General features: G+C 37.0%; 2 protein-coding genes and 1 long non-coding RNA gene across 12 annotated transcripts; 1 reads left to right on the top strand and 2 right to left on the bottom strand.

Annotated features, from left to right (window-relative positions):
• Positions 1-2,897: 2,897 nt before the first annotated feature.
• LOC134657345 (proton-coupled folate transporter-like) lies at positions 2,898-9,340 on the bottom strand. Of its 2 annotated transcripts, XM_063512912.1 has the most exons (9): positions 8,974-9,340; positions 8,357-8,588; positions 7,100-7,393; positions 6,331-6,483; positions 5,716-5,908; positions 5,479-5,580; positions 4,703-4,840; positions 3,757-3,840; positions 2,898-3,262 (listed from the first exon to the last, which is right to left on the bottom strand). In XM_063512912.1, exons 1-9 carry the CDS (start codon positions 9,015-9,017, stop codon positions 2,985-2,987), a joined length of 1,518 nt encoding a protein of 505 aa, XP_063368982.1. In that variant the 5' UTR covers positions 9,018-9,340; the 3' UTR covers positions 2,898-2,984. The 2 variants fall into 2 exon arrangements, with proteins under 2 accessions (XP_063368982.1, XP_063368984.1); XM_063512914.1 differs by lacking the exon at positions 3,757-3,840.
• A 1,671-nt stretch (positions 9,341-11,011) lies between these two features.
• LOC134657813 (uncharacterized) lies at positions 11,012-106,469 on the top strand. 9 transcript variants are annotated; one of them, XM_063513417.1, is made up of 19 exons: positions 11,012-11,030; positions 15,654-15,716; positions 70,374-70,524; positions 72,993-73,239; positions 74,085-74,180; positions 90,678-90,924; positions 91,423-91,603; positions 92,342-92,498; positions 92,848-95,121; positions 95,394-95,517; positions 95,616-95,970; positions 96,447-96,696; positions 98,190-98,609; positions 99,635-99,782; positions 100,310-100,418; positions 101,053-101,160; positions 101,544-101,633; positions 104,308-104,457; positions 105,508-106,469. In XM_063513417.1, exons 2-19 carry the CDS (start codon positions 15,683-15,685, stop codon positions 105,677-105,679), a joined length of 5,313 nt encoding a protein of 1,770 aa, XP_063369487.1. In that variant the 5' UTR covers positions 11,012-11,030; positions 15,654-15,682; the 3' UTR covers positions 105,680-106,469. The 9 variants fall into 9 exon arrangements, with proteins under 9 accessions (XP_063369487.1, XP_063369495.1, XP_063369479.1 ...); XM_063513425.1 differs by lacking the exon at positions 11,012-11,030 and adding an exon at positions 12,057-12,074; XM_063513409.1 differs by lacking the exon at positions 11,012-11,030 and adding an exon at positions 15,308-15,509.
• On the bottom strand, positions 15,170-22,688 carry LOC134658840 (uncharacterized). The gene is made up of 2 exons (XR_010097745.1): positions 22,581-22,688; positions 15,170-15,311 (listed from the first exon to the last, which is right to left on the bottom strand). It is a non-coding gene; the product is annotated as an uncharacterized LOC134658840 (long non-coding RNA).
• Positions 106,470-106,784: the final 315 nt, after the last annotated feature.

The following is a 106,784-nucleotide window of genomic DNA, read 5'->3' as shown; positions in this document are numbered from 1 at the left end:
GTCTACAAGTATTAATTTTTATTTTTCTATGGAAATGTCAATAATTTCCAGTTTTCAGATTTTTGCCTCTATATGCACCTAATAGTCTACCTTGATGCCAAATTTCAAGTTTCTAGGTCATCTGGAAGTGGGTTAGGTTTTTGATCTATATGTCAGTCACAAAAATGCCGGTTTTTAAACGGTAATTTATCAATAACTGTTTGAGCTATGTTTATGAAATTTTGTATTTTGTACAAGCTAAGGGACTTGAATACATGTGCCAAATTTCATGTGTGTAGGTTAAGTAGGTTTCAAGTTGTGAAGGGGTCAAAAGTAGCTCGAAATGGGTCGTGTAATATTACACACGGTTGCTGCGTCGCCAGTCCCTTTTTCTTTGAACTTGGCTGGACACGCTACCGCTATCAAACCGCGATGAAACTTTATTTTTACATGTGGCAAACTGATTTATATACATAATAAATGTTCCGGTCGTTTGTATTTTGGTTTTTTATGATTTTGTGTAGTTCCATTTCATAATTTTAAAGATAAACACGAAACGTAGGAAATCTTAGCTCACCTCGTAGTCGGGGTGAGGAGTACAGAGATTTCCTACTAAGATGAGTTTTTAAAATTGTTGGATCGACACATAGGGATTATGAACATTATAATAGCTTGATTTGTTATTAGAATATATAATTTACGTAGCAGTAGCCTGTGAAAACCAACTCACCCCTCTGTCATCCCTTCTCTCCCCATTCATAACCCAACTGCCCTCGTAATCCCTACTCACCCCATTTTACGGTAAGACAGTATTTAAACATCGGGTCGACGGACGTACCGATGTAGGTTTAATAAAATACTTTCGTAGGCACCCTTACCTACATAACCCTAAAAACCATTCAATTTAATTATGACTTCATGATCGTATTTAGTAATTTATCATTAGATACGTATTATACCGTATTATTTATGACTAATTGCTATATATCTTTAGTGATAGTAACAATGTGTCAGACGCGTCAATACTCACATAAGTAGTAACCGAGGAAAAAAAATAGTATCTGTATTGGCTATTGCACATCATGTGAAAAAATATTTTCATAATATTATTTTTAGACAATGGGACCTTGGTCGGCGGACATGAAAGCCTTTATGAGAGCCCTGTCGACACAGCTGGTCGGCGCTTCAGGAGACCATAATTATATGGCTGGCGCTTACCTCTCCCATCAGCACGGTCGTGCACGGGCCCAATATCTCTGACAGTACAGAGAGGTAACGCAGCCAGCATTATGGAATCAATGCCGCAGGCGTAGGTTTTGGAGGGGGTGTTCTTTTTATAACTTCAGTAGAAATTTTGGTAGGTATCCCTATAGTTTTCCTTTTCATATTTTTCCTTGGCAGCACGGACCCGCCCGGTATGAGGATACAATGCAACCGCTAGCAATAGCAACCGTTCATGCTAATATTGATACCCGAGCAAGCGAAAGATTCCATAATTGAAATTCGAAAAATGGAATCTTGAGCGTTGCGAGGGTTTCAAAGCACGAGGGTTAAACAAAATTTGTCCCCGAGTGAAACACTACATTTTTCACCACATCAACCCGAAGAAAATAATAACTGTAAGATATGAGCCTAAATTACAAATATATAGGAAAAGCCCTCTTTATGCAGCAGCTAAATGCTACAATCATATTCCAGACTTTATAAAGGCAGAGGAAAGGGATACAACATACGCAAAAAGATTGAAATGGTTCCTTGCGAGAAAAGTGTATTATTCTATTAATGATTTCTTCGCAGATAGCTTTAATATGTAATTTATTAGTTCTATTTATATAATTTAATACGATGCTACTTTTTGTGCTTTATTGCATGACATATGTAAATATTATAAATCTTAGTTTAAGGAAATGTTTGTCATACCCTTTTAGGGTCCATGAGGTACTCACTTGTATAAATGTTGTAACATCTCTTGTTGTAACCATGGTGCAATAAATAAATGATTGATTGATTGATTGATGAAACAAAACCAACCAAATCAAATGCAAATGAATGTTATTAAAATCATTCAAAATCATCACTTAAAGTCAATTCTACCAGCAAACATAAGAAAACAACTCAACATTTGCATTTGATTACTTTGCCTCACATGTGAATAAAATGCAACTTTGCTATATTATTGCATTTATTGCAACTGCAGCTGCAGACCGCACGTCTAATCTGTCACTAGCACCCATTTAATTTGAGCGAAATCCGTCTTTTTATTTGAAAATCGCAGCGTGAAAATCCAGTGCCGCTAGAGATCTGGTGAAAATAACAGAATTTTTTATAGGAATTCTAAAGGAAGAGAGTAGGACTTCTTTTATGTTAATAATCCCAATGTACTATGTGAGGGCTTCGGTCATCTGTGGTCGAAAACATAGATTTGTCATTACGGTTAAATAATTATCAGCACTAAAAACCAAAACACAGTGTATTAAGTAAGTATTAGTTAACTAATGAATTTAGATACAACTATCTTTCTTATCACACCTAAGCCAGTCCCCAAATAAACAGCTGATGTTACATTTTCCTGTTATGTAGGTAATATACATAACAGGAAAATGTATTACTTGATTACTTTGTCCCACATTTGGATAAAATGCAACTTTCTCACCAGTTTTTGAACAATCGAGATCCAGGCCGCGCCTTTACCAGCTGGTGTGGTGAAAAATAAATAACTAATGTCACACTGTTTAATAGAAAAGGAGTAGAAGGTACTATAGCTCCTTTATGCGAATAACGCTTCAATCAGAAAAATTAGATTTTTTACCTACTCTTAGGCTTTGAATATGTCCACAGAAGAGACAGGAACCTAATCGCTGTGATCGTGAATAACTCATTATACTATTTGGGTTTGTCGTAAGTAAAAATATTGCACATGTTAAGCTAACATTTATTCGATTTTACAATATCAGGTTACCTTTTCGGCAAAGCCGATTTGATTCTTTGGTTTTAATGTAACATTTTCATTTTTTTTTTACAAGTTCACAATTATCTTCTAAGAGAACTTGTGGAGCGACTACAAGCTTCTCAGGCAGTGCATGCGGTTCATGATAATTACTCTTTTGTATTAGTTTCCTAGTAACAACGAATGACAATAGTTGTATAGTAGCTAAAGCAAGGCATGGCAACAGCCACGCATCGGCCATGGTCTTGACAGTTCTGCTATACAGGTAGTTGTAGAGGGGAGAAGATACGATAAGGGTTGCCGATTCGAGAGCTCCGAGAACACTGTAGATTTTACCTGGAAATTAATAGTCATTGTTAATTTAATTGAAACACAGAGAATATACCTAACTGTCTATAAGTTAGCATAGAGTTATAGGAGATGGATGTGGCTGTCTGTCAAAACTTGCCCTGTTTTAGATTGACTTATACTTGTTTCAGTTGACAATCCATAGTAACCCAATAGACAACCAGTTGAAATAAAATTCTATCCAAAAATTCCGCAAATAATATTCCACCGTCCCGCGACTAATCTCATGGCTTAGCCTAATCTGTTTACCAATTGTCTTGCTTCTTAATCATCCATTCATTCATATCATATATTCATCGGTGACTATGCTACGAGAGCTCTACGCCTTACGTAAGTAAACATTTGCAGCAAAAATCGTGTGCCAATGCAATCGTGTTCCTTGTTCCTTCCAAAGCGGAATAAAGACAAAATTTATTCATAACCGAATGTAAGAATTTAAACTTAACGGTAGGTATAGGTACTTATTTAATTTATATACACACCTTGTTCGGTTGGTAAAATTTGCTTATTCAAAATCGGCCTTTGTACAACTTGTGAGCCCTGACTTATGATGCCCACCAAAGCAACTGAAACCAAAATATAAGTATATAATTAGTACCTGAGTACGTAATAGTTGTGACATATTAATTATCCAAACGTCATGACTATAAGTATGTGAGACGTGAACTTATTATTAATTTTGTGTACCAAGTACTTAATTTACGTACATATGTTGAAAAAGGTATAATGAATTTTATATCCCCCATTTGTGTAAGATGTCCTCCCTAATATATGTTTTGACTTTCTACTTCGCTGTTCCCATAAAGATGACTCATGCTAGACCGGACCGGAGCTTTCGGTGCTTCGTGCCGTGCCGACATCACCGATCAGCCGTCACAGACAATGACGCCTCGGCCCGGACCCGGCCCGGTCTAGTCATCCTTAACAGGAAGGAAATTTGTCACTTGGTGGCTGAACCAATTAACGAATGTTTTATAGGGGCCATCACGAACAATGAGGCAAAGTCAGACCAAAACTCTGTTTAAAATCAAGTTGCGCAGACATCTTTTAGAAAAGTCTCTTAGCTAAGTCTCATAAAAATCTTAAAGCAGGTATATATTTATTTATATAATATTTGTATATATATATGTATGTATATATGTATATATATATATGTATGTATATTAGTATATTATGTATGTATAAGTAAGTATATTATAGCAATAATAATATGTATATTTGAAATAGTATGTTGTACAACATAAAAATTATGTTTAATATTAAACTGTTCGTACTTTAAATTTTTCTTGCACCTATTACTGCTTGCTCTCTGTTTGGCCCGAGGGTTAACTGGTAGAGAATGCCTTCAGGCATTAAGTTCGCCTTTTGTACATTTTTTACTGTGCAATAAAGTTTAAATAAATAAATAAATAATGATCGTATACTTACGTAAGAAAACTACATATGTGTGTCTAGCTGCGATGAGGCCGGAGGTGGCCAGCAGGTAGGACAGGCAGCTCAGCACGCCCACCGCCTCGTCTGACAGCCGCAGCCGCCGCTTCAGCAGGGTCAGGATCAACATCGTTCCTGCAGTACATAATAATATCTACAATAAAACCATCAATTAAGAAGATTCTGAACTTTCTAAAGGGACAAGGTCAGAAACGCATCTTAAGCGGATAACTTGCGTAAAGTTGTAGGGACCAGTTTAAATTGGGGTATTACGCGGGAAATCGTATACGTGTCGTGATCATAAATAATATGGTTCTACTGTAGTTATTTAATTTATTAGATATATGGTTTTAATTCAGTCTGTCGTAGCGCTTTTTTAGATCATACCCAATACGGTTGCCAAAAAATATCTTGAGGCCTTTCTCTAGGACCTTCATCGATTTGAAACCTGATTTCTTGACTTTCGCTCGATAGGAAAAAAATGACGACTAGGTCTAAAAACCACCTTTTAAATATGTAACAATTTTTGCACAAAAGCAAAAATATGAAAGGCTTCTAAAAACGCGCAATTTTATTTGTGCTGGAACCCATCGATTACCTACTTTTTTGTTAATACTTACATACCTTATTAAATAACAATTCAAAAATTGATTACCAACGATGGGTAGGTACATGCACACCGAAATGTCTATAATTTTCTAATACAAAACAAGTGAATATGGAGAATTTTTTTATAAAAGACCTCTAAGTATGTTAAAAATAACGATTTTTACCCAGGAAACTGACAATATTCCGGTAGGCGAGGAATAATCCAAATGTTATATCATCCCAGTTGAACTTTTTCCTGTAGTACATGAAGGCCAGCATTACTTCGGCTGAAATATAAAATGAAAATTTTATAGAAAATAAGTTAAGGTTCAAAATTTATAACATAAAGTATAGATGCAGCGCTGTTGTTTTATAAATCTGATCTGGATATGAAATTGCCGTGTTCACTCTCACAAACTTACTAGACAACAGCAGCTTGTCCGACAGGCCCACCAGCAGCATGAGGAATATGATGGTCCTCCTGTGGTCCTGCCGCGCCCGCACTAGGCACTTAATGGCCAGGAATGGAAGCCGCCAGTTCACCACGGAGACCTTATTGGCCGGGTTCACGTTCACGTCCTTCACGTACACTATCACGAATATCAGAGACGAAAACTGAAATTAAAATGTTGCAATTAAGTAAGTATATCCGCGTAATTTGCAATCTTAAACTTAGCGGTGTCTTGGTAAATCAAAAGAGCGCAGATACCTATAAATAATTCTGTTTAGATAGTTATACCAACTATTCAAACAATTAGTGTATTTTTGAATGTGGGCCAACTATTTATTTCACTTCAGTGTTTGCTGAAGATAGGCAATAAGAAAAAAAGACACTTTGTATGTTCAGTTAAATCAATTGCAACTATGGGACAAATGCAACAATTTAACTACTTTAGAAATACAGGATGCATTTTTGCGACGTAATTAAGTGTGCTACTTGCCTACCGTTTCAAAAGTACGTAGTTACATTTGACCAATATTTGCAATTGCCCTGACTGACCTTGATTACTACTACTCTAAATAATCATAGTAAGTACCTGCAGGAATAATGCAATAGGAAACACACCGTGGAATCCTAGTTGACGGTAGAGCAGCGGCCCGCTCACGGCGCCCATGACGTGTGCTATTTGGATGGCCGCGCGGTGTGTGCCCATGGTGCGGGTGACGTCCCGGCCTGTTGCGTGGCACACCTGAAATATGAAGAGAAATTAAATGAGAGGGAGTCGAAAACAATTGGTAATATTTAGGTAGATAGGCTATCTACTTGGCGATTAATAAGAAAGCCCCTAATCAAATGATAAATAACGGCATAAACGCAGGCTTGAGCTATTTACAGTATTTACTGCTCTTCTTATGAAATAGACGTAAATTCTTTTTTTGTACCGTCCTTTCTTTTTTTGTACCGTTTGTAGGAATGAACCCCTCCACTATGCATGGTACGACACGCACTTGACCGGTTTTTATTACCGGCTGGCCTAATGTACCTACTCGTAGTTGTACCTTTATGAGAGAATTTAAATCTGTGCTTTGGCTAAACACTCATATATTTTATTATGGAATATGATTACTTATGGTTAAAATAAAATATACGTGTTTTTTTCTAATTAAAGTTTTTCGCTCTGGCAATTATTTCTATTTAACTCTAATCTACCCATAATCTACCCAATAATGACCCGATGCTTCAGCGAAGGTGTCAGTAAGACATAAGTCAAATCAGCAATATTTTCAGAAGATATGTTTAAACAACTATCTCGAAAATTGTTTGATCACAAACGGAAAAACTGTTCAAGTAAAAATGTTCCTTACATCTCCGATGTGGCTGAAAGCGCCCGCCAGCATGAGACCAAAATTTCCTCCGAGAGACATCGGTATCTGCACTGCGTACAGAGTTTGCGTCGCGTTGAAGCCCGGGAAGCTACTCAGAAGAATGATGCACGTTGTCATCACGCACATGCCCACTAAAGGTAGAATAATAATTGGTTTTCTTCTGCCACTGCAGTCACTCCACGGCCCGACGAATAGTAATATGATGGTGGAAATTAGTGCTCCTACAAAACTTCGACTGACGTTGACTTGTGAAACGACCGTCTGACTTGCTGCCTGAAATACAGAAACAGGTAGGTAAACAGTTAACAACTTAACACTAAAATACTTAAATTTATTTGAGTTATATAAATATATTATTAGGTATTCATTAACTTAACACTTATTAAGCAAAACGCATTTTCTATAATGTTAAAATAAAGAAAATTTCTTTTTTTTTATAAAAAAACATTCCATTCAAATGTCATTCAATAGAACTTGCTAACTATGTAAACAAACCGCCATACTAAAATTTACACTAAATGTCAATTTACTAGTAACTTTTGTTTACATCGTTTACATAGTTAGCAAGTTCTATTGAATGACACTTTAGAGGGACTCATCTTATTACTTTCGTGGTTTTTATTTTTAGGGTTCCGTAGTCAATTAGGAATAGTTTCGCCATGTCCGTCTGTCCGAGGCTTTCCTCCGTGATCGTTAGTGTTAGACGGCTGTGCAATTTGGCATGGGTATATAAATCAATAAAGCCGAGAAAGTCGTACAATAAATTTTTTTTCGTTACCTCCGTACACGTAAAGTGGGGATGTAATTTTTTTTTCGCTTTAACCCTACAGTGTGGGATATCTTTGGATAGGTCTTTCAAAACGAAAAGCAGTTTTCAACAAACATTATGAAGTGAATATTTTCGGAAATAATCGCTCTGAAGAAAAGAAAACCTGCCCCGTTTCCCTCTAACTTTTGAACCATGGGTACAAAAAATATGAAATTCACGAAAATCATTCTTCAATAAATATGCTGCCATTATAAAAGCCATATTGTATTGCGACATCCTTTAAAAAGTTATCTTTTTGGTATCACTTCCTTGTGATACCGGTCCAATAATCCAAAGTCCATAGACAAACAGCACTTTATTCAATTTCTACATATAAACATATTCGATAATCTATACGCCACGATATGCAACACTATCTACACATTATCACACGATACGAGATGACAATACCGGTATTATTTGATTACCTCAGCGCTTCTGAACTCCTCTCCAACGCCTTTGTCGCATATTTCTGGAGCGATCTTCAGGTCAACCATGCAGGCCGTGCGCAGGTACAGGATCTGCAGTGAGGTCTGCGAAAGGTTTATGGCTACCATAGCGCCTATAAGGGCCGGTTCCATAATTATTTTCCATTTTTGTTGCTCTGGTTCTTTGCATTCTTCCTTTTTTTGAGCTTCTGAGAGACAGCCGCCACTTGAACTGAAATCGAGTAAAAATAAATACTAAGAAAATAAATGTCAAAAGGCTACGTGTATCGTGTATATTATATATTATAGGTATTGCTGCACAATTTTGACGAGTAAATAAAAACGCTCAGTGCCTGACGGACCATAATGGACGGAAAACAGGGTGACGGTTACAAAGTAACCACACTCGGTGTTCCATTTTTCCAATTTCGATACCGGAAAACAATAATTTTATTAGGAAGCAAAATAGATACCTTCGTATACGGGAGCCGCTTAAGGCAATGCTTTTTAAGCAGATTTAGGCCCATATTTCACATTATTACTAACTAAGTACATTAATTTATAATACGAGTATTTTAACTAAAAAGCACCAAAAAGTAATAATCTTACTTACTTACTTTAACTTTTCCAACTCATGGATATCGACACCGTTGGTCGTCATGTCCCGCAGTCAATTTATTTACACATGTAAATTAGATTACACTTAACGTTTTAATAACATTATTTATAGTATTAACAGGCACACATAAACATCATAACCACACGCGCGGGTTTCCAGTATCGCGCCGCTTTTACATGTGAACTGATAACATCCAGTCTGTTTTCAAATTGTATGAGAGACAAGGCGTTGCGTAGGGGCCTCTTCTCACCTCACCGATAATTGCAGGCGATTCGTGATACATGGCGGCATTTGATCGATCGATTGAATTCGCTGCACCTACTTAGCCGGCAATTATCTAAAATCACTTGCAACTATCGGTGAGATGAGTATAGAGGCCCTTGTTCTGCAGCGGACGCGGCGGTCGCGGATATAGTGTGAGGTGTAGAGGTCGGGATTACAATGGCCTGTTTCACAGGCGTCGGGATGCGAAACAGCTGATATCCATGCAAGTGGCCGCGTAACAGTCGGTCAATTGGTTTCACTTACGTTCGATTATACCTCTAGTTCTTGATCATTCAGCTAAATTCTATATAAGATGCATTAGTCAGAGAAAGGACATGACATGTAGTCGTAAAATGTAAGAGTCAAAGCTAGGTTTTTATGCCAAGTGCTATAAAGGATGGCTGTTCTAATATGCTGTGTCACTACCTGTAGTACATATATGACTGTATGCTTTGTCACTGCCAAGTTGATGTAACCTTAGCGTAGATAGACTCTACCTACGAATGTTATATCTACCTACGACGTGATTCTAATAAATTTGCGACCTTTTAAATTCATGGCATATGAAATCCTTTATTTTCAATAATCTTGACGGGACCATTTTTGTCTCTACATTTTTCTAAGCTCTTTCAAACAAACCTACAATTGGAATCTTAGCAAAAGTTTGTACTAACCTCTAGCCGCCCAAAGACCTATAAAAAGGTTTCCTGTTCCATTCTAATTTGAACTTTGTGTTAACAAAATAAAATTTCATTTTGCTTGGCAAGGTTTGACGTATGGGCGGCTAGAGGTTAATATGAAACTCGAATGTCCTACGTGATTAACACCACGGGTACCATATCATAATGATAACCAAATGATAATTGCTATAAATATTAGCATTTGACGTGGAGGCCGTCGTGTGCCGTCGTACAGTGCACTTCCTTAATAAGAATGTAGGTCAACAATATGTGTCTAGGTAGGTTTATAATTTATGTTATATCACATCGACAAGAATAGATTGACGACATATAATCAATTCAATTATTTTATGGATGATCTACCTACGATGGAAATTATAAATTTTCAGTGCCGTTTTTTGTAAACTCAAATAATCTTCATCTCTTTCAAGAGACGTAATTCTCACTGCTTTTTGACAGCTTTTGATATTGTAAGTAATTCGCAACATGGTTACCATTATCGTGGTCATAATGTAAACTTAATACATTCTAATATTTTGGGCCCGATTCCGATTTTGTAAATACATCTATTAGATATCTTTTAGACATCGCCAAGATACGATAACGATATGTTTAAGATCTAACCTGTCTATTTTGACATTCCGCGATTCTGGAGATACTCTTGAACGATTTCCACAAGATATTACTTAGAGATCTAATTCACATCTAACACGATCTATCGTAAAAGTGACATTGGTTGCCCGAATTGCGCTGCAAGAGAGAACTAGTTGAAATCGAAACTATAACGTATCTAGAATAGATCTAGTACGTCTCTTGTGACTATCTTGAAGTTCGAATACGGCAATGTCTTTATAACTCAAGTTTCTCTTGAAAGTGTAACATATGACGCGAAAAATTAATTAGTTACGCTTTTGTTTAAAAACTAATGGCTAGCTCGAATTAGGCAACGCAGTCAATGAACGGCATTGTCCGGCGCTAGTGGTTACATGAATACCTAAGTGCTACACCTCTGCGATGATGTTCATGGTCGCAGCTAGAGCCAGCTCTAAAATAACACAGTAGAGAATCGTTCGGGCCGCGCGCTGCACTACGCGGTAGCAACAAGCTACAAGTTTGTTACGCGTGTAATTATTATCATTAGTTTTAACACTTCTATTCTAACTGCGTAATGTTTGCTTGTGCATTAAACGAGCTAACCTTCAAAGATAATAGTTAAATTCGTTTCTAGCTCTAGACATAGAGAAAAAAATACATAGAGTGCTCACTCCATACATCAGTTTTAGTACCAAAAAGACTATTAGCATCTAGCATCGAGTAGCGGAACTATCAGTACTGCTACTTGACAATAGATGTAGCACCGACCGGAAAGTCTTATGCTGTTGAGATAAGACTTTCCGGTCGGTGCTACATCTATTGTCAAGTAGCAGTACTGATAGTTCCGCTACTCGATGCTAGATGTAGACACTGAAATTAATAGTCTGAACTGATGTATGGAGTGAGCACTCTTGTCTTACTATATTTCTCTATGCTCTAGATAACTTTATTAGGAATTGATAATGTGCGTGTTGTTTCTATAGTAATGATAGTTAATTACAATGCAATGTAAACTGATTAATATTTTTGGGTTTTGTTGACTAATATAATAATTTGTTGTCAAGTACACTATTCTATGCACGCACGACTGTTAGGTCTTCTTCTTCTGTCCAAAATGCAAACCGTGTATTTCTGACAAGTGTAGGTATAAAGTACAAAATTATGTTCATCGGCACGTGAATTAACACACAACCTGACTTACTTCCCTATATATATTGTGTAATTGAAACTATGTATTTCAAATTAACAAGTATTCGGCAACGTTAATTAATGCTATCTGTTTGCGTTTCAGTGGAACAAGTTTGAATGACTTCGTTTCAGGCGTGGACATGCAATTTAATCTAGAATCTAACTAAAATGCATTAAGGTTTAGTTTAGCTCTGACATAAGTAGTTTCAAACTCTTGCTAAATACATATCCTTAACGAGTTAGTTCGTTTGAGTCATTCGTTGCTACGGATCGGTTTTTCGTGCGTTCCCAGAGGTTTTCAGTACGTTATAAAAGTGAAGTGAGATCTGCAGTTTACAGTTTTGATATTATCAACTGTCTTCTATCTTATCAGGTAGGGTTAGTCATGATAAAAGAAAGATGATAACATGTACCGACTGATTGTTCACTAATATACCCACTTAACTGGGTATTGCTATTTACTAAACGATGTTTAAACATTTTATCTAGAACCAACCATCACTACGTAGATATTCCACATTGTACCTCCCAATTAAATAAGCATAGCAACATTGTATCGTATCAGTTTTAGACTTAAGGTTATATATTATCCTAACTGCGACTGTATCAACATGTAGCTGATGTAGCATTTTTACTGCAGCGCAGCGTTGCATTAGTGGGAAACGGGCGGTGTCAATCCTTGATAACATAATATCCTAGGTTGTAAGTGCTGTAACAGGTTGTCAAAATGAGAGAGAGAGAAAAGTGTATATATACATTTACCTACTGTTAGTGTTGTCACTCTTTGTTTTATACAATAGCCAAATTAGTTAAGCAAATACTGACATCTTATCGATATTATATAGATTTGCGGTATACATGACCTAAGAGAGGTAATTAATGTATTATGTACATACACACTAAATTAAGATTACTCTTGATCTAAAATACTACTAAATTATTTTACTAATTTTAAATACAACAGCTTTAAATGAACAATCTTGTAAATATTATCTTGTTCATAACATAACCTTGTTCGGACAAACAAATGCATTAAAAAACTTTAGTCAAAAATAGTGTGACTTTACGGCTTCGATATAATAGCTTTAGTACCTACCTGGAACAGATCTGCATCAAAATATGGAGGATCCTTATGAGGCAGGTGGATAGCCTTGAATCCATCTAGGTACATGAACCATACTCGCCTTTAAATACGTAATAATTAACTATATGTAAGTACTGCGATATATCCTTCTATATACAAATGTAACAATAACAACGTCCATTAGAATTTGATTCTTGATGAACTGACATGAGGTATATATTTTATTGTAGTTTGCTGCTTGCTATATGTTCTATGGGATACTAATGTCTGCGCATTTGTTAACGTCAATTAAGAACCGATTGAATGACTAAGGCCTGCCTACGTTTTAAGTTATTTGAACTCGTATATGTAAGACTATTTTAAAGTTTATTGTAAGAAATAATAATGAAAGTTACGCAGCAACATCAGCAATACAATCGCGACATGTTATCGATTGCTTTAGCGCTGTTTTAAATATCGTTGATACTGGGATAATGTGTTTTTATTTAAATCTATTGTAATTATTTCACAACACATCGAAGTACTTATGACCGTGGAACTGTTTGATAACATGCTCTAAAAAGGTAAAACCGTGTTTATTGGGGCAAATAAAAATAATTGCTAAATGCAGGCTATCAATGCCTTGTAGGTATAACTGGTATAAGATAACTAAAGAGGGGTCCAACGCAAAACTGGCTTTTGTTTTGAATTCTTACATTTTTATAAAATTAAGGGTAAATGCCCTGAAGAAATGTACACGAAAAGTAGACTATAGGTACTTATTTGCAAGGACTCCAAAGGTTAAAGTTGTCTCGATAAAAAAATCACCAAAACATGTTTACCTAATTTTAATTTATATGTACTGAGCAGTTCCATCTGCATATCATAGTTAATTGGATTAAAAAAAAATTAAGCATAATTGCATTAAATCTTTTGACACACGTATATTTTTAGAGTATGTAATTGAGATAAAAGTTAAAAACCTGCGCATGGGATCTTCCGTCTCAATTTTCGCGCTTCGTGCCATATCTTTTGTTTCCCTAATTTCCTGGCTTTATACCCCATTCTAAACCAAAATGTTTGTTGATACATATCAATTACACTTTTTAGATTCCTTGTCAAAGTTTAGGTACCTACTCAAGATCAATTTTATTCATTTATTAGTCACATAACATTCTGTGTAAATTACTTTTCTTCTTTATTGGAACTGTTAAACAAGAATAATTAAGTAATTAAAATTTATTCCAGTTTTATATTTTTATGCATTACTGGCGACTATACTTATTTAATTAGATTACATGGCACAGCTAACTCACCACGTCGCATTTAACAGTACCGATAGGGAAATATAGTGCCTACACAAGCGAAAGAGCAAAGTTGAAAATCTAGGGCAACCGAGGATTAGGTGTTCAAACCAAAGTGGATACCTAGTAGCTATTAGGCACTCTTAGAATATTATACAGATAGACAATATTAGTTGGATTTAAAGTGATGGTTCTGAGAATATTTTAAACTGGATATGGTACCTTATGGTTACAGCACTGATCTGATATACGAGTATATTACGCATGACCGCTCTCAATGGCGTGACGTCACGATATCGACCCTTGCCTCGCTGTCAATGCACCTCTACTAGGCCGGCGTCATACTACACACAATATATTTATATTTCTGTTATTTATTCTTTAAATAATAGCAATTAATACATGTATAAAAATAATAGTTAAACGAGACACGGTACCTGTTTTCTTTTTTTATTTGACACTAGCAACACTCGAGCGACATTATACCATGCCATGCCTAGTGATTACCCCGTGCATGAAAATTAAGGCGCATGCGTGGAAAACATGGCGAGCGACCCCACTGCAGGGTGGCAGTGCTTTCCTTAACAGGGCCGAATTTAGTAACAAAAAATATTACAACCGGATTTTAATTCAACTGCATCTTTTAAATGCGTTTAGGTAGGTACCTACGGAACTCCGTTATAGTACCCCCATTTTAGTCAGGGTTAAGAATGTAAAATTGATAATGATATACATATATACATATATGTATTAATATATTTATAGTCAATAGTCAAAATATACTTTATTCATGTAGGCCTAGCAACAAGCACTTATGAATCGTAACATACTTAATAAATTATCTTAAGCTAATTATCTTTATCAATTTTACCCGAGTTTTTAAGCTTTTAAAATCGGATTTTCTGAAATATTTTAAAGCGTTCTTATACTTAGCCACAATATATTTGGATCCAATGTTTGTTTATTACACTTGTGTTTATTATACTCATGCATTAAAAAATCAAAATACAGTCAAAAAGAGTACAATCATAACAACTGCTGTGGAACGTAATCAAATTAAAAATAGTATTAGCGAAAACTGTAAAGTTAAATTAAATAAGAACTTTATTTAACGTCATTGTTCCTGGATTTAGTAACCCTTAAATATTCCAAGTGCGTCCCTGCGTGATATTTGCATTCGGCTCGAGTCGGGGGGCTTCGTGTATTTCCGCGCGGCAGCCTTCCAACCCTCGCAGAGATGGCTCTATCGCAATATGAAAAATCTTTACAATATTTCCCGTTTTAAACAAAATAATGTATAGTTTTTGAGTGAAGTGTGTTATGCTTGTAACGTTGATTATGCAGAATTCGTTTTAAATGACTGTTTAAGTTCCGTGTAGATACAGTGCCAATCTGTGATTGTGTTGTGCTTGTACATCGAAGTCCGGAACGATAGATGTAGGTAAAGATTGTATATTTAACCCTATATATGACTAATCGGAATTACGGAAATTATCAGACTATGTACCTATTATATATGTACATATTCTGTTAGTAGGTATTACATTAGTTACGTTACGTTATTATTAAGCGGTTTGTTTTACAGGTATCGAACCATGAAAGGCATCGACGACGATGACTGAAAAAGGAGAAGTCAATAGGATGCTGGGTAAGTTGTTTTACTTTTTTCCATATTTTATAGGTATTCAGCACTCACTGTATTTATATTTATACAATGTTGTACTTCATTATAAATTCTATGGCTGGGTTGGGTAGGTACCCATAATTCATTTGGTCATGCAGGTAAGTACCTATACAAAATTACAAATAAGTACAAAACCATAAATTATATCAATGGCTTCATTCATTCATGTTTCGTAGGGCCAGGGCGGTTTATACTTTATACACGTACTTAGTTAGTAACACGCAGAAACATTTTTTATTTCGGTAGTAAACCCTTTTACCGACATGAAAAATGTTTGTAGAGCTCTATATTTGCATTGCAATCACTCGTAATATCGATAGGTAGAAGATACTTCGGTATATATAGAATAACTTTAAAACCAAGAAAAAATTGAGATCGAATGCTAAAAGTGCCACTTTATTCGTCTTAGGGCCAGTTGCACCAACCACATTTGACACACTGATCAACGTCAGCCGGCGCGCCCCGGCGCTTTACTATGAAACTTTCCATACCTACATAAAAATTTAGCGAACTCTTTAACGATACGAGCGTCGAACAGTTTGGTGCAACCGACCCTTATTAAATTAAATTAAGACCTCAAATAAACGTTGCGTTGAAGTTATACAATTCTTATATTCATTAGCCCTACAGAATTAAAAAAAACTACCTCGTCAGACCATTTTTAGGGTACCGTACCCAAAGGGTAAAAACGGGACCCTATTACTAAGACTCCGCTGTCCGTCCGTCCGTCCGTCCGTCTGTCACCAGGCTGTATCTCACGAACCATGATAGCTAGACAGTTGAAATTTTCACAGATGATGTATTTCTGTTGCCGCTATAACAACAAATACTAAAACAGAATAAAATAAAGATTTAAGTGGGGCTCCCATACAATAAACGTGATTTTTGACCGAAGTTAAGCAACGTCGGGCGGGGTCAGTACTTGGATGGGTGACCGTTTTTTTGCTTGTTTTGCTCTATTTTTTGTTGATGGTGCGGAACCCTCCGTGCGCGAGTCCGACTCGCACTTGGCCGGTTTTTTATTAGTCCTCAGAAATAATGCCCTAGAGGCCGTCGTCTATGCCAACTCTGAACCGACTTTGATACAGCGAAGTGTGGAAGTATCATTATAAAAGTCATATTTCCATAGGAATTTGAAATGCCATGCACTATTAGCTTATTGGTCTAAAGGGGCCCACTGATTAACAGTCCGCCGGACGGTATCGGCCTGTTAGTTAGAACAAAAAGTTGACAGTTCCGAACAACTGACAGGCCGATACCGTCCGGCGGACTGTTAATCAGTGGGCGGAGTGGGCCCCTTAACTCTTATGACTCTTATGAGATGAGATGAGATAAGATAAGATGTTTTATTTTGCAACCCTTCTTAAGCCCTTTTATAAAAGCGCGTTCATCGGGAACAAACTATTGTAGATAATACATTAAATTCAAAAATTGGTATCTTCTTGGTAATAATAATAATTGGCATCTGATTTCAAATAAAATATTAAAATTTTTAATTTCTCTGAAAGCTAAACAGCATTTGATAATTGCGTGATTAATTTAAAAAACATGCATGAATGCAGGTACCGGTGCGGATGTCACGACTGCCACTGCATCTTAAATTAACATAATTGTGACATCCCTAGCATATGAAGTTAATGCCAAATTGGATTTTTGCATGACGGCTTAAATTATGGAGCGAATTAATTGGTAGTTCTATCCGCGTGGTTCTTTGCTCTAATTTTTCGCAGTTAGTTGTTCGTTGGTGCCCGTAACCTTTAATAGGTAGGTACTTACCTGCACAAAAAATTCATAAGATCTGGCGCCTCAACTTAAGGTATTACTTACTAAACTATGTATTAATACCGATTTAGCACTTCGATTGTACGTGCGATTTTTATCCTAACCGATCCATTTATGTCTCTATTTAATAACGCAAGATAAATGTTAGATTTCTTGATCGTGACCAGCGGGCTCAGCACGGATCCATTTTTATCCACTATCACTAAGCCCGTCACTTTCGCACTTACATACTTGTTAGAACGTGACAGGCATGGTGATAAATGATAAAAATGCGACCGTGCTACTAGGGCTGTTTGATAAATGAGTACCTTTATTTTCTATTTCATAACAAAAGGATAAGACTTAAAACTCCAGACACGTGCGACTATAGAAAGCACGCACAATACGTTGCTCCCTGATTACCGGTAGAGTACCCAGCTATATAAACTTCGTAAAATCGATAAATATGCAATTGATTCTGTACCTTATTTTCAATAGCTTAAAGCTCATGCAATAATACATGATAGATTTCTCAACATGGACTTAACCCTTCGCCGGAGTTACTCAGGACTTGCCCTTCATTATAGCGGCTGCAATAGCGACAGTGCTACAGAGACAGGCGGTAGAGCTGAATAGCGAAGTGTAACTGTAAAATAATGTTGTGTTCAAAAATTTTTATTACTTCGTAAAAATTAAAATTGTGACTAAGCACTAGAGGCATTGGAAACTATTGGCCAGGGGTAATTTTGAGTGTTGCAAATAATGAATTTCCATTACGAGAAAACGTTTTAAAATCAAACACTATGCTGATCTAAAAATATGTATCTCAAGTCTAATACCTATCTATGTGAGGCATTGGCGTTTTACTAGCTCGGCTCGAACAACTTTTTACTCAGCCACGTATGACACTGATGTGTGTATTTTTATCCTTATAAAGAAATCACGTCAAGGCTCATAGTGTTTACTTCTTTAGACATGTGCCTATTACGAGATGCATCGACTCAGTAATGCGCTCGCCTCTTGGACGTCTTGTGTTGTGAGTAATACAGATAACCTATAGATAAGAGGTCTTTTAAAACTCACAACTGGTGTAGGTACTTGGATAATCTTAGTGTTTAACAGTACAGTTTATTGTGTTTGTCATTAACGAAGGTTATGTGCATCTCGGAAGTAAATGGCAAAAAATATACAAAAGCGGCGCTAGTAAATATACTGAAACAACAGTAAAGAAACCTGTGTATAAAATAAAAATAAAGAAAAGAAAAAGAATACTGAAGTGTGTGTACTGTTGAACAGTGAACATGATTGGTTTAGTGTTGTGCATTTTTGGTAAATTATGTGAACTCGCGAGGACTACAAATTCAGGAGTCGGCAAGGACACTGTAAACATAAATTATGATAACAAACTTAAAATTAAAGGAAAAAGGCAACGTAAAAGAAGACGTAGGCGACGCAAAGGTAGGTAAAATTTTAACAGAAGGATGGTTTAAAACAGAAAAGTTTTAGCCAACATGGTGCTGCGTACTTTATTTTCGTAATTAAAAGCGAAGCCTTATCAGTCGCTGGTTAGTTTGATACGCGGATTAAGTACAGTTTGGAGAGGCCATTAAATTTCCATTATGCAGCCTAGCCTAGCGTCTCTTCCGACTATCAATATTTACTAACTATCAACTTACCAAGGTTAATAATGATGTAAGAAAATCGAGAGAGTTATGTTTCAAGTTCGTAGTAAATTAATTTGAACTGTAGCAGTAGAGACCGCCGCGACATCTAGTCGCGGGACATTTAAATAAGTAGTTAGGTACGTGTACGTATCGTATCGAAGCGTCTACAGGTCTATTGTGGGAAATACAATCTGCTTGGCCAACAATACCAACAATGCGCCGAAGTTTTCGTTCATGGATCACGTTAGATGGCGCTGACGTATCAATAACACAAAAATACAGGATAATTTGTGTCACCGCATTCGCAGCTATTCTTCCTAGACACGAGTTGCGTTAACGCAGAAAGAAGTACAAATAAGTTTTTGGCAAAAATTTCATTTTTCGTACAAGCTTTTATCGCCGATTGTACTTTTACAGGGTTAATAGTAACTTACAACAGTTTTAGTTCAGTCAGTTATATAGCATGTCAATTAAATTACTTATTAGCATCCTCACAGAACTTACGTATATAGGTACCTACCTAAAAATGTTCGAGTGCGCGACTGTCATACAGTTAACAGGTATGATTGATTTGTCAAATAAAATGCCTATAATCTTCTGAATATTAGACGAATTGAAGCCGATTGAGCTCTCGTTTCTAAGATATACATTAATAAATAGGTTTGTGGAATCGTTGCCGAGAATGTAGTTAAGCGAGTCTGTCGCAATTGTCGTAACTCGTAAATACCGTTAGTCAGCACAATCAAAAATAACGATACTAAATTTGGGACATCAGCCGCTCTATTACATTGAAGAATTATGGAATCATTCCCACGCACGAATAAATTCGGAGCATCCGGGTAACGTTACTGTGGTTACGTTATCTTAGTTTTCTGGTGTTATACATATAACTAAGTTAATACATTGGTAACGTTTTGGAATATTTAAGTGATGGTCATTTAGAACAAGGTTGCAACCACTTACAGCCATTAGTCCGGATCTACACACGCTTCGAACATATACTGTAGGTACCTATTATAGTCATGTGATGCGACTCCGGCGATGCAAATGTTTAGTTTTTTACTACATGACCTAGTTAGCAGAATATGGCTGAACTGTGGCTGAACGCAGAAGATAGGTCACGTAACGGCCTCTAGCGCTTTCAGCATTTCAGATGAGATTTAATTTCGTGGGACATTGAACCCGAGATTATTTGCCCCGTTCATTTGAACTCCATTTTGATATCGGGTGATCTGCGTTTCAATGAATTCGGTACTTATTTGATTAATTGAATTCTAGTCAAACCCATTGATTAAACAGGAGGAACTCCGTTTTACATTTTTGGACGGGTCTGAAATATAGATTTAAAAGTTTAACAATTTTGAAGTACATCCGAGTACCTAATATTAAATTGGTGACAATACAGAATTTGTACAAGGGGTTGCATTGAATGAGATCAAAGCCATGTGTAAAGTTGTAATTTTATTAATAAATATTTGAATTGAATTGAATATGAATTTAAAACCAATCACATAACATTGTACAAACGTAACAGAATGTGTAATTTAAATTAGCTTGATTTAATTGAAATAAAATAAGTACTTACAGTTTCTACAATTTATAGAGACACCTTATTATATTTACTTTATTTTATTTATAGGGAACTAGTTTGTTCCCGCAGATATGTACAAATGAAAATGAAAAGTCTCTGTTGCACCATTTGACTACCTCAGGCGAATATTTTCGAGGTTAATAAACGGCATTATGTGTCCTGATTAAAAACTGTGTGTGTAGGAAATTACATTAAATAAGTATAGCTCGAGAAATGAAAATAACGACTAAACGTATCGCCATTTATTTTAGAGTGACATTGTAAAATCATAAAAAAATGGCGATACGTTCAGTCGTTGTTTTAATGTAATTTCCTACAGTGTGGAACCTAGCATTAAAATATTTTTAATGCGTAATTTGCGTAAAAGAGTAAAAATCATTAGTACATCCGTCCATCTTCACAAACCCTCGCGATTAGCAGAATATTAACTCCCCGAGGATCCCGAGGATACAAAAAGAGATGAACTAGGTAGGTAATTAATTAGTTGTAAGCGGGCTTAGTCTAAATATGGTTAGTAAGTACACACAATGCTTTCTTGTAGCGACTCAGGGGTCATTCACTCGCTGATCCCACATTACTGCCCAATGTGGTTGGACTTTGCAAAAGTACCGTTCGGTTTTTTAGACTGATAGTATAGATGACATGCTAAATGTAGATGTAGAAGTACGTACCGACTACGAGTATCAAATTCCGTTTACAGGCTGATCTAAAACTACGTTGACTACTACTTACACGACTTTTACAGTTTGTCGTTAACAATCATTTAACTAAAACAAAATACTTATAATATGTATCATCTTCAAAGTGATCGCCTTTCGCTAACACAAACGCAAACAAAATCAAAGCAAATCAAATTGAATACAAATCAACGTTATTAAATATGTATCATTCAAAATCATCATTTAAAAGTCAATTCTACCAGCCAACATGGAAATAACTCAAAATTTGCATCAGATTACTAATTGCGCCACATGTGGATAAAATGAAACTTTCCCATCAGTTTTTAATTAATCAATAGAGCCTTTGCTGCAATCAGCTGGTGTGGTGAAAAAATGTCAAAGTATTTTTGAGCAACTGTAATAATTGTAATTTTTCTATAAATTACAATTTTGGGTAATTTGTTACCTAAGTGAAGTTTTTAACTGCTCGGAACACCTGCCTTATAATGCCAGCTCCTGATATTGCAATGAATAGCATCACAGGTACTTACTTTCTAGCACTAATCACGGAGCAAAGCCGCGAACGCGGCGGACGGACAGACAGACGGACGGACATGGCGAAACTATAAGAGTTCCTAAATGACTACGCTCTACGGAACCCTAAACAATGGAATTAGCGGTCTATTAATTTTAGACTTTAGAATTTTTATATTATTTCCACTCAAAATCGCAAGCTCTTTCCATTCTTTTACGAAAAAAGAAGTGTCCTCAAAATTTCGTAGTTTTTGAAAATGGACAAAGTGGAAAGTGGTGGTGGAAAGAGCTTGTTTTATCACACAAGTTGGTGAACTTGGAAGTCCAATTTTAATAGAAATGCCCATGAATTCTATGAATTATGGTTTTCAGAAAATAAAACGGTAGGTACAATTTATTTATATAATAGATGTTTCTGACATTTTAATTTGTTAGGTACTTCTACACATTAGATTAGATCCAATTAGCAAAGCGCGCATGAGTCAGAGGTTTGGCATCGGCTGATTGTTGAGGGACCACAACAACACATGCCACGAAGGGCTCGCGATGTGTAGCATGCGGGTCAATATCAAATCCTCGCTTAGCATCTGCCACATTACACGAATTATCTCTTTTTTACCTGTTAATTTGTATTTGTTATTCACCCCCTGCCACAGAGAAACCGGGTTTGTTGTCACGACACGACAAAAGTGACGTCGACTGTGCTGAAGTCGGCCGCAGGTGTACGTCAGTTGCGCGCGCAGCGCTTGCGCGATAGACGGTTATACGGCGGTGGTGCAGTCGTGATCCGATTAACAACGTCAGTTTTATACTTACAACATTAAACAATATGATTATCTCTTTTGATTGTTTCAGTACATGTTTATCGCTTGATTTGATCTATAGAAAAAAATTGGGCCTGACGAAATAAAATAATTGCACGTTTTAAACGCTGGAATTCCGGCATCATAATGCAATACTTTGTCTTTCACTATCGTGCATTATCGTTCGGCCTGAATTCTAGTGTTTTATTCGCTAATGTTTAGTTAGTTTGAGTGGCAGACGAAGTATCAAGACGTGCTAGAGCGCGAGTCGTAGTATTGTGGGACTAATCCCGGTCTATTTGCGTCCCGTTCCCGCGTCCCGTGCTCCCGCGGGTACCCGCGACTGACTTCAGGGTGTTCCCGCCCCGCGCTCCCCGTCTGCCCCGCCGCTCATTCACGCGATCAGCCAATATTTGGATCGGGATAGCGTGCTCGCAGCTGTCAAATCAAGCGATACGCAGTTACTATACTATTACTAACAAATAATTGTATTTATTTTGTTACACGTTGCAGTGTCTTTACTTGTGTTTTGTCACGTGCAAAAACAATGTGAAAAGTGGTTGTTAAAATATTTTCTTGATTACTTTTATCCTTTTTGACTTAAATTAAATCGATCGAACACGCAAAATGTGAGGCGAGTTACCCTCAAAGTGTTAAAAGTGCTAAGTGATGAAGGTGCCTTATACGCGAATTTGGCTCCAAAGCGACCGATCATAAAGGATATATTGGAAAGAGAAAATGCGGATCAAACTTACAGACCTTCGCCCGAATGGTATAGTTGTTTTTCTAATTACCCCCTTTTTTAAATAATTAAGTAAACTGTGCTAAAATAACCTTAATTTATTTAATTGACCATTAATGTACGACCTATATTATAAATATTTATTGCCATATTAACATTGATTACGGATTACAGCCATTAAATAAAATTAGCTTAAATTAGCGGTACCTCAAAAACAAAAATAGTTGAAAATGGAATTATAACATAAAGAATTTAAAGGAGGTATATGTTTGCATTAAATTTTGATTTGAGATACCGCTAATTGGCTTAAGGGGGCAGCATACAGCCCATACAGATGTGTTACTCGCTCCCTTATCTTATTAGAGAGGCGGGCGTTTCTAATGTTTTAAATTGCGATGACTATGCGCGACGGCGGCGGCGATTGGCGCAGCCGCCGGCGAGGTCGCGGTTTCATCACCATCATAAAAACAATACCTCGCTCCCGCATCCACAGCCCCACACTTGCCCAACACCAATTGTTTATAGTGTCAAGCACTAGATTAGATAGAAGGAGGCTATGATTGTCTTCACACTACTGTAGTGTTAACGATCGAACCCATATGGTTACGTAGGTACATAAGAATTAAATTTAACATTCAGTCACTTAACTACACTCAAGAGAAATTAAAACGAATCACTTTAATATGAACGTTTTGTACAGTGATCCGTTTTCGTACATATTTAAGTTATTTACTTACATTACTTTCGAACTTCATCTAGTAGATCTACTACTTGGTTTTAAGGCCTCTACTCGCCTTGTAGCAAATCGCGATTTTAGATACATTGCCGGCTAAGTAGCTTCAACGAATTCAATCGATCTATGAAAAGCCACAATGGATCAAAAGTAGCATGCGAGTGATGCGACTTGTTGCAAGGTAAGTAGAGGCCTTTACACGATTACTAGTGATCGTTAATCTTGTTCTATCGTAATCGGTAATCTGTAATCGGAAATCTTCAACGCTGAAATTGTTTGCTGCCTTGAAAATTGAGCGACATGCTACCCAATTATTAACTACCTACATAAAATGTACTCGATGCGATACACCTGAAATCAAATCAAATATTTGATAAAGATATCGACCTCATTGGCTTACTCCTCCGTTCGATGTTTGTGTTACATAGTTACCTAGTAATTATACATAGGTATAATATACTCGTATTTGGTCTTGAGTGTCAAAAAAAAAATAATCACGCGAAAGAAGGCTTATTTACTAACTATCATATCTACGATGGATAGATGACACCAGAGTCCACAAACGTAAAAAATTGGGCACATTGTATATTATCATTTAAGTAAACAATCGTGGTTTTGTAATAATGATCTATATTTTCTAACCTAACCGGTACTTACATATAGGTATGCAAACCTCGTTGCATTGTGCATTGCTGATTAATCGTAACTTAACCTGGTTGACCACTGTTTACTGATCACTTAGGACGACTTTGTTATTAACAATGTTTACTTACTGGCCGTATTACCAGGCAAACCAGCACAAACCTATGATCTTCGTTTACCCATAATTGCTAGGGATCTGGAAGGCAAAGTTATACCTGCTAGAAACGAGTCCACTCGAGACAAAAATGTTTTATGAATTACAATGAAACGCATCGGAAGTGTAATCCAAACAAACCTACCTTTAACGGGGTGCCATGTTTGGTAAAACAGTTAAACCGTACAATAATTGTACACCATTATCATAGGAAACGCCCGTTTCACTTGCCGCTAAGTTCCTTATGATACGTTTATAATCGAGTGTAATCTAGTCTTTATTAACAATCAAGGAAGTTGTAAATGGTTAACCGTTTAAAGGCAACTTTAACACATACTTAGGTCTGGGCTGGAGGTAGATACGTTTTAAAACTAATTAACTTTTGCCAACTAAAAACCATCGATTTAAAGAGTGAGTAGGTATGTATGGTTGAGAGAAGATGCGTTTTAATTGTACACTACCTAAAGACTGCTTTTTCTCAGTTTAGGTTAGGTTAGGTTAGCAAAAATTGAATAGATATTTAATATGAACTTTGTATCGCCGAACGTTTCATATTTCTTTAGTCTTAACCTCACGCGACACCACAGAACCAACCCTGACCACAATTCCTCAAAATATGAGGCACACTGATCCAAACAGGTATAATAAAAAGGTACGATAGGTAGTCAAGTAATTATTCGTAAAAGAAATCATTAAAAGTATGTGTTGTTTTCGATGTCCTCAGTTCAACAATATCGAGTGGCCGATGTCGAAGTCCGTCTCCCTTGATTGACTCCACTATGCAGTATGCACCCTGGTGTCTGGGGGAGTTTCCTAACTCGATCGATGCCTCCCTCACTTTCTTTCATCCTATGAGTACTCTTAATACTTATACGGATTTAATGTCGTGATCACTACTGGCGGTTTAATTCGAGGAAGAAATGGCTGTGTTCTATTTAAAGTGTACATATGCAGACGCGGACTAGACATCCGGCTGATTCTGCCTTCTATTAGTTCTAATACTTAGTTTTGTTTGAGTCAACTTCAAACGTACTTATATCATTTGTACCTTCGAGCTTCGTATATTGTTAACTTCATGTATTCACTTATACACTCGTATAATACATACCTATATTAGTATATCATTGGATTCGTTGCTGAAGCTCTTGCATGAAAATTAAAGTTAATTATAATGTACTCAACAAAATTGACGACTTCACAAACATTACAGACGCCAGCCAACGTTCCAAAAATATATACCTACCTACCTACACAGCTCTAAGACACTGACACTTAGGTCGTGTACATATGTTTTGGAACTTTTGGAACGTTAGCTTGTAAAGATGTTTGTGAACTCTATACGTACTAGGGCTCGCGGTCGAGTCCGTGTTTCGTTTACACGTTTCGAATACCCGTTTCCGAATAACACGTACACGGTTTTCTGGCCCGTTCCGCACGTGTAATTAAGAAACGTGTAATTAAGATCCGTTCCCACGGATAAACGGGTATTCGAAGAAACGGATCTTATTTACCCGTGGCTCCAGAGACGTCCTTGACGAGTAGCGAAGGAACGAACCGGCGTAGGTACTTAAGAGCTACAAATGAATAGACAAAAGATTCATGAGGAATTTCTGTCATATTTAACCTTATTTCGTGGTTCATAAAGTCGAAATTCAATAAACGGTTTACAAAACCCTTTTCTGAGCAGGTAGTTTTTGCTTGCAATGTTGCAATACGAGTAGAAAATTAGAAATACAATAGGTATACCTACATGCTACTATCAAAATAGTATTTTATATAAGACTTCAAATACTAATACTTTATGGTTTATTATATAACTTGATAGCAATAAATAAAATAAAAAATAAAAGCAATAAAGAGTATAAAGAGAAGACTGTACGATAAAAACTGGCCATGCATGATCAGGTAATACATACAATATTCTTACCAATTGCACATTATTAAACAGTTCTTATATTTTTAATAATCTGTAGATACAGTCCTATAAGTATAATTATTGTTCATTTTGTAATTATTTATTTAATTAAAACACTGAATTAAATGTAACACAGTCTTTAATCGACGCCATCTCTTATTTTTCAAAACTTGCCACAGATTATGTCATACAGCAGAAGGATACGTTCATGTAGCTTCCATAAACATCTCCCTTCTTTTATTAACATAAAAAACAATTTTAACGTTTAATCCTATAAGTAACTTACAGATCTAATTTCTCAGGCACCTTGACTATCCTGCCACTTCTGGTGGTTTTTAATGCTTGAGGAGCATTTATAACAGGAACATTACCACCAGCCGAAGAGCCAACCAAATTAGCGTTATTTAACAAATCTTCACCATTATTAGGAGTGTCTCTCAAAGTTTCAACATTAGGGGAAGTGCCTGTTACATTGTTATTTTGTATATTCCTATCACTACTACAACTAACAGCTGGTGCTAGGGTGCCTGTTGTACTATCTAAATCATCAAACATATTACCATAATTTCTAATTTCAGGCTTATCACTAACATATTTTCTATTTCTACGGAAGAGTCTGCCACTATCATCCGCCAACAAATATGAGCGGGGCTCATCACATCGCTTAAGGACCTTGCCTGAAACCCATGGAGAATCAATACTTTTTTTAAACATAACATTTTGGTTAGGGTTAAGGTTTGGTAGAGACTTAGTATTCTTATTATAATATTGTTTTACAGAGTCATGATATTGCTCATATTTTTGTTTATCAATAGTTACTACTTTAGGTTTAAGACAATTCAGAGATACAGGTATAAGTGAGTTTAAATTTCTTGAGTACATTAACTGAGCAGGTGAGGGCTGATATGGCTTTTCTGTATTTCTATAATTTAATAGACCAAGGTAAGGGTCTGACCCATCTTCGTTACATTTTTTTATAATAGACTTAAATATTTTAACTCCACTTTCACTCATTCCGTTTGATTGCGAGTGCTTGGGACTTGTCTCAATGTGAGTAAATTTATAATCTAAAGCAAATTGCTTAAATCTATCAGATGTAAACTGAGTTCCACAATCTGTTACAATGTATGATGGGATACCATGCCTTGCAAAGATTGACTTACAATGAGTAATTACACAATCACTAGTCAAGTTATCTAATTTACACACCTCAATGAATTTAGAGTAATAATCTATCATTACTAAGTAATTATTTTCATTAAACTGGCAAATATCCATACCTATTTTATACCATGGTAAAAACTCAATGTTATGGTTCATCAAGGGTTCTTTCTGATTGTTAGGCATAAACTTTGCACATGGTATACAGCCGGTTACATAACAGTCTAAGTCTTTGTTAATTTCTGGCCAAAAAACACAAGAACGTGCCCTAGTTTTACATGTACTTAAACCTACATGTCCTTCATGTATTTTTTGCATCATGTATTGCTGTAATGTGCTTGGGATAACTACAAGATTGCTTTTTAAGATTATACCATCTAAAATTGCTAGTTCATCCCGAAAGGTCCAGTATTTTTTTATATTTGCATTTAGATCATGATAATTTTTTGGCCATCCATTCTCAATAAACGATTTTACAATACATAACACACCATCATTCTTTGTTTCCTCTTGTATTTTCTTTAGCCAGACATTTGAGATTGGCAAACTTTCTCGAAGTAATTTTACATGCATTACAATATTGTTATTAAGTTCCTGGAATTTACTCTCAGTTTCTTTTTTATTACAACTTCGAGAAAGTGTGTCAGCAATATACATTTCACGACCTGGTTTGTATTTTACATCTAAATTATAACCTTGAACTGCTAGCATCATACGCTGTAACCTGGCAGGAACTTTGTATAAAGGTTTCTTAAAGAGTGATTCAAGAGGTTTGTGGTCAGTTTCAACAAACACTTTACGGCCATATACATACTGATGCATTTTAACACACCCATAGACCACAGCTAACATTTCTTTTTCCAGTTGACAGTAATTTTGTTCTGTTGAAGTTAGGCTTCGAGACCCGAATGCAACAGGTTTTTCATTTTGCAAAATGACAGCTCCAAGGGCTGTAGACGAGCTGTCAACTGACAAAGTTATGCTTTGGTTGGTATTAAAGTAGGTTAAACATGGACTATTACATATAGCATGTTTCAATTTATTAAAAGAATCTTCTTGGTTGCTCTCCCAACGGAACAAATTGTCTGCTTTCATTAGTTCCCTTAGAGGTTGATTAATGTCAGAGTACCTGGGTATGAATCTTGATAGGTAATTACACATACCAAGAAACCTTTCAAGGTCTTTCTTGCATTTTGGAGTTTCCATTTTCATAACTGCCTCCACCTTAGATGGGTCTGGGGTCACACCTTGTGGTGTAAATTTATGCCCTATATACAATAGTTCTTCAACAAAAAACTTGCATTTACTTTCATTGAATTTGATACCATTATCTGATGATATTTTAAGAATTTTATTTAATCTCTCATTTAATTCTTCAATACTAGAAGCCCATACACAAATATCATCTATGTATGTACTAACTCCCTCTATATTTTCAAACATTTGTGCAATTGTTCTACCAAACTCCTCAGGCGCAGCAGAAATTCCAAATGGCATTCTTAAATATTTGTACCGGCCAAATGGAGTTTGGAATGTACATAAATCTGAACTCGCCTCATCCAATCTTTGCATCCAAAACCCATTTGATGCATCTAACACCGCAAATACTTTAGCACCTTGCATTTTGCTTTTAATTTCATCTAATGTATGCAATTGAAATTTGGGCTGAATAATAAATTTATTTAACGCTCTTGGATCGAGGCAAATGCGCAATTTATTATTTGGTTTTCTGACTACTACTAAACTATTGACCCATTTAGTTGGCTTGGTTACCTTCTGTATTACTCCCATCTGCTCCATTCTTCCCAATTCTTCTTTTAGCTCGGACAGTAATGAGAATGGAACTCTCCGTGCAGCCTGCACCACAGGCACTGCATCCTCACAAAGTTTCAGTTCTACTGTGTTGGGAAGGCATCCAAGACCACCATCAAACAGCTCACTGAAATTATTTTTTAAGTTTTTTATTAGCTTAGGAATTTTATTATCGAGTTCAACACTATGAACATTGACCAGTTCCTTATTTGCAATAATGAAACCATATTTTAAACATGTTTTACACCCTAACAAAGTAGGGACGTCACCCTCAAGAATTACAAATTCCACCATGTAAGTGTTTTTGTTAGGATGTCTAATCATTAGTTTACACTCACCATGAACACTCATACTTTTCTTGTCCAACTGTACTATTCTCTTTTTACTCCTTTTAATTAATTCTTTGGGAATTAATAGCTTTTTACATACCTCTGTACCCATAACGTTGCATCCCGCACCTGTGTCCAGCTTCATAAGAGTTGGTTGTCCGTTAACAAAAAATGTTTGGGTGATTTCATCTCCCGAATCATCTACGGTAGCCACTCCGATGAAGAAGTGGTCGCTCATGTCAGCACCCTCTTCTACTTGATCTGACTCCTCTTGTACAATATGCACTTTCTTTTTCATGCACATAGTTGTGAAGTGATTGATTCTGTTACAATTATAGCATGTCTTTCCATAAGCAGGACACTTGTTGATACCGTGAGATTTACCGCAGTTTCTACAATTTTTTATAGTTTTACTTAAAGCATGTTGATTGTTGGTAGGCTTACGAACAAACAGAACCTCCGCCTCCGGTTCCTTATTTAACTTTTGTTGTTGTACATGTAACCTTGAAGCTTCAGCATTTTTCAGGTACGTAGTCACGTATTCCAATGTCAGTTTGGTGTCCTCTTCCGAAATTAATTTTGTTTTTAGCATGTCGTATTGCCTGTCAAGCCCGGAAATGATTTTACTTGGAATAAGTTTATCTTCCAACTCCCCCAGCTCACATTGTTTTCCAAGATTAATCACTTTAGTAAAATATTCTTCCAGCCTCTCCCCGCCATTTTGTTTTGTCACAAAGAATTCATGACGTAAAATTGTCAAATTTTTCCTTGGCGTGAAATGGTTTTTAAATTTCTCGAGTACTTTGTCAAACGTATCACTCTCTTCTAATGTGAACGTGTTGTAGATATCTATTCCTTTTGTTCCAATTAAATTTAGTAGAATTGCAATTTTTCTTTTCTCCGTGGCCTTGTCCAATTCATTAGCCTCCATGTGAATTTTTAGCCTCTGGCTCCATATCTTGAAATTTTCTGCCAGATTTCCATCATAGTTCATGGGCGGCACTACGCCTGACCCCACGCCTGACACCATGTTCATTTTGTAATTATTTATTTAATTAAAACACTGAATTAAATGTAACACAGTCTTTAATCGACGCCATCTCTTATTTTTCAAAACTTGCCACAGATTATGTCATACAGCAGAAGGATACGTTCATGTAGCTTCCATAAACAATTATAATTAAAATTCAATCAATTGTCAATCATATTACTGATATTACCTACAATGTATGTGTGAGTTTTCTCGAATAGGTATATTTTATCGAATAAATATTCTGTCTATAAAAAATGTATATTTTTTAATCGTATTATTTTTTAACTTACGTAAGCCAGGCAATTAGGTATTAAGTATTATAGTATCTGCCGCTGCATTTGTTACAATTTCTTGTGTAGACGCGTTCACCTTATTACACCGGCATAAAGCTTATAATTGGTTGTGGCAGTTCTGATAATGGTTTGGGAACCTACTTGTTTTCGGCGATATCAGACAAAAGGGTATTGAAAAACAACACGTTCTAATGAATTGAAGGAACACCAGCGGCCGGCATTTATTACCTGAACACTCGTGTGAAAGTGACCCAAGTGAACATGAATGATTACCAATTTTGAGATCTATCTTAATGTTCTTAACAATATAATCGCTAGGTATTACAAGGTAGCAGGGGTTTTTATTGTTTTTAAGGTTCTCGCGTGAAATCCTGCGTTTCGAATGCCGCTTGTGTGTACTTTTTTTTGCGTCGTTGACAGATTTGCTGTTTTCGCTCAGCAGTAAATTGATAATAATAAGAAATAACCACGAAGTAGTTCATACTTATTTTCTTAACTTAATATATTGTATAGTTGGCTAAATATGTTATATCAACACAGTTATAAATAATTAAAAAAAATCGTACGCCAAACGAGTTCATCTGAAGTCAACATTCAATATTAGACCTTACATACCCAGACCTAGAGCATTGATTGGGTCAACCTGTTTCGGATCCGTTCGGGCCGGTGTTAAGTACCCGTGTAAACGGAGATACGTATCTGAGAAACGTGTCTTGGGAACGTTTATTGGATACGTATCCGGATCCCTGCGGTTCCGTGTAAACCGTGTTCTTAGCACCGCCGGGCTTAAGAACACGGGTATTCGTTTCGGCGTGTAACACGGATACCGGGAGCCCTAATACGTACCGTATCACAGAACAATATCGGACAGAAAGAAAATTTGTTTTATAATTTGGGCAAAGTGTACAATGAAATTGGTGAAAAATTAGCGCATACATTTATTAATACTGTACAATTCATCGGTCTCACTTGGATGGGCAGCTTCAAAAGTGAAATTGATACGCAGTCAGAGTCTTAAGAATTCCACGCAGTATTCGTCCGCTAAGCGTGCCCATTTCGACATTGCCGGTGAGACGAGATTCGGTTACTGTACAGCAAAAAATACCATGACTTTATTATTAAGTTTCACCATGTTTTTGTTTCCTCGTTAAATATGTATCAAGGTTCCTTTAGACCTTGACTGGAAAGGTTGGGATTAAGATAAGGTAAACAAGAAAATTAAAACGCCAAAAACTGTTGTGTCTTAATTCTTCTTATGTTGACGAGAAATAAGGACAGGTGTAATATTAAGTCAAAAGTGTTGTTAGGTATTTTATGTATTCAATACATACGAATAAGCTAGCTGATATTTTCGTTGCTGATTGCTTGACGTACATATTTAGCCAATAAAAAAAAATTGTTTATTTCAGACTTTTACATCCATAGTGTTAGTCTACTTACATCGAAAACTTAGAAACTAGATGTTAGTACCTACATATAAATACATAATTAAAAACAAAAATAGAATTAAAAACAAAAACAGAAAAAAAGCGGCCAAGTGCGAGTCGGACTCGCCCATGAAGGGTTCCGTATTTAGGCGATTTATGACGTATAAAAAAAAAAACTACTTACTAGATCTCGTTCAAACCAATTTTCGGTGGAAGTTTACATGGTAATGTACATCATATATTTTTTTTAGTTTTATCATTCTCTTATTTTAGAAGTTACAGGGGGGGGGGACACACATTTTACCACTTTGGGAGTGTCTCTCGCGCAAACTATTCAGTTTAGAAAAAAATGATATTAGAAACCTCAATATCATTTTTGAAGACCTATCCATAGATACCCCACACGTATGGGATTGATGAAAAAAAAAATTTTGAGTTTCAGTTCGAAGTATGGGGAACCCCAAAAATTTATTGTTTTTTTTTCTATTTTTGTGTGAAAATCTTAATGCGGTTCACAGAATACATCTACTTACCAAGTTTCAACAGTATAGTTCTTATAGTTTCGGAGAAAAGTGGCTGTGACATACGGACGGACAGACAGACGGACAGACGGACAGACAGACAGACAGACAGACAGACAGACATGACGAATCTATAAGGGTTCCGTTTTTTGCCATTTGGCTACGGAACCCTAAAAAGGAGTCACCCAATATACATTTTATACCCTTCCCGTCACAATACTGACCCAATATTTTAACATTGGACAGTCAAGGCGTCCAGCTACCATCCTCAGGATCAATATCTAGATACTTAATGTAAATTTAGATATGTACTTAACATAATATTATCTAGTAACTAGTCTAGTACATACATCTTTAATTTTCTTTTGAGGCAACAGGAGTGGTCATTTCTCCATACAAACGTACTCGACTGTTTCCTCCGTGGGTTTTGAAGCTAGAGCAATGATTGTTTCAACACAGATTAATATTGTCAATATCTGTGTCGGACCGTTTTGCTTTTTTTGATACTTTTGTTTTTTAAGGCGCAGGAGCCCTTCAAAAATGGCCAAAATGGCCTAATTGACTATGCCGCAATGAGAGGCGTGATGTTCAAAACTGATATCAATTCGCCAAAAAAGCAAAACGGTCCGACACAAATAATTTCATAATCATTTAGATTTCCAAATTTGGTTAAGATTGGTTAAGTTTTGGAGGAGGAAACAGTCGAGTACGAAACCTCGATTTTTGAGATTTTTACGCAGGATTTTTCGCCTTGTCCTTATCGCACTAGTTTTAGGAGCCGCTTCCGTTAGCGAGACGGGTATATTTACCTAAAATATTTAAATCTCAGCTCCTGTTTCGTCTTAAACGATCAATCTTTGATGACCATTATACATTTCAAATGTGTACTATTTTACAAACACTTGTACGCCTATTAGTTGTTGTATGACCATGTGCGGTGTTGACCTAGATCACCTTAATTTAAAATATGTATGTTAGTTTGATAAAATATTGAATTCATGCCCTTTAATGTATATTACATAATTAATTGTAATGCTTTTAGGTCAAAATAGGTTATAAATGTTATAATACTTATAATATTCGTTAAATTTGCACACAATTCATCGTGTTAAAATCTTAAAATTGATTTGAAAGTTTACAACATTGTAGGAGTAGAGAGTTTGACCTCAAGGCCTACTTATGTCAGTCAAACAGCATGTTTTAAAAATACATTTTGAAGTTTTTGACTATGCTCCCTAATGTTAATTTTTTTTGACATGTACCTACTTCAACAAAGAATAAATATGGCCTTTTGCTTTTAATTAAAACGTGTTATTTACCTAAGGACCTAATTATTTTGCCTAATACCTATTTACAGAGAAACAATTCTCACGTTTAAGTATGTCATTTGTTCGTCCTTTAAAACTATTTAAGTATATAGATGTTACGAGTGTAATTTAATGACCTATTGCCTATAGTATTTTTTATTGTTCAATAATTAGCTCTTTTTACGGAATCCATGTATCTATTTCCTTATTTAATATCTGCAATGGATATTACTTACTGTTGTAACTTACATAAATTTTGAAAAAAACAAGACTCGCGCGGTGTAAATGACTAGTAATTTCCAACGTCGTAAAGTTGTTTGTAAAGGACACTTTACTGTCAACGGTCTCGGCCCTATTAACTGATAACACTAAAGTATCACACTGGCCCAAATCTTCTCCGATACCTCGCTGTAGAATAGCTGGTAAACGTTCATGCTCGTTTGTAGTTGACTCATAAAAGGTGACATTTATGGATCAGGTTTGTTGCCTTTCAGCTGTTTTATTTTTAATGTATTTGTTTACATTTTATCGTTTGCTAACGAGACAGCCTGTACTTAGTAGGTACTTATAGGTATGCCAATTTTTTTGGAACGCCGTACATAACCTATATATTATATATATTGGATTTTGGCATTATGAAGTGTGCTCATTTTCTTCTTTATCGTAGGAGTGACATAGTGATACATTAATAAGTATCTAGTCGAATTTTATTTTTTTATTTTATTGACTAAGGTTTTAACATGGACTTTAGTCCATGGTTTTTAATTACAATTCCTTTATGTACCTATGTTATGCTATAAAAAAAGAACTAAATCAATATGTTATCGCTTTATAGGAATCGCCGGTACTCTAAAATATAACTCGATCATAAGTAACGCAACCTAATATTAAAGTAGTTTAAGTGTAGATTTTTGTATAAATTATGTAATAGTTATAAACGTTGCTGGTTTTTGCTCGGAAATCAATGCAAATAAGCTATACCTACTTGCTTCCGTTTTGATACAACACACGTACACGTACACGTACGTTTTGGCACAGTACAATTACAACACAATGTGATTTGTACAGTCACCAGCATAAATAAATGACTATGGGCAGCCGTGCAAAAATATCTGATGCTCCATTGGAGGCATAAGTATATGACGACACTACCTCGGTAAAAATATGTGATTCTTTGTGACCAGCAAAAAATATCGTTAGTCCGTATCCGCATAAATATCGGATCGGGTCGCTTAAAAATATTTGATTACTCATAAAATTCAAAATTATGTGATTACTCTCATCTGGAATAAATATCTCTCCACTGTAAAAGCAAATACATCGGATGGACGACAGACCGCCTATTTATCTGACACGTTGGAAAATCACAAATATGTTATCGACCTTTAAAAACGAACCATACATGTTTGATATAGAGCCGTAAATTGTATAAAGTGATTTGACAATTCACGAAAAGAGTGCCGACTTGTCATTGTATATGTCTGTCTCACATTATATTCTATCATCGATTTGACGGAATAAACTGGATATAATTTTGAATTGTAACGTATTGCAATCATGAATCTAGTATATAACTGGATCTGGCATGAGGGGTGGGGGAAATGACAAAACGGGATAGTCTTATGTATCTTTCAGTAGGAGTAGCAGCGAAAGCGCTATTATTGTTTGTCCTTATCAGTCTCACAGGTTGACCTCTTCATCATTCTTTTTTATGTAAGAAGGAGGTTTATTACACATTGTCTATTAAAAGTCTACCTGAATTATGTCACAATTTAAAATTGCAAATGAAATATGTGAGACAGACATATGCAATGACAAGTCTGCACTCTTTTCGTGAATTGTCAAATCACTTCAAACAATGTAAGGCTCTATGCTATCCAGGTATGGTTCGTTTTTGCCGATAGATGACATATTTCATAATTTCGTGTCAGATATATAGGCGGTCCGTCTGCCACAGTGAAAGCATATAACTGGAAACCGCCTTTGGGAACATTACCGTTCAAATTCTCGGGCCAAATTAGCACACATACACAATTACGCCTACATTTAAATAAGACGATACGTTTACAGAGCCTGTCTCTATTACACTAACGTACACAGCTAAGTGTAGATGAAATGCATATAATGTCAATAACTACCAATCAGCGACATTAATCCGCTAAAAACCTTCTTGCTGTACGTACTGGCCGCTGAGAGTTTGCGGTTCATATTTGATTAGAATATGACTTGGACAGGGATAGGTTTATGCCATACATTGAAGAACCAGTCAAATAATTCACGTATAATAATTTAATGCAGATTAAAACATAACTAGTTAAAATGTTGTTATGAAATTAAATGACAGACTAACTCAACTAGATATTCATTGTTGTATAAATGTATTTCGCTATAACGCGGCAAGTGTCATGGGCACCTTTGCACCCGGTACAACTCGCGGAGGTCTTTTTGATTAAAATATTTTAATATTTAGATTTATTTAAGTTATTTTTGTATGATCTTTTATATACCATTAACCTTTTGTATAATACAATAAAGACTTTTATTTCGCTATAATAAGTATTTTGTATATTTTATTATCAATCTGTATGGCAGTGTGAAGTCACGTTCAGAGCCCGTACCATGAGTCACTGACAGTGTCAAAACTGACATTTACGCTATCGAGAACGTAATTTACTTTCTATACATCTCGTTTGCACTAATATGCGAGTACGAGCGAGATGTATAGAAAGTAAATTACGTTCTCGACGGCGTTTATGTCAGTGCCAAACTGATGGTAGCCGTACTGGTATAGTCTGTCCGTTTTTCTAAGATCAAGTACGCCATTGTAAATGTATGGCGAACTTGATCTTAGAAATCGGACAGGCTATACAGCCTGCAAAATTCACATGGGTACACGAATCGGGTCAAAAACATTTGAACAGGCGGAGTCACAATAAATCCCCACTTTCAGTTCCAATGGAAATATTTTATTATGTATATAGCCGGTCAAGCAAGTTTGTCAGTAGAAAAAGGCGCAAAATTTTGTATGGGACCATAACCGTTCGCGCGCTTACATTTTCTAAATTTGCCGCTCTTTTCTGCTGACGGAAATGGCTTGAGAGAGAACCTACATATATGTGACAGTAGATAGTGGATTCAAATGATCAACATTTTAAGGTAATGTGTGTATTTGTTAAATTAATTCAGTAAAAGCGTGATAGAAAAAAATGTATCTACATATAGGAGACCGGGTATGATTATCTCACGGGTTATCTCATGAATAGAACATAATATTCTAGATATCTTGCCAGGCATCCACTCAATTTCATGTCTCTCTAATTGGACAGCTTTTTTCCATAGTTCTCTGCGAATAGCATCTTGTGGGAATCTGAATGGAAAGTAATGTAAAATGACAATACTAAATTTGATTATTAATTTGAAATAACTAGGTAGTTTTTTATAGTTCCATCTCATGAAATAAAAAAGGAAAATACAAATCTGTAAGAAGGAATTTATTACTACATTTATAATTATATAGAAAACACCTAAACCAAACATAAGTTAATAAAATAGTCTACTTCATTTGGCATAAAACCATCCCTATTATCCTCGCAATTTAAAAAGTCGTATGTTGTTATGAAAGTCGTATGCAGTTATTACGTTTTAGCTTAGCACGATAGTATTGAAAAAATGTCGTCATGTTTATTCCAAATTTTACTGAAGTTATCTGTTTACTACAAGTGAAAAGTGATTCCACTGTCCTTGATATGAACTAAAATAACTTCTGCACCACTTCACGACACATGAAGACATTTTTAATTACAAAAAAACGTAGTTTTTATAAACTAATTTAGCCATTCGTCACTGACTGTCATCTCGGCCGAACTGAAGTTGCCAATCGAACACTCTGTAAGCACCGCCTACAATCGAATACTTTACGTTGGGTCATAATTGAGCGGACAGAATACTTCCATGGTTTATATGCGTTCACTGGTCTGCCATCCGATGTATCATCATAGAGAAACAAGAGTGCTCACTCCATACATCAGTTCAGACTATTAATTTCAGTGTCTACATCTAGCATCGAGTATCGGAACTATCAGTACTGCTACTTGACAATAGATGTAGCACCGACCGGAAAGTCTTATCTCAACAGCATAAGACTTTCCGGTCGGTGCTACATCTATTGTCAAGTAGCAGTACTGATGTTCCGCTACTCGATGCTAGATGCTAATAGTCTTTTTGGTACTAAAACTGATGCATGGAGTGAGCACTCTATGTATTTTTTTCTCTATGGATGTATTTGCATTCACATTGGAGAGATATTTATGCCAGATGAGAGTAATCACATAATTTTGATTTTTATGAGTAATCAAATATTTTTAAGCGATCCGATCCGATATTTATGCGGATACAGAGTAACGATGTTTTTGCCGGCCACAAAGTATCACATATTTTTACCGAGGTAGTGTCGTCATATACTTATGCCTCCAATGGAGCATCAGATATTTTTGCACGGCTGCCCACAGTCATATATTTTTGCTGGTGACTGTACGTGACATTATAAGTTATCGGTTAAAAGTGTAACAATATATGTATACAGTGTGGAAAGATAAGTCGGGCCCTGGAGGGAAACTACCTTAAATCCTTAAGCTGGCTCATTTTACTTAAAGGAGACATTCCTTTATTTTTAAAAAGAAACAAAACTGCATTCAAAGATTTTCTAAAACTCGCTTGCCTCGCCCGGGACTCGAACCGACTAAAAATTCCAAAAAATAAACACTCGCAATTTTATTCTACTAGTCGATACAGTTAATGTTAATGATAACATTTCTCCAAGAAACATTAGGTCTTACACTCGTCTGTCGTATAAAATATCCATAAAATCTAATATTTAGTACTCAAGATTTTTTTAGACAAATCAAATTGAAGAAAAAAAGAAAAATCTTAAAATGCAGTTTTGTTTCTTTTTAAAAATAAAGGAATGTCTCCTTTAAGTAAAATGAGCCGGCTTAAGGATTTAAGGTAGTTTCCCTCCAGGGCCCGACTTATCTTTCCACACTGTATAGCTCTAAAAGTTTTTGCTGGCCGTGTAATGTAACCTTTACGCGTATCAGGGTTGACTATACTGGCTGTACACATAATTTTCACGGGCATCCCTTTGGGGGCGGCGCGGCGATGATTCATCCGGTACTTTCCGGGAAAACTCTACGGGAGATTAACGCCTCGAGGCAGCGATGGGGCTAGTCTATCCCCATGCAATATAAATCTTTGATATATACCCGTAAAGGCCATTGCGGCAATTTTCTAACCAATTGGAAGATGAGATTTTCCTGTTCATCTATTACTGGATTCATCGTTTGGTTGAATTTCAAGAGGTGTATTTCGTAAAAAGTTTTGTCCCAACAACTGTTGGTTATACTTAGTTGGGTCATACGCAGCAATTAGATTCACGTCTCTCCTTTGGACATACCCAAATATTGAACTCTTATCCAAATACTGGGTTACTCTTTTTATATTGACTTTTAAAACAGATATCATCAATAAGTACGTACCTCTACTTACTTAATATTTTTGAAGTGAAAACTTCTTTAGCGGCGCTGGGCACTTTTTGAGGTGGGGAAAAATGATAAACTCGAGACAGCGTAAGGCGATCACGTGACCGTAAGGGGCGTAAGGCGATCACGTGACCGTAAGGCGCGTAAGGTTTAGATGGCCACTCATAATTTAGATGTCATTTAAATCAATAAAGAAAAACTCAATGTTATTTGACATTTATGTTGCGGACTCCTTTTCAAGACTCTTTACCTATGTTCAAATAATTTGACGTTGTCATGGCAGTATGTAAGTAAACATGTCAATGAAAAAGTGTGATCTTATTTTAGAATAATAATAATATATAATAAATAAATAGAATACCTCCGCTAAACGTATGTATCGTGTTAACATAGTGAGGTGAGTTTTCACTTCTATCGGCACTCCCGGAAGTGCAACCGTTGTTGCTTGTTTAATTGTGTTGTACATGTATGACCCAGTTTTCCAATTGATCATCAGCTTTCATCTAAAAAGTTTTAATTAGGTAGTTTATTAGTATGAACATAACTTAAGCGGAACAGTCGTCAATTATATCACAGTGGTTTAAAATGAAAACATGTTGTAGGTACATATACCTACATATTTTATCACAAAAAACACTCATCACACACACACATAGCACACCCACACTTTTTTTATATAAATAAGTGAGAATTGGCTCTGTAAATCTATTGTAGCTCTTAGACATGTTTATAGCTGTTGGTTTTCCATGTATATGTAATAAAAATAAATAAATTAAACCTTCATAGACTCTCACTGTAAAATGATAGTGGGTTAATACCTACATTAACAGCAGAAACTTGGCTTCGGTTTGGACTCGAAGGAGACATTCCTGGAAACCGGCAGGCATGGGGTGGATTAGGACTAGGGTTGCCAACCGTACTATATTATATAGTATTGTACTATATTTTGGCTCTCTGTACTATATACTTTTGGAAAAATATATAGTACGCTATAATACTATATTTCTGATTAAACGTATGTTACACTTATGTTTAGTATTTTATCTAAAAGTACCATATTTTTTTGAAATGTACTATATTTTTGATGCCCTATTCTGGAAAATACTATATTCTACCAAAAAATAGTTGGCAACCCTAATTAGGACACCGACCCCGCTTACCCTCTGTCTGCATCGATATATTTTCGTTACACCCTTGTTTTTATGGTGAAGCGAAGGCGGCCACTTACATAAGAACGTGCGTGTTTGTTAATACCGTTTAGTTACTTAATTTCGCGTAAAATCTAATTTCTTTAGTTATTTTTGGTTCTATATGTTGAACAATTAACTTGTGAGAGATACTTTTGAACGCCAACTGGCCGCGTAGCCAAGACGCCAATCGCTTACGCTTCGTAGCGATCGAAACGCAACTGTCACTGTCACACTAATATGAAAGAGTGATAGAGAGACACAAAGCGTTTCGTTGTCGAAGCGATAGCGATTGTAACCTTGGCTAGGCCGGCTGTATAGAGTCTATAAGTAGTTTAAGTAACTTTACTTTCAAGTTTTGCTTATGGTATGACCACGATTGATTTAGGTATAACGACAGGTAAGAATATTGATACCTAATTAGTACAGCGCTAGCTATAAAGTTAGAAAATAACTAAAATGTGAAGCTAGCATAATACCGCGAAGGGTGCTTATTAAAATCGTAATCCATATAACTTAGATTACGCCTGATAAAAATGCATCTCAACGCGGCTTTGAGTGTAGGGAAACATCCGGATTTGCGTGCTTAGTTTAGGAATATTAATTTTATTCCCCATACGCACTTGAGTGACAAATACGAGTATAATGACACGACTTATAGCCTACCTATTACACTTTTTAATAACAGCGCGTGATATTGCAATATTGTGTGACATTGCCAACACATTACTAAATTCTACCATTTTTGAATACTAGAACTGTGGCAAACAAGCATATGACTTGAAGAAATCTTACTCATTAATTTTGTTCTCGTGTAATTAAAATTTAATAAAAAGTGAAGCATTATTAGTTGTCGTTGCGCTTTTATAAACTGTACGTATAAGTACAAAGACGGGCTTTATTGAAGTTTTTTCTTATAAATCTCGTTCATACTCGTAACGAATAAAACTCTCGTTCAAATATTTCAAAACTGATCCGTATAAGTTTTGAAGTAAACAATAAATTTTGAAATCGTTGGCGGATAGTCTGTTGGCTCGGTGCCCGCTTTTCTTCGCCATTTTAGCGTTCGTCCCGGTCGGACGTTTTACAGTCTGCATCCTAGATAGCAATAACCTATTAGGTTTATGAGTTTTACTTTTTACAAAGATATATGTGTACAGTGGTAAATAAATATAGATAATTACTTGAAAAAAGTAACAGTCGACCTTGTCTTGCAGGCGTATTGGATTGTAGTCGGAATAAATACTAAAATGCCTAAGTATATTCAAATCGCATACAGGGACATACTCAAAACTAAGAGTTAAAAGTATTTACCTATATATTCTTACAAAGCATAATGTAGGTAGTTATTCTTGAGCCGTAGTTGCGTGGTCGATTTTATCTCTAGTAGCTTAACCGAAAGCTATGGGTATGTCTCTAAGTATATGTTGAACAATTAACTTGTGAGAGATACTTTTGAACGCTAAGTGTATAAAGTCTATAAGTAGTTAGTAGAGATATATCTCTATTTGGAAAAGTTTTCCAGGGTAGCGTTTTCCACGTTTGGTCCGTTGTTTCATCCGCTACTATTGATACTAACTATATACTTATGTAATAATTTTAACCATTATCTTCAAGATTTAACAACCAAGCTTGCCGTCTATTATTTCGCAAGCTTTCTTTTATCAATGTCAAATAAAACCAAATGTCACATCGTACGAGAAAACTGCTTTAAATTTTCCCATCGACTTAAGATGACTGATAAGAATATTAGTTCGCTGAGAGTATCCTATTGTGAAGATAGGTATTGTCTTTCTAGTTAAATCCATAAAGTGCTTCCAAGCTTGCCATGGCATAGAAACAATAGCGATTAACTGCTGCTGATTAACTATCGCGGTAGTTATTTAGGAACGTGAAAATAAGGTCTTATGGAATATTTTTCACAGTATTCAGTTAGTTTCAAAATTACTACAATGGGTTATGTCATCGCTTAGCCATCGATATTATGGAAGGTGAATATGTAATGTCATAGTAAACCATTTTTACTAAGGGACCAATCCGGAAATCGCAAAACACTACACCAATTACATTATATTTTGATTTAATTTAATTTCTTTTTAATTTCAATTAATTTATTTATATTTTGCTACAAAATGACATTGTATAGTTTATAGAGCAAATACTAACAATATTTTATAACTTTTATAAGGCATAGTCGTAAGTACTAACAAAAATGATCCCTGATGGTCCTTAAATAAATGAATTTATTTATTATTATTTATATAGTTGTCTTATAAAAAACGTCGACGTCGTCGTTGTCAGCCAAAATATATGAACGAAACATAGTTTTTTCGATTTAGAATATGATCCTCGCCCGGGTAGTGGTAGTAAAAGTGGGTTAGTAAGTTATTTGAAATTTGTTGAGACTTCGTGCATTAGATTAGACCCCTCATTGAAAAAATGTTAACTGCTGAGAAAAGGACCACCCTGCACCCCTGCATACAAATTTCTATGCAGGGGTAGTAACTTTTCTCTGCAGCTGACTGTACGACTGAAGTGCTAGAGTACCTAGGTACTGCAATATTGTCATAGAAATGTAAGCACTAGTGTACGCGAAGCACTTGTAACATGCGGGATCTAAAAATACTGCGAAAGAATTCGATACGTGTAAGCTGGTGATGGAGAACAGACAGCGATAAGTGTCTGACATGTTAAATATTAGGTGCGAACCTTTTCAGTTGGCCTCTCAGATACCATGCTCGACACTTAAATAATACAAGATTTATAAGATGATTCAACTCGTACATCGTATTAAACACATAAGGTGGCCCCCGCTCCGGGTTTTTCCTAATGCAAAGGCTGTCCATCGCAATACAACGCAGCAACGCAGCGAGCGTGATGGGCACTTTTGCGTCGGGGACAGCCCGGGACGGGTTTTAGTTAGTAGTTATTTTTTATATTTTTAGTTTGTATTTATATTTAAGTTTCTATAATAAATGTTATTTAGAAATCAACTTTGATGTAACGTTAAACACATATGGGTTATTATTGGGAGCAGATTATAGTTAGAGAATGGCCTGTGACATCAGACGTTAGATCGGGCATCCTTTCATACTACCTACCTCCTTTTCTGTTCAAAATTAGGTGGGTCGTTATTTACTGCGGACTTAATTTTCTTATAATAATAGGTACCTCAGTAGTTTTTCTTTGGCGATCTGTTTTATTTTAATTACTAACTTGCACTGCCTGACAGATGTAGGATGTAGGTCAAAACATCAGGTCGCACCGCATTTGCAAATAAGTAAATCGGCGAATGTAAATTTTTCGTAAACCACGTTAATCATCAGCAAACATGACGCGGAAAAGGCTTTCTTTGTTTCGAGACGGTCGAGCACCGGTCATGGTCGGATAAACAACAGAAACAAGTGGTTAATACGTTAATACCTACGACAGTTTTCCTGGTTGGTGCTTCAGCTTGCGTAATTAGCAGTGAGTCCACGGGTCGGGCTGCGCATGTGTAATACATATTTAGCTATGTAATTTTGTGTCATGGCCGTACTCGTTTCATTCCATAGGGGTACTCGTATCCTCATGCATCCTCGGTATAAAGTAGGTATGCTTATATATATTTACATACTGGTTCATACATTTCGATTTTACTTATGTAGCTTATATTGTATCTGTACAGCAGACTTCCACTTATTTCCCGTAGTTTTTTAATGGTGTATAAAAATACGTTTTCTTGTCTTATACTTACTATGGTAAATACAACCACCGTAGTTATAGAGATGTTTAGAATTCCAATGCAAAATTATGAGACTCGTCATCATACTGTTTCCAAAATTAGAACAAGCAGCAAGCACTCATATATTTGACGCCCATCCAATGCCAGTGCCAATAGTGAACCGACACCACTAGTGTGGGGGCAACCTTTCAACAGCATAAACCATTGTTTTAAAGATGATTAAGTTATATTTCTGCTCTATTATTGCTTTAATATAAATATTGAGTAGCGTTATTTCGGTCAAGGTTTCATTCGTGAGTTTGATTGACGCCAAATTTCATGAACGTACCTAAATCGTTTCGTTAGAATCGTTTTAAGTCGTGGCATTATGACATTTGGTCCGATCTTTTTATTAGATGCTCAACGTATCGCTCCCGTTTTGGTCTGCAGACGAGTACCCAACATGGCGAGGTGATTCATTAAATGAGATCAGTGTCGTCTCTATGCTACATGTGCCATGGAAAAATATTCAGGTCGAAGAATTTGAAGTTTATACTACCTATTTATACAGGATGTTATAGTAAAAATGTCGTATTTTGATTAAAAATGTTTTGTAGAGTATTCCGAATTGATTATGTAGGTACTACTTCCGTACATATAAAAAGGTTCTATGGTAAGTACGATTACCTATAAGAAAATCTTATAACAGGCGTGTAATTAGATACCCATTTGTTTTATTGTTCGTTTCCTTATAGGCAATAGATCGTATAAAAGTGAAAGTTATGATGGAAGTCAAACGGAAGTGCGCTTTGATTGCGCAATACGTGTCCTCCAAGTGAGACGTTCTCCTGCGAGTCCACTTAGCTATAACTTTAACTACATAAGAGTTCCATTAAATTATAGAATTCATCATTAACTTTGTGAACATACTAACACGTTTATAGAAAGCAATATGCTAATAAAGAAATTTAAATTTAGCAACACTAAAAAAATGTTGTGTCAATAAGAGATATAACGAGTGTTTCGGCAAATAAGGCGAAGTTATTTGTCTTATGTCTTTTCCATTCCGTAATATTTACTTATAGTAAAAAAAAATAACGCCGCCATATTTTTGCAAATGCTACCTACCTCTAAAGTCTAAATACAACAAAGTGCGTTTCGGGCGTTAGTTGTGCGTTATTCACGAAGCTATCACTATCAACGATCATGTTTCGATGGAGATATAGAAAGAGCATATGATACAAACGAGTATGTAGCTATCATTGACTGTTACAAGACCGTTACTCACATATTTAGCTTCCGGACCTTGGCGTTTCTGGAAGTTAACCTGCGGCTATGACAGTTTAGTTGCTCATTTTTTCCTTGAGCCAATGCAGAGAATGAGGGAGTAATTGAATTGGCTGGGTGCCGCCTTGCAAACTTTGAGCACAGAGCTATTTTAACCTGTGTCGCTTAGACTTTTTTTGTCAGACGGTCCCTTGAGAAAAATTTGTTCACAAAGTAAAATGGGAAACCTATATACTTAACGATGTAATCTAGTATCATGGTTGTGGAATTTAATATTGTATCAAAATAAGTATATTAAACTGCATACACCAAGCTACACGGCGCCTAGCATTTCATATTTCACGTCTCACGTTCAGAGTATCTCGAGTGCCAATGCCAAGTGACATTGGGACGAAGTATAATAATAAACTTTCAGACTCTTTAAATTATAAACTACAGTATTTTTAAGATAAGGTCATAACAAAAGTATTTTTGATCATAATTCATAACATGATAATTTAATGAGCATAATAAGATATATTGTCAGGTCAGGTGAACACCTAAGTTAATTAGCCATATTAATACTTAGGTATTAATATGGCAAAAATGAACCTTATTTAGATAAGGTTCATTTTTGTTTAATTCTTTTTTAGTAATTAGTGAGTTTTGGTTGTCACCTGACGATAAGTATGTTGCAAGTGGCTCGAACGATGTAACTACCTACAACTTGTAGTTACATCGTTCGAGCCACTTCCAGCTGTATTTTCCAAAATTCTTTCGATCATGTTATAATTTGCCATCTTACTATATTTGTGTTCATTTAAGTAAAATTAGATTTTGCAAATAAGTATGTAAATATACCTCATAGTTACCTGTTCGCAGAAAAGTCAGAACTTATTGCATTAATTATTTTATCATTCTGTGACCTATAATGTGTATGTGACACACGCTTATTAGTATTTCTTAGAAAGCCATTAAATAGAGAGAGCTTGGTTCCATGATCGTAAGAAGAGACAGGTGATAACTCAGGCGAGTTTAGCTCAGTATGTACCTGCCATCGACATGTGCAGAAAAACCACCTGCGCAGCTTTCTACTGATACTGATGCGATCACTTTACTAATTAACGTGTTACTTTTTACCATAATAAACCATAATGGGGACCACCTAGTGATCTTCACTCTTCAGATAACACGTTTTTGCGACTAATCATACTACATTTGAATAATGTGACGCGAACGCGACGCGACGGTGCATTACGCATGTAAAAAGTATACAGATTCGACCGATTAGATTGTGAGAGCAATTTCTTACTGTCGCGCACAATGCTGCCTTTGTCATCTCTGCAATTACTTTGATAATCGACAGCAATAGCAATGTTCATTTCTTTGTGACTTATGTAACAACAATCTGCTTAAAATATACTGGTCCTGCATGTGATAATTACTTCATGCATGTGTTAAAGATTTCCGTACAGCCATAATAATTACGACCAGCATGGTAAGATAACCATAACTAACTCTCCGCCTTTGTTATTAGCATGATTGTGTAACACAAAATGCTCATGCGATGGCTACACTACACGTATCCAATTCGTCAGTTGAACAATTTACCTATGTAATATCTTTTGTTTTTATTCGGCTTTCGCTGAACACAATGGGCGGGCTGACACCCACAGTGGAAAGTGTTTGCCTAGATCACGGTTACATTACTGCTGGTGACACCGGGGAAAGTAGCAATTTTTTGTTTGTTGTCAATTTTTCGCAAACAGCTCTGCTCCTCGGTCAACATTTGCATAAGATGTTGGCTAATCTCTTTTATGCGTAGATACGTATAAGGCTATAAAGAATGTTGGAATTGTAAACATGTCATTAAATAGGTTACCCTTACGCTTACGATGCTAACGATGACTATGTGTACTTAATATGTATAATGCGGCATATGTGACATACTTTTTATTACCTGCCTATGTTTTTTTTTTCTAAAAATGCATATACAATTATGTGGATAGTTTTTAAGAAATGAATGAAAACAAACTGGAAATTGTTTCATGGACTAACTAGGTACATATTATAAATTATAATGAGGAACCTTAAAATAAGAATTCAATAATATTATAATGAAAATTATGGTAACTATAGCTAAGTACCTTGATATTTTGATTTGGACTAAAAAATAAACGAACGTTTACAGAGTGCAACGCGTGTTATAAGAAATACATATAATTACGTATTTCTTTAGGTTCAATAGTAACGGAACTTGTACATTCTGAATGGTTTAGGCGGAGTATGTCACTTTCTGAGGACGTCACATTCTAAGTTTGTCACTTTCTGAGATCGTCACATTCTGAGTTCGTCACTTTCGGAGAACGCCACTTTCTGAGGACGTCACTTTCGGAGTACGTCACTTTCTGAGTACGTCACTTTTTTAGCATGCACATGCAACGTGTGTCTGCACGAACAATGGATACCAACAATCATAATTATTAACTGTAGGTACGGCATACGGCCGCTTTTATGTACGACGTATGACATACAGGCTGTTTTTTAGGGTTCCGTAGCCAAATGGCAAAAAACGGAACCCTTATAGATTCGTCATGTCTTTTATATTTGCAGTATTGCTTTTGCAGTCTGAATCCGAACGTCAATGACAGTTTCCCGATATCGTCTATAAATTCGTATTTCCCTTCTATGGCCACTGAAAAAAACCGGCCAAGTGCGAGTCGGACTCGCACACGGAGGGTTCTGCACCATCAACAAAAAATAGAACAAAACAAGCAAAAAAACGGTCACCCATCCAAGTACTGACCCCGCCCGACGTTGATTAACTTTGGTCAAAAATCACGTTTGTTGTATGGGAGCCCCACTTAAATCTTTATTATATTCTGTATTTGTTGTTATAGCGGCAACAGAAATACATCATCTGTGAAAATTTCAACTGTCTAGCTATCACGGTTCGTGAGATACAGCCTGGTGACAGACGGACGGACGGACGGACGGACGGACAGCGGAGTTTTAGTAATAGGGTCCCGTTTTTACCCTTTGGGTACGGAACCCTAAAAACACCCTGTATGTCATGCATAAAAGCGGCCGTATGCAGTACAGCTAATATGACAGCTGGTATCTATTGTTCGTTCAGATGCACGTTGCACGTGCATGTTAAAAAAGTGACGAACTCAGAAAGTGACGTACTCCGAATGTGACGTCCTCAGAAAGTGGCGTTCTCCGAAAGTGACGTACTCAGAATATGACGATCTCAGAAAGTGACAAACTCAGAATGTGACATACTCCGCCTAAACCTTCTGAATTACTGTGCCTATTAAAGCAACTGTACAATCTAAATGCGCAAAGTTACAAAAAAACAATTGTGTAGCCCATTATCAAGTCTTGTGTTAGCCCATTCTATCAATATGTAATTAAAATTATCTGGGGTGAACTGAACAGTGTCATTGCGTACTCGTAGATCAGTAGTAACTGTCTACCAAACGCATGTATGCTGAGGCAGCATTTATTTTAAGATAAAAATTGCGTAACCAATATAACTATTACGTACATGCAAATGATGGCTTCATTCAGGTTGACGTTTTATCTCGGCGTAATAATTAGTGTTGATTTAAGCTGACCCGACTGCCACAATATTTTCAAAGCGGTTTATGTTTACCACAATCACGTGGAGGAAACGTCTCTGGCACGAGTCAATGGGCCTATTCATGTGTGGACCGCACCCGCATGCAGTGAAAGCAGTACCCCTTTTAATTGCTGATGGGTTTTAAATTACCCGTGTAATGTACGATTCGTTGAGTGGTTCAGTTGACGGCGTTGACGCCAGTGTATTTATAAACGTTTACAAGTATTAGCACATAGAGTCTGTGCGGTAAGAGAAGAGTCGTGAAATGTATGGCATCCAATACATTCTACGACTCTTCTCTTTTCGCACAGACTCTATTAACAACGCAGAATCCACTTTTTGTATTGTATACTTAGCGTTGACATTAAATGGATAGCTAATTTAAAAATAATTAAAACCTGTTTTGCTCATTCCTACTTGTTTTATTATGATACAGTTTCTTAATAAGTGTGGAGTGTAGTGTATTGCAAACGTAGGTAGATATAAAAACTGGTTAAAGGCAGAGAGAGAGAGAGAGAGAAAAACATCTCTCAGGGCTTTCTAATACTGTTAGTTTAGTACCTTCTAATAGATACTGAACAAGTATTCATCCGTTACTATTTTTTTAGCACATTCTGGTTAATAGGACACAAATATTACGACATAAAGTTATATTACGACTATACCTCAGTACACTCAGAGGGCACACGGTTATACAGTACTAGGCTTGGTACTTGCGTAAGATCTTGATTTTTTGCAGTCTGGCTTACAGCTCATCCTTTCATGGTTCACGCTCTGCTGCAGCACATTCAGCCATTTTCCGTTTCAATCCACCTTTTAATTATATCAATAAGATTAACGCACTAAGTTTCAAATTAGTTTAACGTAGACTTGCTGAAGCCGTAGCGAGGTGAGCAACTAGTAGACAAAGGAGAGTGTCCTTCAGTGCAAGTACCAGCCATCCAGAAGGACTGCCGGTTTTCATTTCAGTTAACACCCCGCTGCACGTTAAAGTCTCGTGTTTATGGCTGCTAACCTTTTCCATAATTGTATGGATGTTACAAATAAATGTTATAATTAAATACGAGGAAATTACTTAAAATTTTTGCGGTAAGTGTACGCGACCGTAATTTAATTAGCTACATACATTTTTGTTGCTATAACTGTCACATATAGGAGGTAAGGTAATTATGGTATAATTCTGGAATTAGTTGTGGAGGTATTATTATTATTATTATTATTGGGGTGGTATCGGGCCTTTGAGTGTCACGTCGACCAAGTATTGATCTATTGTGACGGCCCTTTAAAGTTCATTACTAATGTCCGTTGCATCCAGAAAATTACAGATGCTTTGGGCCGTAACGTTCTGTACCTCATATTAGGGTTGCAATACATGCCGCCCTAAGTAGGTACTTCTTTTTGACATTAGTGGTCCACAGGAACAGAGAATGTGCATTGCAGTCTCCTCTGACTCCTGGCAGAACCTGCATGTCGCATCTTGTTTCTTGCCAATTTGAAACATGTGCTTGTTCAACTTACAGTGTCCAGTCAGTATTCTAGTCACCGCGCAAGTTTTGTGCCTTTTGAGCCCCAGAAGCTCCTTAGCGATTTTGCTGTTGAACCCTTTGATTAGAGCTTTCGAGTGTACTTGTCCTTTAGCGAACTTCCACCAATCGATTGCTGTCTTTTTTTCTAAGTCGCTGAGCAGAGAATATGCATCCCGTTTTGTGATTCCACAGAACGGTTCTGGGCCGACCAGGGGTGTGTCTGCGCCCTTTCTTGCAAGTTCGTCTGCTTCTTCGTTTCCGTTAATGTCGGAGTGCCCTGGTACCCATCTAAGTGTGACTTTGTTGGAGTTAGCCAGTGCATTTAGGTTTGTTTTACAGTTCTGGACTAGTTTTGAGTTTGACTCAAGGGATTCTAGTGCCAGCAGAGCAGCCTGGCTGTCTGAGTTGATGTAGATATGTTGGTGTCTTAGGTTTCTGTCCAGGTTAATCTCCGCACATTTGTTGATGGCGAAGACTTCTGCCTGGAAGATTGAGGCCTTTGTGCCCATGCTGACGCTAGCTCTGAGCTTAGGTCTCTCACCATAGATCCCACATCCTACATCATTTCCTTTCTTTGAACCATCCGTGTACCAGATGTGGCTTCCCTCTTCAACGTACATTTGGTTGTTAGTCCATTTGTCTCTAGGAGGTATTTCTACTGTGTACAGTTTGGTGAAATGACATTCGGTGTGCGTGTCATCAGTGGGCATGTTAAGGGTTTTATTTGCAAAAACCCAGGCCTTTAGTTTGGCTAATGCTTGGGAGCGCCATTTTGGCCTATTTAGCGTGCATATTCTGTAGACGCACTGCTTGGCCTCCTTTTGCACCTGCAGATGGAGTGGTATAATGTCCAGCAGTGCATCTAGGGCCGCCCCCGGAGTCGAGGAGAAGGCGCCTGTCGCTGTTAAACAAGCCGTGCGTTGCAGGCTGTTTAGCGTTTCTATTGCCGTCTTTTGGTTGGTTTTGTTACACCAGACTGCGGAGGCGTAGGTGATAATTGGCCTCACTACCGCTGTGTATAACCACATAGCAATATTGGGTCTTATGCCCCATCTTGCTCCTGCCATTCGACAGCAAGACCACATGGCCATTTTCGCTTTTTGTATAATATTTCTCAGGTGAGGGTTCCAAGTTAACTTTTGGTCGAAAATAACCCCTAGATACTTGACCTCTTCTGAGAATGGTATTATTTGTCCATTAAGTCTTGGTTCTTTAAGCTTTTCGAGCTTTCGTTTCCTTGTGAATGGTACTAATACAGTCTTGCTCGGATTAATTATAATTAGTTGTAGAGGTACCTACTCGTATGTACATAACACAATATTCCTTGTTGTAATTGATAAATACCAATATCTGCGTATAATATTTAATAGTTCAATCGGCTTAACCGATTGAACTAAATTTACTTATAGAGTAGTCAAGCCGTTAAGCATCTTTCTAGTTCTCTACATACCTTCATTTTAGTTAGTGGTATCTTGTTCCACTTTATTTCGAGCACACTTCCTATATTAACGTACGTATCAAATATTACGTGTAAAAGGCAAGATCGACAAAACTTGCATTACTTACGCAATCGACTGGTTAGATCGGAAGTTGATGATTATCAAGCGCGAATGTCGTCTGGCTCGTGATGTATTAACGACTAATGAATTACTGATTCATAATACATAGATTAACGTACTCACATAACACTACTAATATGACAACTTTAAGCTTTCTACACACACACGTTTCTTATATAACGATTACTTAATTGCATCTACGACTACGATAATTTGTTTGCAAAAATATTGACGGCAACGTCTCCAAAAGGAGGACTATAGAAATGATCGTCTTAATTTGGCTGCTCAATATTGGAAAAGGAGAGGCAATCTCATGTTTCCACCTGTGGCTGCTCGGTTGCGGTTTAATGGCAACGACACGTGGCAACTTTCCGTTTTTACCAGTATTTATTTCGGGGTCAACATAATTTAATATATTTTTCACGACATTCTTTAATTTGTTTTCTTTTTTTTCAGGTAAGTGCCACCTACATGCTAAAAATAAAACAAAAGAATGATGTGTAAGTACTGACTAGTAGCGCTATCATTAAGATGTGGATACCTATGTGATAATTTTATACATCAGTATAGTTATTATTTTCTAAGTTTTGCCCGCAAAGAACCAACACACAAATGTCCATTCTTTCTCTCTTACCCTTTTTCTTTTGTCTAATCTTATTAATCTAAGTAGGTATAATACTAATATCTATGTATATATATCATATCTGGGATAATAATGGCCATTCTCTAATTGTGACGCAAATTTTATCTTATTTTTTAAGCATTTTTAATAAAAATGATAAATTCTTTATTTCAGACTTTGTAGTATTTTTCCGTTTACGCGTATAATTACCAAACATCGATACGATTTGTTGCATACATTAAAAAGAAATGCTAGAAACTTTATCATTGATGATTTATTTAATTTACACGAACTAATCATAGTGTTTAATGATTTCGTAAAGAACAAATGCTGTAATTACGGTGTCGAGATACAATCGTGACGATTTATGCATAATGAAATCGCGTGGTCGCCACTTTGATCACGCGCTCGCGCTTCAGAAGTAGGTATCACTATAACATTGTGTGAAATTTAAAATTGAGCATCAAAAATTAAGCAAATCGTCAATTCGTGCGTCCGACCTCTTTTTGAAAACTGAGTTTCTACTTCCTACTTATTTCGTGTCTGTGTTGATACAGAAATAATAACAGTTTGAGGCATTTTCATAACGTCACGTCGTATTAATTCGCTATGATAATCACATTTTCACTGGAAAAATGGTCCGTATTATTCACTTTATGGGGAAGATAATAATTAAAGTGCAACCAACGATAAGTGAAAATGTGGAAACTGGAACATCGGATTGCAATACCTTTCTGAAGTTTAATTTGGTCGTGCGACAGGCTGCAGTAAGTAGTTGTATGGCGAAGCATGCTACGTGATGCTACTAAAATAACACGATATTTAGTCACGATGTACAAAAACAAAATCGTTTCAGTAATACAAATATGTAACTATTATTAATATACTTAAATAGCCTAACTAATGGATCAAAAAGGTTCACGAAAACACCCGTGTCTTATGGATGAAATAATAGTTAACGATTTGGGTATATTTTACTAAGGCTTTCAATAGTCAGCTTTTAAGCAATATATGTAGGTACATTATGTACCTATATAATTGTAAAAGCCCGGGAAGGAAATTAGGCTTTAAATTTAAGTACTTATTTTTATTTCCACTGGAAAGACGCGTAAACTAAAAAAGTTTAACTTTAATGTTAAAATATGATCATGCATCATATTATATCCATAAGTCTCTCTCTCATTTCACATTTGTTTTTGATGGGATATTTTCTACGGGAGTTTGTAGGTTTTAGTAGAAGTATGGGGTACTCCAGAAATAAGCTACTTCAAGTACACGTCTGTTTAAGACATACTCGAAGGAAATACTCGTAGCCGTAGCCGTAGTAAGTAATTGCAGAACTTAAGCACTTTAGTTATGAAGCTAGAACATATTATTGCGTCTCAGTTCAAGGCTACTCTCTGAAATTCCTGTGAGCTCAAATTAGTGTTTGCAGAATTTACGAGTTTTACGAGCACAGTGTACCTAAATCAGCCGGTGGTAAACTCATGGTAAAGACGTCACTGCGATAACGTTTCTCCCAGCACCCCAAGGCAAATTGTGTTCGTTCCGACAGCCTTAACTATGTATTAGTAAGTACATAGTTAAGGCTGACCTATTTAACGATATCCTGAGTTAGTGTAACTTCGATATCATCGCCATTAAATTTCTAAATTATTAAATACTTTCCATTGCCTACTATCTAAGGGTTAAGTATTGAGGATCATTTACAATAAATATAGTACTTTGCTAGCGTGTACTTTTTCTGCTTTAAGCTCTGTCAGCTTGTTATGAATGCTCCTTGATTTTTGTGTTTAAGAAATAAGTATATTATACATATTAGACTCTGCAAAGACCGCAACAAATTATGAATGAATACAATTCCAATTTAATCTCAATAAATTATTTCAAGTTGTGCCAAAATATTTAAAATAACATTTTTTTTTATACGCATACGCATGTTCCGCTTGTACGTTAAAGAAGCTTAATAGATAAATGGATATGTACAATAGTACCTAACATATAAAGAAAAACATCTCCACCTTCATTAGAAAAAGTATTTGAACCACATTGTAATCCCTACGTATAAATAAAATAGAGTTTGATGCAGTTAGATTCCGAATGCCCTTTAGCTGCTCATCCATATGGATAACGTACATAAGTCTCGTCTACGGAATGGAATCCATTGTCCACGCCGGCCGGCTTGGATGCCGGTCGTTCTATTTATACATCCCAATCAACTCCCACATCTGGATATTTACCTCTTTAACTACTTATGGGATATCATTTCACTCGCAGTGCGGTTTATGTAATCCTAAATGTCATGCAATCGCACAATAAACGTAAATTTACCTTTATCGTTTCATTACTTCTCGTTCTTTCCAATGTTTAATTAAATAAAGCCAACGTGTTGACGATCACTTGACGATAGCAAATACTTATTTTTTTTTGAGACAACCGTTCAAAAAACTATACCAATGAATAAACATAGCAATAGTACCTAGTAAGTAAATACATACATAATAGTAACTTTTATACGCGAATTTAATCTGCATAAAATCCAAACATCATATCATCATATACATATATGGGATGACAAATTGCTCCTACCAAAAAAAATGTAAATGAAGGTTGCCTACTCCCATCAAATTAGGTACGTTTGACTAAATACCGCGTTTGAATACCGCGTCACACCGACCTGCCACCAGCATTTACTCCAGTAGCAATCTTTGCTTCCTTATGACGTTTGGTATTTGAAATTGATTTCGTGTGAGTGGTACAGCGAGCGAGCGGTGCATTTTGATTTAGAAAGTCAATGCGGTATTTGCGGGTAACGCCGAGCTGTTGTGGTCGATGGCTTTACCGTTTACCCATCACTTCACTTGTCGTAACTATCATATTTGGTTTTGTCTGCAGTCCAGGAAGTTATTGATTTTGTTCAATATTGCAAACCGTTTTATAGCGGGACCACTATACCATCAGTCACTTGACATGGATTCAACTAACGAAAATCGAATGAGCTTTGGCCGTGTTAGTAAATTATGTTTAACGACAGTTAAACATGCTATCCTCATGCTATCAATCAGTCGGCTAAGGAACGTTTTTTCCACGGATTTGGTAACTATAAATTACTGGCTGGCGTTGTAGCAACGCTAAATTTGTTTCACTGACTTGTTAGGGTTGGTCCATTCATTTACTTATTTTTGATTTTAGTTTGACGTAACTGACACAAACACATATATTTACTCGTACTTATGCAGGCAATTCTTGTAAATTGACGTCGGTAGCATAAGTCACTGTCTACGCCTATGGCGAGTCCGATGCTTGGAATTATATCGTGACTCACGCAATAAAACGAATACCCACAAGTCCCTAAATGCGACCGACCGCTTTATATTGTAAGACATTAGACGTCATGATAGTTATTGTCAACGAGTAGACTGCCTACTGTTTAAGACAAGATTGTGCAGGTACATCAGTCATGCATATTGATAGCTGTTATTTCGTTTTGGAGAAAACCAACAAATGAGGTTTAAATTACTTAAAATGTATTTACTAGACTATTTGTATGCAATCCCTTCATGCATTTAATATAAATAACGCAACACTAGTTAGGCATACAGTACACGACAGGATACACAAAACTAGTTTCGTAATTCAAGTGTCGACGAGGTTGCTCCCATAATTGTGTTACATACTGGTTTGGAAAAGAGAAGTCATCTGATGACAGTGGACCGTGTCGAATGCATAAAAAGGGACAACCCTGATGCAGTGTAGGGTAGGAGAGGGGACTGGCAATGGCGCCAACCGCGCGCTGCGTCAAGTCAAGGACGACGGCGACAGCGGCGCTAGCATCGTATCGGTGCATTGTTTGTTTGAGCGGTACTTTACTACTATTATTGCAGCAAATGGAGGAAGTTCGCCAAGAATCGTGACAACAGAAGAAAGATGGAGCCTAAAAAATTAAGTGATATGGTTTGGACATATACCAAAATCTTACTCTAGGACAGCCCTGATGCAACAGAGGGAACAGACTGTGGCGCCTAGTGATGGGTGGGACATCAATTTAAAATGAGTTTGTATGAGTACCTCATTTTCTAAAATGAAGTACTACAATGTCTTACTTCAAATGAGGTGAGGTACTACAATTTTTTTTGCATCGACCGTTCCTCCGGCTTCAAAAAACTCCAACGGCAACAAAAAATATTGAATGTATAGACATATTTATGAAAGACATATTTAAGATGTATGAAAGCCTGCAGCGCTTACGCTTGTTGTCTTTCGTGTCTCATTTTCGGCGAGGCGACATTGAAGTTGGGCGTGTGTCTGTCTCACTCCCTCTTTGGATAAATATAATTCATTGTTTCATTTTGAAAGGATTTTTGAGGGAATGTCCCAGTCAGTGACGCGTGAGGCGGTGAGCGAAACTTCAACGAATTTCTCGGTGGACCTTTTGTCTTTGCAATAAGGTTTGTAGTTCGGCAGTTAACATACTCATTTGAGACTCAAATGAGGATTTGAATGTCGGCGAGTACCGAGCGGCTCGCGCGCTCGCGAGTATCGCGACTCTTGCGAGTTGTGAGTACTTGTGCGCATCGCGCGCTCGCGCGCCTCAGCCGCGAGTGGTTTTTTCAAATGAAGTGTTTGAATGATTTGTGTGGTAAGACCTGTTGTGATGCGCGCGAGTAAATGAGTAAAATGAATAGAGGAGTGAAGTAAGACATTTTTGCGGTGTGAAGTACTGCGACGATTTAACAAAATGAGTGGTACAAAAGAGGTGCCTCACGAGTGAGCAACTCAACACTAGTGGCGCCAGCCGCACGCTGCTCTAATACAAAGACGGCGGCGATGGCGGCGCAGACACACTGTCGTTGGTATAGTTCAGGTGTACCTATGTATGCCGTACCTAACGTACTTTACTACTATTGTGCGATTGTAACTATATCACAGGAGCATTAGATGTTAGTTGGCTATGAGGAAGTCAATCGACTTGGGTACATGTTAAATGCGCAAGCAGAGACAGCGGGCTTACGAAAGAGGATGGAGGGGATCGGCGGTGGCGCCAGCCGTGCTGGGCCATGCCAAGGACAAATGCGCCAGCGACAAATCGTTGCATTGTTTAATTAAGCGGTGCTTTACTGCTATTGTGACATATCATAGTAGCATTAGGTGAAATCGACACCTAACTAATTAATTTAGCTAATATATTTGTGTTTATGTATTTCTGTTTCGCAAAGCCGCAAAGTACATAATTGCAAAACGATGTCACTATCTTACGTTATTTACCTTTAGTGAGCAATTAAACAGAGGAACGTCAACGGTTGTACTCCAACTAACCTGTTAATTTCTGTTAGCATCTTGGTATATTTGGATCAACGCAAAAACAAACCCTCCCAAAGAAGCGTGTTGTAGCCTTTTTGGAATATCAGGTATCGATTTAGTATTTATAAGTAACACACCACGAGTACCTATAGACGGGTGTCTCTGTATCATGAGTCACAGTTAGTATTTCCATGCCGCCATTTGTTTCATTGCAGCTGTGGATATGGAGTGAGCAAACACACTGCACTAAAACGTCGAGACGCGGTCTATTGAGGCTCGGGCGAGCTATGTGCAACAATACAGACCTAACTTTAATGAAAAGCGCCTCTTCGCAGACTAGCTCGTGCCGAGAGCTGTTGTTTTCAGAATTTTTTCACTTCTTTTTTTAATATTATAAAATCTATGTTGTGTCGTTTACTTTATAAATAAATATCGACTCTTACATTTTACAGCATTAACTGCTGAAAATCGCGCTCACTAAATATTTTTTAATTTTTCCATTGCTGGGCTTGGCCCCTGTAGATTAATAATTAATTGAAAATTTGAAATTATACATTTTCTGTTGAATGTACGAAAGCTTTGGAATTTATCTTTAGTGTTAAAATAGGTATACGAAACGCAAATATTCGCTAAAACGAAACGCTGCTAAAATATATAAATACAATATAAAATATACTTACTATACTATACCTACATGTATGTTTGTTCCGCATAATAACGCTATACAATATAATAAAAGGTACATAAATAAAATTAGCAGCAATTAAAGTCAGATACCTAATGACATTCCTATTACTTATTCTTTGGAAAAAAATTGTATCTGTGACAATGTAAAGCGGCCCTTAAATTTAATTGGAAATTAAATCACACGAAAAATAATAGCTATAAAGATTGGTCGTGTAAACAATAGAATGCGAGTGTCATTATGCACGAGGGACATGCATATTGGTCTTACAATGGGTTCAATCTGATAGGGGTATTGTATTCTAACGAAGGTAGGGCACGGCGTGATGTCCCCTGAGTGTTGAAGCTTCCACTGCCAGCCATTAATTAGGCGAGGCACACATTGTTCTTGATTATACTGGCTGGGAACACTAATCCATTTGCTTTAAGGTTAAATACGTGTTTATCTGAATGGTCGGTGTGGTGCAACTTTTTTTTACTTATTTTGATTCTGAAAAAGCTACGCCGTAGCCTAAGTTTCCCAAAAGTAAGTTGCAATAGTTATTTACGATACAAGTGCGGAAAAGAGGAAATTCGAAACCAGTGGCGATAAATTAAAACGCGTCCGAAGGGAGTGTTTTAAATCGACACGAGTTGCGCGAATAACCTATTCGCACGTGTATCGTACAACGTTTTACAGTACATATGGCACTTTAAACTTTGGACATACGCACGGAAAGTGCTATTTCCCGCACTAGTTCGGGAAAGTAGCACCATATGTACTGTAAAAATTGTTTAAAGAGTCGCAAGTATAACTTTTGTTGTGATTAGCGCTATTCGCCATACAAATAAGTAAACAATTTTTAGTGCGAGCCACGCGCGTGCGTTGGATAGCAATAAATAACATCAAGCTTCAATACCAATTATAACGAAGTCGTTTAGACAAACGGTTGTTTGTACGTCTAGTACCGGTTAGTACTAGAGGTACCTAGTGAGAAAGTAGGTTTGTAAGATAATATATACTTGGTCAACCAGATCTTGACAGTAGAAAAAGGCGGCAAATTTGAAAAATGTAGGCGCAAAGGGATATCGTCCCATAAAAAATTTGAATTTCGCGCCTTTTTTTACTGACTAGATTTGGTTGACCAGCTATATATTCTTAGTGGTGTCTGTAAATAAATAACTGTGCCATTTATTAAATAACATAAGGACGTGACCTTAAACTTTATCATTTCCATTTTTATTGTTTACTTATTTAATAAATTCCATTACCTAATTAACTAACTACCTAAAATTATATCTATGCACAAACGTGTTATAAAAATTAGGCAGTCAAAATGTTTTGCACACTCATTAATTTACTGGTAACATACTTTATGCTCATTTCGTTTAATTATGTAAACAGAAACAGTTAAATAAAAACAATGTTTACAGTGTTGCTGTATCCACTTTGAGTGACCGTGGGTGGATCTGTTCAACAGATTCTGATGCTGCAATTACCACTCAGTGAAGCCCACATTGACGAAAGTTACGCAACGCATTTTGTGATTACCTACATAAAAACAATTCGATACTATCTACCTATATCTTCAATTGTGAGCATTCATAATTATTCTTCAACACCCATACACTCCCATACAATTACTCAAAAGGTACTATTACTCAATAGATTGTTAACCCTTAAATGCATGTTTTTTTTTTCTTTTTGTCCGAAATTAATATATGTCACTTGTTTACTGATTCTGGGAAAAATAAAATTAAAATATCTATTTTCACTGCTAAATCAGTGTTAGAAGTTACATAGGGCAAATTATATTTTTTTTATAATTAGGTACTTATTGTTGGTAAAGATATATGAAAAATCTTACCACCATCCGAAATTTACACTGATATACCTATAAACATTTTAAATATAAAATAATTGCGAACCCCGAAAAACCGCCTAAATCTTATAAGTACCTACTAAAAATTATATGTTTTTGTTGTGTAGGCTGCATCCATCACTATGGGCAGCATATTTATTAAGGCAGAGACGTAATTCAATTCGTTATTCCAAAAGGGAAGTTGGCATTTGTCGAGTGACTAAATTGCCACTGGGATGCAACCATCACGTCAACGTTCATTGATGACAACTTGACGAGTGAACCTCTTAAAATTTGCTGCTCCAGAGCCCGTACCATGAGTCACTGACAGTGTCAAAACTGACAAATACGCAATCGAGAACGTAATTTACTTTCTATACATCTCGTTCGCACAAATACGTGCCAAACTGATGGTAGCCGTACAGGACGTCTGCGGAAATTTAAAGACGAGTATAGATAAACGTGTAGCCAAGCTAAGTTTATGATATCACTACAATTTAATAGATATTTCAAAGCTATGTGGCAAAGTTAACGTACCTAACATCAAATTTAAATTGACACGTATATGTAATACTTACACCATTACACTGGTCTCTGCAACTATTTTTTCATTCACCACACTTAGGTAAGTATGCGTTTTCCCGCTTAATAGTTGCATTCTTAGCGAAGTCCCTTCAGAATCTTCTTAAACGGATTTTACAATAGTTAATATACATATAATATAATAATGTATTCTACTTATACCCACCGGCCACGTGAAGACAACGACCCTGACATAAGACTACTTTGACTAAGTATCGCGTAAGCGGCTGGTTACTCATAGCATATACTCATATAATAGGACATTGTCTACTGCCATATCGTTTCAATGATAAATTTGTCAATGACCACCCACAGGTGGGAAAATAGAATAAGACAAACATCCTTTACGATTACATGTAATGTGATTTATCCAGAGTTTACAATTATTATGTATTTTGCATTATTTTGGGGTAATTTGCATCCTAGGATGCAAGGGTGCGAAGATCATCATAACTTTGCACACCGTACAGTTTCTGTCATTCTTTCGCTTATAATTAATGAATGCAGATACAATGTGTTTGGCGAAACGTAACCATTAACTAATTTCTTATGAAGAAATAATCGCTTTATGCAAAGTTTCATCGACATCCGTTGCCCATTGCGTGCGAATCGGGCGATAAAAAGTGAGACAATATTGCATCGAACTTCGCTATAATAATATTTTTTGGGATTCATTAAGTAGGTAGCCATTTAAATAAATAAAAAACAACGGGTTGCACTCAGGGAGTGCGGGTTATTCCCACTAGTTACCACCAAATTGTTACCAGTGGTAACTAATGGGAATTTTTTTCCCACCTTTTACCACTGGTAACTACTGGGAAAAATTATTCCCAGTAGTTACCACCAAAATTTTGTTAGAGTTAAATACTAATAAAAACAGTATAAAAATAGTATAGTATAAATATATAGTGATTTTGAATTACCTAATAAAATCACTTGAAAAATAATCTAAATGGATTATTAAATTTATCTTACATATTTTATAGTTTATAGTTTTTGTACTAGTACCGGTTAAACTGTTTCAATATTCTTGGTCATGTACACTAAAACACTAATCGACTCATAATTGTTTATTAAATCACTCTATATTTATACTATACTATTTTATACTGTTTTTATTAGTATTTAACTCTTTACAAAATTTTGGTGGTAACTACTGGGAATAATTTTTCCCAGTAGTTACCAGTGGTGTAAGGTGGGAAAAAAATTCCCAGTAGTTACCACTGGTAAAAGGTGGGAAAAAAATTCCCAGTAGTTACCACTGGTAACAATTTGGTGGTAACTAGTGGGAATAACCCGGGAGTGCCGGCAGAAGTGAAAACTCAATTATTAGTGCAAATTGCACTATGTATAATTGAGGTTAACGCCATCTAGCGTTAGCGATAATTACTTGAAACCCCTAAGCACAGCACTGTTAGTACTCTAGTTATATTAATACCAGTTAGAGCGAAACTCACTAGATGGCATTTAAATCAATAAAGAAAAACTCAATGACATTACATGTAACAGTTTTTCGATCAGGTCACGTGTCCGTCTTACGGTCACGTGATCGTCTTACGCTGTATCGAGTTTAACATTTTTTCCCCACCTCAAAAAGTGCACAGCGCCGCTAAAGAAGTTTTCACTTCAAAAATAGGTTTCATGCAGAGCGTTACTCTGGTAATTAATTTGTGTATAAATAAACACTTATTATAACAGTACCTATTATGTATAAGGATAATTAGCCTTACCTTGCAAAGTAAGTTATCCGTATGTAAATAAATATTGTTCACTGGGCTAAACCACTTCGATGAAACTCACCTTGTACTCGTACCTAGTTCAGACAAAAGTCAAGCCCAAGGCTGATTACTTGGGATTTAGCGCTACAGTATAGTATAGGTATGTAACAATGATATTGCAATATTCTGATTCTGATTATGATTACCTAAAATAAAGTAACATAACCCAATTTTAATTTTGAGTTAGCTCCCTAACTCTACTATATTCTTGTTTTCATGAGCTGGTTACGGTTATAAAATTAGAGAATTGGTCATACAGCAAGTACTGAGACTATTTATGTTGCAAGTTTTCTTCCATTTTGCGAACGCACGCCGCCACTTGCGACGAAATTACCCGGCGCCTGCTCGTATGTTTTCTTTTACGTCGCCAGCATCTTGCATTTAGAGCTTTGTTTTTTTCTAATGACTCACTAACTCAATTTAAATTTATCCTCGATGTATTTTTACTTGAGACACTGATCGTTATTTACAAGTCGTAAACAACCGCCTACGAGTTAACTAGGTATGAACATGCGACCGCAAATACAAATCCAATAAAAAGTTTTATCTAACTAATAATATTATTATTGATTCTTATTTTTTGTTAGTTAAAGTATTCATAAGTTTATTTCACTTGGTGTTCCTTAACATATTTATTTTTAAGCGTTTTTAATCGTAGGTACAAAAAATATTTAGGACCGCAAAGTAATATATAAATTAAAACCTCGTCGGATTAATATTCTGTCAAATTCTTTTGAAATTGACATGGATTAAAAATACCTTTAACGCCACCTGCGTCTCTAAAAGGTTACTCTTAATATTCTATTCTGATTTAATAATCCGATGATATGGTTGAGCACATTCTATCCGAATCTGATCCTGCGGGTCTTAGATAAAATTCCCAAAGCCGAAGCGTAACAACAAAAACATGTCAACAACACAACCGAGAATCATATTTCATTTTGTTTATTTAGGCTCCTGTTGCCTACAGTAAAGTATAATCTTTTCCGGAGGTCTTATCGAATACGTCACATTCCTCACGATAGTTTCTCGGAACGTGGTCCCAGATTTGTACCGACAGCATTTCTCGAGTGATACGGAGGTGGTCCGGCGACGGTGCCGTATATGGCGAGTCAGCGTCTGCAGGGGAGGTGAAAGGTTGCCCACTGCAGCGTTACCATTCTCACGATTAATATGCTAACGTTGCTTGCATGTTCATATTTCGCATTAAGATATACAACAAATGTATCTAAATGAACGTAGCCTTGAAGGTGATTTTGCTTGCGCTCACCACACGATAGACTCGATGCATCCGGCTAAATTGTCTATCAAGTTGTAGAAGAGACGAATCGTTTGAAATTTAAACGCGATAAACTCGCAGGAAATTGTTTTCAATCAACTTTTTTCAAATAATCACAGATGAGCAATTTTTTCTGTTATTTATGTATTATATAGATAGTATATTGTACCTACTTTGCTGTATGTGTGCCTTTGTAACCCATCTATTATTTCCCGTGTTATTTTGCTAAAGACACATAGCTTTTTTAATTATTTTTATTTAAAAACGAGAGGCGAGTGAACAATGTGAGGTTTCTAAATTAATTCTAAATAGGTACATTAATCACATAATAGTGAATGAATATGAAAAATTCTTACTCATAAAACATTGCGTAGATATATTTTGTGTAGTCTTCGAAAGCGATTGTGATTGTAGGTAACAAGAAGTACCTACTTATTGCACATCCTCAACCGCAACACACTCGCTTGTACATTCTTAACATGCAGTTAGGCGACCCTGTCTTCTTCAGAGCTTATAACGGTTTCTGTGAATTTAAAAGTTCCGTGAGTTTATTCAGTAGCCATGAACCAGTTGTTAACCCCTCGTTCGTATTTCATGGTCAATACATATGTTCGGTCAATACAACATTTCACCTTTAACAATTTGAATGTCATTCAACCGGAAGGGCACTATGGGTTCAGAGTGCAATTTGTTTCATACTTATTTACGCGTATTTAAGTAGGTACCTAAGTGAATACGAAACGAAAGTCTATTATCATTCAACATCATAGAAAATTGTTAGATATTTAGGATTCGGAAAAAAACTATACCAGAAGAGTAATAGGTACATTATTACAACAGTTTTAATTATTGCCGTTTTGTACGACATACAAATTAAAGTCACAACTGCAGTGCCGTGGTGAAGCCAACTGACCTCCATTTGCATCACGGCCAATTTAGTCGAGCGGCGCAATCTCACGGGCACTTTTGATCGTTTGCTGGACGTTGCAAAAAGGAAACGACACAGTACATCAACATCTAGGAAACCAAACATATTTTAAACCGCAAACTTTTTCAATTTACTTCACTCATCACGTACTCAGGTTATTTATATTATAAACTTAGTTATGAACGTGACATCCGCTATATTATTTAAGGACTTAACTCGGGCCTCACGACTTAATTCCTTTTGAAAAATGAGTTGCTTCCAACCAACCAAGACAAAATAGGGCGACTGACACGACACGAATAACTGCGACACGAATAGCAATGTCAGTATTAAACAAGTGAACACGGTTTTACTTTACATTAGCGTTAATTTTTCTGATCCATTGCCTAGATAACTAAACGGGCACAGTTTCAGATAATAAAGCATCTGGGAATTTTTGATACGGAAAGTCGCTGGCACTATGCCATTAATTGGAGGTGTTATCATAATACGGAATACAATTTAGAAAGCTTTCTCTATGCGATGCATGCATCAGAGCCCGGGGTTTGTTTACTTTGTGTTAAAATAATAATGCCCTAATTAATGGTGCTGGCATATTGTAATTAATTATAAAAACAAACCCATGGATGCGCCTCGTCATAGAATAGAGTAGTTTGGCCTGATGATTCATGCTTGTGCAGTCTGTGCCAATGACTAGGTAAGTAGCCTAGCTAGCCTATCAAAGTGTTTTATAGGAACCTCTATATTTAGTACTTTTTTCTTATTATTTAAGCCTTAAAGGTAACTTGCGTAAATCATTAGGTGAGCGGTGAGCGTTAAGGATTTACACAGATTAAATAATACATACCTACCTTGAAACGGTTGTTAAAGTTCATTTAAATATGATGACAATATAAAAATATTATTATTATTAAAAGTAATGAAATAAATGCATTTGTATTTGTATTATGCTGGCAAAATGTAACCTGCGAGTGTAGCAGAGTTACATTTTACCTAAGCAAACATTATATGGTACTAACATGCACATATCTGCACTAAGATCATCACACGTGCTAACAAATTGATGAAAATGGAGTAAGTAATGCAGCTCCCGCCCACAAGAGGCAGTCTCGCCTAAGACGTGTCACAGCTGCATTTAACCGCATTTTTTCTATTTAAATTGTAAATTTAGTAGAAGAGCCATTTATTTATTGGTGTTTACAGAACTTGTGTTAGATTTTCTCCGTTGCGCATTTGTATGGTAAACTGGGTTTACCGTTGTATTTGTATCAGTAGCGGCTGGTAGCTATGTATTATGGGTGTTCACTCACAATAGAAAACAAAAACTAAACCTACACATTCAATTAACCGTCGCAAAGTACCTAAAGTCTATTTTTTTATTCCGTAGACTGAAATGACAGTTAATTGTATGAACATGAAATGTCATTTCATACTATTAACTGTCATTTCAGTCTACCGAATAAAAAAATAGACTTTAGATGTCGGTTTCCGTCCACCCGGTCATTGAACTCTCTCATAGGTTTTCGGTATTACGAATATCTTGACGACCGATAGACGCCAACTGCAGTTCATTTTACAAATGGATATAATGTTTTTATTTAAATTTTATGGAAAGATGTGCTAAATTGTTAACACACCTGTTTCGGTCCAAACAAACTCACCGCACTGCCGTTGACCGCGCCCGCGCCAAACACAAAACATATAGTTAACACGAAAAACAAAATAAGCTAGTTACTTTTATCACATTCACACAACACAACCACGGTGTTTTTGCATATTGATCTGATTTAAGAAATATATAAGTTTTTGTTTTTGACTAACATTGCTACGAAAGTTCAAGGTCGTCCATAATTTAACTCAAGTCTATTTTGTAAACTTTTTCACATTCTCACGTTAAATTCATTAATTTTTAAACACCTGACAACAAACAAATTATGTTCTTTAACTGTTTAAACTCTTGTTTCATTATTTAGAATGAAAAAAAGCCAAAATTGCATTCCCGCACATACTTTAAAATTGGCAGAATTGGCTAAGGTCTGTTTAGAAACAACATCAACATGGCGCGCGGGATGCGCGCGCAGATCAACCGGGCTCGGAGCGCCGCACCGATTTTGCCTCTTCCCTCATAGAAAATCTTTTGTTTCACGTACGTAGCTATGGCGATTCTTCTCTTTCGCTCTTATTGAATTTCCTATTGATCGAATGTACTAAATCTTTTTTCATAGGAGCGCCAAAAGCCATATCCAAAGCGCTCCGCTCGCGCGTTACCTTTGATTTCTATGAAATTATAGGAGTACGCCGTGTAGGTAGTGGTGAGCTGTCTATAAACTTATAATGAATAAAGTTTATTATTTAATTGGTACTGAGTTTTTTACGATAGATCTTAAATAGAAATATATTAAATAGGTACTATAATTTCATTTTGATTATTTATGGGAGTGCACCGCACAAGCGCTCCTTAAGGCGAGCCGCGCCTGATTTGTATTGTATTTTAATAAACCTGCCTACGCATCGATATCTGCCGGTGTAACATAATATTGAGATCATGCATCATATTTTTATGGAAGCCCTGGTGGCCTAGCGGTAAGAGCGTGCGACTTTCAATCCGGAGGTCGCGGGTTCGAACCCCGACTCGTACCAATGAGTTTTTCGGAACTTATGTACGAAACATCATTTGATATTCACCAGTCGCTTTTCGGTGAAGGAAAACATCGTGAGGAAACCGGACTAATCCCAACAAGGCCTAGTTTACCCTCCGGGTTGGAAGTCAAATGGCAGTCGCTTTCGTAAAAACTAGTGCCTACGCCAATTACTGGGATTAGTTGCCAAGCGGACCCCAGGCTCCCATGAGCCGTGGCAAAATGCCGGGACAACGCGAGGAAGATGAGATGATGATGCATCATATTTTGATGCAAAGATGAAACCTACATTCATATGATAGTGATATAGTGAATATAGTGATATTGCAAATAAAATCAAAGGAGTCTTTCTCGAAGTCTTTGCTAGAGATGAGTCAGTAACACTTGCGTCATGCCCCGCTTAAACCGGCCTCTGTACTTAAACTCACTGATCAGACGTATATCATCAGGATAAGCCGTGATGTGACGGTTATTGACCGGCCCGACTCATCGAAGTGTGATTAATCGTTAACTTAATATTACGATCATAATTCCTACTCATGTTTAAAATACAAATATTTAACCTAACTAATAGGCTAGATGCAAGAATTTATTTACATTATGGATCTTGTAAACTTATGAGTGACTAATATTTAGTACGAGTCGGTCTATTTTGTATGAACGGGTACGAGTATGTACCTAAGATCGTGAGTATGAAGACCGGTTGAGAAACGTAGGGTTTTTATAGGGAGCAACAATTCTTCTTCCCAAGAAAAACCATGATCCCCAAGTCACGTACTAGGACCTAGAAAAGACACTCTGGGCTAGGCGCCTATCTCTAAGCTAAAAATATCCCTTTTCCTTATTGCATCTCAGCGATATCAACATTCCCTAGAAGGCATGTTGTCCGGCGAGCCACCCACGCCACGCGGCCTGCCCGTGCCCACCGGGCCCCGTATTACAATACAATGCTCGTGACAGAATAATGTGGCGCCGGGAGACGGCCAAACTGAGAAATACCTATAGCCGATGCCTCTATTGAATTTGCTAACCTGTCGCATGTTCCATGTTATACATGGAGCTTTTACGAATAAACATAGTGCAATTACCTACTTTTTGAGGCATGGGAGTCGTGTAAACACTTAATTACCTACAAGCATTTTATATACATACATAAATACAATTCGGTATATTTTTTTTTATAATTCCACCTGGCTCACCATTGTCGGTTCTCAAGCAATATTTATACTTAGCCATCCGGTTAGTCATAGGCGACTGACTTCCTTCTATTTTTTATCAGCATGATAATTATCATATTTTAATCACAATAAACTTGTCTTATAGCCATTGTCTTGCTAAATGAAGATCCATAACAAAACTATTGTTTTAAGTATTGAAAGTATGGTGGAAAAGAAAATTATAAAGTTGCGTTTATTATTAGAGTGTTTGAATTTGCGAAGAGTTTTTGCATTGAATTAAGACTGTTTTGTTTGGTACGTTCCAGGGCCACCGCCGCGGCTGGGCCTGAAGGCGGCGAGCCCCGGCGTCGACGAGGACTGCAACAGCAACACCAGCCTCGCCGGCAGCCAGCACTCGGCCGACGACCTCGACGCGCACTGCGACAACTCCGGATACCTCTGGTTCCTCGACTATAAGTAAGTGTTGCTTGACTCTAAGGTACCTGCCGCGGCTAGCGATGAGCTCTGTCAGAGAAACCTCTGATTTCTCGACTTGTATGATTTTCATATTTAAAAAAAAAATTATAAAATATTATTGATATTATTAGTCACTTCGACAGTTTTTTGGGTGATGTCATAGTTTTACAATTTAAGTAATTTATTGCACCTCTGCGATGCTGATCTCACTTAGCATTAAAAGTGTCATGTCTTCTATAAATGGAGTAGATGGGCATAATAGAATACTTAACGTTATTAACTAATTTGCTGCCACTTCGAAAAATTCATCTTTAATATCTGCCGAAAGCGTTTGACAGTCAAAACCATCTCCACTAATTAGACCCGTATGTTGACAATGTAAAGATACGAACGCCAACTATGAAGTCGTAATGTAGACGGAGGGTGTAGGTGTAGGCGCTGCTAACGTAGGAATGTTTACATTAAAATAACAGAACCCGGCCCCGGCCTGGCTCAGCGTGGTTGATATTACTTGATATTTTCATAATACTAAAGTATAAACGCAGTTGGGAATTCAATTAATGCGTCAATGCGATAAAACCGTCGACATGGTTTACTAATGAATGGGCCAAAAACGTTTCCCAAAGTATCACATCCCAAACTATGTTTCCCAAATTATCATTTCCCAAAAAAATGTTTGGCAAAACAACTTATCGCAATTTTTCACTTAGCAATAGTCTTTTTTGGCAAGTTATTGTTTAGCAAATAATAACTTGGTCAAGTTTCATTTTACCAAGTATTATTTAGTCAAATGTATCATTAAGCATAACTTACATGTCCAAAAATATTACATGGCATACAATTTACATACCAGGGCCATAGAGGGCCTGCAGTATTTTTATTTTTGCTTTCATTTGAAATACTTTATCATTTTGGTTATGTTTTACGCAAACGGATGTAAGTAATTTGTTGAACCATGAACAATATCTGCAATAATATTTTAGAATTATATAAGGACCTAAAATAAAAATTAAGGAATTAAGATTCGGTAATCAATGGGATTGGCCGGTCAAAGTATTTAGCAGATGGCGCCAGCATAGATTGCTCTGTCAATCCTTAGAATTGTGTCAAATTCTTGTTTTTTTATATAGAATTTTATGCCCTAGATGCCAGGCCTTTAAGCCAAATCTCATAGAACTCAACTAGAGAAGGGGCAAGCCCCGGCAAGCTATGATGGTGCCATCTACGCAAACCATTGACAGTTGCCAATCCCATTCAGTGTAGTGTAACTGGTAAAGCGGTATCCAGACGGGATGATCAAATCGATCGATTTGATCAGAAATGAAATTGACTTGATTTTGACATTTTGATATTAAAAATTTAATAAACATAGTAATTTTTTTGGTACTGCATTGTACCTACTATAACTTAATTTATGAAGATTACCCCCAATCTGCATTACACAGAACTGTGATTTTTTGTATTATTTCCAGTCAGAATCACGAGCTCTTTCGACCCTAATACGAGTAAAAAGTGGCCCCAAAATTTCAAACAAATGCACCAAAAACTTGTGGACATTTTTTCTCAGTAAGAATGGAGAAAGCTACTGATCTAAGAAATATTATATAAATTCAAAATTCTAACAGAACGAATTTAGGTTTAAATTTAAATAGAGATGCCTATTTGCCAAATTTGCGAAGTGACAATTTGAGCAAACATCTTTTTGGAATATAATATTAGCCAATAAAAAACGTTTGCTAAATAAGTTTTTGTCCTAATAACATTTGACAAAGTAAAATCATGCCAAATGATAATTTGACCAAATAAGTTATATGCGAAGTGTAACTTTGCTAAAGGTTCCTTTGGGAAATGAAACTATTGCGATAACTTTGTTGGGAAGTGAAATTTGGCGAAATGTATTTGGGCCAAACGGAAGTACACCCCTGTAAATGCTATTATCATGTATGAAAAATTAAACTATGTACGATATTGAAAAGGGGAAAGGTTACTTACCTGTTAATTGCGTTTTATTATTTTATTCGACCAAATGTCCGCGTTGATTTTATAAAAATACCAACTGATACTGTAGCCGCAAGATTTTAAAATCATCTTAGCCTACTGTAGCTTTTTTAATTTCACCCAGTGACACACCGGAATACGTGTCAAAGAAAAGGAAGAAAATTAACAAATGACGATTAAAAACTAAGTAGGTAATGATAAATTTTATTGTATGTAGATCTTAACCCCTTTATTCATAAAAGTGTTGCAAGCCTCGATTAGGTAGGTAGTTAATTTATATTTTATCCCTTTATTACAAATGCATATGTCAAAATGACAGATTAAGACAAATAATGAATAGCTATTTGACGCTTGTTGTATGTTTATAAATAACGCCATAATTATGACAACTATCACTCAACACTTAACATAAGTCTACTTACTACATCTCGAATCCCATATCACTAAACAGTATAAATATTTGTTTCCAGCCCGATATTCCGCGACGGCTCCTGTCACCACACGTCGGTGTTGTCCTCCGTGTCGGCCTCCTACAAAGGCATCAGCGATCTCGCTTCGCGCTTCGAGTTCACGTCGCGCTACAACGACATCGCGCGCGACCTCGATGCCAACCTCGCCGAGGCCGACATGGAGAGCTTCAAGACCGAAGACATCCACGCCCTGCTCATGACAGCCAATCTCCCGCACGACACCATAACTGATGACCGAACGCATGACGTAAGTTTATAATGGACATCCTGTCTAGTAGTTCTGATACGCGTGAAAGAGGAAAACGTTGTCAAACTATATGTTCGAACTACATACCTTATCATATGATACTACATATATAGTTCGTATGAAAAATAAATAGGCTTTCAACTTTCGTCCTCATCCCTACAGGTGACTATCGGATGTCAACTGCAGCTGCCATTACTGTTGCGACATTACTGCCGCTGTATCTGTCAATTTCCTTGATGAAATTAGTGAATTAGTGCCGCGATTATAATGTTCAATCCGTCACTCATTTTATCAAGGAAATTGACGGATACAGCGCCCGCGTCAAGGCCGCAGCAGTTAAAGTTGCAACAATAATACAGCTGCAGTTGTTCGAATGTCACCTCAAGCCGTATAAACGTGCAAAATGTCATTGCGGTATAGAGTTATGAGAAATGTCGTAACTGTAAAGGCCTGGGGATTTCATTAAAGAGGTTTAATGAATCTCCTGAGTGTGTCAAAGTGTGACTAAAAAGGAAGTCATCATAAAAGGACATGACACGCCGTTACAGCGTCGTCTTATAAACATTGCTTGCGAAAACGTATCAGCAATTACGAAGTAAACGTATTTTAATATCTTGCATTTGTCAATAATTTTAAATCGAGAACCTTGAGCATTCAAGAAATGGTTAAAAAAACGAAGTCAAAGTCGATTACTTTTACATTAAGAACAATAAGTTATTAACCACTACCGGTGCCGGTTTATAGTTTATTATTTATGAACCCATCTTATTTATTACTTTATATTTATGTTTATTTTCAGTTGTATACTAATTTCTTGTGGTTGATCATATCATGGTGCATTGCAGAGTAACCCCCGCGGCGAGATGTTCGCCAGCATCTCAAGTTCTCTCATGGAAAAGTTTCGGTTCGACAGCTCTCTCAGTGGCGACAGTAGTTTTCAGGTTCGCCACTCACTGCTCTTCGATGATGGTTCATTTTAATAGTTTCTCGTTCTATGTTAGTTTATATTCCATCAGTGCTTAAATCATCTCATTTCATTCTATTACATGTTGTGCACTATTTAACGTTTTGGTTATAAAACTGTTTAGAACTAGCAGATTTAATTGTTTAGTTAACAAGTCATAATATATGTATAGTTCATTAATTGAGTAAAAATACGTATCTCTTGAACTATTTTCAATACTACATTTAATATTGCCACGAGAAAAATCTCATTATACCTACTTTTGAGCATAGCAGCGCCACCTAGTCTGGCGTCATAGCAATGTAGCTGTAGGCAATTAAAATGTTTCAGTAGTAGTTCAGTAGATGTCGCTGTGTTTACATACTCGTAGGATTCAGGAACTGAAAGAATATTGTTGGTCTGTGAACTTAAATCCAATATAAACATACGAGTACACCGTAGGGGGCATAGGGTATGCACCCATACATATAAAAGTGTCAGCTTTTCCCTTAAATGGTCACAATGATTTCCTTTGATAGAGGTATTCAGAATGATGCTCTTTATTGCACGAGGCACAATTCACAAAACACAATTCAGAAATGGTATGGTCTTATAAATTTGACTATACAACAAGGTTCAAATTAAAAATAGGAAGATTTTGTACGGTGGAGCTTAGGAGGTAGGGTCTGGAAACAAAACATCCTGAAAGTGGAAGTATAATTCCTATAAAATTATACGAATACATGAGGCATGTGGCATGTGATGTGTACTGTTAGTTATTAATAGAACAAAAATTAAATATAGGATAAACAGAATTTAACATTTTTATTTATTTAAATGTCGCGAAATTAGTCCACTTTTAAAGATTTTAAAGATATTTACAATTTTACAATTCTAGGAATCAGGATACCGAGCGGGCCCAGGGTGCGTAGCCAATGTGCAATCGTTAACGCTCATTGACGTATAATATCTAAGGACGGGCTAATGGGGCACTAAACATCGTACTAGTTCAGCGGTGCTACCCACGAATTCCAGCCAATCGTGCAGTCTAACGCGACTAGTTGCGACCAATAGCGCGCGTAATGCGAACTCGTCAACCAATCGCGCGCGTGATGCGAACTCATCAACCAATCGCGTTGTAGCGATTTCACACCGCTGTACTAGTGTGGAAGAGTGATAGAACGAGTTGACTACGATACCCTAAGGAGCGTTAACGATTTGCACGTTGGCTATAGACCGCGAGCCACGAACAGGTTTCCATGACCAATCGCCTCCCAGGCGATAACTCCTATAGTGGTTAACGGCTACGTATGATGAATCCTCGTGGACGTCAGCTGCCGCTCCGTTGGTGGGTTGAGGAATGGCAGCCACCGAAACACGTAAAAAAAAAAAATATTTTCAGTCATCGCCTCCCGTTTCATACTTTGCCAGATGATAGTTTAGGTGCTATTGTTAATAAAAACAATCGTCAGCCGGTTGTATCGCGGTGGAAACACCGTCAGCTGGTCACATGAACATGTAAAAAAAAATTTTTTTTTCAGTCATCGCCTCCCGCTTGATACTTTGTCAGATGATAGTTTAGGTGCTATTGTTAATAAAAAACATCGTCAGCCGGTCGTATCGCGGTGGAATCACCGTCAGCTGGTCACATGAACATGTAAAAAAAATTTTTTTTTTCAGTCATCGCCTCCCGCTTGATACTTTGTCAGATGATAGTTTAGGTGCTATTGTTAATAAAACAAATCGTCAGCCGGTTGTATCGCGGTGGAATCACCGTCAGCTGGTCACATGAACATGTAAAAAAATTTTTTTTTTTCAGTCATCGCCTCCCGCTTGATACTTTGTCAGATGATAGTTTAGGTGCTATTGTTAATAAAAATAATCGTCAGCCGGTTGTATCGCGGTGGAATCACCGTCAGCTGGTCACATGAACATGTAAAAAAAAATTTTTTTTCAGTCATCGCCTCCCGCTTGATACTTTGTCAGATGATAGTTTAGGTGCTATTGTTAATAAAAAAACTCGTCAGCCGGTTGTATCGCGGTGGAATCACCGTCAGCTGGTCACATGAGCATATCAAGCAAATAAATAAATAAATAAAATCTAATATATGTTCATGTGATCCAGATGTGTTTTTTAATTAACAATAGCACCAAAACTATCATCTGACAAAGTATCAAACGGGACGCGATGACTGAAACCAATTATTTAGGTCTCCGTGCCTTCGCTTGAACCACTTACGAGATAACACCCTTGTAACTCAGACTAGGGCTTGCGATATCCGCCCATTTTTCGTATCCGGATATTTGGAATATTTATTATTTTAGTATACGGATATCCGGATAAAACGGATAATTCGAATACTTACTTTTTATTTCATAAAACCCAGATGAATTTAATAAAAACTGTAATATAATACAATTTTATCTACACACATGTCATTAGTGCTCTATAATGCGTTCAGAAACCGTAGGAAATGACCAGCTTTATTACAACTAATTTTTCTATGAGAACTTTCTTATCTGTGGTAGTAGGAAAATTTGTACTTTAATGTACATAATGTTATAGATTGTTGTAAGGTTATGAGTTTAAATTTGGAACAGCAGTCAATACTCAAGTGGGTCTCTATTCTAGTATCCATATAGGTATTAAAATAGTTATCGATACGAAACGTCAATTTAGTATGTTTTTTTATTATAAACCGCATGATATTTGATCTCGAGTGACATGAGATTAGGGACTTCATTCTTTTGTCTAGTAATTTAAAAAAACTACGGATGCGTGACATGCTTGAAAAAATGTTCATTCACCGCCATTTGATCTTTTAATTCGTTTTAAGTATGTGTTTAGATAAAGTAGTGTATGTAACTGTACATAATTAGGTATTAAAACACTCGTGTGATCCTATTAAGAAACTCACTACCGTTCGTTTCTTAAACCCACGCTCGTATTTTAATGCCTCTCATTATGTAGCAGTCACATAAACTACTATTATGTACACAAGGCTGCGTACCAGCAAGTATTAAGCTATTTATGGCGTTCTACCTTTTCGCCGATGATTTGAAGTTGATGTGCAAGTGCAAACATACAGCTGGTGTAACCGCGCGTGAAGTTAGGTTAGTTAAGTTAGTACCTACGAATTATTGTGTTGATTTGCCACGTAATGGCAAAATTAAATTATACTCTCCAAAAACTAAAAATGAATTTCGGCAAAGATTTCATAAACAACCTTTAATTGCCTGACTAGATTAGATATGGTTTTTCGAACAGGTGATACAAACTATACCACTACATAGTATAAAACAAAGGCGCTTCCCGCTGTCTGTCTGTCTGTCTGTCTGTATGTATGCTTAGATCTTTAAAATTACGCAACGGATTTTGATGCGTTTTTTTTTAAATAGATAGAGTGATTCAATAGGAGGGTTTATGTATAATTTGTTACCCGTGCGAAGCCGGGGCGGGTCGCTAGTTAGTAATAATTTACTAGGATATGGCGATACTTCAACTCTCAATTTAATATTGGCAGTCTGCGCTGCGAAATTCATTTCTTGATAGGGGTTTTGATAATATTTAGAGAATCGAATATCTTCTAAGTGTTAGTCCAGTCTCTTCTTGTTGAGATTTTACATTGCATTTAAAGTCAATCAAGGTTTTCATTACAGATTTATTCAAATAGAAAATGCTAAAACCTTCTTTATCGTCTGCTAAACCCTACTGCATTTCGTTCGGCAGTTCAATATCAACCGAAGTCCTCCTCCGTTGGACTCGTTTTAGTTCTGTTCGCCCTTTGTTAATAACGTAAGTATTCGGACGCTAACAATAATAACAGCAAATCATGTTTGACAAGAACACGGTACAAAGTACGCTCAAAGTTACTTTTACGGAGCTAGGTCGATCTGCATAAGAATATCGACGAAGAGTCGGCAATCAAGAAGGAATATTTCAATAAACAGTTTATATAACGTAAAAATGTATCCAAATAAATAAAATCAACCGAAAACGTGAATACTATTATAAATTTCAAAGTTTTTAAGATAGTTTTCTTAAAATTTGTAGTATCACTTCTTAATCTAAATACGGATATTAAATTGGACGGATATCCGGATTGCAAGCCCTAACTCAGACATAATCAAGCGAATTCATCAACTAGTAGCGACATTTATCGCGCCACTCAAGTAATAATACCGCCCGGTTGCCAGCACTCGGCTGCTTTCACCTCGGTACCATATAAGCCGGCAAGGCCCTTAGCGGTGGTTCAAGCTTCGGCAGGAACCTAAATATCCGTTTTTTACCCTTCGGGGGAAAACGGTTCTATTTAGGTCTCCGTGCCTTCGCTTGAACCACTTATACGTGTTTAAACCTCTGCCGGCGCGGGCCCGGGCGTACTGTGACTGTTAATATTTATGCAAAAATCACATAATGAGAATATGGGCCTGAAATTTATTCCGTATTGAAATAATAAAGGATTGTTTGCGTCAACCTTTAAGTAGATTTTCATCATATGGATTTACCGATAGATGAGACAATTCTTAGCACTGACTTGCCACATAAGTTAAACATTGCCACTATAAAACTACTTGAATTTTTATATAAAACAAAACGGTTTGACTATTACTGGAATGACTTTTCCTTAAATTATTATTAAAGACATAATCTTATATGAACCCGAATGTACTGTCTTACGCAAATAAATAAATTATGAATTTAGTACGTGTAGGTTGTACACATTTTTGTGTAACCACTATCTGAGTAGTAGTTCTGATGCTTGTAAAATAAACCTCATAAGTGAATTTTACATCAAACCCGTTCAGACTACCTCTGATGCTTTCTTTACAACAACCCACTTGGTGATAAAAAGGTTTTGTTGTATTATGTAATGATATTATTTTAAGAAAATAATTATAATAAAATACTACTTGTCTGTTGCTTAACCACAAATAATAGCACTGCCGGCCCATCGAAAAACCTGTTTTAAATTTGTAACTAATAGGAAAAGCTTGGGTCCTCTTTTAACATATTTTCTATAAGTTTTATGTAAATTGGTAACTTGTATCATACTCATACTCATACTAATACTTTATTGGTAATAGGTGATTACATGTCAACTTACATAGCTAGTACAAATAATAGGGATGTAACGATACATGATTTTGCCGATACGATACCGATACCGATATTTAAAGTAAATAATCGGCGATACCGATACCGATACCGATATCGATAGCCTGGTAGTTAGTTAATAAATCAAATAAAATTCAATGTTAATAATTTATTGTTAAATGAGAAAAATACTAAATTTATTAAGTTTGTCACTAGTAGTAACGTTAGGCATGTGCAAACAAGTGTCATTGTGAAGGATGAGGAATTCGAATTAGTTGATAGTACAGTTTTTCTTGGTATAACTTTAGATTCTAAACTCCAATGGGGTCCCCATATTGCTACTCTTTCGAATAGACTGAGTTCTGCAGCTTTTGCAGTGAGCAAAATCCGTCAGTTAACTGATGTGAAAACAGCTCGATTAGTATATTTTAGTTACTTCCATAGCATTATGGCATATGGTATTTTACTGTGGGGTGGTGCTTCAGAGATAAATACCATTTTTGTTCTGCAGAAGAGGGCTATTCGAGCAATATACAAAATGAACCATAGAGACTCACTTAGAGATAAATTTAAGGAAATTGACATAATGACAGTGCACTGTCAATACTTTATGAGAATATTCTGTATGTACATAAAAAGATTGTAAATTTTAGAAAAAATTGTGAAATTCATAATATTAATACTAGAAATAAACATAAGCTCGCAGTGCCCTTCACTCGGCTCCATAAAATTAAAAAACCATTCATGGGTAATTGTGTGAGATTTTATAATAAACTTCCAAACCATATTACTGAATTATCTATTATTAAATTTAAGAATGATGTAAAGCGTAAACTTATTTCTAAAGCGTATTATACTATACCACACAAGACTACATGAATTATAAAACAACGTGGGATTAATTTTTATTCGAAATGATTATTTATTTATTAGGTATATTTGATTAACGATGAGGAAATTGATATTCCGAATATTCCGATGTTTGTACTTCTTTTGTGTTTTTTATTTATTTGACATTTAGATTTTATTCTAGAAACATTCTAGACTAGTATTTTTTATACAATTTTTTTTTCATGTTTGACGATCCTTTTGTGAAATTCTTAAATTTGTGTTAAATTAGATTTGAATAATAATCCAATATTATTATGGAATAATAACATCAATAAATTGCTCCGATAGTTAGCTTAAGATAATTTATAAGTATGTTACGATTCATAAGTGCTTGTTGCTAGGCCTACATGAATAAAGTATATTTTGACTATTGACTATTGAAATAAATTAATAATTATATCCTTTATATGCATAAAACATACTTATGTTCAATAGACATTTGATTTTAAGAAGTGTGAAAAACTGAAAAATAAAAACAAAGAAAAATATATTCCTATTAGCAAAATAGCACGATTATAGCAGCTTCACTGTTACGTTGAGTAAGTAATCTATCGTAGTAAAACTTACGTAAGTTTTGACACATCAAGTTAAAATTGAGGTGAAGAATATTCTTGCTCAATAAAATACCTTACTGTGGGTTGTTTACATTTTGTTATGATATCGGGTGTATTTAAATCGGCGATGCCGATATATCGGCCTGCCGATTATATCGGCCGATATATTGTATCGGTATCGGTATCGTTACATCCCTTTGTCAAATAACATAATATAAAAACAAAAATTACAAAGTATTCTAAATATTAAAGTTGATTCGCTACTTGCGTAGTTTTATATTTTCATTCATTTACGTTAATATTTCGCAGTCAGAAATTCTTCTATATTATAGAACGACCGCTCAACAAGCCAAGTTTTAAGTTTGTTATTAAAGAGTAACAAACTAGGTGCGTCTGTTATTATTGCTGGACGGTTATTATACACGGAGGGGCCCATGACGTGTATAGTTTTTGCTCTCTTTGCTAAGCTACGGGGCACCGCTGCTAGTTTTTGTCCGTATCGTGTAATCCGGTCGCTATTGTCGGCCCGTCTGGGGTATTTATCTAAATTCTCTCGCGTGTATAAGGCTGTTTGCAGTATCAATAGACCCGGCAACGTGATAATAGGTCAGATGTAATGTAATATGTTTTTTTAATACCCAAATATTGACATTATTTAGATTTGGACATTAATAGTTATTGACTAGGTATACCAGCTTTATTTGTACATAGCCCATTACATAAGGACAACATATTCCGTAAATGTGTAAGAAATTATGTACATGATGTGTTTATTTGCGAAAATAATTTAATATTATTTCGAATCGAGCACTCCTCTGCCTAAAAGTAGCGTCAGAAGTGAAGAAGACAATACGCTTCACGATTTAATGTATACGTTATTAACTAGTAACAATTCTCAGCAACCTAGTAATAGTTTCAACTGAGCCGATACTACATCCTATAGAGGTACCTTAAGTCAACGCACAGTATCATAGATATAAAGATACACCAAGTCAATAACTATTATTGTATAAATATTGACAATATTTGGGTATTTGTCCACATTAAAAAACATATTACATTACATCTGACCAATGATACATCTTACCATTTACATTAAATTGATAGAATGCGTTAAACCAGAGAGGACCCAAGCTTTTCCTATTAGTAACAAATTTAAAATAGTTTTTTGGATGAGCCGAAAGTGCTATTATTTGTGTTTAAGCAATAGACAAGTAGTACTTTATTAATATTTTTTTTGTGAAATAATATCATTACATAATACAACAAAACCTTTTTATCACCTAGTGGGTTGTTGTATCATCAGAGGTAGTCTGAATGGGTATGATGTAAAATTCACTTGATGAGGTTTACTTTACAAGCATCAGAACTTCTACTTCAGATAGTGGTTACACAAAAATGTGTACAACCTACACGTACCTACTTATAATTCATAATGAATTTATTTGCGTAAGATAGTACATGCAGGTTCATATAAGATTATGACTTTAATAATCATTTAAGGAAAGGTAAATCAACTAAAAGTCAAGCCGTTGTTTTATATAAAAATTCAAGTACTTTTATAGTCGCAATATTTATCTTCTGTAGCAAGTCAGTGCTAAGAATAACCTCATATATCGATAATTCTAAATGATGAAAATCTACTTAAAGGTTGACGCAATAATCCTTTATTTATTATGTCAATACGGAATACATTACAGGCCCATATTCTCATTATGTGATTTTTGCATAAATATTAACAGTCACAGTACGCCCGGGCCAGCGCCGGCAGAGGTTTAAACACGTCTCATAAGTGGTTCAAGCGAAGACACGAAGACCTAAATAGAACCGTTTTTCCCCCGAAGGGTAAAAAACGGATATTGAGGTGAGGCCGACGCTTGAACCACCGCTAAGGGCCTTGCCGGCTTATATGGTACTGAAGAGAAAGCAGCCAAGCGCTGGCAATCTCGTAAGTGGTTCAAGCGAAGGCACGGAAACCTAAATAATTGGTTTTAGTCATCGCGTCCCGTTTGATACTTTGTCAGATGATAGTTTAGGTGCTATTGTTAATAAAAAACATCGTCAGCCGGTTGTATCGCGGTGGAATCACCGTCAGCTGGTCATATGAACATATATTAGATTTTATTTATTTGCTTGATATGTTCATGTGACCAGCTGACGGTGATTCCACCGCGATACAACCGGCTGACGATGTTTTTTATTAACAATAGCACCTAAACTATCATCTGACAAAGTATCAAGCGGGAGGCGATGACTGAAAAAATATTTTTTTTTTACATGTTCATGTGACCAGCTGACGGTGATTCCACCGCGATACAACCGGCTGACGATCTCTTTTATTAACAATAGCACCTAAACTATCATCCGACAAAGTATCAAGCGGGAGGCGATGACTGAAAAAAAAAATTTTTTTTACATGTTCATGTGACCAGCTGACGGTGATTCCACCGCGATACAACCGGCTGACGATTCTTTTTATTAATAATAGCACCTAAACTATCATCTGACAAAGTATCAAGCGGGAGGCGATGACTGAAAAAATATTTTTTTTTTACATGTTCATGTGACCAGCTGACGGTGATTCCACCGCGATACAACCGGCTGACGATTTGTTTTATTAACAATAGCACCTAAACTATCATCTGACAAAGTATCAAGCGGGAGGCGATGACTGAAAAAAAAATTTTTTTTTACATGTTCATGTGACCAGCTGACGGTGATTCCACCGCGATACAACCGGCTGACGATTCTTTTTATTAATAATAGCACCTAAACTATCATCTGGCAAAGTATCAAACGGGAGGCGATGACTGAAACCAATTATTTTAAATTTTAGATTGTATTTATTTATTTGCTTTATAAATTCATGTGACCAGCTGACGGTGATTCCACCGCGATACAACCGGCTGACGATTTTTTTTATTAACAATATCACCTAAACTATCATCTGACAAAGTATCAAGCGGGAGGCGATGACTGAAAAAATATTTTTTTTTTACATGTTCATGTGACCAGCTGACGGTGATTCCACCGCGATACAACCGGCTGACGATTTGTTTTATTAACAATAGCACCTAAACTATCATCTGACAAAATATCAAGCGGGAGGCGATGACTGAAAAAAAAATTTTTTTTTACATGTTCATGTGACCAGCTGACGGTGATTCCACCGCGATACAACCGGCTGACGAGTTTTTTTATTAACAATAGCACCTAAACTATCATCTGACAAAGTATCAAGCGGGAGGCGATGACTGAAAAAAAAAATTTTTTTTACATGTTCATGTGTACAGCTGACGGTGATTCCACCGCGATACAACCGGCTGACGATTGTTTTTATTAACAATAGCACCTAAACTTTCATCTGACTAAGTATCAAACGGGAGGCGATGACTGAAAAAAAAATTTTTTTTTACGTGTTTTGGTGGCTGCCATTCCTCAACCCACCAACGTCGCGGCAGCTGACGTCCACGAGGGTTCATCATATATGCCCGTTAACCAGTATACGAGTTTTCACCCGGGAGGCGATGACTGACGAAATTTGCGCCTGGCTCGTGGACCACTACGCGCCTAGAGTTCTAAATGACCCGAAAAAAGCCGGGACAATTGTAGGAAGAGGATGACTGCATAATTTTATAATAGAGTAGTTTACATAGGTACATATTGCCTATCTATAGTATTTTTTCGAACTGGGATACGATGATAGATGTCTATTCAATGCAATTTTGCGACATTTGGCATTTTATCGCATCGTGGGATCGTAGGTACCCTTCCAGTTATCCAGAAGCGGATTCAGTTCTTTTAATGCGTTATTGATTCGATTTCGTTACGAGTATTATGTTGCTCTTGTATTGTCTTTGCTCGCGCTTATTCATTGGTACGCCAAACGGGTGTTCTATTTTATTGACAATTAAGTAGGTAAGTACCTAGGGCTACATAACTTTCCGAGCTTTTGCTAAAGAGATGATCAACTGTTTAACGCTAATAGCGTTTATGAATCATGTTTTTTGACATCCGGTTATTAGCGACTGTTGATCAATGCTCTAACTTTTTATGAATACGGCTGCTATAGTCTTTAAATCTGTTTCATTGTAAGAACTTTTTAAACAGTAGTACAACCAATGGCTAAATGCCAATAATAGACCACCGATTACTTTTAGTGTTTATTGCTTTAAAATAGGCCTTATGTACGATCACTGCATTAATATGCGGCGAATGCGGCGATGATTCGATGCTGGCCCATGCCAACAAAGCACCTGGCACATTTCAGTTACTTGTCCTACAGGCCCAATCAATGATGGAACGATATATATGCAGTTATCATTCAATTTGATAGGTACCTTGAATGATATTAACTCGTACCTACCAATGACTTTTTAGAAACTTATTAACTTATTACATATAAATATCATTTGATATTTATCAATCGCTTTTCGGTGAAAGAAAACATTGTGTGAAAACCAGGCTAATGCCAATAAGGCCTTGTTTTACCCTCTGGGTTCGAAGGTCAGATGACAGTAGTTCGGTAATAAAACCAGAGCCTTTGCCAAATCTTGGGATTAGTTACAGAGAGCAGAGTGGCTAAAAGCCGAGACCACACTAGGAAGATGATGATAGTAGCAGTTTTAACGATTAGAAGAGATCTTTTTGAGACATCTTTCGGTAGATGCGGACAGAAAATGTTATTCATATTAAGTAGATAATCAGAAACCATTAGCAAGCATACTACCTATACATAAACGTACCTATGTTAGACTAGCTTCATGCTAAGTTTTAATGCCAAGTGCTTAGGTCCGTCAAGTATGGAGCTTATAGGGATATGTTTGTATTCTTACTGCCAGGTTTGTGCATAGTTAGCGTGGCCAGAGTCTAACTGATTATAAATTTAATGAATACAGGTGGGCCAATTTAATTGGCGTGGGCGTAATATAATATCTACGCAAAATTGTCCGATTTAAAATATTGGCTGAATAGCTAAAGTGCCTGAAGTTGGGACATACCTAAGCCGATTATCAAAGGGTCTGGCCGCAATCCTATAGTGAAACTGCCCCTGGCTGAAGCGTATACCTTTCTTATAGTTCGTTTTTTTTAGCATTAGAAAGAACTTGAAAGAAGGTAAGCGATTTTGACAAGTCTTTTAATTGAAAAACACTTTTTAAAAATCAATAACTTATGAAAGCAGAAGACTATAAAAGATCGTATTAGATTCATAATTGTTACATATTTACTAGAGATGCAACGGATAGTTGTTTGGCCGGATACCGGATACCGGATATCCGGCCTGGACACTGGCCGAATATCCGGTATCCGGCCGCCGGATATTCGGCCGGCGGAACTATACCTATATTTTGAGTTTTGCAGGTGCGCGTCGTGCGCGTTTCGACCTGTTTCGTAGTGATCGTTCGCGCGAACACATTTCTAGGATCGTAACGAGTTTTATCATGTCATTACGTAGTAAGTTCGTTTATAGTTACAAGTGCGCGCGCGTATTTTTGTGTAAACAAATAAGTGTATTGTGTGACATTGGTTACGTATTCATTTCTATCTACTGTGTCGTTAGCATTATGACCGTGACTGTTTTTTAGATTCCATTTTTAACCCCAAAATGTGTTAATGTTACTATCCGGTATCCGGCCGGATAGTAGGTCACTATCCGGTATCCGGCCGGATACTAAAATAACGGCCGGATACCGGATAGTAACCGGATATCCGGTGCATCTCTAATATTTACCGTAACTTATTTTTAAAATGTGTTTTTCAATTAAAAGACACATCAAGATTGTTTACCTTATTTCTAATGCTAAAAAAACGAAGTATAGGTGGTTTTATTTGTGCTATTATAAGATATCGTTTTACCAAATTCCAAGCCTAGAATCCCCTTGGTTTAGCCAAAAAAAAATGTTTTTATAAATCGTTTTTTTTTTGTAGCTAAACTAGTGCTTCGATATTTATTTTTATATAATAATAATATTTTCTTAGATTTTTATATAAGTAGTTGTTTTCACATTATGTGTAAATGTGATTTATAAGTTATAAAGTAAAAAAATATATTTATTTATATTTTTCATAATTTTTCAGGTGAAATTAAAAAAAAAACTTGAATATATTTTTCAAGATAAAAATATTATTTTTTTTACTTCATAACTTATAAATCACATTTACAAGTAATGTGAAAACAACTACTTATATAAAAAATCTAAAGAAATTATTTATTTATTTTTGGATTTCATACAACGTTGAAGTGGTTGAGCACCCCCTTGTAGTTGAGATAAAATTACCAAACTTGGTGTACATTATCAGCATAATAAGTGTAACCAAATAAGGGGGTGCCGCTTCTTCTAGCTAGAGTTTGAATTTTTCCCATACAAACGTGAACCACCCTAAAGTACGTAAGAAGGACGGCCTGTATGCATTAGTAAGACATTTTTACCGTGTTACAACAAATGGATTGTCTTACAAAAAATATATTTTTCACCTCAGCAGCTCGAGCAAGGGTACTTTGCTACTTAAAAACAGTGAGCAAAATCGCATTTTGCTCACTGAGTGAGACAAAATGAGCAAAATGCGATTTTGCTCACTGTTTTTAAGTAGCAAAGTACCCTTGTTCGAGCTGCTGAGGTGAAAATTTAATTGTTGGTATATCTTAAGAAAACATGAGTGAATAGAGGTAAGTGATGAAGAAGGAATACATTTTTCGGGTTCTCTAATATGTTCTCACTGCTGAGGTGAAAAATGTTGTGTACTACACGAGATCAAAGTTATTTACATCTCGTGCGCTTTTGAGTCCCTTACTACGCTCAAGATTCTAAATTAGATTCACTCGCTACGCTCGTGAATCTATTATAGAATCTTTCGCTTGCACGGGACTCAAAATAAGCACTCGAAGAAATATCAAACTTTGATCTCTTGTTGTACAAATAACTATTCTGCATTAAATAACAAAAAATTGAGGTTGTCGCTATCTCACAAGTACTTATTTTAAAAAAAAGTTAAAAAAATTAAAAAAAAATGTAAGCCTTTATAAACAAGTTACAACTTCGATTTTTTTTTTAATGAACTAATATTAGGTGCAATTAACATCCAAATTTCAAAACAATCGAACTACTAGTTTAGCTACAAAAAAATAAAAACGATAAAAAAAAATTTTTTTTAGCCAAATCAAAGGGATTCTAGCCTTGAAATTTGGTAAAACGATATCTTATAATAAGACAAATAAACGCACCTAAGAAAGGTATACACTTCAGCCAGGAGCAGTTTCACTATAGGATTGCGGCTAGACCCTTCAACAAATATAAATCGATCTAGCTAGGTCTTATCTCTGGGAAAACATGCATTTTTGAGTTTTTATATGTCTCCCTGCAGATATTAATGTGTTAAATAAAAACAATAATATTAGGCACTATGGACGAATTATTAAACCCCAAAACTCCGAAACGCAGTAGGTAGTATCGAAATGTCCCTATCTGCTGATTTGACAAATGTTTTCGGATGATTTATATAAGTACCTACAGTCTTATACATATTTCGTAGGCCTGCATTGCCCTAGTTGCTTTAACGGAAAGTAAAGTAATGATAAAATTTGTCACGCAACGACGGTCTCAATTAACCGTAAGTGGTGTCACAAGAGACACTCACACATACCTATTCGAAAGTCTGGACAGGACTAGCATCCACAATATCTTCCTGACTCTTACGGCACAGTACGTTGGTCCCACGGGATGTACAAGTAGTAACGACAAAATAAGACCAGTGTTCATGTGTGTGTACCGTCCACGCTGAATTGCGTCAATCTCAACTCAACTACTCGTTACTCCCCAGTACTCCTACATACGACCGATATCGATGTGTGTGTGCGCGCGCTATATTTAATTGTCCTTCTGTGTGGTCGTGCACATACTGCCGCCAAGTGTGAGTTTACCAATGAAGTCTATCCTATCGGTCAGTTCTACTCAAACTGTTGAGGGTCTCAATCTTTATCGAAACCTAAATAATATTACCTGCATATCGTAATAAGGGCTAGAGTTTAAATTCGTATGTACAATAACGCCTATTCATATGGTAGACTTAAAAACCGAGGCACACCGAAATACGCTAATTAGACTAACAAATATTATGATGCTAATGATGCACACAGCCCTCCGCAATCTATCCGTATTTTAACAGTTGTGTTCGTAGCCCGACGTTGATAACACGTTGATTGAGAGTCGTTTTATTTCCATAAAGTTTGAGTAGCGCACGCGGCGGCTAATATTAAAATGTGTATTCCCGCTGCCCCAGTCGCGCCCAGGGCTCTCGGACAGATTGTACTCTGTACTTCCTTACGATGAAGCCAACTCGTTGGAACTCTTCTAATCCTAAGTTTGACCCCGGTACAAGTGACCCAGTGGACAACTATGTTTGCGTGACATAAACATTGGACTTTGTGACTTTAAGTAATTAAACTTTTAGTTTTAGTCTGAAAGTAGTGTTTTTTATTTGAGAGTGAACTGTGATCACGTGGACAGCCCCGATAGGCGTTTATTTCAAAATGGGTGTGACGGACGGTTATGATTGGGAATCCTACAATGGATTTTACTCAGTGAGTCATCTTAAAACATACACTTTTTTTCAACAGCCGCAGTTCTAGGCCTATATTTGTTCACAGTTTAAGTTACCAATTAGCTACTCACTGGTCATTATAGATTTGCTATCATCATCATCTCCTATTATGCAAATATCATACTTTTCGTCAAAACTCTGCAATAACACTTTTATGCACCTACCACAATGTTATCTGTTCTTATACTCGACCTCTATGCCACTAATAACATACAATTAATGTTTTTGTTTACTTTTGTTTATTTACACATCTATTACTAATTATTATGTTATGTCATTAAAAATATTTTATTACCCCCAAATTCTCAACAAAGTAAATTCGACAGTGTATAAGTAATTAGTAATTAAATGAATTAGATAGTGCCTCGATATGTTTGTTACCTACTGGTCCATATATAATATAAATGAGTGGTTGTTTGGTTTGTGACCTCATTGTAGCAGGAAAAGGAATTAAATTGATGATAACGCGCGCCCGCCGGTCGCCATGTTGTTTGTCATAAACTTAGAGTGCAACTGAACTCTTGAACATTTATTTATCGTTTCATATGAATTATGACTAAACTAAAAAGGTTTATTGGATTATTTATACGTAAAGACAAGCATTCCAGTTGAAATAAAAAAAATATATATGCATCGTCACGGCACTATCTGATTTCCCTAGAAATAAAGTGTTTTAGTCATTGCTTCATTGTGATTTTCTATAGATGTAGGTATTATACCTACCTACTATTATTTAATTTTACGATATTCGTTTAATTTGAAGTAGATATAGGTGTTATCAAGATGTTCTTTAATCTTTAGATGTAACATATGTCTCAATTACCTCATTCTTTATGTTAGATAGCCCAAATAGATGGATTGATCTCAGCAGATGTAAAGTAAAAGTTACAGCTTGTTTCCTATTTTAGTCTTGAGTTGCATCCGCATCCAAAATACCCGTGCAGCGTAAATGTTTATGTTCTAGCGAGAGCCGTTCGTGTGTTGAAATCTTCCGAGAACACTCCTCTTTGTATGTTTTATGGCTATTATATGGTCTAATTAGGAACAAGATATTAATTAATGCCCAAATGGCTTGATATATCTAAACATAACATTCCTATCTTTTAAAATATTTTTTTCGTTATAATATTGCTCACTTTCACTTTTTACCTAATATTCTTACAATATATCCGCCCATTACTAGGTACAAACGACGCCTACAATACGTACACAGTTACAGTGCACCACTGATATCGCTCGTTCACTGAATGTACCAAGCATTATTGTAGTTAAACACGAGACATTTTATCGTCTGCCAATGTTGTGCGTTGTGTACGTTGTACTATCCTAATAGGAGTGATGTATGTACCTATAGGGCGAAGAGTCCGTCGGTTCCATCAACACGATGTCGATCTGCAAGTCAGAGCTGCTGTTCTCGCCGGTGAAGGAGCACGGCGTGCACTTCAGCGTGGACAGCCTGGACTGCTCGCTGCCCGCGGAGCAGGACCTCATTCTCACGTGCCAGGCCAACAAGGACAACTACACCATCGCCTTCGAGGGCAGTCTCACCGTCTACTCCGAGGACAGCGAGTGTAACGAGTTTGCCGTCAATCAAACACATGGTTAGTTATTTTTCATTTTAATTGTATTGTTTTTCCACCTAGATATGTACGTATATTGTTTACTCACGTAGGTGTCGAAGGTATTTTATCCCTATAAGTAACTAAAGAACCCATATTTATTGCGCATGAGGATAAAATACACCTGGAAGTTTTGTTCTATAAATTATGTGTGCTCATTGTAGGAAAAACACGATGATTGGTTTAATTGCAGTGTGTATTTTGTTGAATATTCCTAATTACCGGAATTTAAACGTATCAATTGAAGTCCCAAACTCTAAAAATAAACAAAGTAAAGTTTCAATACAAGTTTCTAATTTTTTTTATCATATGTTTCTATTAGGTTTTTGGAAAAATGAATCGTTCGATCCAATCATACATAGAGTGAGGAATTTCAGATAATGACATAATTGTTTACCTTAGCCGTGATTACGTCCAATGTGATTCATTGTGTCGAAGTATACAGCGCTTTGTAGATAATTATCTTCGTTCTATTTTCAGACAAATTGGAAAAGCAAGAAGATAATGCAACGCTAGATGAAAGAACACGCAGGAATTTAGAATTATTAGAAAGATGTAAGAAACTAACCAATAAGCTAACTACTTCTATGGCTAGGAGTGACTTAGGATTAACTACTTGGAGTAAGCTTAAGAAACAGACCAACCATTCGCCTTTAAGGAGGTAAGTTTGACATGTTTATAAATATGTTTTCATTTTAATTGTTGTCAATCAATCACTGATATCATATATTGGCATGTATAGAATAAGAATAAGAATAAGAATAAGAAACCATTTATTGCAACACAAAAAGCATACAGGTTACAAAACATAAGGATTGAAAAAATTAGAATAATTGTGCGGCAAAAGGAACGGGCTCAGCATACGCTGCGTCAGTCATTTCATTACAAATTGCCTGCGCAGCGCTGATTTTCAGTCCGTCCCCTTCATTGAACCACATTGACATTTATGCGGGTTAAAAAAAAAATTCTAAACAAAAAAACCACTACAAAGATCTCTAGTTAAAGTAGGTAATAATAGTTTAAGTCTTAACACTGATTTAAACTTCCACGATTTTTACACATTATTAAATTATACAACGGGACTTAATCGCGTATCTAAGTTTTAAGATTTACCTCCGACGTTTCGAGGACGGCGTTGTCCCCGTGGTCTCGGAGAAGACTGGCTTAAGTTGACATCAGCATCGTCTAACCGCGCGAGTTTTTCGAACTACCCGCACTTGGTCTTGTTTGTCAACTTAAGCCAGTCTTCTCCGAGACCACGGGGACAACGCCGTCCTCGAAACGTCGGAGGTAAATCTTAAAACTTAGATACGCGATTAAGTCCCGTTGTATAATTTAATAGTTTAAGTCTTGTTATTGGATAAGTCTTATCTTAATTTTACTTAATGTACCTACACAGGCACCCTTCAGGGAACAACAATGAGGATTCCCATGAAGCGACCGATGCAACAAGTGATATGAGCAACTCGGTTATCAAGAGCCAAAGTCTGCCAAACCTGTACAGAAGAAAGATTATGAGCAGTTCCATCAACTCGGCTGCTCTCAGCAATTCAACGGTACCAAAATACACTAATAACATAGACTAAATTAATATCACTTTATTTATGATCTCGATTCTGCCTGTTTATATAAAGATGCGAAAACTATTGCAGAGCTGTACTGAACGGAGGGTATTGTGGAAAATGTACCTACGCTACCTCAAAAAATAAAATCAACTAATAATAAGCAGCTGTGGAGTTAATCTATAGTAGAATAGTAGAAAATAACTACCTACATCCACTTGACCCGTAATTATAGTTCCCTACCTATTAAATTCAAGTCTAGCTGCCCTATTATTGTTATAACCGCTCCGTAAGCTTGACCTTGTTGCCTTTCATTAACACTTCGTTATGCCCTTGTTTGCAGGTCGATTCTTTCACCACCAATCAAAGGTTAATGGGTACACCGACCTGCATGAAAGTATACGATGTATCGCAGCACCGTTCGACGCACGGAAGTCAGCATTCAGAACCAATGAGTACCTCCTCTACCGAAAACCAATCATCTTCAGACAAAAGTCAACCGAAGCAGGCCTTTAGCCTGGTAAAACTGTTTATGAAACAAAAAAGCAACGATGGTGTAGTTGGATTGGATCAAACAGACAGGTCAGAATGCTGGCCATCCAGCTCTGGTGGTGAAAGTGGAGACTCCATGGGAGAGCCAAAAGATGACTCCAAAATGTCTGTGCGTTCTCAAATGGAACTGCCATGTGATGTACCGGAAGAGGGTTCAGCAATTTACGATGAGATTCCACCTAGCAACCCGTACAATAATAGAGTTTATGACGAAGTAATAGAAGAGGAAGATAATGATGGCGTTAAATTAAGCGATAGCGAATCCAATCTTTATGCGACAGTAAATAAACGCCACTCAAAAAGGACTAACGTCAATATGATGAATAGCCCTTCAAGACTGAGAAGTAATAAAAAATCATATTATTCCCAATCGTCCAACACTAGTGTTAGTATATCGAGTTGCTCAGAGTCGGATGGAACCCAGATTACAAAAATAAATCGTTTATTGCAAAGAGAGCCTTTTGATAACAAATCTACTTCCACTCATCTCGAGACCACCACTATTGATAAGAGTATGCAGACGTCCACGTTACAAATGTCGACCATATCCCATGAACGTGAACTATTCAAGGTGGTGGAACCCTCGTTTCTTGAGAAACTTAAAGAAGGAGACTGTGAAAAACCTGTATTCATACTGTACCCTAACTACACGCTTCCCGATATCAGTTTTCTGAACGGCCGACCAAATATTTACCTGAACCCTGTAAAAGTAACCGTATCGCCAAAATCAAGCGAAATCAAGAGGAACAGACTGAACGTTAAAGGTAAACGACCATTTTCTTGCAACGACGTGGAGATGCTAAAAAAGAAGGGGCTCGGGCACATAAAAGATTGGGATTCACTAAACTTTTTGCTACCCACAGAATGCAAGCAAATGCTATCAGAGTTGCCCGAATTAATGCAAAACGTAAGAGAAAAAGAATGTGGATCAAAATGCGGCGACAAATACTGTAACGTGACACCCAAATCCAAGGGCAGGCCCATGAGTTGCGACTGCAACCACCTGGCGGGCCACAACACGACTGTGTCGTCCAGCTCCAGCACGGCCACGCAGCCTTCGTCCGGCTACCGCGGCTCCTCCACCATGCTCACCGACTCCTCCGCGCAGGCCAGTCCCGCGCCGCACGCCAACTTCAACCCCCTGTTCGTCTACCGCTACGACAGCGCCACCAGCTCGGAGGCCAGCAACAACGAGGGCCCGAGAACCAACCCCGCCTTGCCGAAGCGATCGCTCTCGGCGGCCGAGCAGGCTCGGTACGCCAAGCAGGGCGAGCACGCCCCGCCGAGACCCCCTCTACCCAAGAGCATTTTGCGGAAGTCGATGGACAAAACGCGTAAAACGAGCACGCCGTCAAAACGTTACAGTATGTTCGAAATGGACGAGCTTTTGCAAGATCAGATCGTTTGTATGACGGCTGTGACTGAGCACAAGACGAAGAGAAGATCGCTGCAGGAGCCTTATTATTTACAAAATCAAACCACGGAATATAGGAAAAATAATGATTTAGCTGCCAAAAGACTATCGCAGCAATTTCTCGATGCGGCCGAAAAAGATGCCGACTACAATGAACTTTTCCACGATGAAGGTGTCGGTACTGAGAGTAGCCTAGAATCGGGCAAATCGAATGAATTGAAATACCACAGACCTCACACGCCACCGATGCCTAAACCGAGAACTAAGAAAACTGAATACACGGAGTTCCCTCCACCGGGCGCTCTGATCAGCAGCGCTGATTTACAACAATTAGAAGAGTTTTTGAAATTAAGCGGGTTTAATTGCCAAAATATGGATGAATGGGACCAAAATCAAGTCCAAAAGGTAAGAAATCAGGTTACCAAGTTTCTACAAATGAAACGTTCTCAGGAAGAAAATCAAAGGTCCACAGATTCTAGCGGCAGTAGCTGCAATAGCAAAAAATCTGTTACTTTTGCCCATAAGTCTGAGGCCAAGCCCGAAACTCAACCAACCCAAGTGAAGGCAATGGAAGAGCTGAAAGTAGCCAGTCTCACCACACCGCCTAACTCACCTAATATTTCTGCTGTAATTTCACAAAGACTATATCAGGTATCATTTTTCTCTAAATAGTTTGTCGACATCATTGCCTATTGATTTCTGTGAGTACCTTTGGTTCTTTATGTTTCTTTGCGGTTTGCCAAACTTATGTCTTTATTTTATTCACATTATTTTTTGTCAACACCCGCTTGTTGTCTTTATTATTGCCTGAAATAAAAACTGGCTTATTTTATTGGGCTGTTTATATCGTTCACTAATTCATTTCACACATGTTAGTTATTCCTATCTATAGATGTCGGCTACTTAATTATTTGCTTTTCCAGGGTAAAAACTTGGCGGAGATACCAATTTGTGAAGAAGCTGAAATAAGCCCAGACGAATTCAGCAGCCCCTTGCACCACGATAGCAGAGGAAAATACGACTTAATTGATTTATCACAAAAGAGAGGTAAGGATTTGGATTCGTCGTCAAATGACCACGACTCCAACATTATAATGACATTTGAACTAAAAGGCATTCTTTTTAAATTATGTTTCTTTTTTCAGCCTTAGTCTCAAATGTGACGGACGCGGTGGAAATGTTGATTCAACACTTCTCTTCGGCCACTGACCAAGCCGAACTGGCTTTCCTGGGTGACTCTAAACAGTCTCCAGCTTGCGCCAAAATCGCCCTAAATGCCCTATGCCCGGCATTGTACGCTGTTTTCAGGGATGGGCTTAAGGAAAACATTGAAACCTCCTTTGGAGCCGTAAACAACTCCGTATGGCAAATGGTGGAGACTACAGCAAGGCAGGGTCCAATAACGAAATCCTTGAACGAGTTGGTGTTGAGGATCAATAGCGAAGATGCTGTCACGGAGGGGCTGGTTAAATTCAACGCGTTCATTCTGGGACTATTAAAGTAAGTTGTTGTACGAACGAATGAATACAAAATGAAATTAAATATATAGTGCATTGGGGTGAATGCGAAGACGGGGTAAATTTCGAAACTGGCAAATATCTACTAAACTAGAGACACTTCATACTTTAGCAACACTTACGCCGCTGCAACGCTTACATGGCATCTTGCGTACTGTTGCTACAGTAGACTAAGTGTTTCTAGTTTAGTAGATATTTGCCGGTTTCGAAATTTACCCCGCCTTCGCATTTATCCCAATGCACCCTACATCTATTTTTATTCTTCTTCTTGTCACATTTTGTATCGAACTTATCGTGTTCTTGGCCAAACAGAGTTTTTCTGCAAATTTCTCGCGAAAAGTCTATAATATTTAAATGAAATTATTATTTATACAGTTAGGGGTCCTTAGAATATACTATTCCTACAACTTGAATATACAAAGATGTCCTTTTTACATAGTGTACGGTTTTTTTGTACAGCGCTCAATCGGTGGACGCGTGGGTATCGTACGTGCGCACGCGAGAGTCTGTGCTGAGCAAAGCCTACAACGGCGACTCGCTGCTGCTGGGCGGCGTGCAGTCGCCGCGCTGCCGCGCGCTGCTGGACTCGCTGCAGGCCGCGCTCGAGCCGCTGCGCCTGCTGCCCTTCTCGCTCGACCTCATGTTCGAGATGCGCGAGCTGCACCGCAGCTTCAAGAAGATCGAGAGCGACATGCGCGCCGCTAGTCGGGTGAGTTACGTTTATCGTTTACTCATCACTGAGAATTGCCGGCTTCTATATTTCCGAGCTCATATAACCCGGCAACCTTCATATCAAGGGTGAACACTGAACAGGCACCTTCTGGGCAGGCTCGCTCCATCGTTGGCCACGTCTTCGCTTCGGCTAGTCTGTGGCCATGAGTGAGCCCATTTATAATATAAAAAAAACAACAGAAGTTAAAAATTACCTACATTTTAATAGATAGATAGATATAATAAACTCCTAAACATGGTAGGTATTTAATTATAAATTCTATCTGCAAGTAAATACGATTCTTTCTTAGCACCATCTCCTTAAGAGAGGCGAAAAACGTGTCGAGTTTTGTAATTATAGATGGTTGTTTGTTATATTTATTTGCGTAGGATTATTGTCTATTTTCGTTTAACGGTGGAAAGGTGAATATTGATTTCATGCCAAAAATAAGCGAGTAGATGAGTGTTAAATAAAACTGGTTGGCGCTAATTGAATATGACGTTATATTTCCCGGAATAGCAAAGCCATAATTGTAGGAATATATTTCCATAAGGTAAAATAGTTATAGATATTTATTTAAGCTTTAAGTAACTTTTTAATCTTGTTCTTTACTTTTAAAATATAAAAATGATTGTGTTTCTAAAATTCAATCAGCATTTCTACGCACGTGACCACCCAGGGATAACTGATAGAAACATTTAGGAGCTCTGTTGATTGTGCCATGCCAGCTCACAATTCGACAGATCAGACAGATGGTACTCTAGATATAATTCCGCCTGTTAGAGTAAAAAGAAATCACAGATTTCCACTTGCTAGTCTCGAAACAAATGCCTGTCTTGCTTCACATAATTTCATGACGTTCTTCGAGCATGATATATTACCATTGTCGCCTCTTTCATTCAGTCACGCAAGGTAGGTACTCCCCCTAATCAGTACCGATTTTCGGAATGTATATTCTCGGATAATTTGAAATAAACCTATTTCTTATCACTCTAACGAAATAATTATTGGTGATTTTCTCTAAATATTTGATTATAGCTAAGTGGTTGCTTAGGTACTTATAGCCTTGTTTCCTACCTATACACTGATCAACAAATCACTGTTTGCAATATATATTTTAACTACAGTTATTCCTGAGGTACGTAACTGTAGTTATAATACTAGCGACCGTGTTAGCTTGAAATCGTATATTGTAAAATATTGTCCTTGTTTTCCACCTACCTACCAATCAATTCACTCTACTGCTAACAGACTTGCCGCAAAGGGAGACATCGCTTTATTTGCATTTTATTGTTTATTGCATGTGCTTACGACTCACGAAAATACACTCAAGTCTGTGAACGGATAACTTTTGGTTCGTTCGTGCAATGCTTTCATAAAATGCAAATAACGCCCTGCTTACATTTCACGTGTGTCGGCCCACGAAGGTCGTTCACGTCGCCGCGGGTGGCATGATGCATGATGCTAAAAGTCTTTGGTGTATTTAACAGCCTACCTCGATTAACACCCCACCACTAACACTGAACCAGCGGAACTTGCTGAAACTAGTGCGCTCCATGCAATCGAGCGGGCTTTCGAGCGACGACTGCCAGACTAGCGTCATCATGAGGCACAAAGAGCCAAAACATAAGGAGCCGTCTACCCCGGACCTTCTAAACGACTCCGCGAACGTAAAGACCGCGATCGAGAAAAACAGACCACGCTCCTGCGTGAATCCTTCGCCGATCGGATACGACCTGTGTCCGAACAACAGCAGGATAGAGTTGGAGAATAACCGTCGCTGGTCCGGGGTGCAGCTGGGCTCGAAGCTGATGCAGGCGTTCGACCGGCTCGTGTTCGACGACAGCGACGACTACACGGACAGCCTGGAGACCAACAAGCCCGCGCGGCCCGCCGCCGCCGACTCCAAGGTAACGGCGGGACTCTACCTCAGTGTGCTTCGTGTCGTAGATCCACGTTTTCTTCGTTTTGTGTTCATTCATTTTGTGGTTGTTTTTTTTTGCAGGAACGCTTACAGCTTTTAACCATTCTTTGCATCATATTTTATTCATTTATATTTTAAGTTGTGTTGAGCATTATCATTTTTGTGTGATTATTATTTAATTTGAATAACTTTCTTATGTAATTTATAAAACTAATATTCGTAGGTTAACGGGGTAACGGTGACAGGAACATGGATATCGTCACATTGTCCGATTTAAAAATAAATGTCATACTCGTACTAGTGGCAATTAACTACGTTTTTTCATTAATTGGGCAAACTGGGATCACAATCACTGGTATTCTTCAACTTATTCGTGGTAGCACTGGTGTGTAACACTCATATTTCAATTACATTTCAAAGTTCAGTGCCTTATCGAGTTAAAAGCCAAAAATATAACTACCTGTCATCGGTCCCACCTGGAGACTGCTCCACGCGTTACGGTTGAACGAACCAGACAAGTAAACAATTTGGTTTTACTCCTTGTGCCTATTTCACCGTCAAATTGTAAACACTCGTCATATTATAATCTCGCTAGTTACATTATAAACTGACGGTAGGGAGATTATAATCTAACCTAACCTAACCTACGTTAGATTATAAACTAACGGGTTCACAATCTTACGGTGTCACCTACATACAACAGGTACCTACTAAATGTACTCTTAACTGGTATTAGGTGCACTCGAAAGTATCAACTTTTTGTTACAGTACATAAATATTATAACATACTTTAGCGTCAGTCAGGCGATTAGCTGATACTCATACTCATACTCATATTTTATTAATAATATAAATTACAGGTCAGGCTTACATGACTAATCTACATTGTAGGTAGATAAATACACAATTTTCATATTCAAACATTTGAGAAACATAATTAAATTAAATTTACAAGTCAATTATTGATACATGATTAGGCTAATGTATAATGCTGTTATGGATTTGTTACAGCTGGAATGCAGCGGCGAGGAGTGGCGGCCAGGGTCCGCGAGCAGCGGCCAGAGCGCGGCGGCCAGCGGGCACTCGGGCGGCAAGTTCCGGAGGCTCCAGCTTAAGTGGGAGCTGCTCAGCAACGCCGAGAGCCCCTCTTCGCCATCTGGTATGCTTTTAGATTTAAAAACACAAATTCTGTTATGTACCTATACTCGTGTAATATGTATGTGAGGCCGTTCGAATGTTTTCGCAGATGGCGCTGGCATAGGTTTTTCCTATCAATCCTACCAACTACCAATAGTGTCAATGTTTTTTTTTCTGGAGTTTTATGTTCCTTTAATCCAAGCATAGAAACAGGGGAAACCAAAGCTGGTACTACCACAGAATAAATAATAGTACTAAGTACAGAAGACTCACTCTCTAACAAAACGCGTCTGTTACGATCAGCACAGATATGGCCGCTAGGTGGCGACAGCGCCACGCGCGGCTTATGGCTTTCCCCAAAATTGGGGCCGAACGGATGTACTTTTAGCTACCTGTAGCAAAGCGACGAAATCGCGGAGTGAGTCACGCCTGGTACTACTAAATATAGGTAAGTACTTAAGCGCCCCGTGTAAACAAATTCTCTCATACTCTGTGTGAATTTCCAAAAAAGTTACGTTTGTTTAACAATCGTACTCTATGTACCTACAGGAGAAACGTCCCCGGCAGCGGCGCGCGGCTCCAAGATCCCCCGGCCCGTATCGTCGCCCGTCAGGCCCGCGGCGCCCGTTATCCCCGAGCCCGCCAAGAATGCCCACCGGTTAGTCATTACTCATATCAGTATTTCTAGCTTTTCTACTCATACTGATGATGAGTAATTATTTCGATATTGCACTTTGTAAATGCACTTGATTTGACTAACACTTTTTTATTCTCAACAAACTGAATAAGTAAGAAGATGACCGTAATTATCGATGAGACAGATAATGTGTATGATGATGAGCATAATGCGTGTTTGAATATAAAGACAAATGAAAAATAATGTCCTGCTCATTTTTACCCACAGACAAGACATCCTCTAGACTGAGCATAGTAACGCTACCCCCTCTGCCACTTATATGGTAGTTTTACTCCATCTTCGAGTCAATTCCGTTCAAAGACACGGACCAATCACGGCACGGGATTCGCTCAGCTCGTCGCCCCGCACCCCCGTATTTTTGGCAGCATCGGTTTCATGAAATGATTGCTCTAAACTCCGTCTAGAGAATTCCTAGTCTATGTTTTTACCAAATCGAATAAACTTAATAGAAATTTTGAGTGCAAATTTACCTATATTTCGAAAGTAGTATTATCATTAATCATTAGTACCTACTAAATTAGTTTTCGTCTGCATATATATTTCAAATTTGAGAGTTTGTTAGAGGTCGTATTATAGCAATATTTGTATTGCGCAGAGGCATCCCGGTGCCGGTGCGCAAGGGCGCGTCCCCGACAGCCAGCGCCGGCGCCCGCGCCGCGCCTGCGCGACCCACCTCCGCCAAGCGCCCGCAACCCGCTAACAGGTAACACAACATTCCAGCATCTAACCTTTTCCTATAATGTTACGTTCATTTCAGGTCTTTCTTAGGCACTTTGATTTGCACTTTAAAGGTGGCGGAAAATTTAGCAATTTACCTTATTTGAATTTATAGCTTACTATGACTGCTAGAGATACGCAACAGAGTTCATTAGGCATTTTGAAAAAGTACACCATTTTGAAAAATTACAAGTGGGAAAATTCCTATATTCTCTAATCTCTAAATGTTTACAAAACTCAGCTGTGTTAGCACTCTTGTAGAACATTGATTTGCACCATTTTCATACTATTTTCCTTGATTATTTTTCCGGTGGTGGTAGATTATTATATATTTGTTATATATACGCTTTTTTACCTGCACATACCCAGAACTTTCCCCGAAGCTGTGAAGAGAGTCGTCGCCAAGACAAAGGAAAAGGAAGCAGTTATTTGCAAGCCGGTTGCTAGGAAATCCGCGCCGTATGTACAGATTGAAACATCTAGCATACTAACAGCACTAACGAAAACTCTTATCTAATTTTACGCTATTTATTTATGCTTGTTGAAGCATGTGTCTTACTAACATGGAAATGTCCCAATGTGTTTTCCTCATAGCAAATAACAACGGAGTAAGTAATTAATCACCAAGCTTTTGTCAAATACATATGTACCTATACATGTGTATTTTGCCCAGTAATCGATTAGGTTCCTACTACTAGTGTTAGTAAGTTCACATTCCAAGTATTCCAACTCTTTCTTTACACTGTGTTAGTATCTACGGTTTACTACCGAGTAAACAAAGAGCTTATTACGAAGAAATATAATAAACGAGGAAGTTATTAACATTGAGGAACGCATTGCGTCTTCATATTTTGTACAAAAACAAAAAACCACATTACTAGCCAACAAGATGAGGGAAAATGTTACTTAATATATATATTTTGGGCAGATTCAATACATGAACGCCTAACATCGATTGGCACAGAATAAATAAACAAAAAAGCAAGGTTACCGAATATCGTTTGCGTTTCATCCAAATGGAAAATATGGCGGTGCACGTATTTTATGTCACGTCAGCGTGACCTTTAGGTAACGACAATACTTGTTTCATATAATGTGGTATATATGACACCGTAAGATTGTGAACCCGTTAGTTTATAATCGTAACGTTAGTTTATAAACGTAGGTTAGGTTAGGTTAGATTATAATCTCCTTACCGTCAGTTTATAATGTAACTAGCGAGATTATAATATGACGAGTGTTTACAATTTGTGACATATATAAGTACTACTAGACTAAGTATTATGCAATACTTTAGAAATAAACTTCCGTATCTAAATGTATGAATATCTAAATTGTGTATGTGTAGTAGTGCGGTGCCTACCGATATCTAAATCTTATATGATAATCTCTGGCCAAATAGTTTGCTAATTAGTTTTAATCCTATTCATCTACAATATGTATTAACAAAAAATTTAAGACGTTAAAGTTTTACGTACTTACGTCATTCGACCTTTTGTCTAATAAAAAACCCACAACAATAAGATAACTTTCCCGCTGGGATTTAACTATGTAAAACCATTTTAACGTAACGAATATAACCTCGACTTCTGACGTATATTGTCAATCGAGCAAGGGCCCAAGTTTGCATGACTGAAGATAATTGGTACAAACTATACAGTGTGGAAAGATAAGTCGGGCCCTGGAGGGAAACTACCTTAAATCCTTAAGCTGGCTCATTTTACTTAAAGGAGACATTCCTTTATTTTTAAAAAGAAACAAAACTGCATTCAAAGATTTTCTAAAACTCGCTTGCCTCGCCCGGGACTCGAACCGACTAAAAATTCCAAAAAATAAAAACTCGCAATTTTATTCTACTAGTCGATACAGTTAATGTTAATGATAACATTTCACCAAGAAACATTAGGTCTTAAACTCGTCTGTCGTACAAAATATCCATAAAATGTAGTACTCAAGATTTTTTATGACAAGCCAAATCGAAGAAAAAAAGAAAAATAATTTGAATGCAGTTTTGTTTCTTTTTAAAAATAAAGGAATGTCTCCATTAAGTAAAATGAGCCAGCTTAAGGATTTAAGGTAGTTTCCCTCCAGGTCCCGACTTATATTTCCACACTGTATACTCATACATTGAGTACTTACCTACACTAACAAAATTGAAATAATTTGAGTTAGCATTATAATTAATCAGGGTTTTTTGACTGACTGTCGTATGAAACTTGTAACACAACCATAACCTTGTTTCATAGACTGGTTAAATGCCTTTTGACACTGACTTTTTCATCGTTAATTAATATTCTATGAGTACTCGGGATAAGTATAAAGGCTTAAAGTCCAATCAACTTCTTTTTTGGAACTGTCAAGTTGATAGCCAAACTACTATAGATGGTCAAGCAAATCTTGTCAGTAGAAAAAGGCGCGAAATTCAAATTTTCTATGAGACGATATGCCTTCGCGCCTACAATTTTCAAATTTGCCGCCCTTTTCTACTGACAAGATCTGGTTGACCAAGTATATATAAAATACCGAAACGTGATGTCACATCCGAGTAATATCAAATCAGCAACTGTTTGAACTGTAAAGCTTTGGATTCCTCCGAAAACGGTGCCGTCATATGACGACCGTCATATAGCGGCCGCAAAAGACGGCCGTCTTTACGGTGGCGACATGTGGAAAGTACCACGGCGTCATAACACACCGTCATCCACCAAGGTCAAAGCGGCAAATTTGAAAAATGTAGGCGCGATGGGATAACGTCCCATAGAAAATTTGAACTTCGCGCCTTTTCCTACTGACAAGATTTGCTTGATCATCTATAATTTACTTGGAGGATGAAATATCATCAGAAGAGGAAAATAATCGTAGTACGGAATCATTTATTCAAATCTCGTGTCATTTATTCAAAATGGCGTCACCGCTATCTAATAAAACGTTCACGAAACTATCGACACCGTCATGACGGCCGTCATCTTACGTTACGTTGACAGTCAACGTAACGTAACGCTGTCTAGGAAACCGCGCCATCTTGTTTACATAGACAACGTTCTAGTGACGTCATTCAACGCTATATAGCGGCCGTCATATTACGGCACCGTTTTCGGAGGAATCCAAAGCTTAACGAATGTGGTGTTGTCAGGACGTCGCGAGTGGACGGCGCTTGGGCGTCGCCGGCGCCGCGGCCGGCGTCGCTGCCGTACGGCCGCGCGCCGCCGCCCGCCGCGCCGCGCCGCGCCGCCTCCTCGTCCGCCGCCCGCCACCACTCCACCACACAGCACCAGAAACACAAGTCAGTACACTATACACACGCACTACTGTTGGTACACTTCAAACTCTGGGGGGGTGAAAGCGTAGGTACATGTTCTACGGCGTAGCGCGTAGCAACTCTCAAGCAAAAATGTGTTTCGTGCGCGAAATGCATTGAGAGTAATATCGTAATAATATCAAATCCATTACCTACAGATATTTTTATTAGGAAATTAGTTGCGATTTTATTTTTATTTTATGCTACATCGTAAGTATGCAGGGAAACTAAGGTAACTAGGAAATGGGCGTTTTATTTTTTTGTTGTCCCCTACACTTTTTTTTCAAATTTGGGATTTTTTATGTTATTTCTACTCAGAATCACGAGCTCTTTCTATCCTAATAGGAGAAACAAAGTGTCCTAAGGTTTTTATTTCCATTACGTCACCATTTTTCATAGACTTTGTATGGCGGTCGCGCAATGGAAAGATCGAAAAATGTATGGAAATTTTGGGACACTTTTTTTCTCCTATTAGGATAAAAAGAGCTCGTGATTCTGAGTAGAAATAACATAAAAATCCCAAATTTGAAAAAAAAGTGTAAGGGACAACAAAAAAAACGCCCAAATATTCTGACTGTACGCAAGTAATACAACAATATCTATCTAAGCTCTAGAGCTTTAAATTTACGTCTGACAGATATGTGTGATATACATATACTGTACTTATCGTTATTATGAGCACAGATTATTAAACGACATTTAATTCCCTTCTACGCATATTTACCTAAGGAGCCTAGTTACGTTGTTGAAACAAATGACAATACAAAGCAAGAGGTTGAGTCTGGCGGTGCAGAGAGGTAACGCCGCCAGCATTCTGGGGTCTATGCCAGAAGCAGGGGATTTGGGGGAGGTGTTTTATATTTAGTAGTATTTTAGTTTTTAGTCCCTTTAGGTTTTAAGGTTTAGATTTAAGGTATTAATTTTTTTTATCTCTTCTTTGTGTTTGTGTGTTTTGTGTATTTTTGATTAATTAAAAATTTATTTATAATGAAAAAAAAGCAAATTATTGACAGTAAAATTGTTTGATGTATTCAGATACGTGAGAACATTATGGCACCGGCTACCGTCGGACTCCGGGCACCTCGCGTTCAACGAGGGCGAGCGGCTGCGGCTGATCCTCGAGGTGGACTCGCGGCACCTGCTGTGCTGCCGCGGCGACCAGAAGGGGCTGGTGCCGCGCGACGCGGTGCTGCTCGAGGACTTCTGATGCCCGCCCTAGCGCTGGCAGCCCGAGTGGCGCCCCTTACATTTCGGCCGCCTTTAACACGCCACAGGCTGCCTGCCGGGTATAAACACTCCTAAGTGTAGCGAAGCAGTGAGCGTTTAGTCATTTCGAACTGGAACTTTTCGGTGGTAATGGATCCCGTGAAGCGAACGTTTTGTATGCGAGGACAACTGTTGTAAATAGTGAGGCGAGGTTTTGTATTCTATTATATTTACTTTTTATTTCCAGTTACCTCTCAGCAATATGGATATTTTTATTCGTCACGTAACGAACCCTACTACATCACTAAAATTATAATTCTCACGTTTGTAAATTATTAGTAAATTCTAGTCTTACGTTTTAAGGCACGACATGGTCTTGAGCTGTAAATAATGTTATTTAAGGACACAAATTGGGAAAATATTTACGGCAAATATACAAATGACCTATAAATAAGTAGGTTGATACATTTATTTCTTTCTATAAAACACTTTGCAGTAAATATTTTCTTCAATGTGATGTGATATAGATGATTATTTGTATTATAGGGATTAATCTCAAATTAATTACTAAGGAAAACGTTTGTACGCTAAATTATTCCAAATTAAATGCCGAGAGAAAGTCGCCCAATATCGGAAAAAATATACTTAGGTAAATATAATCGTGAATTTGATGTCTAAAGTTACCCATATTTGTATATCATTATATGATGTGTAATTCGTAGAGCGTATAGGTACTTCGTGTGTTAACTATATTGTTTATTTACAACCCCGTTTAAACAAGTCTTGTGCGAATACTATTAACCTCAAATATTATTTGCTATAAACGAACATAGGTAATAACATAAAGTTGAACCAATAAGGTATATTGCCTGGTTTAATGCGTGTCGCGGACAGTAAAGGTTAGGATGCTTGTGTTGGGGTGGTAAGAGCAATGCATTGATCTCAGGGGATTACAGGCCGTTACAGACCTGTTAACCTGCCACCGGTACTAACTGCATGCGCCTCTCCTCTCAACCTCCTTCGGGTCTAATGGTGACGGGATGGTCCCGGGAACTAAAGCGTTAAAAGTCCAGGTGTCGGGAGCGTAACCTCTAGCGTCTCTCTCT

The sequence above is a fragment of the Cydia amplana genome, chromosome 2 (genome assembly GCF_948474715.1).
Source record: "Cydia amplana chromosome 2, ilCydAmpl1.1, whole genome shotgun sequence".
Taxonomy (NCBI): Eukaryota; Metazoa; Arthropoda; class Insecta; order Lepidoptera; family Tortricidae; genus Cydia; species Cydia amplana.
This window is presented reverse-complemented; position numbering and strand designations above follow the sequence as displayed.

Coding starts and splice junctions, on each gene's coding strand:
- LOC134657345 (XM_063512912.1), bottom strand. CDS start 9,017: ATGACGACCAACGGTGTCGATATCCATGAGTTGGAAAAGTTAAA. Junction 6,484..7,099: donor CTTTCAGCCACATCGGAGAT/GTAAGGAACATT, acceptor TTCATATTTCAG/GTGTGCCACGCAACAGGCCG. Junction 3,263..3,756: donor AATTTTACCAACCGAACAAG/GTGTGTATATAA, acceptor ATTAATTTCCAG/GTAAAATCTACAGTGTTCTC.
- LOC134657813 (XM_063513385.1), top strand. CDS start 18,815: ATGATTGGTTTAGTGTTGTGCATTTTTGGTAAATTATGTGAACTCGCG. Junction 90,925..91,422: donor TGCCGTCAATCAAACACATG/GTTAGTTATTTT, acceptor TTCTATTTTCAG/ACAAATTGGAAAAGCAAGAA. Junction 91,604..92,341: donor AACCATTCGCCTTTAAGGAG/GTAAGTTTGACA, acceptor GTACCTACACAG/GCACCCTTCAGGGAACAACA.